The sequence below is a fragment of the Carassius auratus genome, chromosome 39 (genome assembly GCF_003368295.1).
Source record: "Carassius auratus strain Wakin chromosome 39, ASM336829v1, whole genome shotgun sequence".
NCBI classification, from domain to species: Eukaryota; Metazoa; Chordata; class Actinopteri; order Cypriniformes; family Cyprinidae; genus Carassius; species Carassius auratus.
In genome coordinates this window covers 4,875,513-5,019,691 of record NC_039281.1, presented here as the reverse complement: position 1 = coordinate 5,019,691, position 144,179 = coordinate 4,875,513, and the positions used below count along the sequence as shown (strand labels likewise).

At 37.3% G+C, this 144,179-nt stretch overlaps 3 protein-coding genes across 3 annotated transcripts; 1 reads left to right on the top strand and 2 right to left on the bottom strand.

Moving 5' to 3' along the window:
• Positions 1-25,834: 25,834 nt before the first annotated feature.
• On the bottom strand, positions 25,835-40,125 carry LOC113058018 (glutamate receptor 2-like). Its single transcript, XM_026225688.1, has 14 exons — positions 40,113-40,125; positions 38,800-39,039; positions 34,333-34,529; positions 33,161-33,214; positions 32,886-33,044; positions 32,120-32,287; positions 31,801-31,905; positions 31,602-31,709; positions 31,292-31,498; positions 30,810-31,177; positions 30,094-30,292; positions 29,549-29,796; positions 27,693-27,807; positions 25,835-26,071 (listed from the first exon to the last, which is right to left on the bottom strand). Exons 1-14 carry the CDS (start codon positions 40,123-40,125, stop codon positions 25,835-25,837), a joined length of 2,418 nt encoding a protein of 805 aa, XP_026081473.1.
• A 15,158-nt stretch (positions 40,126-55,283) lies between these two features.
• Positions 55,284-68,459, bottom strand: LOC113057773 (glycine receptor subunit beta). The gene is made up of 9 exons (XM_026225284.1): positions 68,326-68,459; positions 67,900-68,006; positions 66,918-66,985; positions 63,544-63,770; positions 60,519-60,601; positions 60,131-60,271; positions 59,844-59,996; positions 58,714-59,000; positions 55,284-55,719 (listed from the first exon to the last, which is right to left on the bottom strand). The coding sequence occupies exons 1-9, from the start codon at positions 68,445-68,447 to the stop codon at positions 55,423-55,425; spliced, it is 1,485 nt and encodes a 494-aa protein (XP_026081069.1). The 5' UTR covers positions 68,448-68,459; the 3' UTR covers positions 55,284-55,422.
• Positions 68,460-75,592: 7,133 nt separating this feature from the next.
• Positions 75,593-125,848, top strand: LOC113057766 (platelet-derived growth factor C-like). The gene is made up of 6 exons (XM_026225277.1): positions 75,593-76,354; positions 105,730-105,925; positions 111,941-112,121; positions 123,882-124,089; positions 124,174-124,394; positions 124,751-125,848. Exons 1-6 carry the CDS (start codon positions 76,201-76,203, stop codon positions 124,862-124,864), a joined length of 1,074 nt encoding a protein of 357 aa, XP_026081062.1. The 5' UTR covers positions 75,593-76,200; the 3' UTR covers positions 124,865-125,848.
• The last annotated feature ends 18,331 nt before the right edge of the window (positions 125,849-144,179 follow it).

Sequence of the window (144,179 nt, the reverse complement as noted above, 5' to 3'; positions counted from 1 at the left end):
GCTCATAAAGGAGAAAGCAGGCCTTGTTTGGAGGGTGTCTATATTTGGGAAGTGTAAACTATGCTACAGTACCTCCAAATGGGATAAAAACGGTGTGTAAATCAAGACTTAAGACAGCTGCTGGACATTATGGCAAATATAAAATACTCTTGGAAGTCTAAAAAGTCAAACTGGCCAAAAGTAGTGTGTTATACAGAGTGAATATGACGGATTAAATGACTATTGATAAAGTGAACTGTTTAGTGTTAAATTTAAGTGTCAAATTTCATAGCATCTTTTATGTTGAAAATGTGTGATAGAAGTTAAAGAGAATAGTATAAAGAGAGTTAAGTGCTGTAGAGTACAATACATTACAAGCATATAAGTACTCTCTTTTCCAACATTATGGAAAGACATTCTGGGAAATGACTTGAGCAGGAAGAAAAACAGGAATGGGCAGCTCAGAGCAGACGGCCAGCTAATGTGGCAGGATGGACAAGAGACAGGGAAGCAAAAACCTCATTCCTGCTGCTCAGCGTCATCCAAGGGCAAGAGGAACTGAAGCTGCAGTCCTCAGTTTATTCATTCTAGTTTAACCTTTCACTCTCTTCCGCTGTAGTTTGCATGCCAGGAAAAGCTAAATCTCTCTATAAGCAACTGTAGACATAGAATAAAAAAAAGCACAGTTATTTCACATTTAAGATAAATTCTCTCTTATGCAGCATTGGTGTATATAATTCACATACTTTTCTGAGTGGCTGTCTGTTTTGTCTGTTTCTGTAAATGTTTAACCAAGTTTTAAAATTATATTGAAGGGATGGTATAAAGAAGAAAAAACTTACTTTTTTGAGTGGTAACTGTAATTCAACAGGCAAATTCAACTTTAGATGAGAGATGTCCAAAATTAAGCTCTTCTGCCACCTGCTGTCCAAGAGAAATATGTATATTTTGCAATCTTGTATGGTTTTGTCAGAATCAGATCAGATTCGGAAAGAGCTTTATCACACACAAGGAATTTGTTCTGGTGTCATACGCTTTCAGAACATAGAGACAACATCAATAACACACAGATAATAAAAAAATAAAGATTCATGAATAAAATACACACAAACCTGGATGAGGCCGATGACTGTTTGCTTGACAGAGGGGTCAGTAGAGGTGCAGTCATTGGAGTCGAGGAAGAAGAGCAGTGGGGAGAGAAGAGAACACATCCCTTGGGAGCTGATGGCTGATGGGGGATTTCCCCATTCTCACTAGCTGTTGTCCGAAAATGGACAGGACTACAGACATTTGGTCAGCACAAAACCACAGAGACATTCTGCAGAATTGGCATGTACACGTCTGAAATCTTGGCAGTTGCAGCAAAACTAAACAAAATCCATGCAGAATACAGGATTCAAAACAAAGTCAAATCCAATGTCGCTAACTGACAATGGAAGCAATTTTGTGAGTTTAGCATAAGAGAAGGTGAGTCAAAGTCAGATGATTACGCTGATGAAGTGAGGTTTTTGGATTTCGGTGGTCTTCAGGAAGAGGGAGATGGAGAGCATTTTTTTTCTTCTTCCACAGCATCAGCGCTGTGCTGCTCATACATTAAATGTAACCACCACCAATGAGATTCACGAAGCAACATCAAATGGGCCATGACATAAATTACAGAAGTGTCATTCTGAAATAAAGAAATCACATAGGTTTTCACCACAAGTGATTCAGGAGATACAATTTGCATTTGACTGTCCCATCAGTCACAAGATGGACTATAACTATAGTTCAGGGCTATAGCAAAATTGCAGGGCTCCCAGAAGAAAAGCTGAGGGAGATCTGTGATAAGCTTAACATTCCAAGTCGTTATCAACAAGATTCTGCATTCCTAAAAGAGTACACTGAGGTTCTGAAGCTTCTAGGTGTTGCCATTGACATTATCCAGGGTGAAAGCAAATGTTACCTAGGACTTCTAAATCCATACTTTGCTTAGCCTCAAGACAAAGCTCCTTGAAAAGATGCCTCGTTTGTTTTAGAAAGCATACGTTGTCACCACTATCAGTAAAGCTAAAGAAGAGCACTTTGGATCAGTGTTAGCCGGCCATGAAGCAAAGATTGCAACCACAACCCTGCCAAAGTTCCGCTTAAGATGTCTTAGCGTTGGCAAAAGAGATGACATGAAGAGAACCCTCCTGCAGGAAGCTATTGCTCTGGAACCTATTGCACAGTCCAGCTGCAGTGAGAGATGACAACAGCTCTGTTAAATATATTTCTTGTTATGAAGTCTGGTTTTGTGGTAGCTGCATGTGCTTTAAAATCAAATTATTATAATCTTAATTCAAGAATGGATTTTGAAAGTCTGACCGTAATCAGAGTTGATTAACAGTTGAAAAAAATCCCTTAAATGTAGAAAAGTAATCAAAAATAATCAAATGTAATCAGTTATTTACTTCAATAAAGTAACTAAAATAGTCACACTACTTAATACATTTTAAATATGGTAATTCATAATCTGTTTCCTATTACATTTCCAAAGTAACCATTGCCAAACAGTGATCAGAAAGCCTTAAAGCTGCCCGTGGGACAGAGTGATATGCATCCTTTATTGTGGTGTAGCAGTGGTCCAGTATGTTACAGTCTCTGGAAGGAGATGTAACGTGCAGTCTGTATTTTGGCAGTTCATGGCAAAGATTTGCCTTATTAAAGTCACCAAGAAGGATAGAGGTCGGTTGTTGTGGTTCTGTGTCATCCAGCTGTTGCACCGCTGCATTCACTTATGCCTGCAGAGGAATATACACATGAAAATTAACAAAGACAAATCCTGCGATGAGTAGAATGGCTCCCAGTTGAATAAATGCTTCTAGATCGAGACACTATATCTTCTTCACCACTGTTACATCTGTACACCACCTTACGTTGATGCAAAATCATGTCACACCATCACAAGATTTCCCTGTTGATTCTGCATCGCAATCTGCTCTGAACAGCTGGAAGCAACACCGGTAGACGTAACACACTGGAGCTACTGGAGAGCTAAACACAGAGGCAGCCATCAGCGGCGCCATTGTACACTCTCCGCAAAAAAGGTAAAAAAGCTGTCACTGGGGCAGTACCTTTTCAAAAGGCACATTTGTACCTTAAGAGTCTATATTGGTGCTCTAAAGATACATATAATTACCTAAGGTGTACATATTAGTACCAAAATGTACAAAATACCTTTTAAAAAGGTACCGCCCCAGTGACAGCATTTTTTTTTTTTTTTTGACAGTGTATATATCTGGGAATAATGAAGTTAATGAAGCTTTTGAAATGAGGCCATCACTATCTGTGGTTGATCTTAGAGAGGAGGAATTTGCACTAGCCAGTTCCCGTGGCAACCGAAATGTTGAGGGCTCTGTGTGGATACTCTCTACTCTCAGACACTGTGCACTTGTAGCAGCTCTTTCCAACAGTGAATAAATCAACATCAGCTGGCCACCGAAGCAAACATTTAGCATGCACAAGGAACATCTTCCAGAGGAAACAAAATTAATGATGAACTAATCTACAGACCGAAAATGCATTCACCAGCTGCTCAAACATAGTGTCTGTGTGCATACACTGCTTGTCTGAGCCCCATAACCTAAAATTAGTGGCCCCTTTCATATTTCATTCAGTATTGCTTTGAGTTCTTGCTTTTATGTCATTGTTTGACCTGTGATTTGAGGACGGCTCCACTTGGAGAGTAGATTTGTGTGCTGGAACCCAAAAGTCTCCACTCTCTTCTGTAATCGACAAAGTGACAATTGCTAAAAAGGCCTGCTGAGAGCATTGGACATTAAGAGCCAAACTCAGTGTGTCCATCTGAGAGAGTTTTTCTCTGGGGAAATAAAGAAATATCACACTTTTATATCAGCTTAGAGGCGCTGTGACCGAGCATCTCTATAGACCATCACCCTAAAACTCTGATGCAGCAATGGTTGCAAAAAATGCAAGTTTTTGTCTTTTTCTGTTCAATTCTAGACAGCGGATAAAAATGTTATGATGATTGCACATTCAGATGATTTGATAAAAGAAAATAAGGAACCGTGATCAGTACAAAAAATTTCACTTAAACTTACCGTCAACAATCTCTTGGTCTTTACTTGCATATACCTGCTATACCTGATGTCATAAAAACTATATATCTATATATTTCCAAAACTCTTATTTAAGATGAGTCAGATGTGCAGTTCATTGCAGTATCTAGCTCCTTCTTCTGAGAAATAGGTTCTTTTAACCAGTATGGATGTGCTAAATGAGTCACCCTGCTGACAAATGCAGGAACATCCTGTGCTCCAGAAAAGTCAGCTTTTGGTCTGAATCATTCGTCACATGAATGAGCCGCAACAATCACAATCAGTTAAAAGCCAACTGGAGATGAATATTTAGCTGCACCTGTTCTCTAAAACATGGCAAGACTGCCTGGACATGTGGTTTCTTGAAACATCTTTTTCCTTGCCCGTTTTCCTTGAATAATTTCAGTATTACAATATCTTCTGCAGTCATAGCGGTGTATAAAACAGGCTGAATTTGAATTTCTTAATGTCTGATAAGGTTCTCATCTGCCATTGCTATCAAATAACATTCGCAGTGATGTTTTTAAACGTGAGGTGATTGGTCATGTAGCACAAGAGAGCCAGTGATGTTTGGCAGCAAACGAGAGCAGCACCATTTTGAAATTGAATGTGAATGGCAACAACGAATGGGAAGAGTTTCAGTGAACAACAATTTAAATTTCTGTCTTTACACAAACCATTATGCATTTGTTTGGCACACAAGGACTGGAATTGCCACCCACTGTCCTAGAAACTTCCAGGCAGGTGTGTTCAAGTTGGAGCTAAATTCTGCAGACAGCAGCCCTCCAGGGCCGAGTTTGGAAACCCCTGCATTAAGATAATAGCTAAATATTGCTATATTTAATATATTGAACATAAACTTAAGGTCATTAAACATTGCATTAAAGCTATTTGTCATTTAGACAGATCACAACTAGTTTTCAGTATCCTTCTTTTCATTTTACATAACCTCTTTATAGTCCATATTGCTTCAGGGTGTTTAGAGCCATATTACATTTATTATAAACAGACTTTCATAAAAACAGATTGTTTTCTTATGACATTATGAGAATTCCTTCAACAGAGTAAATAACGAAATATAATCATAGCAGGGCATTACAGCTAACATCAACTAACATAGCTAGCAGCTAACTAGCATCAACCTAGGACAATTTATAAGATGAATAATTTGATAAAAACATTTTAAACCACTATCAAATTTTTGTAATAACTTCTGATTATGCTCTAATAAAATGTTGCTGATGTTTTTTTTTTTTTGTTGTTGTTTGTTTGGGGTTTTTTTTCGTAAGCTAACAGCATTTTTCATGTAAACACCCTTCACTGCTTTGAAAGTAGTCAAAATGAAAATCACATGGCAATCATCATAATCATATGCCTATTAGCTTCATGTTTCATGCATAAACACGTTTCTCTGGGTTTGTTATGTAGTAGAAGTTCATCATTGGTAGTCTAGCCACAACCACTGAGCAGTGAATTTCTTCCGCTGGCGCCGAGTCATAACAGCAATTACGGAAGAGGAAGCAAAGGCAGACACACCATTACAGTGGTTCCCAACCACTTTCCTGGAGGCCCCCCAAAACTGCAGGTTTTCCATGTCTCCTTAATCAAACACACCTGATTCAGATCATCCGCTCATTAGTAGAGACTCCAAGATCTGTGTAAGACAAAGGAGAGATGCAAAATGTGCAGTGTTTGGGGGCCTCCAGGAACGAGGGTGAGAACCACTGCACTACTGGAAACAGCTAATGCTCATCAGATTGCATAATGAACAGAAAAATCAAGAAATATGAAGTGAACATGTGTCAAGAGATCAATATGTCTTCAAATGCACGCACTTTTACTAAAAGACCTAAATGATGGTGTCATTGGAACTTTAACGTGACAGCCTTCCTAAGTTTTGTCAGCAACACGAAATTTACAATGCAAATTTAACATAAGCGGCTACCTCTATGCAGGAAAAAGCTGCCTGAGGACAATCAGTGATAACTGATAACCTGTTGGGACATGACGGTGAGAGACTGACAACATTATTATTATATTTCTTTGTATAAATCGATATCGTGATGTTTGGTTGCCTAGGCCTTGTGCTCTCACATAACAGTCCTTTAGATGGCCATTGGAGGGCAGTGCTTCTCTTCAGTTAACAAAGCTTACTAAATAAATGCAAGGAGTGTTTTAATGTGAATGCAACTGTTCCTGTTATTAGAGAAAGTCATTTTGACCTAATGAAAGCAGGCCTCCTGGCCATTACAATGTTAAAGCTCTGAGATGCATACAGTTTTGCCCAGCTATAGCATAATGTGGCTGTTCAGTTTAATTTCACAGGTTCACCACAACCCCCACAAAAATGGAATACAATACACATACATAGCAGAAATGAGTAAATGACAATAAACTGATGAAAATTACCAAATGAAATGACAATGGTCACATAGACTCTGAAGCCTAATTTCACATCTGAAAGACAAACAGATGCTGACAGTTTGATTGACACAGACAGTTCGTTTCTCTCATCACACAAATGAGGCAGAGCAAAGTAGTTTTCATCAGGTTCCTTCATTATCCCCGTGATGAATCATCGTGCATCATCACACCACACGTTATTATCATCATAGCTTTCACTGTACAGTTTTTATTATTCTAAGGGGAGGGTTTGGGAGCTATTAGCAAGCTATAAATACATGGAGAAAAAAATAGACACGAGGCCTTTGGATACATTTGAAAGAAATTAAATAAATAAATAAAAAATAGGGAAAAATAATGAATTATTACCTAACTTTTTTTTTTTTTTTTTGTATGTGTTGAATTGAGAACCACTGACCTAAGGGCATATTCCATTAACATTTGACAACTAGTAATTATTCAAATGTCCTTTTTCTTTATTTTGAACACTATATCTTTTCTTCTTTCATATTAAACCTAACACACTTCATTTTGTCAAATAGTTTTCTTGAAATCTGTGTTTGCACATCATTAAATATAAATGATGCTTTGATATATTTTGCAATGACTTCGGGCATCTACTGTATGTTTCTTTTATTTTAACCTGAAAAAAAAAAATCTTAATATAAGCCAGTCAAGGAACAAGCACTGAATGGCTATGTATAGAATAAAACTGACATTTCTAGATGGTAAAGCATGTGATCTGGATGTTCATGAGTCCTAAGATTGTAAGATGCTCCAGTCAACAAGGAGTGAAATAAATATACTATCCCCCTTGCTCTTCGGCGACAGAAATTCAATTAAACCTGTTTAATGACCCTCTGAGGAGCTCCTGCCAGATGCCTACAACATTCTGAATGTGATTTAGAACTGTCCTTGTGAAATAAATTGCATCCCAAGCCACCACGGATACTACACGCTGAGCCAGCATACTGAAGGTTAAGGCTGCATATGTAGTCTCTTAAATATTCAATCTCGAAAATAACAGTCTTTGTTGTATTTCCATTTTACACAAAAGCATGAATAATAAAAGAGAAGGAACATTTAGTCAGCTGAAACATTAGCACAAAGAAACCCTAGATGCTTTTTAAGTTGGATTATTATTATTATTGTTATTATTATTATTATTATTATTACTGTTATATGTGTGTGTTTCTTTTTCCCTCTGTGTTTAAATTGTATTTGTTCTTCACACATCCATCTAATCCATTTTTTTTCTGACCCAAATTTCTAGCTGTACAGCAAAATAATAGATAGTAGGAATGCAACGATTCACGATTACATTAGATTCACGATTTTGATTTCACGATTAGATTTTCTCAGAATGTTTTTTTTTTTTTTTTTTTTTACCAAATGAGACTGAAGACATAAAGTAAATGGAAAAACTGTCATTTAATTAGGCTGTTGCCTCACCTTTCTTTGTGAAATTGAAACATAACAAAATTAAATTGAAATTTTAAGTTACACAAATAAAAGAAATCTCTTAATATGAACAAAATAAGGCTTTGTCTGTACTCTTTCCATTTAAAATTAGAGGCACCACTGGATTTTAATCATGATCCAGACAAAGATGCTGTCACACTTTACAGACTTTTGTGTTTGTTTTCATTTGTTCCCTCATGTTCCATTGACCTACTTTCTGTCTCCCCTTAATTGTGTCATTATGTTGAGGTGTTGTCAGGCCGTTATCGTTATCCTTCCCGTATAAGATGTTTTCAGTTCAATGTTTCTGGGTCCGGTCTTACGTCAATGTGTGCATGTGGTTCTACCTTCATCTTCGTCCTCATGCGATCACTCATGCACCACAACGTGACAGATGCAGCACATATGGCACAGCATGAGTAGTTTTTAATCTACAGTAGACTGTATAATTTCTAAATTTAATACAAAAACAGAATGGTCTGACTTACATTTTGTGGAACTATGAAACTATACTACATTTTTTCCATATTGATGGTATTTGTAGTCACTAAGAAACAGTTCAGCCTCATTCCTATTGCACATATTAAGTCCTGTGTGAATTTCAACTCCTTCGAAGTTCATAGCAGTGTGTGTGTTGTCATAACACCAGCTTACAACTTTCTTTTTAGTCTCATGCAGTGTCGTTTGCATTCTGAGAAATAAAATCTTGTATGACAGGGTGAGAGTTAATTCATTTTAATGACTGCGGTATGACATACTGCAGATTCAAATGAACAGAAGAACATGTAATTGCACATAATTGTCTATGAAATTATTTTTTATAATGACTTTCATTATTAGTGCTTCAATAAATGTGTGTGTGCATCATCGTAGCACATGTGACTTTCTCAGTCTTGTTTTTATTCAGGGACTTCATATTCTAAGGGTAGAGTTAGGGAGCTATTAGCAAGCTTTAAATAGATGGAGAAAAAATTTAGACAAGAGACCTTTGGACACATTTAAAACAATGAAAGAAAATATAGAAAAAATATGAATAATTACCTAAACATTTATTTATGTATAAGTCTGGCATAATTAACTCCGCAACATGTCCCAAAGCTGTTCTGTGGATCAACAAATAACAATGTACATTCAAGTCATATAGTTTAGAGTTTAGATTATGGAGTTGTGGGTGAAATATAATTTTTTCTTATCCTTGATACTTTCTCTTTCCCAATAATTTATTCCATACATGAATCATGCTGCATTGGATAAAATATGTCAAGTGGCTTCTGCAGACATGATGACAACATTTTTTTCTCAGAAGCAGTGGTATAATAAGAAAATGATACCACACATGTTATGGCCTGGCAGAGAACATGATGGCATCTTAAACTCTACAACATTCTAATTTATATTGAAATATATATTAAAAAAAAATAAAAATAAAAAAATAGTGTCATCAGTAACTATTAATGATGAATACAAATGAGAATTTGTTCTGTTAAATTCATGAAATCATTTGCCCACTTTGATTGCATTTATTGCATTTAATCAGGAACTCAGATTTGTCGAGTCATTAGTTGGACTCATTATATTGAACTCATTAGTTCAGTGATGAGCTCACAGATAAGTTGTGAGCACATCTGTGATCTCATCAGACACTCAAAGCAGCTGGGCTCAATTTTTGAAGTGGTCTATCGTGAACCGACTGTTTTCTGTTAATATAAAATATCATTTTCATCAGCCAATACTCCAGTCTTCAGTGTCACATGATCCTTCAAAAATAATTATAATATGCTGATTTAATATCAATGTTGGATATAGTTGTGCTGCTTAATATTTTTTGGAACTTCCTTTTTTTCAAGATTCTTTTGTGAATATAAAGTATATATATATATATATATATATATACATATATATATATACTTTATATTCACAAAAGAATCTTGTCGTTTGCATTCTGAGAAATAAAATCTTGTATGACAGGGTGAGAGTTAATTCATTTTAATGACTGCGGTATGACATACTGCAGATTCAAATGAACAGAAGAACATGTAATTGCACATAATTGTCTATGAAATTATTTTTTATAATGACTTTCATTATTAGTGCTTCAATAAATGTGTGTGTGCATCATCGTAGCACATGTGACTTTCTCAGTCTTGTTTTTATTCAGGGACTTCATATTCTAAGGGTAAAGTTAGGGAGCTATTAGCAAGCTTTAAATAGATGGAGAAAAAATGTAGACAAGAGACCTTTGGACACATTTAAAACAATGAAAGAAAATATAGAAAAAATATGAATAATTACCTAAACATTTATTTATGTATAAGTCTGGCATAATTAACTCTGCAACATGTCCCAAAGCTGTTCTGTGGATCAACAAATAACAATGTACATTCAAGTCATATAATTTAGAGTTTAGATTATGGAGTTGTGGGTGAAATATAAAATATTAAGCAGCACAACTATATCCAACATTGATATTAAATCAGCATATTATAATTATTTTTGAAGGATCATGTGACACTGAAGACTGGAGTATTGGCTGATGAAAATGATATTTTATATTAACAGAAAACAGTCGGTTCACGATAGACCACTTCAAAAATTGAGCCCAGCTGCTTTGAGTGTCTGATGAGATCACAGATGTGCTCACGACTTATCTGTGAGCTCATCACTGAACTAATGAGTTCAATATAATGAGTCCAACTAATGACTCGACAAATCTGAGTTCCTGATTAAATGCAATCAAAGTGGGCAAAATGATTTCATAAATTTAACAGAACAAATTCTCATTTGTATTCATCATTAATAGTTACTGATGACACTATTTTTTTTTATTTTTTATTTTTTTTATATATTTCAATATAAATTAGAATGTTGTAGAGTTTAAGATGCCATCATGTTCTCTGCCAGGCCATAACATGTGTGGTATCATTTTCTTATTATACCACTGCTTTTATTCAGCAAGGATGTGTTAAATTGGTAAAAAATGATAATAAAGACTTATTTTGTAAGAAACTATTTCTGTTTTAAATAAACACTCTGCATTTTAACTTTATTAATCAAGAAATCCTGAATAAAAATATCACAGGTTCCAAAAAAATATTAAGAAGCACAACTGTTTGATACTTGTTGATACATTTGATACAACATTGATAATAAATCAGCATATTAGAATTATGTCTAAAGGATCATATGATACTGAAGACTGTAGAAATGGCTGATACAAATTCAGCTTTGCATCACAGAAATAAGTTACATTTTAAAGTATATTAAAATAGAAAAACATTATTTTAAATGTTAATATTTTACAATATTACAGTTTTTTTTCTGTATTTTCTGGTAAAATAATGCAAATAATAATAAAGATGAAAAGAAGAGACGTCTTTGAAACAAAAATCTTACTGATCCCAAACTTTTGAACTGTTTGAACTGAAATTAATTTGAATGGTGCGGAGCCAGTTTGTTTGAGGCAATGTTTACACAGTGCTAACTATGCTTAGCCAACTATGACTTGCTCTGTGAATTAAGAACTTCTTCAGCAAAAGACAGATGCTTGCTGTAAATGTAATGCAATACTTCAGCAAGTTTAGTTAGTGGTTGCACATGAGAATTTGTTTTAAATGTCAGAAAATGCCATGCTTTCACATTATTTTTAAATTACCTCCACATTGCCAGCTATGCTCAATTAAGTAATGCGAGTCTAGTTAATTAAAGGCAATGGATGTGTGCAGTTGGTTTGAGAAGAGGTTAGAGGAAATATAAAATGTGCATATAAACCTGATTCTAAATGCATGGTCACTTTTACGAAGTGCAATCATGCAACAAAGGCTTTAATTTAATACTTAAAAGTTAGCTTATTTGAATAATAATGATCAAAAATATTCCTCTAAGACATTCTATAAAATGCATATTTTCACACTCAAATTGATTCGCCAAACCTTGTGTATAGTTTAGAATTTTTCAGAGGCACTGTATAGTTACTCAACTTGTCTGAGCCTCCCATGCTTTTCAAGAATTTACAGCAGAATGTAAAGCAGCCTCCACAGAGACATTATGCCTGACCAACCTCAGTTCAGTGTGGCATCTGGATAAAAGGCCAGTGAAACTCTAATGGTTGGCGTCATACAACACATTTTTTATGGGCAAATCAATATAGTTTCTGACTCATTGGTTATCAAATGGCGAAAGAATTTAGAAAAAAAAATGTTGATCTTATAATCGTAGCACAGTGGGAATATTACTCAAACTCAGATGCCCACAGTGATATTGCCTTGAGAAAATTGTTACATTGAAATGTCATATTGCCATACTAAAAGGTGTAAAGGTAATCATTTCAAGTAATTATCAAATGAGTTTAAGTAAGGTTGATGCTCTCAAAACAAGTGACCCATTTTTCTTGATTTTAGATGTAGTCATGTTGACTTTGCTATGCATAAAATTATTTTTCTGTCAAAAGCCAGACTCAAAAATAAGTCTGGTTGTAAAGAATAAGGAAAAGAGGGGCAAGTAGAGATAAAGAGTGTAAGAAAATATATATATGGAGGAAAGCAGAAAGGGAGGGGGCAGATAATGGAATTTTATCAGTTCATCAAAGCTCTGAGGGAGAAACAGAGGTAGAAAGATATTTTTTCTAAGATTTTATGGGTTTTTACAATTAAAAATTATGTGATTAACAGCAAAATAGATTTTAAAAAGGTGTTGCTTTACTATGTGTATCCGTAAGGGTCATTATCTCTCCACAAATGAAGTCCAAAAGGTTTAAATTAATTATTTTGTTTTAATTCAAATTTTTGAATTGGTAGGTAACATTTCTAAAGCGATTATTGTTGGTTTACTGCCAGAAATATAATCATATAATCACATCTTTGTTCACATTATTTTTGGTCCAGTACACTAATGCGAGTTCCATATATGAGTGCCTTGGGCTGTTCAGCATCTCATACATTAATAAAAAAAAAAATGGAGTGTGAGGGGAATGGTTCAAACTGATAAAACTTGAAACCTACATCCTCATTATAGGTCTTACGTATTACAAGAACATGTACTTCCTGCTATGCTATGGCAACACAACTCATGCTGTAATAATGAACACAAATCCATAAATGCGGAAGGAATAACATATGTACTTACATATCCATATGTAAAGAATGCATGCACATGAGAAGCCACTGAAAATGAGAAGCCATCAAAAACCACATAAAACCATGGCTTATATTTATGAAACACAAGGAGTTTAATTTTTGTGCACATTGTAAAATCATTCTTACATATATTGTCACATTCAAACGCATTGCAACAATTTACATGAAAATGGATTTTTGTTTTTCATGAGACAGGCTATGAGATTGACATGAACAGAGAACATTTCAGAAATGTTTCAGCACTGAGAGTATTCTGTTATGAGGGAAATTCATAATTTACAAGTAAATTAAGGCAGAATATAGTTTCATGCTGCTGAGAGAGATTTCAATGTGTGTCCCCTGAGCATTAGGCATGTGGCAAACTTCTGTTTCAAGCTTTTACCGTTGCATGCTTGTAATCATATTTTATGTATCTCTACAGGTATGTGTGGTGATATGTAGCATTCAGTTATTTTTTTTCAACGCTATCTCACGGTCAATTCGTACGTATTTTACGAGGTAGCTTATTTGTACGAATTTGTACGACCTCAATCGTACGATTTTATAGGATTTGTCTAAACCCCATTGATGGTTAGGTTTAGTGGTGGGGTTAGGTGTAGGTAATTCGTACAAATTAATACGAATTGTGCAACTCATAAAATACGTACGATTTGGCAACAATCGTATGAATTTGTATGAGTGTGGTCGTACGAATTCGTACTAATAAGCCACCTTGTGGAAAATTTACGAATTGCCGTGAGATCGGGTTGGTTTATCAGGGTCATGACAAGGAGCAATAAAACACATCTGTAGTGTTCTCTATCTTTTTGTCTGCCTCCAGCTCACACAGAAATGCACATACAATTTGAGCATAGTGCCTGAGGACTTGATCTTCACAGCAGTGCTTTCCCATGCAGCTGCTATTTGTGTTTGTGAATGTGTGTTTCTGTTGAGAGCAGCATCAAAGTTTCTTTTATCAAGAAAATTAAGAAATCACCAAATTGTAGACATATTTTGATTATTATTCATCTTAAATATGAATGTTTTTCATTGGTATTATTTAATCATGTTCTAATTGTGTATTAAGTATTTTATCCATGCATCCATGCATCCTCATCTGTTTATTTTTTATAAACCTTTTTTTATTCTTATTGCCATTCTGTTTAAATTTAAAATTAGTTTTAAATTTTTAAGAGATAAAAGTAATAATAATATTAATACAAATAAAAACTAATAAATAAAAGTAGTTTCCCCCCAATATATCTTCAGTTTGCATATGCAGCTTCTATAGACTAAATTTTAATGAGTAATGATTTAATGCAATAATATAATACAATATATATTGAAATGATAAGATGAGCTGTCAATAAAGTGTATAAACACACATACACAAACAATCACAGCAAAGGATGTGAGCAAAGAGCTCCTGGGTCTCCATGTTTGTCTCCCTATTCGGTTCGCCACGGGCAGTCCTAGCCCAGCTGAGCATTTAATGGTCACAATGATTGTACAGACCATCTAAAATCATGAGTCCAGACATACAGAGGTGTGTGGGGGTAAAAAGAGAAAAGCAGGAACAGAAAGGATTAAAGGAACAGGAACTTGACAGTGAAGGATGCCTTTGACTGGCCAGAGACAGGAGAAAGTGTTATAACAGTAGAAATCAGATTGATATGAAATCATAATGTAGATTAAGCAACATGTCCAGTGCTTTGCTTTCCTAACATCCAATTAATGGACTTGAGTATTTGTTGTTATGAAATGTATTAATGTGGTTTAAGAAAAAAAAATATATATATATTTTCCACATGATGTACATTATTGATTCTTCTCTATGCCCCGCCTTCTGAAACGTGACAATTTTTACAAGGCTCATCTCTCTGAAAACGAGGTATGCTCTTATTGGCCAGCTGTCAAGTGCATTGTGATTGGCCATATGTTTCAAGCGTCTGACGGAAATGTTACGCCCCTCAACATATACTGTTATGGAGTGTCCCAGTCAGAACACCGGCATGACAGGACAAAAACAATAAAACCCATTACAAATGAGGCAGTTGTTGCATCCAGTGGGAACATAATTTCTGATTATAATGACTTATACTATCTTTTTATGCGTTGCGTTGCATATCGCAGCGCATAAACATAAAACCATGTCTGCATTTGTGATCAGAGAAACGACAAACAACAAATGGTACTCTACACTGCTCAAAATTCGTGTTTGAATCATCAGTGGCAAATCCTTTATATATGTAAGCCTACTTCCATACCATGAGTCAGAAGCACCAGAATGGCCAGTGGCTTGAGTGAGGAACGGCCCATGGCTTGAGTGAGCAGCAGTCAGTGGCTATAACTAGGAACGTAGGAGTGGATGGGGGTAGCAGGAGGCAACATGTGACGACCCAGGGCTGGACTCCAGCACCAGGGACCAGCACAGATCAGCTCTAGGCATGATGAACTTTCACAATGAAACACACAGCTTCTCCACAAAATGGTGACGACAGCAACAGAGAGAACAAACAGTATGCCGTCTTTGCGCGAACATTTGGGCAGCGTTTTGGAAATATTCCCACATAGTAACGTGGACATGTGGAGGCGTGTTTAAATGAGGCATTTTAGAAGGGCGTGGCGAGTCTTAACTTTGATAAAGAATATGTCTTTGGATTTGAGACTTTAGTCTTTGCAACTTTACAGATCTCCTTCATGCACCAAGAGCTTGTAATGCTTGAAAGTGAAAGGAAAATTTAAATCTCATCATATGACCACTTTAAAAGACAAATAATTAGGGAAATTCAATAAATTATGGATCATTTGCTGCCATTGTGAGAGTAGTATGAAATAATGTAATTAATAAAAGGTAACTAGCCTGATTATGAGATTTATTTATTTATCTTGTTACCTAGTCCATATTACCTGTACAGTAATCAGTTACTACCCAGCACTGTTTGTACATGAAGCTTTTGTTCAGACAGCATTCTGAATGGCCAAATTTTATGCATTGCATCTGTTGATTATAGTCTCATATGTGACACTAAAGCAGTTTTGTAAGTTTAAATGTATATGTGAACAATTCAAAAGCCCAAAGGAGCAGTTGTAGCCAGTGCAGCAGCACACAGATAATGAAAGCCTTCACTGTTCACAGAACATGTTGACAGTGTCAATGTGTTTTCAAAAATGTATTTATTTGATTATATCGTTTTTGCTTGATTCCCTCAGGCTCATTTTACCTTATAGATGTTGTCTGAGATTTTGTATTTTTTTAAAATATTTTTTCTATATTTGCGCTGTAGCCAAACAAATGCAAATTATATATGCAACATCTCTGTGCCTCACCATAACACTGAAGATGCAGTGTGACACCAAAATAATGGAAACCACAGCTTTTGATGGCCTGTTTTGTTTTTGCCAAACAAAAGATTGCACACGAGGGGGTATCGTTTTTCCTTTTTTTTGTGGGTATTTTTATTTTTTATTTTTTTTGCACTTTATTATCATTACATTCTATCTACTCCCTTTTGGGCCATAGGGGACATCATGCCTTTTCACTCACTTTATTTCCACTCTCTGGGATGCTTTGCAACCAGCAGACACATGGATTTTGCTAACAGGCTCTGCGGTAGCTATCAATTCGACACCAGGATTAATAATGTGCCCATCAACAAATGAGGAGCCCACTGTGAAAGGCGCCACATGTGGTTGCATGAGTGGGGCTGCTTTGAAGTCGACAAACTGTTTGCCCTCCCCCTCAAAACGCTCATGTGTCCACCCCTGCAGATGACTTCACATAACACACAGCAGTGACCTCTGAACATCCTCATCTTAAGTTTGCAAGTGAAGGAATTGCATCAAATTTCTGGAATTCATGAGTCATTCACAGAGCATTTTGCAAAGGTGCCAATTTGGAAAAAAAATAACTTGAGGCATCCCCTGTCTATACAATTTTTGTAATTGTTGTCCGGGGGTGGGACAGCTGAAGCATAAATTAGTGCTTCCATTGATCTTCCCCATGATATGGGCTTATTTTGTAACACTGATGAAATCTTCCTTCACATTGGTCAGAGTAAATGCCAAGCTGGTGCTGTAGCAATGCCAGGCTGTACGAAACTCTTAGACTCAGTAATCTCGCTCTCTTGGTCTGGGTACTGTGCCTAATTCCCTGCCAAGGGACTGCCCTTCTGTTCTTCTTTGGCACCAAGTTCTCTCACCATGTCCACCATATGTCAAGTGTTACCCTGGGATGCTATTCAGCGGCATCCTAGAGAGGCTGTCATAACACTCAGACAAGTGATTATAACCTCTTTCCTCTTTTGATTTTGTCCTTGATGCTTTTAAAATATACAGTGTATACATATATGTTTATCATAATCTTTGGTCTGGGGCACAGGTGGATGGCACTAATCAAAAACTTTGAAGAATCGTTGTGAGCAATGTATAGAAAGCATAAGGATCATGTGGCAATGTATGCAACCAAATGCAAATAATCTGTGAACATTTGAATAACCAGGACATCTAGAGAGACAAATCAGATTAGTTCTATTAGAGAGTGAAGCATTAATCTGGATGTGCCTTGGAGGACATGTAAAACCCATCTTCCCATGGTCTCCCTCTGCATCTATGGTGGGGAAACCCAGAGGGGTAAGCATCATAGAAAAGCTTTGAGAAGAAATTGAAGGAGGATTCCCACCTGTAGACATGATGCTCTGGTCAGTTCACCAAACTCATTTCCATTCAGTTGAAAACCATTTCAGTATAATCTCACTTGGAATAGGTAAGGAAATAAGAAATGATTGTAGTATCAATAATGTTTCCAAAAGTGGAGTTCTCACAAAGTACTGAACTCTGCTGTTTCACTCAACATCACTTACATTGTTCTCAGATGTTCCTATGCAACATTACATTTTCCTGGTTAAATATTCTGTTCAATGTTTGAACTATATTGGTTGTAATTCACTGTTACATAATGTGACATTGTCAGTTGAGATCTCGGTTGTGTTACATTTTGTTGTTCAGTCAGAATGCCTTACAAAGATACTTACATACATATGTTACAAAAGATTTCTATTTCAAATAAATGCTGTACTTTTGAAATTTCTATTCATCAAATAATCATGAACAAAAATAATCTACATATCTTGATCAAATAAATGCAACCTTGGTAAGTGTAACATTTAAAAACATTTAAAAAGCTTAATGACCCATCAGTTTTGAACGTTAGTGTATTTTATTTATTTTATGGTTGTCCAGAATCCTTGATTTTTAATTGATTCTATGTATTCTCCAGTTAATGAGAAATCTATGAATTTTTACCAAAGGCAATATTATGTTTATTAAGACAGATGGACAGAGAGAAAGAACCATATTCAGAAAATCGGCTGTGAACAGATGTATGGAACAGAAGCCTCAAGTCCTGCCATGTCTCATATATCAACTGCATACCTAACTTTGCCCTTGGCTTCAAGTATTCTCAGAATCAGAATTAAACCGGATTAGTGAGTTGATAACAACAAACATGAGCTTACGCAAGCAAAACCCAATCACATGCACATGCTCTGCATGCTTGCTTTTTATGTTCTTCCTGTAGCATGTAACGCAGCTCCAGATAAACGCTCAAGAAGACCCATGTGGGAAAATTATTGAATCACACTGATGCTTTCATTTATAGATTTATATATTTATTTATGTAATGCTAAGAAGCAGTGACTCATACACTCAGCCATTGCTTCAGTCATGCAAGAGCTACATATCTCCCCTTTCAGAGAGACACACCATTTAACTTTACTGCTCTGGCTGTGAGGGGGTGTAAGTGAGCATGAATAATGTGGGACATTAAAGCACTGGAGATCACCCACTCCTTTCTGCTGACTATTCAAAAGAGACTGTCTGACCACTTAATCCACTGTACCGCATTTGACTTAATAACAGTAATTCAATCACATTGACCCAATCTGTTACATATGGATTTTTTTTCTCTCTCTTCGACTCCAGCAATGAAGTCCTATTTATTTATTTTTTTTTTGTCAATTTTGAGAGTGCTGTATCAGTTTGCTCTCTCTGCTTAATTCTTACTCAAAATAATATTTGTGGTTTCTATCAAAACACACTCAGTTACATAAAGCACCTTAATACCCTTGCACAGTAGAGAATCTCTTATGGTTGAACTGAATAATCACAGGATGGTAGTGGTTGCCATAGAAACTCATGCAGTGTAAGGCGGCAAACATTAGTTGAACTTCAACACAAATTAGTGTGTTCCATGTCTAGCTCAGCTAGTGTCTCCATAGATTTGAGGGACAAAGATCACAGCAATCAGTTGTTGTAGACGTGTGTTCATGACTTGTAAAGGTGACAAAGACATGAATCAATTACAACTGCATCTTCAGATCCCACATGTTAAACGGCATCCTGTTCCTCACACAGGAAAGAGCACAGCCGATGCTGTTTCCATGACAACTCAACCAGGGGATAACAGGTTCTATTTTTTCCCCTCTGTGCTGAATGCCAACCCATTACCGCAAGTGGAAAAAAATATGAATTTTTTTTTTCTTGTTGTCTGAAGATAGCCTTGAGAGGAACAAAATGAAAATGAAGCCTTGAGCGGTGTGTCCTATGTCAGCTCTACCGAGAAGAGACTTCATATCACATGTCAAATGCAGATGCCATCTGCAACTTTCAGTGATTGTTTTGTGAAACCGTCTCACAACTGAATTATGGGTCAGAGACACACATATCACACCAACTTATCAAGTTTTATGGAGGGAATCTGGTGAGATATCCATCTTTCCTAGATCTCAAATACTGACAGTTCATTTTAACCAGGCCATAGGTCTGTTGATTTATGTAAGGATAATATACAGTGATTTTATTCTGCTTTTTTTTTTTATACCAAAATCACCAATCGCTAAATGGGACACAAGTTGGCGGCAGTTGCATTTGTATAAAAACAACACTTTCACATTTCTGTCTACTGACATTTTCTTTTTCTCTGTATTTGATTCTATATTATATCTTTATTTTATTGTTATTTATAATTTATTGTCTATGCTCTTTATTATTAGTGTTTTTTTTTACCTTAAAATATATCTATGTCTGCATTATGTTTGTACTTTCTGTACTGGAAGCTCCTGACACCAAGACGAATTCCTTAAGCTCTTTCTGATTCTGATAATGAAATACAGACTCCACAGTGTGATGAGAGAGACATGATAATAGAGCAAGATTCAGTCAAAACCTATTCTCTGTTTCAGTTATGCCAGGCAGTCATGCATGATTTTATCCCCAATTTTAAATTGCTGACAGTTTTGTAGTTACAGACAAATGCCTAAAATCAGAGGCAAATTAGCATGTGACAGTTGCTCAGTGCTTGTTATCAAAGATGCATTCTGAGAAAAGTGCCACAAGAACTACTGTCTCACATGCAATCTAACATTATTTCTTACATCACTTCTCAAATGTGTTTGGTTGTGAAATGTAGTTTGTAGACCAGATGGAGTTGTGGGTGATTCTCCCTTTTGAAAAGTTGTTTAATTAAAAGTCTAATGATTCAATCCCATTAAGCACTGTGAATGATATAGAGTCAGGGCACCGAATGCCCAACTGCTTCCCGGGTTCCACAGCCCATGGCTGCCCACTGCTCCGAGTGTGTGTTCACAGTGTGTGTGTGTATGTGTGTGTGTTCACTACTGTGTGTGTGCACTTTGATGGGTAAAATGCAGAGCACAAATTCTAAGTATGGGTCACCATACTCGGCATTTTACTCACTTAAAAATGTACTGTTGCACTCGAATAGGAAGCATCTGACCACTGGATGTATTCCAGTGTATTGAGTATTGTGTATTCCGGGCCAAGTAATAAGTGATTTTAAAACGCGAAATTTCAATTATTATCTTTGCATGTTTTATTTTTTTATTTTATTTATTTATTTATATATATTTATTTATTATTTCATTTAGTTTTTTGTCCTTGAATACTTTAATCTGAAATGTTCCAAAAACTAGAATACAGTTGTCCTGATTAATCACATCCGCACTAGAGAAACTGAAATAGTGTAGTGAATGAATCCAAATGATTTTGTAATGAGACTTTGGCCACTGACCTTGATATCCTGAAGTTCTTCCCCCTCGACTGGGTGACATATGCAAAATTTAGTCCGAGTAGTATCTGATAGACTGTCATTGCAAGGATAGGCCTACATTTCTCATTTACCATTCTAGATGGAGAGACGGAGGTCATGTTACATCACCATATACATACTGTTTAATATGAAGTGATTTCTTCATCATTTTGTGTTTTGGAAGGTAATAAGAAGTTCATCCTTATGAGTATGTACATACAGAAATATTTGCATGTCTTTTGCCAAAGCCTGTAATATAAATTATGCAGTGAATTGGTGCATTATTTAAATCACAATCAAATTTTTGAATTTGGGATTATTAGGATTACTGCAGCAAATTTTCCTGCCCCAAATTTGTCCCACATAATTCCACTTATAATGTGTATGTTTTCATGAAATTGTAATCGTGTTCTTACAGCCCACTTTCTGGCTCCTCTGAAAACCCCTGGAAATAGCTTTGGGGATTCATTATAAGAATGGCAGGATGAAAGGTGACACTGTATGAGGTATTGAGGTCTCCACTGAACTGGCATACTCCGGGCAGTCCTGTTGTTCATCCTGTTGTGATCTAGCTGCGATGTGCTCGAGTTTATCAATGACAACTTTGATTGAGTTGCAAATAGAGGAAGGTGAAGAACAGATCTTAGACATGGCAATGGGTTTTGAAGTTTAGCCCACCAATCCCTTGTCTTATCATTGACCTAATGACTGAAGATAATCAAATGTCATTTTTTTCCTTTTGTGGGACCACATGACCAAAACTTACTATTATCAAACACTTATTGCATCCATGCTACTATGTGTCAAAATAAATTCAAGATGGTGCAACATAAACAAATTTTTTTTGTGTGCACCCTTAACGTACTATTATTGGTCAAATATAAATATGAGCAGGGCGCTATGTTTGGAAACCCAGAATAGAGGAACAAAAACAGAACAGACGGTCTTTTAGCAGAAGCCTTTGAATCCCATGTCTCATCTGCTAATTTATTTTCCATCAAGAATCTTTTGAAATTCAGGGAACATATTTGAAGTCTGCCAAAACAAAAAAGTTCAGATCATGAAATATTGAATAAGATAAAGAGTTTGTATTTCTAAAGTGTCCTCCAAAATCAGTACACACCCTTGTGTAAAAGCACAAGGAGCCTTTAATATTTTGAGACTACATGTTAGATGAAATGTTAAATGGATGTCTCCAGAAGTGTTGGGCACCATATGGGCTGCAAAGATGGAAGGGGGATTATGTAGGACGAGGAGTGGGAGGCTATCTGTCATTTCGGAATGTGTGACATTCATTAACACCAATACAGAGACGTCACAGCATGATTATTTATGATCAAAACACCTCTCTGTTCCTCTCACTTCCTATCAGCCAGCAGACACATTCAAATCCATCACAACGCAACAAGGAATGAGTGGAAATCATTTCATGAATTATCTATTGGGAAGATTGAAATTCTTGATTGAGATGACTCAATCAAACACACAATGAAAGAGATTTCTGGAAAAACTTAAAATAATCATGCTAAAATGACTCCTGCTGAGTATATTTTGTCACTTCCTGCTAAGACATATTTCTAGGACAGAGAAGTCATCTGTCAAATGAAATGCTATAATCATTGGTCACTGAAAACCTCAGTCAAAACATAAGACTATTAGTCAGCTTTTATTTAGAAAGGATCCCAAAAAATAAACAAGTTGGCACACATTCATTTACAAAATGGTAGAGAGAGCGGTCTTTAAAATTCCATGGCCTTGTTCAACTAATTTTAAGTATATCATGACAAAACCAAAAGTCTTAACAAATCTCCCAGTCTAGTATGGAAGACTGAGGAGAGGAAGGCTGAAGAAGTGAGAAAGAAAATAAATAAACTGGACAAATAAAAATAAAAACAATTCTCACTTTTAATGACATTTTTGTTTTGTAATCTTGGCTTATTGCAGTATCAAGTATTAACCATTACATATGTCATGTCTTTTATAGGAAACAGTCATAGTAAATACGATAATGCTAACTATTATCAATATCAAACAAACTGTTCTCTTGTGGTTTCTTAAATACTGAAGAATAAGCATTGATGGTTTGGCCTGTAATATGGCATTTCATTATGAATTTGTTTTTAATATATATATATGTATATGTAATCTGGATGCTTGAAAAAAAAAATCAAGATGCAGAGTGAAAATGTAAAATAAATAAATAAAATTCCATTTGTCTGAATTATAAAAGTGCAATAAAGTAAATAATAATAATAATAATAATAATAATAATAATAATAATAATAAATAAAAATGTAAAATATTGACAAATCACTGTGTATACCATCAAACTGTACATTTAGTAATAAAACTTACAGAATGTATTGACTACATTCACATTGATGACAGATTAATATATGACTACATTTATCAATAATTTTGGCACACTTCATTATTTGGCATTTTCAAAAGAGCATTTTGTTGATGTGTATGCTTCTATTAATTTCACAGCAAAACATATCCAATAATACAATAGGTACATTTTTAAAAAACATTTTACTTTTTTGTTATGTTCATATTATAAACAATTTTTTCTTTTTTTTATATATGTTTTGTATGTATATATATATATATATATATATATATATATATATATATATATATATATATATATATATATATATATATATATATATATATATATATATAACCGCTACCCTGATTTTCTTGATAAATGAAAAATACAAACAGATTCTTGAAACCAAACAAGTTGATGAAAGTAAGAGAACATAAGTGTGGCACCCACTCAAACAGATTTCAAATGTCAAGCATTGCCGTATATTTCATATTAACACCAAAATGTTAATGAATATATCAGAAGAGGACTAATAAATTACAAGATAAAGCAACATATTTGGCATTCAAATTTGAAACTAGTAGCTAAGCTCTTAAAAGTGTGTTGAGATTATGATTTAATAAACTGGTATGTAAGCAGGTTTATTTAAAAGCCATTTCTGTGAAAATACATAAAAATACTTTTTCATGGAGATTTTTTTGTTTGTTTTATTATTAAAAAGACATTTGACATCCTGAAGCAGATGATGGTAAAGTGTGCTTGAGCCGAAATAGATATTGGAACGGCATCAGCTATGAAAACAGACAGACATTATTAACTTCTCTCTTTCCCGCTCAGAGCTTCTATGAGTTTCAAGTTTGTTCGTTACAGGGGGTAGATGTCTTTGTGTCAGTCCGTGTATTTCCGAAAGAAGAGTGCATCTTTTGTTATAAAGGGCCAAGGAAGGATTGTGTCTCTGTGACATCAAATGAGGCCTCCGTCCTCCATTCAGGTGAGAGATAGGGGACAGAGCAACAGGAAAGAGAATATAACACGCTCTATTGAAAACCATTGTGTAAGGCACTCGGCGGGTTCTTATCCATCAGGAGAGATCAGTCAGACTAACGTTCATTCCCACACCAGGTCTAACAAAGGGCACCGCATGTACTGATTTGGGGAACTCAGGACTCATCACACGTCCATTCTCGCCAGTACTCCCAGTAATAGACACCCTCGCTTTGCTCCTCATAGCATCCGAAAAGGTCACCTGTAATTGACACGAACGGAGAAACAAACATCCACGCACACACACCAAACAGAGAGATGACGGAAAGTTAGAGCGTGTTTCACAAACTGGCTTCAAGCTTATTTTTAAAACGTTTAATTGAAAATGCACACGTAAATTTGATGTGGTGGAAAAACAGCAAAAATGAGGAGCGAAGTCACAAGCAAACGACATTTAGAAAATCATATCGCAAATATGAAATGAGGGAGATGGGTATGGAAGCTTGTTTCTGTCATAGAAAATAAAAAAAAGTAATTACAACTTTTTCTCACAATTGTGAGTTCATATCTCAATTTTGCAAGTTAAACTTAATACATTTACTTCTTTTCTTGTAATTTCAAGTTCTCACGGTTTGGACTTTACTTTCACTAGGTCTTAACATGTCTCAATCATGACTTTTTATATCTCAGTTTATATCTCGCAATTCATAATTCAGCCTTTTCATATTTCTTTCCCCTCACAATTATGAGCTATCATTTCAAGTTATAAACTCAGAATTTAGATTTTACATCTCAAAAAATTATTTCTCTGAATAATTATTTTACAGCTTGCATATATCTCAGAATTCTGACTTTTTCCTCAGTTGTAAGTTTACATCTCACAATTCTATTTTTTTATTTTGTTTTCTTGTAGTAGCTTGTAATCTATTCTCACAATTCAGACGTTTTGTCCTCTAGGTCTTAACATCTCGCAATTCTGATATTTTTCTTTCAATTCAGAGTTAAGAAAAGTCAGAATTCTGAAAAGAATAGTCACAATTACCTTTAAAATAAATAAATGAATAAATACATTCTGTAGCAAAATTAAGCTTCCATAGAGAAGGGCGATTCAACAACAGTCATACATGACAATGAGGTTGACATTACAAAATCACACGAGATGTACAAAAAAACTTTTCTCTCCAATATATTTGCAGTAGACTGAGAGGAAGTTTTTTTTTTTTTTTCACTAGGAAGACCAGTACATACGATCCCGTTTACGGTCCAAACCTCCTCATTCAATAAAACATTCAGGGAATGGGACAAATGGAAGCCAAAAGAAGCGTGCACGGGGACAAACTGGAATGACGGCCGCGTATCCTACCCCCTTAAATTTTTACACTTTCGATCCCATATACGTTGTACCCTTCCTTATAAGTGGCAAAATTCTGTGAATTCTGCGAGGAAGTGGGATTAATATTCTGTGCATTCTTTGCCACTTCATGCGCTTGGCCTCGGCTCGGGACTTGTAACAGAACTCGACCAAGGCCACCAGCATGGCCAGGCCCAGGCCGCCCACCAGGATGTAGAAGACTCCAGCCACATTGCTCAGGCTAAGAGCACTGGTCTTCTCCTGTAAATGCATAAGAGACACGGGTCAGCGGTCAGGAAAAGTACAGGATTTCAATAATAAGCATTCATACTTTATGCATAAATAACAGTATATTTAAGTGGCAATTTTTGTGGATAAAAATGCACAGCTCAGGACAATAATGCTAAAACAATAACTGTACTAAGTAAAATGCGCTGCTGGTTAATGTGCCCTTGAAGCGATGCAATGGGGCCATTTAACAATTCTGCCTGAATGGGATGGATTTACTAAAGCCTTTAACATTTGCTTGAAAGTTGTATACAAAACCAACATTGTGGCTTAAAATCACAGTTTTACATTCCTGCATGCTAATGGCTGTAGTAAATATTATTTCTTAGTTGAATTCACATTTATAGCAGGCATTAATATGCTATGCTTAGATGTGATATGAATTACGCTTTTGTAAGAAAGCCTACAGGACCATTTAAAGGGATGCTCAAGAGAGGCATCAGGATGGAAGGCACACGGGGAAGCAGATGACAGGCATTGTGGGTAGAAGTGTGGGTAGAAGGCAGAAGTTTAACACACAAAAACACACCTACAAAAAAGTCTTCAGGGGATAGTGGCTGTCATTTAGATATTCTTTTCTAAATATTAGTGTACTGTACTGTGCACAAAATGACCACACATAAAACACACAACACATAGATACAGAGCTTACTTTTGTGAAAGACTTTTTTGCACTGTGAAATAACTTGGGAATCTATCAACCTGTTGATTTTTATAATTGTATGCAATTGGGTTCATATTTTCGACTTAAATAAAAACGGTTAATTTCAGATAATTTTAAGGTTACCAGATTTTTTTTTAAATAAAAGTTTGCCCAATAATAGCAATAAATTGGGGTTCCCAAGCTTTCAAAATGTAAACAAAATCAAAACTATACTGATAAATGTACCTAAATTGATCAACCTCTAATCTGAGTATTACCTGTGATGGTTACGACCATGAAGTTGAGGCTATACACATTTTTTGTTGTATCATAAAAGTGCAAACATGGCCAAGCATGATGTAACAGGTTTCACAAACTGTACATATAAATATTTCAGTAAGCATGAAAACAAAGTACACCAACACAACACGACAATTAACAAAACACAACCGAACAGCTTGACACACAGTGAAACAAAGACATATAAGAATCTTGGACACCCTTGTAGATGGTCCTACAATTGACCTGAGAGAAACCATGTTCATTCTTGAACAATTTAAAGTTTTTTTTTTTTTTTTTTTCTGGATATGAATGTCTTAGAACTGCTATTCTAAACTTGGCACAGCTCAGGTCTGCAAGTATTAACAGGATCTGTGATTCTCTTATTGAGAAGCTGGAAGGAGACCACTTGTGTTACAGATATTACAAAAATTGCATATGAATGAAGTGGCATGCATTACTTTTTAATTATCAGTGGATGGTACCAGATATTAGTAGCTCTGCAGGCATTAGTCAAATTTTTTTACCAAGGCATCTCATGCTTGTCTATGCATTATCAGTCTTAAATATTTTTTATTTTATAATTCTTTTTTTAAGTCATTATTACTTAAATATGGGAAATTCCCACTAATCAAAAATGTGTTTGATCACATAGAACCTGCAGCGACTAACCTTACTTCCAGAGTCCTTGGATCCACATTCACCTTTATCGTACCACCATTTGTTTTTCAGCTTGTCTAAGGTGCCTTGCTCACTGAGTTTCAATACTGCAAGGTTTACTGGCGTTCTTCACGTGGGAAATAACATAAATAACATTATCAATGTTATTTTATGTTATTATTACAATCAACTTTCTCTTAGAGTTCACCTTTTCTCTCCTCTTTTCTTTATTGGCATAGCGATTATGACGTTGATGCGCCATTTGGCCTAAGCAAATGCAAGTTTTGCAGAGCCAAATGTGAATTAACGTATCGCCTGAAGTAAGCAGCAAGGGCAACATCGATGTGTGCATGCACACAATGACCAATCAGAGAGGTTAGGTGTTTTTGTTTATGTGTGTGTCCTCTAGCAATGGTTAGCAATGCTTAACCTGTCAGTGTTGTCGAAAATGTCCGCCTTTGGACTTTTGGTTCCTGTGTGTTTTGCTGCTTACTTGAGTGTTGCATTGAGTTACCCATCACTTTGCTCTCTGGGGCTGACCTTGGAATCACCTCCCCCGCTGCCGCACTCTCCCTTGTCGTACCACCATTTGTTTTTCAATTTGTCCAACAGGCCTTGTTCATTCAGTTTTAGTACTGCGAGGTTAACCGCATTTCTTTGAAACGATAAAACATAACTTGTAAGACAGGGTGAGCCAACTTAGCAATTGTCAATGGTCCTCTTTCAAACCTGAAGATTGCTTTCCTCTTTTTCAGCATTTTAACAAATAAGAAGAAATCATATCTCCTCCCTTTCAAAATATGAAGCTGTTAGAAAACATAAGACTAAGAGCATTTTTTAGGTGAGTTTAACTGAGGAAAATGGCTCAGGTGCCGTGAATAGAGAAGTTTAACGCAGTACTCACATCCTTAACTAATAGCAGTGGCCTGCAAGTAACTTTACTTGAAGAAGGAGATCAGAACAGCAATAAAACGTCATCATAAATAATTAAATTTTCTGCTAAGGCCCACCCACCCAGTTCCTAAATCTATCCAGATTGGTTTCTGTTCACAGGAGGAGAAGAAATTGAATCTCACTAAATGAAGACTGTCTCTAATAAGGCTGAGAAATGGCAAAATGAAATACATTTCAATCAAATATCAGCATATCTTCAATAAATTCATTAACATTGGTAAACCAAAGCAGTGCCACCTCTTGCATGAATATGTCTAAATTTGGTTTGATCAGCCAAATTGGAAGTTCAAAGCACATCTTGTTAATGTTCTTTAACGAAAATGTGTACTGCAGGGTTTGGTAAAAAAAAAAAAAAAAAAAATAGATTATAAAAACATTTCAGAAATCACATTATTAGAAATAAGAAAAGACAGCAATAATTCATGAATATAGAAAGATGAGAGACATGATAGGAGAGGATATTAGACAGAACCTTGAAACATTCAAAAGACAAAAAAAAACAAGACAAAACTTGAAAAAGACAAAATCTCAAAGCCATAATTCTATAGATTAGAATCTGTTAAATTTGAATTTAAATAATGAACAAATGTACTAATATAATGTTTATCTGTAAGATATAGATTAATGAGGTATCTAAATATATAATGTATATAAAATTAACAAGTAGGGATAAATGTAGATGTAAATAAGATATAATGGGGTTTTTTTTTAATGTGTAAAAGAATCGGCATTAATAAATATTTTCCTTCTCCTTTTTTATCTCTTTTTTTATCTACCAATTATTTATTTGGCTCTAATGTATCCACTACCACATCTATCTCTTCTATACAAACCAGGACACATGAGCACAGCTACATCAGGGTAGGTGGGATACTATAACAACATTGGACACATTGTTATACTATTCCACCCACCTTAATGAGGATCCTTTGGGGGTGGCGATGCCGTAGCCTTTGGAGTCCAGGTTTCCTCCGACCTTCATAGTGTCACAAGGTTTGCGCTGCTCGATGTACTCATTCATGGTGGACTCCAGGAGGTATGCATACTTCCCCTTGGACTTCCTCACCCGCATTACACCTTCTGCTGTCGTCTTCACAAATACAGAGGGCTCTGCACTTTTCATATACGTCCACATTTTGTCAAAAAGAGCGATTTTGGAACGCTGGAAATGAAAAAACGAAGCCTGGATTAATATAAACTCTTTGAAATCTCTAACAATGGTTTAAGCCATACAGGTATTTTCATTTTACTGTGACTAAAATCAGCAATGAAGCTTGGGATTTAGCATTTAGCTTAGCATCTTATTTCAGCCTCTAAAACATTTAACAAAAGTGTGTGTTATTTCATCAGGCCTGTTTAAAACTCACATTAATAATAGTAAAAACCAAATTGCAAATGCAAAATTTAAGAAAAAGTAGACATATGGATTAGGAATTACAGAGAGTTGAATGGCTCTTACTCTGAAAAACTCTTTTGTTGAACCAGAGTCTAAAGTTCCATAAGCAATCTCTGTTTGCTTTGCTAAGTCCTCTGCACTCTCAATTGGAGACACCATCCTCTCCACTGTTAGGAAGGCAGCCAAGTTAGCCGTGTAGGATGAAATTATGATCAGGGTGAAAAACCACCAGACTCCTCCAACTATGCGGCCAGAAAGAGACCTGATGAAAAATATGCAATGGGAATCATTAGACATGACAGCATGATCACAGTTAAAAAGGCTATAATAAAAGCAAATACATACAGTATAAATATGACATGCAGCGCCATTGTATTGCTGAAACTGTGACGTCAACAAGTTGGTGACTAAAGACTTTTAAATCGACAAGAAATCTGAACAGATGTTTCACTAATGATTTTAAAGTATTTGTGAAAATTGCTGCTAGGCATAATTTACTTCACATGCTTAGATGAGTCTATCATTCATAATGAATTACAAACATTTTAAATATGTAATGTTTCATCTTAAGTTTATTTTAGTGTAGTACATGTATTTATTTCAGCATAGATTTAACTAATACTTCATCTTAATTCAATAATATCTTTTGACCAAGAAAATCAAGGACCAAGTAATCTGAAGGAGAAGAGACTACAAAAATGCATTTGCTTTTGTAAAACCAGCATGTCTTGAAGAAACTGCATGTAAAATACAAAGAGGTTTGAAGATCATGAACAAACCTTGGTGAAATATCACAGCCTTGTCTCATGAAGGCTCCAAGAGAGAACCAAAGGCTATTGAAAATCCCAAACTCGTTGGTTGACTCATTGGTTTGTATCTGGCCATCCTCATATTCCTCTGTGTGCCACTCGTATGGACTGAAACGACTGACCAGGAAAAGCACCACGCTTACACCGATGTAGGCAAACACGATACACATCCAGATCTCATAGGCCAGAGGGTCCAGGAATGAGAAAACCCCAGGCTTGGATTTCTGAGGCTTCTTGATCATGATGGAGATGCCCAAACTCATGAATGGCTTTGAGAAGTCAATGACTTCTTCTCTGACTAAAGTGATAGTCAGTGGAGCCACTGCTATGTCAGCTTTCTAAAATCAAAGAGATTTCATGTTTATTGATCATAAGCAATGTTGATGCTAATAGTTAAGACTATTTTTTTAGATCATCAGAAACTACTTATCAATTACGCCCAACTTTCTTACCCCATAAACCAATTCTCCAACCATTCCATTCCAGATCTTCGTCTCTGCATCTCTGGCTCCATATTTGCCATCTCCAACTATTTTCAGCTGATATTTAAATCCACAGTGTTTTGCTATTTCGGCTGCCAAGTCCACACAGTACCCCTCATATCTTTCATTATCCACAAAAAGGTCAGCATTCTTCTTTAGCATTACATACGGCGCTTCCTGAAAAGACAACAGGGAACACATTGTCAAAAAATTGTGCTTGACTACAGAGCACATTTCAACGCTAAAGCATTTAGTATGGACGACCACAAATTAGACCTACTAGAATAGTGGTGACAATCACAGTCTTGTTTTCCAGCCCCATTGTATCATTTGGGAAGAGATCAGACTTTGTCACAACCATTTTATCAACTTCATTCCAATAGCCAATCTGAAAAAGAGAGGCATTTGTGAGTAACCTGTAACACTTATGACGTGAAATATTAAATTATGCTTTCTTTCTATACAGGAAAAAGCCTTACCTTAACTGGTCCATTGCTTTTCAGTTCCATGACATTGACGGTGTAATTTACCCTCTTTCCATACTGGTCAAACTGAATGTTACCAGTGAGACCGTCAACTCTCACCTGCATGAAAAGTAAATGAAAAGAAAGGAAAGTCACTTTTGAAGAATTGATTGTTTTCTTAAATATCTAAAGTGGCCTCCAAAAGTGACTGGTATTCAGAATCTTATTTAAACTAAGATTGTATTTTACAAACACTTTAACAACCCAATTTAAACAATACAGTTATATACATTTGTTTGTACTCATGGGGCAGGTTGGCACAATGACTTGTCACCTGTTTTAGAGCACGCTCAATCTCCACCCCTTGTGCCCATGGTACAGCAGGATTGGCCAGACAGTCCCCAGTGTTAGCTCTGCGGGATATGTCAATTCGCTGTTTGTGCAGGTAACGGAAGGCCTCAGTCATCACCTGAACTGCGTCATACGTCAGTGCTGAAGTGTACTGGATACAGAGAGAAGACAGCAAGGAATTAGTTAACAGGGTTGGAGAAGAGAATCAAAAAAATACTTGTACTGTAGGTGATATAGTATTTCTAGATGTAATGTGTGTTCCAAGATTATTGCCACCAGTTCATAAAAATTATATTAGATCATAATATATACATTAAATACACAAGCCTTGTTCAAATTTATTAGGTACTGTAAAACTATCTCTGGTAAGAATAACAGCAGTCACATTAATTTCATTACATTTGAATTTGTTTTCTACCTCAATGTAGGTCAATTCATACATTGTTATTTAAGAAGGTGTTCTCAATTCTAAATTACAAATTTTTTAGGATTCATTGGTAATGTAAGAATGAAACACTTGACTTCAGTCCCAGGAAATTAAGCACCTACTTAGTCTTCATAAATTGGCGAGAAGACAGATGAGACTACATTTTATCTGGAGTAGGAAATGACTAACAAGCTTGTCCTGCAAATGGCCTGAACTATACGGGCATTTAAATGAAGAGGTTTTATGTTACCTGAACATTTATTTTAATCATATTTAGTGAAGCTGTCTGTAAAAGGGACAGTCACACACACACAGATCTCACCCGTATCTTGCTGTCAGCTCCAGGATATTCTTTTTCCTCCAGGGCTTCCCAGCGCTGGTCAAATTTAGATACCAGGGGGTCATCGAAATCCACAATCTGAAAGCCTGACACATTGGCTCCACCGTATTGGATTTTTGAAAGATCTCCATCCACAAAACCCTGAAAAAAGAGAAGCGATTTTTTTACCTTTTTTTTTTTTTTTTTTTTTTTTTTGAGCGTTACATTTTCAAAAAGTCATGTTTTTCTTTGGTGATGTTACATTTCAGATAATTTACCAGGTTCGCTATGATGTAGTGATATCCTTTCACATGCCTGCCAATAGTTATGACCTGCAAAGAGAATAATGAAGCTCATCAAATCAATGGAATAAAAATAAATGAAATATATTTCAAATAATGACAAGAGAATGTGTTGTGCTCCGCAATGCCAGCCAGAGAAATGAACTGAAATAAAAGCAGCTTGAGAGGTTTGTGTGCTGCAGCAAAGTACTCTTGATTTATATGTGCAAGTGTGTGTAGATAAAGCTATATTATGGAGACCAGATCAGTTGCATTTATTCTGGTGGTTGGTTAAACACACTTCTGCAGGCCTTAAATAGAAATCAATAGCTCTTCCCTGAGGGTGCAGTGAGTGTGAATGTAAAACCCATCTCATGAGGACTTTTCTGCTCACTAATGGTGTCTGTTTGTGCCGGATAGTGATGATTCATAGTTATGGTGCTCTTAAAATGTACTTATTTGCTTTAATTATTATTTTTATAGGTATTATGTACACATGTGATTTATATAAAGACAAAAATTACTTTTGGATTGTCACTTTCTTTGGGGTCTATGAGTCTCTCATGCTCACCAAGGGTGCATTTATTTAATAAAAATGATTATATTATAAATAAAATACTATAAATATTGGTAAATGTTTTTACAATTTAAATAACTGCTGTCTATTTTAATATGTTTTAAAATGTAATTTATTATGTGATGAAATTCTGCATTTTCAGCGGCCTTTCTCCTTCAGAGATCGTTATTATATTCTGCTTTGCTGCTCAAGAAACACTTCTTATTATTATCAATGTTGAAAAAACATTTATTAGGAACATAAATCTTTTGTAACATTATATGTGTTTTACATTAACATTATATATATATATTGCTGGTTAATGAAAGTTAACCAATTTAAAGAAGTAAAAAAAAAAAAAAAAAAAAAAATCTTTCTGACCCCAACTATTAAATGCTAATGTATTTGTTTTGCTATGCTTTCCATGTTTGCATGCAATGTCTGCATTATTTCAGCACCCATACAAATGAAAATGACTTAAATACAAATGCATCTAGACCAGCACTTATTAGGAGCACATTTTTTGAGAGGAAATACTGCAAGCTAAGGTAACAATGTAATAATGACAATTACATCAGAATCATTCAGTGTTTGTGCATATTGATTTGTATACCTGTTCCATGATATCTTTAACTTTGTCCTGTTCACAGTCAAGGATGACTCTCCGCTCCTTCTTGTTTTCTAGGTCCTGGAAGAGTGAGCGATATGCTTCATCCTTTTTCTCATCCTTCATGTTGCCCACGTTGATGGCGGTCACCTGCCATTTCTTCTCTGCTGCTGTGTCCAGCACAACTTGGAGTGTAGTAAGTCCTGAGGAAGAGGAACAGATAAGCATTTTTGCAAGATGCAAGGAATCTATCAAAGCCACAAAGGTAAAAATAGGCTGCTTAAAAAGAGTTTTAATAAAGGTATATCTGCAAAGAAATATGCATAATTTCAGATGCATCGTTTCGGATTGTTTGAGCTAAGCAACTCATGAAATGTTATTCTTATGTAATTGTTTTAATTTCTTTGCATGATTCACACCATTCTGAAGCACTGGTTGCCAGTTACATCTTAAATAATACAACACGGATGATTTGATACAGATAATAAGGCTCTAAAATTGGCATTTTTATTTCTGTCAGTCACAGGGGAGGTAAACAGCTAAAACAATCGATTAAGCATGACGGCATAACAGCTACTTGCACTTGTTTATAAATAGTCAATGTGAGTGAGTGTTTGTATGCTGGATATGTGTATTTGATTTTTAAGAATATGAAACCATTTTTCTGTGTTTCAGCCAAGTACATTAATCGTAGGTAAAATCTCTGGGAGTGCGAGGCACAGTGGGCTCCTGAGTTTAACCTTTGTTAAATGTGCAGCTTAGAGACATGAGGATCAAGGCTTACAGCTATTCTCGGAGATAAGAGATTAAAAACTCGTCAGTGAGGGCTATTAATGCTAACAAATGAGCTGATAACATTGACTCCGACACACTCCAAAATCACTTCTGAATCTAGCAAATCCCGATGTGGGTCACTTAAAACCTAAGGAGCAAACGAGATAATAGCACTTCTGCTCATCATTCTTCCAGGACACTCCAAAATCACTTCTGAATCTAGGAAAGCCTGATGGGTGACATAGAAGCTGAAGATTTATCCATTTAAATGCAGGCAAATCCAGACCCATAAGGAATTTATTTAATTTGCCATCAATTTCATTAGAATTTGAAAAAGGATTTAACATTGTAACTCTTATTTGGGCAAAATGAAAACAACAACAACAACAAACAAAATAACAACAACAACAGCATCGTTCTAATATTCTGATTTGCTGCTTAGTGTTTAAAACTGCTTAAATTGGTTGTACAAACTGTGGTCCCCCCCAAGAAACTTCGGCATTTATTTAAAACATTTCTTAGTTGCATTGTACCTTTACTGTCTATTTTTAGCAATAATGTGCATAGTTGCTTATTAAGAAAGTAAATAAATAAAAATCTTACGGAGTGCAAACTTTTAAACAGTAGTGTATTTGTAGCATGTATTATATTATTTTACATCAGTGTTCCCTAGTCTTGTTACATAAGCATGAATTAAACCTTGTGAATAGTGCTTGTGGTTCAATATCTGTCTATTGGTTTCCCAGTATGGGGTCTCCCTCATTGACCTGTGATGTCAGCTGTATTACATAATCTCATTGTCTCTCTATAAGCACTACACAGCTGGATCTTCGTAGATCGTCAGAGGTGTTAGGCTGATTTAATTAGCCAGCCCAATTATGCAGAGGTTATGGATGAGTCTCACATTGAGGGAGAATTAGTCTTTGTGCACAGTCAATTTCTTTATTGATTATATAAGACACTTAAAAACAAAGCAAACCAATAACAGAATATAAAGTCAAAGGAGCAGTGACTGTCTTTAATATCCTTCAAACTCAAACAAAAAAAGAAATGCACAGTCCAGGCAAAGTTTACATTTAATGACCTGCTGAAACAGGCATTCTGGTGCTCTAGCATGTTTTCCAGTTGTAAGCAATTTTTCTGTTGTTATTTTGTTTGTCATGCACCTGTCCCTGATGACAACACACCACCTAACAAACACGAGAGAGCATTTGTGAGGCTGTATGTGTGTGTCACTGTTGCTCTGGGTCCCTTGTCTCATGCACTCCAGGACCACGGACAGCAACATGTCAGATCCACATGGGCAGCAGGCAGGGTGAAGAAATGACGCTCAGCTACAGTCACTTCGCTGCTCATCAGCATCCAGTGCAAAAGCAATGCTGTCATTTCCGTCAGGTGAGTGATGAAGAAAGTATCTAAAGAGATCAACTGTCATGCAGAAAGCAACCAAGAATCCATCATGTCTCCGCATCCACAGCACTGAGCGAAACTCTAAGCTGGAACCTTCACATAATTTACATAAGCACAACAACTACCACCCTGGCCACCAGTAACTTCACTTCCACACACTCTGTGGTTTAAAAATAAAAGCCTCTCTCGGACTATAAATTATGCATTTGTTTCCTGCTAAAGTGCTAAATATCAAGGTTGAATAAACTCTTTATTAACCCATAAGCCATTTCTTTACTAAAACATGCACAAGATAGTTAATGCTGCAACAAGTGTGTATGCATTTATCTGTGAAAGTTTTCCAGGCCAAAAAAAAACAAAACAATGCAGTGGTGTGTGTTGGATTTGTTTGTTAGTTTGATAGTTTTTTTTTTTTTTTTAATAAGAAATAATTTCATTACTTTTATTCAGCAAGGAATCATTAAATCGATCAAAAGTGACAGTAAATACATTTATTAAGATTTCTATTTCAAATTAATGATGTTATTTCTTAGAATAAAAAAATAAATAATCTGAAAATCCACAAAAATATTAAGCCGCACAGTTGTGTTCAACATTAATAATAAGAAGAAATGAACACCAAACCAGCATATCTGAATATTTTCTGAAGGATCATGTGACACCGAAGACTGGAAATAAATTACATTTTCAAAAAAAAAAAAAATTACAGTAGTTATTTTAAATTGTAACAATATTTCACAATATTACTCTTATTGTTGTGTTTTTAATCAAATAAATACAGCTTTGGTTAGCATAATAAACATATTTCAAAAACAACAACAAAAATCTTATAGACTACATTTTTGAGTGGTACTGTATATTGTGCATTTAAGCTAATGACACTGTTGTCTGCATTGCATAAAAGCGCTATAGAAATAAAAGTGATTTGAATTGACTTTAAACTCTGGAAAATTATGTTCAATGTTATCTTCTTCATCCTGTATTTCACATGCCACAGCATGTAAACCATCTGAAAATATATATTATGTATCCTATAAGATGCAGCACACATCCTATTATGTAAACTCAATCTTCTGCATTATTTGCAAAAATGGAGGACTGGAGGAATATTTTATTTCCGATTCTAACCAGTAGAACGCATCATGACCACAGGCGCTGTGCTGTGCACACAGTAACACTGACACATTAATAACACACTGAGCACAGTGGTTGCCATGGGAATGCAGCATCAATCGACCTAATTAGTATGATAAGTGATGTAAACGTGTGAGTCAAGGTGCATATTTCATCCCACATATACCACCACATGAGTCTGAAATAAATAATGCAGATTCAGCCCGCAACAAATGCAAACAGTCACAAAAGCATACATGCAAATGATAAAGTTCATACAAAATTATTATTATTATTATTTTATTTATTTTATTTTATTTATTTTTTTTGGGGGGGGGGGGGGGGGTTATATATGCATTGTTAATATTCATAAATGATAAATGACAAATTGTGTGCATACCGATCTTCACACTAGGAAAGTTAAAAGTAGCAACCTCATAGTTGATAAAACATCACCATTACAAACATGTATGACCTTAGAGACTCACGTCAGCTATTCTTATTTGTGCCACACAGCTCTCAACCTCCACAACCATCAAAGAAAGAGAGAATTGGAGGGTGAATTAGAGGGAAATGAGTGAGACAGAAAGGGAGAATTAAAAAAATGGCGAGTGAGAGAGACAGACGAGCTTAAGACAAATAGAAAGCTGAGAAACAAAGGCCAACAAACAACAAAATGAACCTTAAATTATGAGGTCTCCCTTCAGCTCAAGGTGCAAAATAAACCTGTGTTTTATTTTAGATATGCCTTTTTTTAAAGGCTAATATCCATAAAAATGAATATTCTAAAAACAACAGCCCTAATCCTGTCTGCAACATCAAATATTGTCAATTGCTTTTATATAGCATCATATTACTGTGTGAGTTACAATACTCTGCAGGCCCTGTGCCTTTTAATGACGCCCCATGCTGAATAAGCCCCATGTACCGCCTTTAAATACACAGAAGTGACTAGGCACTTTACTCATATTTATTTTAAAATGCTAAAGAAAGGCCTTCATTCAAAAGTGATCATTTGGGCTAAACAATAAACCAGCTGATGTGCCTGAAAGCCACCCCACTGGCAAAACCCAAATTGAATCCTATTTAAAAGTAAATCTGTCATTTCTCTACAACCCACACACTGTCGTGACGTGACGTACATATGGTGTTGAATAATGCAGTCCAGTGCCTTACCTCGGTCACTGTCGTACAGGTAGGCAAACTTGTCCCATTTGTAGTACTCAATGAGACTCAGGAGAGGTCCTTTGATGTCTGGTCGCATCTGAATGATAAACTGCTGATTTCCATCCAAGGGAAAGCTTGGTGTGATGAAAGAGACGTGAAGAGTCCCGCAGAACGACGTTATTGTGTTCACAGACTTTTTGTCATAAAATCCAAAAATAGCATAAACTCCTCTTGAGAACTGAGAACAGACTGAAAAAAAGAGAACCGATTAGAATCTGATAGAAAAGTAACACATTATGAGAGTCTTGCTTAAACTGTAAAATCTAATTTGTAAAAAAATCTTCCCTTTTTCTTCAAGATTTCTGAAAAATGTCATTACAAAGTGAAGCTTAACGGCTTATTAAGTGTTTTCAAGCTTCTCCAAGGCATTTGACAGATCATAAAGCAAAAGTGTGCAGCTGCTCTTAGACCTGTCCTTAATGAGTATGTTGCCCAGCACTAGTAGTCAAATAAACTAGGTCTAGCAAAATAGTTTAAACAATTTATAAACATTAAACATCCCGATCTCTAACCAGTTTCAACATTTGCATTGATTTAGCACTCAGACTGGCAAGAAGAGGTCAAGTCATTTGATGGGTCAGGGCAGGTCATCAGGTAAATAGTTGATGAATCAACAAATTCTGGCATTTTGCATTAGGTTGCTATCTTAGCCAATGCCCCAAGCATAGTAAACTTTTATAAATATTCAATGCCAATGTCATCCACAAGACATGCTTTTAATATACCCATATACCACATGAACTCCATGAATACATTTTTTAAATTACCAGCTGTATTACAACAACATAAGTGAGAAAGGATGCCAAGTACAGATAAAAATGCACCTTTCTTTAGGCTGTTACTGTATACAAATAAGGGGACCGTTTCTTTTTAACGCTGTCAGTTATTGCTTGCAGTTGACTGCAATACATTCTGAGTGATTCTTCGATTAGGAGAACTGTTCTGTTCCCTAGTATGAATTTAAAGAAAAAATTAAAATATTCTAGATTTAAAGGGCAGATTATTATAGTCTCAAAATAATCTTTATTACTCTTTCCTCTTTAACAAATGTATATAAAAAAAAAAAAAACAGAGACGCCCAATCTTGCACTTTTTTACTGTTTTTACAGTATATATATATATATATATATATATATATATATATATATATATATATATATATATATATATATATATATATATCAATTCCTAGCAGGGAATTGAAGAAGATAGCAGAAATCGGTATAATTCATTGAAATATTTACATCACTGTTGTAAAATACGTTGTTTAGGCATCGTTGCCAAAGAGATATGAGATGAATTTTCATTTAAAAAAACAACTAAAACACATTAAAAAAAAAGTGTAATTTTTTGGTGTCAATGGTGCCTCTATAATTAAAGAATCCCCTATTCAACCCATATCTCAGTATGTGTGATATGGAATGAACACAAACTTGAGACTTAAATGTTTGTATGGGCCAGTCAGTCAAGTGTGAAAGAACAGTAGATGTATGTCTTATTAAAGTCTTTTAATAAGAGCAAGGCCGCCACCACAGAGAGCGAATGAGACTCAAGAAGCCATTAATGACTCTGTCACATATGACTGCTTTTCAGTGGCATAGAGTCATTAGTATACAGAAACAACCCTAATAAGTGGAGTGTGTGGATAAATTACTTCATGCTGTTAATAGCTTCTGAGCTCTGCTTATTTATTTTATTTCTTGTCTTTATTACTTTTGCATTTAATCAAAGAAAGACAATAAAGACTGATCTCTCTCTCAGACAGACAGACAGATAGATAGATAGATAGATAGAGAGAGAGAGAGAGAGAGAGAGAGAGAGAGAGAGATGGATAGATAAAGCTCTGTAGGGGCACACTGGGTCTGATCATAGTGCTGATATCAAATGTGTCCTGGTGTAATGAAAGCAAGGTAACCTTCAGAGAGACACAGCGAGATGAAAAAGCGAGAGAGCAGAACGCCTGTAGTGGTATATTTAGCTGTCCTCATTAATTGGCCTTATTTTCGTGCATCTGACACATTCTGTTCTATAGGGCTTCCATTTCCTGGACCTGCTATCAAAATGTGTATCTTCATGGAGTTGTAAGCTGCCTAAGTACAATTTAGTATACATTATATTATTGAATCCACTATTTACACACCATTTTCACTCACCTTTGATTAAATAATTATATTAAGTAAAGTGAAAATAAGCACATTGCTTGCAAAAAATATTTCATTGGGTTTGTGCAAACAGAATTGTGGTTCCCTTTCCACGGTCGGCAGTACATTAGTCACTTTTTTTACAATATGATGTGCTAAGGATGTGACTGCTGAAATGGCTGGTTTTGGTCTGGTTTAATAGGCTCTGGCTGTTATGGTCAGGTGTGTGTGTGTGTGTGTGTGTGTGTGTATTTAAGTCCATATGGGTCTCTGTGTATAAAAGCAAGTTTATGTGAGCAGACATGTCGGAGCGGACACATTCCTGTCTTTGGTTTAAGAGGAGCATTGTGGGGTGGATGTGGTTCTCACAGTCTCTTCCTGCAGCTGCTCCAAGGAAACACAGAGAGCCTCAGTCCCCTGCAACCCTCTTGTTTACAGAGACCGGATAGAAGCATGCTAAAAAGATAGGGGGAGGTAAACCAGACAAAAGCCTGACCTTCGAGACCTGACCTAAAAACCTGATTTTAAACATATGGGGCAAAAGTTCAAATGAAACACATTTCAACACATAATCATGCCATCTGGATGTTACATTTCCGACAAGTGCTTGTGGTGTTCAGCCAATCACAATGCACTGGGTCAGTTGGCCAATCAGAGCAGACTGCCCTTGTCATAAGGAGGGACTTTGTAGAAAAATGACCCATTTGAGAGAGGCGAGGCATAGAGGACCTACAATATTGTACAGTATTTGAAAAATAATGTGTTTTTTTATATATATATTAAAGCATGTCAACATATTTCAATTTTAATTTATATTTTACTTCAGTTACAGTTTTAGTCATTTTAATACTTCAGGTTAAAATTATTTAATTTCAGTTAGTTGCCAAGAAAACATTTCTAATTTGTGTTACATTTTTTAAATTATCTAAAATTCATGTTTATTTTATTTCCACTTTATTTAAATTAACATAATCAATTTGTAATAGTTTTATTTTAGCAGATCTGAGTGCACAATCAGAGAATTCTGGCACAAATAAAAGCCCGAATGCAGAACAGGTGCGTGCGACAAAAAAAGGCAATGAGAAAATTCTGCAAACGGCTGGATGAAGAGAATGCTGTGCACTGATGCTTCTCAGCATCTAATAAGGTTCTGTAAGTAGCTCAGAGTCGGAGTCCAGTATAATAAACACATGAGACTTGATGTTTGCTCATTATTGATGTGCTGTTACCATAGCAACAGCAAGCGGGAGGGAAAGCTGAATGTTTCAAAGGCTGTGACACAAACTTGAAGAATAGAGGCAATAGACTGATAAAACCTGAGCTGGTTAAAATCATAATTTTGTTTTAACACACCTTACAATATAATAGTGGGAAAATAACTTTAATGCAAAGATTTAACTACTTTTTTTCAATTACAAGTGTATTATAAAAAAGCAGTTAAATTTATTAGCAATAATTAGTAGAATAAATATTTCCTCCAATAAGTAATAAAGGTTATTAGCCTAATTGGAGGTCGTTTGCAGTTGCCAAGCAACTTGGCTATTTAATATAGAAGATGTGTGGTTATAGTCAAGAAGCTTTGAACACAGCACATCCAATCAGAATTTAGAATCAAAACACTGTTGTTGTTTATAAATATAATAGTGCTTTTATGCTAGTTTTAAATATGTCATACTGTCATCAGTTACAACATGAGCTTAAAATAATGTAATTGTGTAGACTAAAAAACCGAAAGCACTTTGGGTGGAGGTTTTTATAATGCAGTTAGCATGAATACCAGAAAAGCTTTGAGACTTCTAAATACTGTTCTGAATTCACTTCTGAGAATTCCCGTTCAAACATGCACACTGTTACCACAAACTGAGAGAAACCACTATGATTAGTCATACTTATTTCAGTCATGGACACTTTATATGGATTACAGCAGGGCGACAGTGATAGATGCAATTTCCATTATGTAAATGCAACCCTTTAAAGGAACCCAGCATCTCCATGGTGACCGTCGAATAGAGTGTGTATCTTCCCTGTGTGTATGCATGTGTGTGTGTGTGTGTGTGTGTGTGTGTTGAAGTTGATTTCACACTCTAGCAGGACGAATCATATTCCACCCACACATGCACACACACACACACACACACACAAACACACATGTTCTAAAGGAGTTCTTTAGTGGCGAGTGTACATGCTTAGGAACAGATATATAAACCACAGGGTGTTAGAAAAGTCTTCCTATAAGGGGAAAGCTCATCACTATGGAAACCAGTGCACAGTCTGGAGCGCTGGCTGTGAGCGATACTTGATGGAAGTCCCTTCGTTTCCTGTGAAAAAGCCCCAGCAATGTCCATAAAATCTGTGAAAAATATGTTTTCAGAGGTGTATAAAGACCTTTCTTAATGAACTCTTATGTTTTATTACCTTAGATTGAGCAATTATATACACCACGGGTCTCCTTACATGGAAGTTGCCACCATGTTTCTACAGTAGCCCTAAATGGACAAACTGCTCTACAGAGTGCGTTTCGTCACTTTGTTGTTCTTGCGAATAAAACACTGACATAATGATGAAAAAGTACATTAACATTCGCAATAACGTAAATTTATTGAATAAGTAAATATAATTCCTTGATTTACCTTAGTAAAGAGATCTCATAAAAAATTTGACTATGTTTTACTCAACCCCGTAGCATCCTAGTTTTACATGACTTTCTTCTTTCAGACGAATCCAGTCGGCGTTATATAAAAAATTGTCGTTGATCTTTCAAGCTGTTTAATGGCACTCAGTGGGTGTTGCAGTGCATCGGCCATAAAGAAGTTAAATAAAAAGCGCCCATCCTTAGTAAAAAAGTGTCTCACACAGCTCTGGGGGGTGAACAAAGGCCTCCTATAGTGAATCAGTGCATTTTTGTAAGAAAAATAACCATATTTAAATGTAATAATCTGATGCGCTGCAACGCCTGCTAAGTGACATTAAAATTTTTCATGAAAATTTTTAATATAACTCTGACTGGATTCGTCTGAAAGAACAAAGTGATATACACTGATAGATGACTCGGGGGTGAGTAAATTATGGGCTAATTTTCATTTTTGGGTGAACTAACCCTTTCAGTATAGTTTTTCTGTGGGTTATATGGTTACATCAGAAGGTGGTGACAAGTGAATTTATGAGTTAAATCGAATGCATAATTTATTCAGTCAGTTTGTGCAAAAACACTGATTTATTCTGGAACAAACAAGTGACGGCCTTACGTGAGTCACTGAATCATTTATACAAATGCTTTGTTCAATTTTTAAACCTCTATTAAATAGCATGTTATTTTATTAAGTAGCCTAATGTTCAGGTTTTGTAAATCACTGAAATAGCATTCATTGAGTTTAAACCATCTCTGGAGCTCAGACTAAAAAAAAGAGGCCATATTGAGATGTTAACCAGTACTGACTCCCACTCATTTGTCATGATGAGATGATGTACTGAACTTACACAGATATATGACAAAGCTATGCTGCCTCACATGGCTCAGCCTTAAAAGCTCTTATTGGATGGCACACTATTACTGCTTCCCTCTGTATGAGAAGGCAAGAGAAAGTGGAAATCGAACTGTCAGATAATTTATGCAGGCATTTCTGTTATGTAGCTGCAGCCAGGGGAAAAAAAAAGTGCTTTTAATAGATGGGGGTCAACCCTGAGCTGGGAGGGGATGAAAGTGTGAGCTGCTTTATACTGCACCTCACTGAAGACGCCTTGCAAACACAGCCACTTTCAACTGCCACAGGGAATTTTTCATCTTTCTTTCTTGTTTCCTTTGTTTCAAATTTGATTTTCTGCAATTTCATGCATTGTCCAACTTGCTGATTTTTTGCAAGTTTTTGGACACTAAATAAAAGTTTCTTCAGTAGAAACTGTAACATAATACATATGCTTTAAGATGAATTATAACTGATCAGTTGACCTTTGTTTATGTAAGCAATGTAAGTAATTCAAATCAAACTTTTTTTTATTTTTTATTTGTATTATTATTTTTTTACTGGAAAAATGTTAACCTCTCACCACCTCATTTGTTTCTCCACTAGATGTAATGTATGCAAAATACCATCCCGATAATTTGTCATTTAGTGTATACTCAAAGAATGTATCTTTTTATCAACAGGTTCTTCAAGATCTGATTGCTAATATTAGCAAAGGTTTTGTTTACTGATAAAGTTGTCACCTAATTATTAAAGTGACATGACATGTGGCCAGGTATGGTGACCCATACTCGGAATAAGTGCTCTGCATTTATCCCATTCAAAGTGCACACAAACAGCAGTGAACACACACCCGGAGCAGTGGGCAGCCATTTTTGCTGCAGCACCCGGGGACTTGCTCAAGCACACCTCAGTTGTGGTACTGAAGGTGGGAGAAAACGCTGTACATTCACAATTCACTTTGTACATTTACATTTCCAGTTTTCCAATAAACATACACTGCAAATGAAGTAATAGATCATAAGTGCTACGGTATCAAGGAATGAGTTTTAAAAAATGCTTCTTTAATGAATAAGAAACTAAAACATTTATGACCATCATAGTACAGAATGTTCTCATGTGGTTCTCATAAGAAAAAAAAAAAATGTTAACTGAATCTTTTAAAGATAATTTCTTCAACAAGAAACCTTTTTGAAATATTACTTAGCAACAGCCCACTGAATACTAAACGAAATCCTTGAATAAAAGTGATCCACTTAATAAAGGCTTCATTTATTCATGATCATCTTATAAAGTTCTGTGCTGATTAAATCTTACGTAGTGATGGTAAAAAAAAAAAGAATGATAAAAAAGAAAGAAAAAAAACTAAAAGAGGTTTCTCATGCGTTTAACATTTCTGACCATTTCTAGCTCAACAGGCTACCCACATTAACAACAGCAAATATGTTTATGCATGTGTTATCAACTGTATTTTACCCAGCCTCATGATGCTCACAGACCACAAAAAAAAAAAAAAAAAAAAAAAAAAAAAAAAATCCTTCAAAATAAAATGCTGGATGTTTAATAGCATACATTTTGACAGCATTAATAACTACTGAAAGTCTCCTGAATGTGTTATGCAAGTAGTTTATTCATATATATTGGTGCTCTTGTAGCCTCTCTTTATACAATATATATATATATATATATATATATATATATATATATATATATATATATATATATATATATATATATATATATATATATATATATATATATTCATGGAAGAACTCTTAGTAAAAAATTTACATTAAAAATTTGGGACACAACAAAATAAATAACCACTTGTGTATCTCATAAAAACTTATTATAATAATAATGCAATTATAACACTACTGTATGTGAAGCACTCAATATGGGGCAAATTTGCACATCTCTCATTACATTCTGTTCTATCCTACTCATGCAAAACAATTACTTGAAGCCCTACAAGTGTTTCGAAAAAAGCTGATGGGTGTTTTAGCAAAAAATGACATAATTTAAAGGTGTACTATCCCAGGTGGTCTTTAGCTGTACACAAACCAGTATGTGTGAGAGGCTAAAAAATTCAAATGAAAAATTAAATTTAAAGCTGCACAAAATACTGAAAAGTCAAAGGTGATAGGTAATAACTTGGTCAAAATCTTGGTGAAATTCAACAACATAAATAATGTTCTATTTATTATTGTTATTATTATTATTATTATTATAAAAAAATATATAATAATAATATATAATAAATAAAATATATATATTCTTGATAATGTCAAAAATCTATGGTTCCTGTTCCAAAAAAAAAATGATAGTATTTAAAGCATTTTCTTTACCGAAAACGGGGGAAATGACCCAAAGAAAATGGAATGGTTTAGCAGCTTCCGATGATGACAACTCGTTTTCATCACCGTTACTGTGGAAACCAACTTCACATCCCACTATACGTGAATTACAACCAATAGCCACTCTAAAACTTCAGCATTCAAACCATTCATTCCAAATAACAAAATCTGCTTTTGTTAAACATGCATAAAAACGAACCTCAGTATAAACTAATCTACGCAATCACGTGTATTTATTAAATAAATAAATAAATAAATATGGCATAACTTACAGCAGTTAGTTACAGCAAAACTGTTAGCTACTTCCAGATTGTCGATGTGAGGCGTCAGTCTAAATTCAGCCGTTCCGAACTGAACCATTCCGATCCGAAATGCGCTGTACTCCTGATCAGCTCCCCTTGGAAACAAGCCCCCTGTACAAAAACACAAAATATATGTTAAAATTAAGCAGTTCACATTATTTAAAACGTTAATTTAACAAAAATGACGCCCACACTAAACATACCTATTTGAACACTTGGAGACCCTCCAGTTGTCAACCCGCATAAAAGGCAAATGAGACAAAAAGCTAAATTCTTAAACTGTTGCATCTCCACGACAGTGTGTTCACCCACTGTATGAAGGAAATATCTGTCGGTAATACAGTGGAATCAAATCCGTAACATGTTGAGGCGTTGCTGGAGAAAGAGCACAGCTGCTGTCTGCAGGTGGTTCCTCTATCGCAGACTCCTGCCTCAGTCCCGCTTCTAGAGAAATAATGCAGATCTCTCTCTCTCTCTCTCTCTCTCTCTCTCTCTCTCTCTCTCTCTCTCTCTCTCTCTCTCTCTCTCTCTCTCCTCCCTCTAGTCGCGCGCCTTCCTATGAGTTGATACCTTCACTAACATACAGGAGCACTGCACAAATAAACGCTACGAATAACAACGAGACACGCAGGCTACTATAAGGGCACGGAGGTGATTAAAATTGGAAATCATTTCAAGGAACTACTTCAGGTTTCTATTTCTTGACTTTTTTCCAAACCTACCACACCAATCAGGCTGACCACACAGTCATGAGAGGCTAAAGGGATCTTGTCTGTTTTCTTATCTAGTCACCTGACAACAACATGACTACCCGCATGTTGGTAACACCACTCTGACTTTTATTTGGCTGACAAAAAATTTCAGATATCAGTAACATTAACCTTCATTGCATTTAAAACAAATAATATAATAAAGGTTTTAAGCTAAAAAAAAAAATATATATATATATATATATATATATATATATATATATATATATATATATATATATATATATATAAAGCATATCTTCATGGTATTGCACGATAAGTTCAAAATAAAATTAGATTTTTTTGCAGGATCCATTGAATCTGTCGGAACTTGAGTCATTAACACCATCCACCTCACTCGCTACAGTCATTAGTTGGCTTCCTAAATTTTGTCCACATTTGAGAGGTTGCCTTGGTTTCAGGACCATGGACAGGTCCCCCTCACCTCCACAATGCAAATGACATGAAAACTGAGCTGTACATGTAGCCTTGTTTTTTTAATTAATTTATTTATTTTTAATTTCTCTGGATTTTCACATCTATGATTAAACAAAAGCATTTAAAATTTCATGAATATTTTGCATTACATAGCTTTGAACAACTTGATAACATTTTTTAACTGTGCGTGCACTCATTTGTGTGTGTGTGTGTGTGTGGATAGATAGATAGATAGATAGATAGATAGATAGATAGATAGATAGATAGATAGATAGATAGATAGATAGATAGATAGATAGATAGATAGATGTGTGTATGCCATTACACCTGTCTTTAGTTTGTACCCCCATACCACAACACTGTAAGCAATTCTTCTAGAAGTGTACATCACAGGCCATATTCTCTAAACCCCAAAGCACAGTCTCTGAAGAAAGACCTTACTGCTTTCATTGCTGAATATATAATGGCAATGAATGTACTAATACTGCTCACAGGTATATCATTGAATTTTGGAAATGTTCTGTCTCCTCCCCTCCCTTTAGCACAGACCATAAACAACACATTAATCATCATCTCTTACATCTCCTCAACCGCCATGTCCCAGTTTCATTCCCCTCAGCCCATGCTCCATACTGCATGAGCTGCTATAACAAGATCCAAGGCTGGAAGGTCTTGCAGAGTTAAATTGCAAATTTAAAAATTGGGCTCACTGAAGTGATAAATGAAAAATGTAATATTTCATAATGAAAAAATTACAATGTGTTTTTCTAAAGAGAGGTGAAGATAACCATAACCCACTTTTAATCATTCAGGCTCAGGTAACAAGTCTCACTTCACAAGCATATTTTAACTGTGATTAGTATGGATATTATACCCTTTATATGCAATTTTTGTAAATATAAATTAAAAATTACACAGGTATGCTCTAAACACAATTTTCTGAAAACTGTGTGGCTGAATAGATCTTTGCAGTCAATACACACAATATACGGATGCTTTTTATCAAGCCAAATACATTATGTATTCCCTGTATATGTTTGTAGAATTAAGAAGATTAGACCAAATAGATGCATAACTAAGATGCTAAAATTAGTAGTAACTATAATCTATCATTAGCAATGATCACTTCAAGCTTTAGTATATGTTGTGCATGGCACACATACATGCTCTCTCTCTCTCTCTCTCTCACTCTCTCTCTCTCTCTCTGTCTTTTGGCACTCTTCAATGTCCTTATTCAAGCTTATGGCTGTTTATCAAGTGGGTCGTCCTCACATTAACATGTTACTGCTCCATCCTCTCTTCTCCTCCTAGATAAGCCCTTGCGAATATGCACATATATAAGCAGAAAGGGCATGCTGTGGGCAAGGAGACTGGCTGCAGGACTAATGGCCATTCCGCATGGCGCGGACCTAAGAGTAACGCACTGAGACAAGTTCCCATGATATACATGTAGTATGTTTTAGCCTATATACATATGATATAGACTAAAGCTATATCACAGGCTACTATGTTTGTCTTTCTGGCTTTTCTTTTGTCGAAAACAGTACACAAGGCATATCATATATTTTACAGACCAAGATAATGTACACTTCACTGAAAAAAATTGCTCAAATGGTCCTATTATCTGTGCTCAGTTATTATTAATCAATATTGAAAACTGTTTTGCTGCTGTTTTTTCCCTCAGTATTCTTTGATAAATAGAATTCTCAAAAGAAAAAAATGTAAAAATAAATATTTAGTAACACTTTATAATAACTTTCATTAATAAATCATTGACAAACATTATATAATGCTTAATCGATCATTAGTTAATAAATATTCAAAGAGTCAGAAATTAGATGATCTTGATCATGTTTGCTAATACATTTATTTAACATTTTATCATGTTCAAACAAATCATTATTTCATGTAAGTTAAAATGCTTACGAATATCATTAAACCTTCAATTCCATACAATCAAGCACTTTTTTAAAAATCTACAAATGATTTTAGCAGATGTTATAAAATGATTAAAGGCTTGTGTTATTGCACAACACTTTTCCTGCTATCGAGGTGGGATGGGGTAAGGTTAGGGACAGGTAAAAGTCCAGTGCCCATAACGATACTAAATGATTAATAATCATTTATAAACATTTTCAAATTATGAATAGTTTCAACTTTAGATCAGCTACTGCAAAAACATAAACAAATGATTCATAAATGATTGGTAAAGATGCGTGAATAAGGTGCGTGAATAGGGTAAATTCAGGTTTTTCTGGACACTTTTTGCCACTGAGATAACTGCTCATAGAGGTATTAATGATTAGTAAACATTTAACATTTGCAAATGATGAATAGTTTCCTCTTTAGATTGGGTACTGCAAAAACATGAACAAATAATTAATAGATTATTTGTTAAGATTTGTAAGTAAAGGTCTACACAACAAACAAAGACCAACAAATGAAGATCATATGAACTGAACGCTTACTGGCATTTGTAAGCATTTAAATTTACATTAAATAATCATATGTTAATCATTATGTAATGTCTAATGAGTTCATTAGTAAACATTATCAAGCACATTATCTCATATTTCTAGCAATGTGAATATATTATCAAATAATATGTTAAGCATTATATAATGTTGGCTAATGCTTTATAAATGAAAGTTATTATAAAGCGTTACCAAATCTTTTGTAACATTATAAATGCCTTAATTGATTTTAACTTTTTGTCAATTCAATGCATCTTTGTTGAAAGTATTAATGTCTTGAAGAAATCAGAGGAAATAATGAAGAATGCAAAAGACAAAAAGAGGCAGAAAAAATGACTTCTCATTATCCATTTCCTCCACACATCATTTCATCCCATTCTTTCCCTATCCAGTTCTGTCATGCCTCCATTTGAAAGATGCCACCCCTTTCAAGCACCCAAATTTCTGCACACACTGTCATGGACACACACACTCCATATCAAAAAAGTGAGTCCATCTATCTCTGGGTGTTTGCAAGTAACCTTATCATCAGTCTCAGCTCATGATAAAATGTCCTCTTCACACTATGACTTCACTCATGCGTGGATGAGAGACAGTGGCACTGGAAAATTCAGTATTGGGAACGATGCTTCCATTTTTTTTTTTTTGATTCCACTCCTTCTGACTTAGAGAAACATCTTTAACTAAAATATTGCTCAAGTGTCTTAAAAACCTAATAACATCAGCTAAAGATATGTCACTATATATTATAATTATAATAAAGGGCAGTGTTGGGTGTGGAAACTGCAAGGAGGAAGAAGCTGTCATTCCACCCCCACCTCACCCAGTGTGTGTTCAGGTTGTATTAGGCAGTAGTCTATGTGATATAGGTTACAGAGTGAATTGACTGGTGGGGTGGGAGGACAGATAACCAGCAGGAATCCAACAAGATGCATTAAACAATGTCTGAGACAGCAATCATGGGGAAAACTCAGAGGCGAACCTGTGTGGGTGGGCTTGGAAACACACACTGAGTAGTGTCACGCTCAAGCACAACTGCAAGCTGCTGAAAATAACTTTGTAACTGTTGAGACACATTTTTGAAGAGTGCTTTACCTGTATTAGATATTATTCACCTCTGTCTTCTAACTTAAATTTCCCTGCTTCGACTATCAATAGAGCACACCAATATACCAAAAATAATTTATTATATTGTGCATTGTAATATCAAAATGACTGATATGGATTCGAGAGTGATTTTTTGTACATTTTAAACTGATATCCATATATTCAAAGGCTGATATCCATATATTGAAAGACTGATATCCATATATTCAAAGGCTGATATCCATATATTCAAAGGCTGATATCCATATATTCAAAGGGGTGACTCGAGAACGAGTCAGTCTTTTGTTCGTTATCTGGCTGGGCTCGGTGTTCATCTTCAGTTCTCTCTTCACAGCAGTTCAGTCAGTGTACTGTTTGAGTAAATGAATTACTTCGGGATATTGGTTTGTTTGAACTCAGAGGGAGTGTCAGCAACATTAAAAAAGTTAACAGCTTAAGTCATTTGTGGATTAATGCGTATTGGAGATGCGAACCGTTTAAAACAATTCAGTTTGATTTGGTGAACTGGTTCAAAAAGATCCGGTTACATCGAATGATTCGTTCGTGAACCGGATATCACAAACTGCTTTGTTTTGAACTCCTTCACAACAGACACTGAAGAGAAGACAATGCTGAACAAAGTTGTAGTTTTTGCTATTTTTGGACCAAAATGTATTTTCGATGCTTCAAAATATTCTAACTGACCCTCTGATGTCACATGGACTACTTTGATTATGTTTTTCTTACCTTTGTGGACATGGACAATATACTGTACACACAGTTTCACTGGAGGGACTGAGAGCTCTCGGACTAAATCTAAAATAACTTAAACTGTGTTTCGAAGATAAACTCACGGGTTTGGAACAACATGAGGGTGAGTTATTAATGACATAATTTTGATTTTGGGGTGAATTATCCCTTTAACCGTTGCTCCAGAGGCGTGTGACCTCGGACATATATAGCAATTGTAAGTCACTTTGGATAAAAGCGTCAGCTAAATGAATAAATTTAAATGCAAATGATTATACATCAATGCTAGACTGTCTACATAGTACACAAAAGCAGCCGCTCTACCACAGTAATTAGTCAAATAACTGTGGAGGAGGATATCACTGTACAATGCTCAAAGGGAGGAAATACATATAAAGTAATTGGCTACAAAACTGTTTTTCAACACTCCTTCACACATTTGTGTGATTTTGATATGTATACTGTTACTGTACAACTATACCGACTCTTTAGTGAGTAAGTTCAGAAGTTGTACCCCTAGGGGGCTCTGTAGTGCATCTTAAAATTTTGAAGTCTGAGGCTTTAATCAAGTTTAACTAAAAGTAGGCTACTTAAAATAGATAATAGCTCATCAAAAACCTGTCCAGATGAAGGTCCTGATATTAAAAAAAAACACTGGGTGATGAAAAGGATTTCCTCAGCTGTCTGAATCTGATGGGACTGCTTTAAAGGTTTCAAAAGTAGACCTGGCTCCAGACACAGTCAACCCTTGAAAATATATCAGCAAAATCACACACTAGCTGTCTCGGTGTCTGTTGCCATGGCAACTAACTAAGCATTAGACACATGCTCTGCAACAGTGTATATACCACAAAGATAATATGGGGGGGGATCTGGTCAGGTTCAAGACACTTATATCCTACCCTTCCCTTTTTATATAAACTAATTCAGGTTTCTCTTTTTATAAAATTTATTTGCATGGCCTACAGTATTTGTTCTGTGAATGTGGCAGCTAGGGAGGGGTGGAGCATTCTCCATTTAGCACACTTCATTACATTCCAGACACATTTTATATTCTGACTAGTGCAAAGACACCAGTAGGTCAATCTGCAGGAACAGTTCAGACCCTGACTCCCAGACAGCTGTGTGTTGATGTCTTAGGTTTCATGCTAGTAACACGCATTACAATACATTAGCAAGAACTTTTAAACAGCACTCATGAAAAAATGCTGGTAGTTTTTCGGGTAAATTAACTTTGATATTAAGGCTTTAAAAAAAGATGCAGCTTCTATCTTTCATACTCCAATTTATAGTAAGTTTATAGTTTTGGGAATTTCTGCGATTTTGGGGCCCCCTAAGTGAGTAAAAATTAATTGCTTTAAAGCAATTGCCCATTTCGCAGAATTTTGTTCCTCTCACCACACTATAATGTACCCAGAACAGACATTTCTGTCATGACAACTTTTGAAGAGATTGGGATTGTAATGTTCATATGTTAACGCATTTGGTTTGGGCAGAATAGATCTGCTACGCTGTTGCTGCGGCAGAGCAAGTACAGAGATTTGCTACTGCCATTACATCCACAAAGCAATAGTGCTGCTGCAAATACAAAATACATGAAATAAACCCCATATAGCATACATGAATCACATCATAGCAGATCTATACAGGAGCAGAGGAAGGTGGAGGGTCCCTGATGCAAGCTGCAACCTCTACATCAAACACTAGCCATATATTTGAATGTTGAGCAGCGAGCGTAATGGCTACTGATACAGGAGAGAGCCAATCAGCTGTGCCATGTGATAATGATGTCATTAGGTGAGATTGAGTTAGACCTTTCATGCCAGAACTCTGTATTTGAAGGGAAGCATGGGAAGGAGACAGAAGCCTTTCACTTTAATTAGAAGCTAGTAAACATTCAGAAGATTTTGAAACTGATTTCAATGTAAAAAGCTACATACAGTTGCTTTAATCTTTGAACTATCTAATACACATTTTTTTTATTTCTACATTTAAATGTTGCATTTGAATAATACAATTTTGTGTGTTTGGTCAAAACATTTGGGAATCATGAGGATGTGTAGCCTATATTTAACTGTGGTTTATAAGGAAATGATACAACAATAAATCATTTATTTTTATTTTGTTTAGCTTTATTTGTTGTTAATTCAACTCTAATTATTATTACTTTTTTTTTTTTTTACAGAAAGTTTATTTCCATTTCTAGATTTTATTTCTAATTTGACTTATAAGAATATGATGAGCTTGGGAGAGATATAAGTAAGAAAAAGACTCATAGGTCATGAGGTCAGCTGAGTCATTGGGCTGTTTATTGACAAGCAGCGGAGATGTTTGGTTTTGTTCCTCTATATACACTTGCTTGTAATTGCTTGTAATTGCTTGTAATAGGAACATCATCAAAAGACAGTTCTTATGGCAGTGGTTATCAGTACAAATGTCTCAACATCACCTTAACAGCTGATCTGTAGGTCAAAAATAATATTATATATTTTAAATACAATATATGAATATTTATATATTCCATTTTCACATGCACGTTCATAATAATTTCTCTCAGGTTTGTGCATAAATGAAATATAAGGTCTGAAAATCAAAAGTTTTAAGAATTGTCTCTGTTCTTTCTACTCAAAAATGTTGCTTTTTTTTTATAAGCAACAGTTTTTTTTTTTTTTTTTTTTTATCCATAGTTTCGCTCTGTCTGCACATCAGTGGCAAAACTGCTCCGTTTGATGTCTGAGAAACAAATTATATAGACCGAAACAATACAAAGGAGGGAAAAGTTAGCTGAATGGAAGCAGTTTCAACTTTACGCAATCACAAATACACAGACCAGTAAATAACATTAAAGAAAAGGAAGGAGAATGGGAAGATCGCACGAGCATAAAGATCTACGCGCTTGGCTGCCGAGGGGATGACAGGTTTAGGAGGTGGTGGTTTCTTGTTGTTCTTGGCTTGCGATTTACCGCAAGCATTACCAGCTTCAATGGGTTTGCCATAGCAGTCAAAGTTTGAGAGTTCAAAGTCCCGTGGCAGAGAGCCTACGATACTGAAGTCATTGGAGCGCAAATCCGACTTGGAGGTGCATACCTTTTTGCATCTTGTCTCCGTCACCTGAGAGATATAAAAAGGGAGAGAGTGAGAAAAAGATGAATAAAGAGAAAACATGTCAGATCTCAGCGACATTTGGAGTGATTTTTATTTAAAGGGGTTCTATTATGCTTTTTCATTTTTTCAACTTTAGTAGGTCTGTAATGATCTGCAAAGTTACAAAGCCTAGTTCAAAAGAAGATATATTATTTAACAGAAATCAATAACTACAACAAACAACTCGTTCTGACTACACATATTTTCCGGGATTTGTGATATCACAAATATCGACGAATGGGATGAGACCTGGTTGAGCTGCACTAGAGAAGGCAGTGAGTGTTATCACTATTTCGGAGACACGCTAGTGTTCTACAGAAAGATGAGCTGAGAGTGGTTACAATCATCCGGGTTTAAATAATGCTCAAATTGATTCTATCGTGATGCAATATTTAAACTAAAGCTCGCAGCAGGCTGCTTTGGTAAGAGGCATAATCGTGCGCACGATTTAGCTAATCGAGAAAACGAAATAGTAATAGTTTTAGTACATTTAGGGAACGAATTTGTAAATCGTCCACACGATTTAGCCTAATATTTTTTTCCTGCATGTCATGTGCGGGACTCCGTAATTATACACTAGTGTTGTTGAAAGTGTGAATTAGGGCTAGTTATGTTAGTTTATGTAAATATGTGTAGTTCTGCTTTTACTGAAGAAAGAAAACCATACTGGTTTGGATCAATGTGAATGTTATTGATAACAGGATTTGATTTTTGACTGAACTATCCCTTTTAACTACAAACTTGGGTATTTTAATTTGTATCATTAAAATAAATGAAGAAATGATAGCTGGCAGGTTGATCATTTATGCATTATAATACTCATTCCGGAATCACACAACTCAACAACCAAATCTGATTAAATGTTTGTCAAACTTTAATCTCTCAAGTAGATGCACATAACTCTTTATCTCTTTGTTTTAGAACTCCCCTTTCTCTTGACACTATGAACTGCTGGGAAAGGGAGATTTTGAGGACAGGCAATTATTTTTGGCTCTTACTGAAGCTCTAATAGGGCAGAGGCAGTGTTGCATGGCCTCCCACGCAGGAACAACAGGAGAAGAAAATAAGTATTGTGAAGAAACACCTACCTTGCATCAAAATAGACCAGGACAAGCGTTACAAACAGATGTGACATAACACTGTCTGGTCCTCTCTCTCTCTCTCTCTCTCTCTCTCTGACTAACAGAGGGATGTCTGGATATCTGATGTCTGATGGTTTAATGCCAACTTGTCCGTTGTATTAGTTCTGGATGTGTGGACAGGGGCAGAAGCCATGCAGTGCTGGACTGCACTACTTCCCACTGGGAACACAACACTTAAATCCTCGAACAGTTTGATATCTTTTCTATTCTGTGAGGACACATACATGGATTTAGGAAGCTGTCTGTCAAATACAGCATTGGAGCTTTCATATGCTTCTGATAAATACTGCCTGCTTAACAGCATTCAGCATGTCTGAACAGCCATGAGATGGCTGGAGAATCAGTGGCAGCAAACAAGCCTTGGGACGCGTCCAAATAGATCTAATTCAGGGCAATAAATGAGGCTTTTTTTTTTTGGAGGTCAGTAACTTGCAGGGGTTGTGCAAAGAGCATGTGGGTTAATTTGGGGTCAGATGTTCTTCTCGTAGCTGTTGAAGGTTCATCCTAAGAGTAAATGTGTGACAATGGTTGAAAACACACCGCTTCCTCAAGCCTCCCTCTGGGGCCCATTTAAAGCATATAATAGACTAGAGCAGACCACATTATTCAGCCTATTTCTCCTGTCTGTCAGGCTATCCTTGCCTCCAAGCTCCTCTTCCAATTGTTGCTATAAAGTTGTCTGTTTTCTGAAGAACATGAAGTACTGTGATTATCCCACCTACATTTTTGCATGCAGACCTGACATTAGCAGCGCAGTGCATAATTTAAGATTATATAACTACAAGGAGAGCAATGCAACTGAATACAATAAAATATAATAAAAAAAATGAGCTCTTTGAAAAGGCAAAATCGCCCATTAAACACAATGTCTGTGCCCGTGTGCTGCTTAACTTGTGTCTCTATATGGCATACTGTTATGGAATAGCAAATACTTAGAATGAATGCATTAACAAATTAAAATATAGTTTATATATTAAGATTTATAAAATAAATTAACAATATGTTACATTTATATTACATTTTTATGAATGTAAATTAATTAGTTTTAATATGTATTAATATTATTATACTGTATACACACTATTTTTCAAAAGTTTGGTGTTGGTAAAAATGTTTTAAATGTTTTTGAAAGGGGTCTCTTATGCTCACCAAGGCTGCATTTATTTGATGAAAAATACAGTAATACAGATTATTCCTGTGATTGTAACATTGAATCTTCAGCAGTCATTACTCCAATCTTCAATGTCACATGATCCTCGAGAAATCATGCTCAAAATAATTTTTCTTACAATCATCGCATCTAAAAATGTATGTGTTGCTTAATTTTATTTATTTATTTTATTTTTTATTTTTTTGCGGATACCTTTTTTCAAGATTTTTTTTATGAACAAGAAGTAAAAAAAAAAAAAAACAGCATTTATTCAAAACAGAGATTGTTTATAACATATATATTTATTGCCACTTTTGATTGATTTTATGCATTCTTGATGAATATAAGTATTAATTTCTTATTTTAAAAAAAATTTAAATTGCCCCAAACTTCTGAAAATAGTGTATATTAACTGTACATGCTTTGACTATAAATGGTGGTGACAAAATATTACTGTGGTACCACCATATAGTGGTGGTATGAGTTGGGAAAACTAGAGTACAGTAAGATTAAAAAAAAAAAAACACCTGATTTTGTCTAAACAATTAGATTATCATCACAGTAACACAATAAGTTACTACCCAAGGTGTTTTTTGTTATTATTTTGAACTGACTTAGCACTAGTATAATCAGTTTGTTTGAATACAAAGTCATCAGGTTGTTTCTGACCTGTAGTGTACTGACGTGTATAGGGGTGCTTCCCATGCCATTGATGTTGTTCTTAGCAGGAGACTTTCCCTCCGCCTTCTCTTTGCTAGCAATCTTTGCTCTCTCCGCCTCCAGCCGTTTAGGGCTATTAAGCATTACCTGAACCACAGCATATTCGACTAGAGAGGCAAAGCCAAAGAGCAGGCAGGCAATCAGCCAGATGTCAATCGCTTTTACATAGGAGACTTTGGGCAGTTCGGAGGCCAGGGATGTGCACTCAGAAGAGAGCGAGAGCACTGACAGTATCCCTGCAGACAGAGAGAGGTCATTAGATCAAATGAGCTGAGGAGAGATGGGCTAACACATTGATCTGAATCGTTTACAAAGATATTACCAGAGCAGACTATAAAACATAATATTAAGGCATCTGTAACAGTATTAGAGCAGTGAGCAGATATTTTAAATAGTTGTATAAACACACACACACAAACCAAACACTCACAAAATGTAATAAATGACTGACCTGAAATGACCATGGACAGCGGCAATTTGAGATGGCACTTGATGTAATCACATTATATTGTGACAGTGACAATGATGTGGACAGAATGATGGTGGTACTGGAATCACCAATGGAATCGCAGGAAAAATCGTAACCAAATCACAGCAGAGGATTTGCGGATATTTTGTAATGTCCACCCATGAAACACAACCCAGTGCACGAAGAAAAAGCATATTCCATGAAAACAGTGCATGCATTTATCAGCAGTGTTTAGCTATAATTGGAAAGTACTAGAAATTGTCACATCTCATGGCATCTTGCATAATCTTCTTTGCATCTCAGATAATCTTCTCTCACTGACCTCCCATAAATAAATAATGCCTGTGGGCTGCAGCTGATGCTGACGGAAATATCCTGGACATGCATTATATTTCTTGTATAGTGTATAGCTATAGTGCTGGAGGGGATAGAAGCGCCGCACTGATGTAAAATCAGGGCCATTGAAAAGATTCATTGGTGGATGTTACATTGATGAAAATAGGAAATGAAAAATGTAAAGGATGAGGTCGATTATGGGGGTACAGGCCTCCACAGAGACATGAGATGAGGTGCAGATGCTTGTGGCAGGACGGATGATTGGAAAGAGTACCCAGAGGCACACGGGCAGCGCTGGCGTCAGGGTTGATCCAAAAGGAGAGCCAGGAGAGGACGACGATGAGCAGGGTGGGAGCATATACACCCATCATGTAGAAGCCCACCTGCCTCCTCAGAGTAAAAATCACCTCCACACATGTGTAGTAGCCTATCATACAAAAGTACAAAAGGTTGCATTTAATGGACATAATTTGTATTTGTTTTTTTTTCTGGAATTGCATCTAATACAGTAGCTACCTCCTTAACAAGACCAGAGAGATCTTATGTACACATTAGTTTTACCTGTCCCTGCATAGTACTTAGTGCAGTTGCCATATTCAATGTCCTCTTGTTTAATATCGAACTGAGGCAGAGCAATCTCTTCCATCTGTACAGGGTCACCAGACTGCCACATGAACTGCAGGTCATCTGTGGTGTAGCCGACTAAACACACACACAGACACACACATAAGAAATTTCAAATAATAAATAAAAAACTTCAAATAATAATAACTGTTAGATTCCCAGATTGTTTTTCATGATCCTTTGAACTCTGATATTTAGTTTTAGCTAACAAGTCTGAAAAATGGCAGCATAAAAACAAAATTCCCCTCCCTTTCATTTAAACATTTTTTCCTTTTATTATTTTCAAATCAGATACTTCTAAATGATTGTATTCATATTCACGTACAGCTCTCAAGCTGCATTTTGCATCGCTGGGTGTCCATGGGGAAAAGAGTCAAGTCCAGTGGACAAGAGAGGGTAACAGACAACCTGAGAAAGGAGAGAATAAGCAAATTTGAGTACCAGACAATGAGTCATGCAGTAGTCTGAACAAGTTTGAATTTGTGTCTTAATTTTAAATGGGGCATTTTACATTGCTTTTCCCTAATATACACTACCATTATATATGGTCTCATAAATATCATATCCATTTGCACTTGGTAAACATTTAATTTTAAAACCATAGACATTAATAAGGGGTGAAATAGGAAAATAACGGATCCCACTTACTGGATTTAAAGATTCATGCAGAATATATTCAGCAACATTGCAAAGATTTCTGCCAAGATTATTTTATCACCAGGTTGCATCACTTGAAGTCAATCCAAATTTAACTGGTTTCATAGATGTCACATAAAAGGTCTTTCCCAACAGTGGGATAAATTCTTCATGCAGTTCCCATTATTGTGCACAGCATGCACACCAAGGCATATTTATTTAAAACACCATTAACACATGAAAGCTTTTTGGTTTTCTGCCATAATCTGACAAGCACAGTCTAAAAAGCAGCAAAGAGCTACTTTTTACACCAGTGAGGCCACACAGCGCTTGAGTGCACAAACTGAAGCACTCTACCAAGATATTTTTGTATAGACCTGGGAGAGGTTAGAGAGAATGAACGTTTCCCTCTAAAATATGTTTTTGTTTAAGATGTATCTTTATGGTGCATTATACGTACATATTATCTGAGAGGAAGAGAGAGAGACGAGGGTTGAGAAGTATATGGGGTCAGACGAGAAAAGACGGGGCACACAAAGATACAAAATAAAGATTCTTCATGAAAATAAACATTGCGTCCATCATATAATCTTGCTCAAAACAATGTTTAGTTATGAAAATTTTTAATTGTTATTATGTATTAAGCTTTTATTTGTATTTTTACGTTTTATTTTTCTATATATAATGTCCAATATAATAGACATTTTGACTTAAGCATATACATTTTTTATTTGTGTATCACTGAAATACTATTTTAGTATGTATTAATATTCTATTTTTTCCATGACACTGGGCATTTAGAATGAAGAGGTTATGGGAGCAAGGGGATAAAAAGAAATTGAAAGTAATAAGTGTGTGAGGGGGGGTGTAAGATGTGTCAGTTTCATGAAGAATAAGAGATAAGAAAAATACAAAAGGTAAAATCTATGCATGTATTTGAGGAAGTTGAAGGCCGATGGACGAATAAAGGCACAATTAGTTTCAGGGAGGTACAATATGAAATAAACACTCTTGTTCCTTTCTGAAAAACTCTCATTAAGACAGTAATCCCCTGCCACACACATACCCAGAGACAGGGCAAGGCATCCTGGGCTGATGCCAAAAGTGAGAACGGGATCACGGAAGACCACCCAGCTCATGCTGGGTTCCGGGTGGCATGCAAAAAACACTATGGAAATACATTTGCCTCAGACATAACAGCAAAATGTGATGCTCTTAAACACACTTCCCATCCAGACTGAAATGGCTCTGTGCCAGGGTTTAGATTGTATCTTTACCCTAAATTGTCCAATGCCCGGCTGGCATGGGGACCACAGTTACAACTCATATTTGTGTAGAGCATTACAGCTTGTGGAATTGTTTACCCTTATAAATAACTGTTTGTTTAAATCAATCTGTGTTAATAAACTCCTGCTAAATAAAAAAAAGATGCAAATTAGAATAATATTTCCATAGCACTGCATGGACAGATCTACAGCAGGTGTGGTCACTGACTACTAGAAGTCTCTGAGAGCTTCATTCACTCAGCAGGACCTGCAGATAGAGAAGTGGAACGATAATGACAGAGGTGTCCACCACTAATAAAGGTCTTTCACATGGGATCAAATAGCAGGAGCTGTTATTTAGGTGTCAGTGGTGAGGTGAAATCCTAGGGTCAACAGATGTATAGACTCTCCAGTTCTCAGATCACTTGAAGTCCCCTGAGGTTTATTAAAATAATGAAGACGAGCTTGGAGGAGGGCTAAGTCACTGTTCCTTGTCATTTAAACATGTATTTTATATATGTTATTTTGATTATATATATTCAGTACTGTTAAAGACACTTATTTTACATTTTCTGAATTTGTGAATTTATTTTTTGTGATTTATTATTTTATGTACACTATACCATTCAAAGGTTTATTGCTCAAAAGAGACAGTAAAGACTTGTTCTTTTGAACTTTTTGTTCATCAAAGAGTCTTAAAATAGTATTGCAGTTTCAACAAAAAAAATGTTAAGCATTTTTTTAACATTGATAATAATATTAAATGTTTCTTAAACACCAAATCAGAAAATTAGAATGATTAGGATGAAGGATCATGTGACACTGAAAACAGGAGTAACGGCTTCTGAAAATTCAGCTTTGACATCACAGGAATAAATTACATTTTAAAATAGAAATCAGTTATTTCAAATTATAATAGAAATAGAAATAGAATAGAAATAGAAATATGACTGATTTCATACTTTTATTTATTTACTGTATTTTTTTATTAGTGAACATAAGAAACTTTTGTACTTTCAAAACCAAAAAACTAAAAAATCTTACGGACCCCAAACTTTTAAATGGTAGTTTATCTCACATGTGTACCATTACTTCTTGTAATTGCAACTTTAAATGTTTATGCGACTTCATTTCTCATAATGTGACTTTTTATGCCACAGTTCGACATTGTATCTTATTTTAAAATTCATCTCACAGCTTTATATTTTATTACTCTGTAACAGCAGGCTTCATATTATTTGTGAACATGCTGAACCATTAATTCCAATACCTTCAGATTAAACTCTTGCACAGTAATTTGTTTTTTCCACTTTAAAAGGTCTTTGTCATCTGATAAACTCTTGTGTTTGTTTTATAATGTGAGTAGGTGTAACCAGCATTCAGACCTCATTTGTCACCATCCGCAAAGACAGAGTATAGACTTTGCAGGAAGAGAGCATAAAAGCTCACCTCATGCTGATGAGGACATCTCCATTTCTGAAGATAAAGAGCAGGATGTTCTCCTGAGTAACGTCGTGAAAGTTGGCGCTCTTTTCATTGGCAAAGAAAAGATCGGGTTTCCACAGGCATTTGAACATCTTCGGGTCAACGGTGAGCGAGTCCGACTTGAAGTCCTGAGGAAGCCGGAGTCTGGGGTCGTTCCAGCGCTGTCTCAAAAAGATGTTGACACGATAGTCCTAGAAAATACGAGCCAAAATCTCCATTCAAGTTTTCACACATGCAATCAAGCCTGAAAAATCAACTATTTTGTGACACCGAAAACTCATTTCTGAGTGGGTGGGTGGTAGTTAGCAGGGCGGACACCTGTCTTTGTGTTACATGACATGAAGTGTGAGAAGCCTTGATTTGGACACAAAAACAGCTCATTAGTCCTTAGGGTGACAGGGGAGCCCAGGTGGCTTAGGTATCACCATAGCAACCCGCATTTCTCATGACCTCTGAGTGAGGTTTAAAAAAACCCTCTGGTCTCTGAAGTATCCAGGCTCCAGTTATGGCTGGTATTGAAGTTGTGCAGCTGTGGCGCTTGGAGCTGCTTCTATTTACATTTCCAGCCATTGCCAACATCAGAGGCATGCGACGGGTGCTGCAATGAGGGCTCACGCTGTATGTGAGCACCTACACTGGGGAAAACACAGGGTTCGTTAAGTCAGATTGGCCCCAGCTTCCCTGCCGACTTGCGTGAGTAAAAGCCTTTGAAGTGGCATTTTCTAGTGGAGCTTGTTTTGCTAGCGCTGATACTGTGAAGACAGATGACATGCCAAATAAAATGGCCACACTCCAGCTGCACTAGAGTCAAGTGAATTTGTTCCTAAATGTTTTTGGGTGTGTTGTCCCTGCGTGTGTGATTCACATCTTGGTATGTCCTGTTTTTCATTCAGGGCTTTGACCAGGAACATTCAGGATGTATTACACACACCATGGATGGCACTGTGTCATCCCGGCTCACTTCTCGCAAAGTTATGAACAAATGTTCTTCCAGTAACATTAATAGAATGTTCGTTCAGATTTATCCGGTCTTTGATAATGTTCTCAAAACATTAGCACAAAAACATTAATTGTTTTAGTTGCCATTTATTAAAAAAATGACACTACTTGTTTTAGAATGTTTAGAAGAAAAAAAGTTATATAATGTTATAATGTTTGCATAATAATAAAATGGAATGTTCCCCTAAGGCCCATTCACACCAAGAAGATAACAGTAACAGTAACTACATAATCTCCACACCAATGCACAATAAAGTTCTGTTTTTTTTATACAGTGAGCATGCATTACATTCTGATTCTGATTTTTATTAATCATAGGCTGAAATAAATAAATTGATAGTGAAAATTCTAAAATTGAAAGTGAATCCAGTGATATTGTTTCTCTGTGCCATTATCATTATACTGTAGTTGTGGTGTGGACTTTTCTATTCTTCTAAGTTAAGAACAATTTTGAAACTGACTATAATTAGTCAGTCATCATTTTTTGTGTGTGTGAACGGGCCTCTACCGTGCTTTGAACATTCAGAGAGCATTTAGACATAACGTTTTCATAAATTAATGTTGCCAAAATATTCTTATAACATATTTTGTTAGCTGTAAAGGGTTGTTTTGTTGGACCTTCCTGTCAAAATGGTAATAAAGTGCTAAATAAGCTGCGGTAGGCAAAGTGGCCTACTTCTTACCAGTCAGGTCTCTGGAGAGGTTGTGAATAGCCTTTTTGTATTTCTGTCGTATACCACCTGTGCGTTTAAAGGTTAACCACAGCAGAACGATGCAACAACAAAATGGGACCTAATTTGCAATGCTATAAAAGCCTGGTGGCACGCAACACTCCTGTAGAAGTGACTGCAAAACTATATTCAACCTATGACACCATGCAGTGCTGGGCAGAAAACGTGGCCCTCTGATGTGCTTCCAGGGGAAATATTTTCAATGGATCTTAAGACACTCTGGCATGATGGGTTGTTTATGGTTGTCACTGCTCATAAGGAGCCAGACGTAAGATTGTGGGGTCTGGAGTTGATTTTTTTTTTTCCCCGGTGGAGTGTTAAGTAAACACGGTGAGCCCGAAATAAAGTACACAGTCATGAATTCAGTCATCTGTCTGGTAGAAGTTTTGTGACAATCTGACATTTTAAAAACTGTTTTTTTGTTTGTTTGTTTTTTAGACTGACCTTCTTTGTTGGTCAAATCATTGATTTCAACATTAATGACATTTTAAGATCTTTTAAAAAGAAATTTCTGGCAAATGTCACATTTTAACTGATTGTTGTTCAGCTTCTTTTGATAAACATATCGATATGCAGGGAACAATTTAAATTTTTATTTATTTTTTTTTATTTATTTTTTTGGTACAGTGATATTACAAATAAAGTTGATCCAGGCAGCAAGCTCCTAGTTAGCCTACATAAATGTTAACGAATCATATTGTATATTGTTTTATTGCATATTATTATGTGGAATAGGGCTACAGTAATGTGTCTTAAGTGATTCTCTATCAACTATGGGTATAATGGAATACAACGATTTAATAAGAAAGATTATTAGTGTGTCAAAATCTTGTTTCATTTGTGATAATCTTAGCACTTGATTATTATTGTATAATAAACCGGGCACTGTGACTGACTTTGGAGTCAGTTGTTCCACTTTTGTCAGTCGTTTTTGATAAAAGTTTCTTCCAAATGCAAATGTAACCTAAATGTATAATAATAATAATAATAATAATAATAATAATAATAATAATAATAATAATAATAGTTATCATTATTATTTTAATTTCTAGGCTAAATAAATGAGTTCACTTTAGACAGTAAAATGTTTTTCATAACATAATTCATGAATGCTTTTTTTTTCTTTTTTTTAATAACCTTGTGCAGTTTTGAAAATGTGTCTGTGTACTATTCATTCTTAACATGAAGACTTATTTAGGTGATTTTATTATACTAAGCGTTCTCCCTCAGAGTAAGATACATGCTTCAATGTTAATGTTATTATTAAATAACTAGGCCTATTATAACATTGCATTCAGTTAGAGAGCAAATGAATGACAACATAACCGGTACATTATTTGTTTTGTATTGCTTTTTACCTTCTTTTCTCGAACTCTTATCATTTTTTTTTTTTTTATTCTGGAAATTTTCTATTCTTCTTTTTAGCATTTATTTTAGCCTATAAAACACAGGCTGCGGTGTTTATCCTATTGGTGTTTAATGTAAAACGCTAAAAAGAAGAATAGAACATTTCCTATATTTTCGAAAAAAAAATGATAGAATTTTTATTGTGTGTGTGTGTGTGTTGACTCAGTATGTTTATGAAAAGACAAAAGATATGTGAAATACCATAGTGGTTTCTTGGATGGACCCAAAGCTGTTGATGAAGATGTTCACACGATCTTCAACGGGAATACCTAAAAACAAAACACAAACAAACTGTACATTTCCACACATCAATCAAATCCATCAAACAAGATGCACCAAAAGTCATTCTAACAATTGAAGCAGCACATTCTCACGGACTATTACGGGTAACATTAACTATTTGGTTTATACCATGAAACATATGTTTTCACTTTATGTATACTACATGGAAAGCTTTGCATTATAGGAAAATGGTTCAACTACTCCACTGCTATTCCTATTCCCAAGATTATAATGTTGACTTTAATGACTGCCAGGAGCTTTCATCTTGCCCAGATATGACGAGCAGCTGGCTGGCCATAGGGAGTAATAACACTGAATCATACAGTGAACTCTTAACACTCAGACCACATCAAGGCCCACGTTTTCGCTGAATGCCAGCGAGCAGGAAGGCGACAGAGGTTCTCACTCTTTACAACCTGCTTCATTATATCAGGAAAGGATGCCAACAGTAGCATAACCTAGACTTTCGTATCTGCCACAATGCATATACAATAAAATATTCTTTGTAATGTTTAGTAATTGGACATAATTGACAGGGCATGCAAAAGACAATATAAAAATAGTAACAACTAACAAGTGAACAAAAAAGGGTAAAAATAACAGCATCAACAGAAGAATATATATATGCAAGGAACGCCTAAAAAAAAAAATGTTACTAGACTATTGCTTAGGTAATTTGGGTAAGCACAAGTGCTAGGGCATTGGTAGGCAGTTGCTATGATGTTTTGAGTGGTAGCTAGGGGTCACAACTTGGACTCTGGGCTGCTGCTAGATAGACAATACAACATAATGAATCTTGCTCATACTTATATATATATATATATATATATATATATATATATATATATATATATATATATATATATATTTATGGCACTACAAAGGTCAGTGGAGCACTGACCTTTAAAGTTGGGTCGGATTCTTGGGTCATAGCTGATCAAAAGCCTGTTAAGGATGTTGCTGGTAGAGTTTGCCGGAACCCGTGCCAGATCCTCTGACGACAGCTGCCTGAAGGGACCAAAGACAAGGACATTAATAGCAACAAAACTATGTGAAATCATGTTTAAAGTTTCATTCATCTGTTTATTAAAATTTATTTCATTGTTCATTATACTGTTGTGAAGGACAGCATTTCCAAATCAAGTGTCAAACATTTTGACCGATGTGAGTTACTTCATTTGCCACAGTGTGAAGTACACATAACATTAGAGCAGATTAGCTGTTTCTATAGTTCCCATAGTCAGAAAGTCAACATGAAATGCGTATAGCACAATAGCAGTGTTTTATGACAAATTAGCCACAAAAACTTGAATACGAATCCACTTACGAAGGACAGTAAACCTGTTTCCCCTTCTTCTTTCCCTTCTTAGCAGATTTTTCTTTGGTGAATCCTCCTTCCATCCAAAGACAGATGATAAGCAACAAGAAAATCACCTTTACAGCCTTCATATTACAGCAGTTCAGCTTCTGGAAGAGAAACAACACATACATTAAGAGCAGGTCCATTGTATTAACATTATTTCTATAATGGTTATTAAATGATTTTATTATGTGTTTTTTTTCTGATAGCATGTCAATATTTTAATACACTTTTGAGAAAAAAAATCTTGATAATATTTCCTTTGTTCAGTGACTTATGAAAGTCTATGTCTTCCTCTCTCAGAGGACATATAGTTAGGGCAAGACTGTGCTGGGCTGTCTCTGAGACTGATGGTCTGTTGGCTCTGCAAATATGCTTCTGTTGTTTCCGTGACCACTTTAAAAATGGTAATGGGTGTCTGTCACTGTGGGTGGTCTGACAATGTGCTTCTACACTATAAAAGCACATTGTTTCCACAAATGGTATGGGACAAATTATTGAATTTATTACCAAAACTAATAATGTTGCCCTTTGAAACAGTGCTTTACTGATATTTATGTTACAAATGTTCTTGGTATCCTTACATGCGCATTATAAGTAAATTAGCAGGATTAATTAATTAAAAAAATGTACTATAGGAAATTACTTTAGAAAGACAGAGTTATGCCTATAGTAAGACCTACATGTCAGCAGTTTGAAATATGCCACACGTCAAACTATTAGACTAATGTACAGTCCTCTCTACTACACAACCATCCATGAATGTTCCAAATGTAGAGGAGTGGAAACAATTGAAAAGATCAGCATACGGAATTCCCCTCTGAGGACCGCTGCCAGAAAACTCCCCTGTCTAGACTCTTCCACCCTCCACCTCTGGAGGCCTGATCCTGCGCCAGTGCATTGATCATCATCTTAAGTGGAACAGACCAGCGTTCATGCACACTCCTCCAATATCTCACTCATTCCATCATTATTATCACCAGATGCTTCTATTCCTCTTTCAGATCTTTCCATATATCTCAATCTCTTTATGTCTCTCATTCCCTTTCTTTTCCCTGATTCAGCAGTCATGGCAATTTGAGTTTAATGTTCTTACTCAGAAAGGCACACACAAAAACTGACTGCAGGTCTACAGTACATTATGAAGTATAGAAATGCAATGAATGAATCATAATATTTTACTATGGAAGATAATTTAAGGAAAAAAGAGACATGTTTTTCTTTATTTTCACAATGGACTAAATCTAGGTAAAATTGACCCTTATTCTATTGAAACAATTCTTCATTTTTTTCTTTATTTCTTTTTTTTTATTATTATAGAAAATCCAAATAAAATAATAATTCTATAATAATGTATTATAATTTAATAATAATTTATAATACTAATATAATGGGAAAAAATGCTAAACTATATAACGTATTAGTAATAAATAAATAAATATACAATGACACCTAATAAATACAATCCCAAAAATATAGACATAGCAATACAATTACCCACTTAAACGAACAAACAAATGTTTCACACTTATGGTTATCATTTTGATTTAATAATAAAATCATAGTTAGGCCCACATTACATAATTAAAGCCTGACGCCTATGTTGGCAAACCTCATCACTCTATTCTCACATTAACATGCTTATATTTTATATTTATGCAAATGCATAAAGCTATAACAACGACCTGTGGATGCTTTGAGCAACAAGTTGAAGTTGCATTCAGGCTTGATGGACAATAAAGCAGGTTACGGCAGCAGATGGGGGAGAGGAGCATCCTCCATGACGACGAGGGGGTTGGGATGACGATGATGGGGGAAACAACACAGAATGACAGAATATGCGCGCGTCGCACCTCCCCCCATTCATCATACACATTTAAAACACTCGATCGCTCTCTTCTTTAGATATTACCTGCAGTTTCACTCACCATTTCAATATAATAAAGGTTATTGTTCCGCAAATCAGATCCAGTAGCGCTGACAGTGCAATCGGTCGTTAAAAAGCCTTCATGACCAGTCGCCGTTTATATCGCATTCTGCTCGATGTTCCTTCAGTCAGCGCGAATCGCTGGAATATTGTTCATTACGATGGCGATTGCCGTCTGTTTTTCTTATCTTTTTCAATTTTAACAATCTGAAAATATTTTTTATTCCCGCTGTCCTTTTGAATTGGTAAAGGGTTGCCAAGATGGAGCCTTGTGTGTGCACCTGTCATGCAACATGCGCAGTAGAACTCTGTACAAGAACAGAATTAATCACACAGCTTCCACAGCAGCACTGGAATATAATGCAAGGCCATCACACTTGCTCTGCCGTTTCAGCAGAAGTGTATTGCTGAAAATGATCAAACGCAACGTTCTCTTGTTTTGTCTGTCTGGTGCTTGAAATTGTGCTTCTTTAACTGAAAGAAGAAAAACAGAAAGAATACTGATTGAATGATATGTATGCAATCAAAAAAGGATGAATGCAAGAAAGAAAAATGCAAGAAAGAATGAATGCAAGGACAAATCCAATAAGAAATAAATGCAAAAAATAAAATAAAATAAATAAAAATAAAAAATAAACAAAGAGGGATAAAGAGAGAAGAATGAATCTGTACAACAATAATATTAGTGTATATTTGTGCATGTCTTAATAATTAAAAGCTTAACCCTCATGTTAGGTTTTGGCCATTTTGAACTAAGAATTTCCTTTTCCCGAAAATTATGTTATTGCAATGTACTAATGCTTACTGTCTTTGCTCACACAGAGTATTATAACGTTTCAGCATAGCACAAGGGTTAATGCTATTTCTGTTATGTTATTTTATTTTATTTTATTTTTTAAATATCTCCCTCTGTACTTGTTCCTAATGAATGGTGCCCATGTAAGCTTAAACAAGAGTACTCAAACAAACAAGCAAAGTAAAACAAGTGTGCCAGCCAACAGACACAAGGTGTGGATGTCTTTATTTTTAAGCACATTGGGACACAGAGGTTGAAGGAACCCGTTTTTAGTGGAATGTAGCCATAAAGTATAGTCTCAAACTGAGGCCAAATAATTTTTTGTTCTCTATGAGCAAAGTAAAACACTCTATTACTTCCTCAAAAGACAGCACAAGCATTAAGAAGTGAGCCAAAAGCAAAGTTTAGACAAATTTATGTCCCATGCGGATATTCTTCAATGATCCTTGGCGAATGATATTTGGATTAAGTAAGAATGAAAACACAGACATTCACAAATTTCCACAGGGCACTCTGGCATTCAGCTGAGGTCCAAAGACTCAAGCATTGTTCATATGAATTATACGCAATACTATACCTCCTTCATCAGCTTTGTCAGGACAATAGACGCCTTAGTATCTGCTTTTCATTGTAGCAGAACAGAAGATATTAATCATGCATGCACATAAACTAAATTACTTATTAATACCGGTTAAATTAAAACCCTGACAATAAATGACCAGGAATTAAGGGAGGCTTGTTTTGAGAAAATGTTCATTGTTTGGCCAAAAGCCACATAGCTGATGGACAATGTAGCATTGGTCCAAAAATATGTCTGTACGCTCTAGCAAATTGAATGTGGTATTATATCTGGCATGCACACTCAACATCGCTATCAGTCTTCACACACACCCTTGTGCTGACACATTCCTCATTAAAAATGAAAATAAAAACATTCATAGGGTGAAGGTACCCCTTTGCTTTCTCAAAGACACTTATTTTTGCCATATAATGGTTTGTAGCTCTCAACAGGTGATTGGCAAGCATTCCAGGGGTCTGAAAGAATATCAGGAAGACCCTAATGGAGAATAACTGGGACTTACATTTAGTCACTAGATGTGATAAATGACATGTAAGAAAGGGACTGTCATAAGATGTGTAATGGAGAAGCCTAAATTATGAATGTAAAGAAGTTAGTCTAGACGTAGAGTTGCAAGAAACGATAGGAAGTCTATTAATAAATCTGTATATCGCCTGTCTATGTCTATTTCATGGATACACACTGTTTCTCCTGCCAAAAAGCTGTGCACGGAGAAATGACTCTTCCTATAACCTCTCACTCATTTGCTTTACAACATTTTTATCTGAAAAAATCTATCAAGTTCAGCTGTCTTGTCAAGTACAGAGTGTGACAGTTAAGTCGTAATTGCACCTTAGCGAGAAATTGTTTTAACTCGTACTTTCCCTTTTTATATCTCTTGGAACAGACCCAAATGAATCAAAGTGAGCAGGTTAATAGCCTTTTTCTCACATTGGAACAGGACCAAATCACAGACTAAGCAATTTACAAGGAGAGAATTTACTCACGTGGCAAATTAAATGGAGCTTTAACAGATACAAATGTTCAGTACCATACAAACAGGGATGAGATGATGAACACGAGGATTTTTAAAATATATTTATGATTTTATAACGACAACCATGTCTTTACTGTATGCTGCTTAACATCATTACTGCGAACCAAAATACCTTAAACGTGACAAATATCAGTGATTTTGGTCAGTGTAGTTAATGTAAGCTAAAGTTATTAAAAATATTAAATGTAATATAATAATATTCAATGAAAATTACTTAAAAATGCGAAATATTGTCTTGATAACTAACTCAAATGAAATTCAAGTTTAAAGTGCTAAAATTACTAAAAATAAAACTCAAAAATAAAAATAAAGAGAAAGAGAAATAAAAAACAAGTGAAAATTACAAAAGCACATAACAATGTCACAAAAACTATTCAAATTATAAATTATAACTAAAAGCATTTTTTAATACTATACTTGTATATAAATAGTGCAAAAATAGCACTGAATTTGAATGAAAATCATCAGCACATCATTATAATGTCACTCACTGGTGATGCATTTCCTGTTCTGGACAGTCTAAAGTGTCATATCCTGTATGACCTCATTGCAAAACAAAGATATGTTTTCACTAATGCTACAGCCAGGATGCTAACTCAGTGACTGGCCAGACAGGCAGTGACCACAGTGACCTTTTCCTCCCATCCTCAAATAGCCATGTTTGTAATTTCATTGTTTACTGTATATAGATTCAATATCAGTGTGACTCACTGGACCACCATGAAAGCATAAGACACTGTAGCATCTCAAACAAGGCAAAATAGCAATTTACTGAAACCCCTCCCCCACATACAGAGAGAGGGAGAGATTAATTCTGGCAGAGGTGCTGACATCTGCTGCAGGTTTTGGGTTGGAATATGATACTCTCCCATAGTCTGCACATGACCTCCAGTCTTGTGGCACCACATACTACACCTTTCCATTTTCTGCTACTGAGTGATCCACAAGCAATATTTCCAGCATACCTAAAGGCAAATACTTCTAGAAAGCAAAAAAAATAAAAATAATAATAAATAATAATAATAATAATAATAATAATAATAATAATAATAATTTGCCAAAATAAAGCATCAGGCATGTTTTGTCTTGTACAGTACCATTTTCTCTTAAAAAAAAACTATCCCTGTCAAAACAAGCATTTGTCAAAAAAAAGAACATAAATATTACCTTCCATGCTCCCAAAATTAGGCATTTGTCATGTTTATGTACTGTATAATGCAAATATACATAGAAAAGTTTTCACCTCTCCAATTGATATTACTGTCCATGTTGCACACAATGCAACAATAAAACAACAAACTTAGAAATCTGATCATGTCAGCTAGATTGAGATCTTAAGCTTCCACATACTTCTGGTCTCAGATTCCACCAAACCCCCCTCCCCCCCCCCCCCCCCCCCCCACCGCTTCTGTAGTGGTCTGGGGCTGAAACTGAATTGTTTTGCCATTGCATCATTTTTCTGGGAGAATCACTTCAATGTGTGCCCTTCTCTGATTATTTAGTCTTCCATAGAAATATACACCTAACAGGCATATAAGGAACACACTGACAACTGAGAGATGAGATTAACCACATGAAAAGACCTTCATGGGTTGATGCTTTGAGCAGGGAGAAGGAAATAACTTACACAAGGGGAGTAAGTGCACTGTCTGCAGCTTTGATTTGACAAACTAAGAGGTATTTAGCGGTTCCCTTAAGATGCTTTAGGCATTGTTCTGACTTCACAATGATGAAATGCCAAACAAAATGATGAAAAGATTTAGACATACGAACCGACACAGGCCACAACTTGTGATAATAATAGTGTTAAGCCTTGTTCCAAATGGTCACACCCATTCAGGAAGCCATTCCATAAACATGTGAAGCATTCATGAACTAATGATTAATGCATCTTCAAGACCATTTGCAGAGGAAGAGTTAAATTGGCCGACACAGTAAAAATTACAAAAGATGGCAAGCTAAAACTTCCAAGTCCCTAAAAATTATACAGTGTCTGTGAATTTTTACACTTTTACAGGAAATTCCAAATTATTATTAGTTTTTATAATCCTATAGTTTCTATAGTTCCATATTCTATATGGTACTTGGCACCGGTGGTCTCCAACATATTCAGACATAGGGAAGTAGGCTTGCTGTTTTGTACAGAATGCATTCCAATGTGCACACTATCCATACTAAATAGTATGCAAGATTAGAATAAGCTTGTCCCAAAACAAAGTAAGTTGAAATGTGTATGCCAAAAGTTCCATAATGTCTACTATTTTCAGTAGATTTCCAAAGTGTGGATGGATCCATGCACACTCTGCTGATATTTCCTACATCCCTTTCACTTTGGAAGGGATTTGGCTCAGAACACGAATAAAAAGAACTACAAGCATGGATGTAAATGAGACTGACGGTTCAGTAGAGATGACCTGAAAGGGGTTTTGGGTTATTAATGATCCAAAACTAACCTGAGGGAAAAATATAAATGTAATGTTATGTGTTCTTTACCATTGTATATTCTGTCCTAACAGAAAATCTGTCGTCTAATCTTTTTTTTTTTTTGTAAGCCTGTATTCTACACACACAAATATATAAACACATACACATAGCTACTGTGGCTATAGCTAACACATTCACTGTGTATAGAAATGCAGACAATTATATAAATTAATTTAATTTAAGAAATCAAAAAACTGTTCATTATGTCATTTTGAAAATATATTTTTTTCTTTTTTATTAACATTGTTTTATATCGATTAACAGACGAAACTAGCGTCACATTATTGTCCCATAAACATACTGTATGCTCGCTCTCTTTCTCCCTCGCCTCTCTCTCTCTCTCTCTCTCTCTCTCTCTCCCTCACACACACACACACACACACACACACACACACACTTGTGTGGCAGTGGAAATGTGAGAAATATAGTCTCTAACTCCAAGCGACTGTAGCGGCAGCACCATCAGCAGCTTGTGAATGGTCCCCGCCTCTCCGGGGAGTTTCCTCCACGGGGAACTTTTACTTTATGTGCAGCACCTGTTGTGTCGCCAGTCGGCCGCCTGCGCTCGCCAAACCCTCGGAGCCACCTCTAGACATTCATTTCCTTCAGAAAGTTGGAGGCGCAACGCTACAAGTGCCATTTTGCCCAGAGACGCTCGCTATGTGTTGGGTTACTCGAATGGACTATCAGTGTTTGCAAGGGAAAGTCGAACACATTGCAAACAGACAAATGCATGTTGCGCGTCTCAGCAAATCTTGATTTACAGCACGTTTCCAACTGTCCTCCAGAACACTCGTGTTTAGGCGAACAGGTGTGCGCACACTAAAAGTTAACTGCTATTAATGCTTAACTTTGCGCAGATGCTCCTCGGGAAACTTTCCACAGAGAAGTTTTCGCGGTAGAAACTCTGACCGATCAGGATTATGTGGACTTTACTTTACGCGTGCCTCTTACAGATGTGTCCAAAGTTGGATACGCGTCTCACGAGCAATATTTCTGCATGGTGATTGAAACAACACATGCTAAGTGCCTATAAGCACCGACAGCCACCATTTATCCAAATGATTCCATTGCTTCTCTTGACTCTTATATCGTCTCTTCATCAGCATGAGTCGGTGGCGGAATCGAGTCACATCAGTAAGATTCACTACGCCAGCACTAAACAGCAGAATGGTAAGTTTAAATAGTCAATGCATGATCTTTTTCTCTTGGATTGTGGGGCGCTTTGCAACTAAATGCATTGAGTTTACCTCTGCAATGGCAAGTCTTTTTAACATTTATTCCTCAAAACAAAGTAATAAATTTGTTGTAAAGTCCAAAAAGTAACTAGTGAGATAAAAAATAAAAAAAAAGTTTATCTCTCATATTTATTTTACAAGTTCCTGTGAGGTACCAGTGACACTGGAAGACATACTAGCAACTATTGGGAATGGTTAGTACCAAAGAATAAGTACGGCTACCTACGACCAACCAAGTGACTACTTGATTGAATACTAGTCATTGTTGAAATAAGTAATAGCACTAGTACCCAATAAATAATTGGTGAAATAGAAAAATATATCAGTGACTATCAGAGTACTTATTATTAATGCAAGGAATAGTATTTAGTAGAATAGATAACAGAAACAGAAATAGGATTTAAAGGAATTAAATGATTATACAGCTTGCCATAATGGCTACAGTTTAAGAGGTTCACACAGCAGTATGCTTGATAGAAAGTTGAAGTTACCTTTGGCTTTCATGTCTATGAAATGCACATCTGTATGTGTATTTAAGAGAAAAAAAATCTCTGTGTAACCGGGTCCCCTGGGAAGGGATCTCTCTCAGATCGCAGAAAGACTCCATTCATGAAGCTTGAGGTGCCCCGGGGCCATGTAATTTGCTTTCCTCTGATTCCCACCAAAACTCACAGGTGAACTTAAAAAAAAAAATCATAATGATAAATAAAATCAAGCAAAAGTTTCCATTTAACTTTGGAAACTATACAAAATTCCATTTAGCTCTGAAGATATAAGCTCAGTGTTGTAAAGCAGGCGTTGGTGGGGACAGGCAAACTGTCGCCCATTGCGCACCATTAACAAAATGTAAACTACTACTTGTGTTGACTTAGGCGAGGGAGCGCCCCTTACTGTGTCAGGGGTGAAGCAGAGTGGAAACATCTTGCTTCTCTGGGCCCACTATCAGAGCTTTCATTGTGTTATAAATCTTTCTCTAAACTGTGGAACATGCAGAACATGTCTACTGGAAAGCAATGTTTATATGAAAAATATCATTTGTTTTCTGTTAGGAAGCCAATGAACTTGAAATCCTTCTAGTTCCATGTCATATTTTTTTTTAAAGTAACTTCTGTATAAATTGAGTCCCAAAAGACTAAAAACCTTTGTCTAATAAAGGCAGGCTTAATTGAATTGGCACGTCTGATGCAGTGCTTGTCTAGTCCTCTCGGGTCAGAGTTGTGAGCCAAGGAAGACCCTTGTGATTGCTATTTGATAGGGGTCTTTGGCCATGACACCACCTTTATTCCACAATGGCTTAAGAATAGAGGTGAATTGGTAGTGTGCTCTGCCAAGTGTCTCTGAACGGAGAGTCTTGTTCTCTGGCTATCTTTAATTGCCATAACAGTAGATGCTCTGTCACAGCCATCTCTGGTTGGTGTTGATTGAGGCAGTTCTTCACCGCTGATCCGAGGCTGGTTTTATTTAGCAGCTGCAGTGTGAGGTTAAGGTCAGATTAAAAAGATACTTGACCTCAAATAAGGTTAACCTGAAAAAAAAAAAAATTATATTTTGGTTTTCATACAAATTGATATGAATAGGTGTATTCAGTTGATGAAGGGTGGTGAACGATGTCTTTCTTAGTGGCTCAAATGGCAAGTCTGCAGTGACTTTACCTTGAAATGCTGATTCATTAAATCATTATAAGTAACCATGCTGAAGGTTTTAGAAACCAATATAGATTTTAGGCTTACGTTCAGGAAGGTTATATTCTGGAATTATTATCTGTATTATTGTTTTTTTTTTCTTCTTCTTTTTTTACATTTTATTTTAATATTGAATGTTGAACTTATATTTTTTTTTCATTGGTTTTGTTTTCTTTTAGACAATGTTTTAATCTAGTTTACGTTATTTGCACTGACTTGTTTTTTTTAAGTACCTTGCCTTTTTAGATAGCATTTTAAGTAATTTTTTTTCTTCACATATTCAATATGAACAGCTCTTAATGTGGTTTGTCAGGTCAGAGGACATAATTAAATGTGTACATTTTTAGTGTGTTATCTGACTGATTAGCTGTTCCTTCATGTTAAATAAACAGCCCTATAGTTACACCTGTTCAAGCACTATGGAGCTTTGAATCAGAGAACATGATCTGAATAGTTGTCTCCTCCTCTTAAAATCCCAATTTATTTTCATATTCTAACTTCTGAAAAAGCTTATGCATAATGTTTGCCATTATTTTATACCAGTGGTTTTCAAACTTTCTGAAGAGTGAACCTATTTTTTTTATATTTTTAATATGATGCAACCTGTGCACACATACTACAGAGAGACAGATAGATAGATTGATCAAGAGATCGCTATCTCTGCTTCTGATATTAGTGAGGGTGCTTTAGCCTTCATGCACATCTATTTTGACACATCATATTCTGTCCAGTCCATTGTTATGATTATCAATTTTTCAGTCATTGCGATTTCGAGAGAGAATCACCCATTTAAATGCGGCTGTCACTGCCGACCCTTTGCAGTATATACTCCACCTTGGTCCTCTAGGAGCATGAAAAGCAAAATTTTTATTCAAATTCTGAATGGACTATATATAGCCAAGATGGCACTTCCTTAATGATTGCTGAGAAAAGCTATCACTAAATTCCGACCATTGCAATCTCAGAAAATTCCATTATAATCAATGAAGCTCTCTACACTGCACAATTAATGTGGTCGCACTTTATTTTACAGTCCTGTTCCACATGTACTTACTATGTAGTTATTATAGTAATTACAATAACTACCCTGTATGTAATAACTAGGTACTAACCCTCATGGCCGCGGGAAGCGGGGGTGCTGGGGGTGCTGCAGCACCCCCTAGTGACGAGAGGGAGATAAAAAAAATGTATGCCTATTAAAATATTTTGCACAATTTATAAATTCCTTATGAATATTTTAGAAAATGATTTTGAAACACGTGGGCTATTACGTATATTTTGGATTTTAATTTCATATTTTGAGGCCTAATCAACACAGGTTCGGAAGTTACGTTGTCAACGTCAGGCAGGCAGGTTTGGTCGCCGAGTAACGAGGTTTCCCGCTCGTTCCATGCAGAATACATCCATCTTTATATAATACAGCGCACCTCGACATTTGGACACCTGTAACCAGGGCACCCCGCCTGCATGTAGCTCAGGTAAGAGTATGGTGCTGCCGCGCTTGTAACATTTATTTTTTTGGCAACAAATGTGGGATCAGCTTTGACTAGCCAAGCAATTTAAGTAGTACACTATAGTATTTTTGTAAGGTGGTGGGGATGGAGATGGAGAGTATTATTTCGTTCGTGTGTTCTTTGCGTAATGGTTGTGGAGAACTGTTAAATAACGTTTAAATAGTCTGAGATTATTTCCTTGTGGTTTGTGTAAAAAGGTTGGAGATGGAGACAGAAAGCTTTATACTGTGCCTGTGTTCTTTGCGTAATGGATGTGGAGAACTGTTCAATAAACAAATTGCTTAAATAGTCAGAGATTATTTCCTTGTGGTGTGCGTAAAAAGATTTTGGAGTTAATAGAGTTGCGTGTGACATAAACGTGACATAAACGTGCAGTGACTCAAGCCAGCTGACCAAATCGATTGCATTGTTTTAGCGTTATTGTGAAGTTTGATTAATATTATATTTTGTTGTAATATTATTTGTTGTATCTAAATATGTTGCATGTATGTATAGGCTATCTGAAATTGTAATGAAAGTAATTATTTCGTTTTCTTTCGATTATTAAACTATTATTTCTGATTCTGCTTCTGCTTCAGATTAATAACGCATTGCGCATATCTGAGAACTGATCTCTGTGTGTTTCAGACCCTGGCTGGCTGTGCACTGAAGTGTATATGACAATAAAGTGGTAAATCTCAATGTATTAATTTTTAAAATGTATTTTAAATAGGCCTATAGGCTCATAGGTTTTTTGTCAAAAAAAAAATAAAAAAAAATTCACAGCACCCCCTGTTCAAAATCACTTCCCGCGGCCCTGCTAACCCTGAACCTACCCCTAAACCAAACCCTACCCCATGTAGTTACCTTGTATTACCAGAACTTTCTTAGATAAATACACTGTAAGTACACTATAAGTACATGTAAGTAAATGATGTAAATGTACTGTAAAATAAAGTGCAACCATTAATGTCTTATTTACATTGCGTCTAAACGCTGTTCATTATAATTTTTGCGAGCTGCCAGAACTCAGGACTGAACAAAAACTCTGGTGTTTGGAGTTGTGGGTGCATTGTAACTAACTGAAATGCCTCTGGCAACTGCATTCCAGAAATAAACATATATGTCTGTGATTGGCTACAGTGTTCAATGCTGCAAAAACACAGCAAACACAAATACCTGCAGTGAGGTGGCAGCTGCTGCTTACTTTTGTTTTGTTGTTTGTTTATTTTGTTACTAAAGTTAAGTTTGTGGGTTCCCATTTCCTTCTTATCTGTGATATATACATGAATACATTTTCCTTAAATCACCCTGGCGACCTACTTTTTAAGTCACGAAGGTCGTGACCTAGGATTTGAAAGCCACTGTTTTAGACTTGAGTGTGAAATGATGTATAGCCATGTAATTGACATCAAATTTTGAATATTATCAGCATTAACTAGATGACATTGAAGCAAAGAATCATTCAGAACCCAGACACTAAACTGGTGAGGAGTTGTTCATTAACCCTTGTTGCAACATTGTCCTACCCTAATAATGACAAATCTACACTTGCACCATGGTCATTTAGCTGTTCCCATCATTAGTTGTGTCCATAAAGCCAGTTCAACAGCAGTGGAGTGGCTTCAGAAAGCAGCTGGAGTTTTCTAATGGTGCCAGATTATCCGCTATTAATCCATTGTAACCCCTCTGACATCTCAGGCAGAGACGTGTGAGAGTCTGCCTCGATATTAACCGAATGCCTCGCGAGGCTCTGCATTACTGGATTACTCTGTTAGGAATGGGGTTAATGTGGTGCACCAGCTAACTGGGAAATGCAGTGCGCCACACATATCCGACAGTTAAGTGGTGGGTGTGTAACTCACCATCAACACTTCACTATGCAGTTAAGAGTTTAAATCTAGTTATTAACATGCATTTTTCATGGTATTTCATGAACATCATGCAGGTTAAAGGGATAGATAGCCCAGAAATGAAATTTCTGATGTTATTTACTCACCCTCACACAGTGTTAATGTAGTATCATCGAGATACTATTGCAGTTTTTAATAATATTTAGAATGTTTATATTTTAATAATTTAAATGATGTTTTTACTTGCATAGCATGGGCAAAAACTGTTAAATTGTTACTTTTGACTTGTGGAGAAATTGATGACTTTTGAATTTGAAGCCACTTGCTCAATCCATTCCTCAAAGGAGAGCAACATACTGTAGGAATTACCTTTGTTGTAAAAGCTTCGGAGGAAGGTGGTTCCCAGAACTCGGAGACTGTGTGACAGCTGGCAGTGTTCTTGCTTGGCAAAGCTCTACATTACCAGCCTGTTGTGCTAAGTAGTTTCCATAGCATTTCAAGTTTATTTTACGATTGTGGATTGTGCATACACTGTGGGTAGCCTAAACTAAAAGGATTTTCAATACCCAGTAGTCTAATGAATAGAAAACAAGCTTTTTGGTAACTCAAACACACACACACACCTAAAACAAATGACTCCCTGTTAAAGTAAAAGTTTACCCCAGTCCTTTTTCACCAAGCCCTTCTGGCTGTAATACTGTAGGCACTGGAGTTTGCTGTCAGTCGACACGCTGTACCCTGCCAATTCCCCAGTTTCAAAATCTCAATGGGGAGCATGCTTTTTCACTGAAACCTTTAAGACTTAAGGAGGAAAGCTCTGGAAAGCAGAAGAGAATATTTATTCAGTACTATGCAGTTTGTTAAAAGTGAAGACTTCTTTGTAACCGGCCTAAAATAGAAGATTGCACAGTTGAGGTGTCAATGTTCTTGCTGTCAGCACACTTGAAAGGCAGTGCGACAGATTTGGCTAGTAAGCAAGTCAATGCTTGTCTGATGTTTGTATTGATGGACAGAGCGTGTACATTCCTAACCCAAACAGTGCTACAATAAAAAGGTTTAGCAGCAGGGCCATGTAGTTCCTCTGTAGAAATGGGTCATAGCTTTGTTGGTTTTTTTTTTTTTCCTGTAATTTTATGGCCTTTCTGTCTTCTGTGCTGGCTACACCTGTGCCATCATCAATCTAATATCCATTATCCTATGAATTATATGTTCTCTTGTTTCAGTTAAAAATGAGGTCAAGAAATCCATTGCTTGTGCACTGAAATGGTGAAGATCTCTTCTTCACTGAGGAGAAAGGGCACTGCTTTGCCCTTAGAATCAGACCTAACTTGGCAGATGCTTGCATGTAAAACAATTTAAGGTGCTTTAAATTTGAAGTTTGTGAATTCCCTGAGAAACGAACCTATGACTTGAGTGTTGCTAATGCTGTGCTCTACCAGAGAGTAAAACTGTTTTATTAAATATTTATCTAATTACAGATAGGAGACATTTAGTTCAGTCCTTCAATTTTAAGGCTGAAAAATAGGAGTCAGATTTTAAAGACTGTAATTGTGGTACATAGCTGCTTCCTCCTGTCTGCTTGCCTCTCATTTTTGATGATTTATGCAGTGATAAGAAATAACGTCTAGGAGTTCTTAATGCCGCCTTGGCCCCAGGCAAGTCTACTTATAATGCTAAGCCCAGATTTAACTTTCAAAAGCAGTATATCTCAAACTGCACTGACAACAAATACAATAATGTAGAGTTATGGCTACAGTCAAATGTGCATAACCGCAAATAGGTTTCCTGTTTTTAATCTGAATCTAGTTGTTGTTTTTTCTCCAGACAGGAAGTTTACACTAAATTAGCATATTACAATTATTTCTGAGGGATGAGGTGACATGCTTTTGCTATCACAGGGTTAGGTGTATTAAAATAGACAGCATTTATTTTAAATTGTATTATAAAATATATATATATATACAGTGGGGATCGAAAGTTTGGGCACCCCTTGCAGAATCTGTGAAAATATGAGTAATTTTCAAAAAATAAGAGAGATCATACTAAATGCATGTTATTTTTTATTTAGTACTGTCCTGAGTAGGATATTTTACATAAAAGATATTAACATTTAGTCCACAAGACAAAAAAACTGCTGAAATTATTAAAATAACCCCACTCAAAAGTTTGGGAACCCTTGGTTCTTAATACTGTGTTCTGTTACCTGATGATCCACGACTGTCTTTCTGTTTTGTGATGGTTGTGCATGAGTCCCTTGTTTGTTCTGAACAGTTAAACTGAGCAGCGTTCTTCAGAAAAATATTTAAGGTCCTGCGGAATCTTCAGTTTTCCAGCATCTTTGCATATTTGAACCCTTTCCAGCAGTGACTGTATGATTTTGAGATACATCTTTTCAGACTGAGGACATTTGAGGGACTCAAACACAACTATTTAAAAAGATTCAAACATTCACTGATGTTCCAGAAGGAAACAAAATGCATTAAGAGCTGGGGGGTGAAAACTTTTGGAATTTGAAGATCAAGGTAAATTGTACTTAATTTGTGTACCGGGAAACATACAAGTATCCTCTGTTGCTTACGAAGGGCAGAACTAAATGGAAAAAAAATATATTTCAACAAAATAAGAAAAATTTGGCCATCTTCATCGTGTTCAAAAGTTTTCACCCCCCAGCTCTTAATGCATCTTGTTTCCTTCTGGAACATCAGTGAATGTTTGAATCATTTTAAATAGTTGTGTTTGAGTCCCTCAAATGTCCTCAGTCTGAAAAGATGCATCTCAAAATCGTACAGTCACTGCTGGAAAGGGTTCAAATATGCAAAGATGCTGGAAAACTGAAGAATCTGCAGGACTTTAAAGATTTTTCTGAAGAACGCTGCTCAGTTTAACTGTTCAGAACAAACAAGGGACTCATGCACAACCATCACAAAACAGAAAGACAGTCGTGGATCATCAGGTAACAGCACACAGTATTAAGAACCAAGGGTTCCCAAACTTTTGAGTGGGGTTATTTTAATAATTTCAGCATTTATTTTGTCTTGTGGACTAAATGTTAATATCTTTTATGTACAATATCTTACTCAGGACAGTACTAAATAAAATATAACATGCATTTAGTATGATCTCTCTTATTTTTTGAAAATTACTCGCATTTTCACAGAACCTGCAAGGGGTGCCCAAACTTTCGATCCCCACTGTATATATATTATATTACTGTTTTACTGTATTTTTGATCAAATAAATGCAGTCTTGGGTGAGCACGAGCCTTCTTTTAAAAACATGAAGTTAAAGAACATACCTACCCTAAACTTTTGAATTTCTCTGAAAATTATTCTTTAAAGAGCCAAGTTCCAGCACTGACGCTGACAATGACATTATTGCTCATCTGGACTTGTCTAGACTGGAAGAGCTGAAAATTACAGCCTCAGGTCCTGCTAATGCCTGTCAATCACTCGCTGACAGCAACACTTCCTCAAGCATTTACTCATCCCTCACTTTGACTCTTTGCTCCCTTTCTTTATTCATCCTACCCACTACCCTTAGACAGTTTGAAGATGGATGTATGTGCACTTTTTAATAAAGAGCCGAGCAACCCTTAACCTCTGCTAGAGACTTAATGCAGAAACTATTAAAAGAACTAGTGTAATGATAAAGTTATCTTCTAATATTTTACAGTGTAATGAATGATAAGTGATTTGTGGGCAATGCTTTTTAAGTTAGACTGGGTTCAGTTGCTCCTACCCAAAACTTGGCACCTGCGGTCAGTTAATCCTGTGTGCTGAAACAAGCAGATAACCTGTAACTGTTTGTGAGGGCTAGTGCTCTGCCAGAACAGATAATTCTCTTAAGCATAAGCTGTCTGTGGATATTGCCTGTTTTCAGAGCAAACTGAATTCCAAAGGCCTTAGACTTTTGGCAGCAGGTAAATGTGATGACTTGACCTTGGTTCCTATCTCTTCAAGGCATGTCTATGCCTTGGCAGATGTCAACACTCGCTGTCAGAGAGGTATTTTGGACATGCCCCCCTTCCTTTTTAGTCCTCACTTATCTTGTTTGGTCTCTATCTACCTGTTTATGTGTGTCTAAGTAGATAATAAAATGTATAATAAAAAATAAAAATATATATAACATATACTAAAATATAATAAAACCAACTCACTATTTAAAAAATATATATATATATGTTTTTGGTGTAACCAGAATTCATACAAAATCTGTTTCAAAATATCTTTCTCTGAAAAATGTTTAATGATCTTATGCAACGAGCCTGTTATGGATATTATTAACGGAGGAAGAAAAAAACATGGCTTTAGATTGCATTAACATCCTGCCATTGTTTTATACAACATAACTTGCATCTGGAAGATTAATTATTTTGGGTGTTTTCTTGGCTTTAGCATGGTAATTATTACTCAAGTGGCAAGTCCAAAGTCTTTTGTAGAGTTTTACCAATATTCAGTCTTGTCAGCTTTGCAAACCTGCCTCTTTGACAGCAAAGTCTGAAATTCACTCATTAAAGCATGTTTATCACTGGGGAAGGGGATCATTGGATGATCATCAACCCACACACCAAGAAACACTCTATTAGCCAAATGATATGCCATTATGACTGGCGTGTTGGTGCCATGGATTTGAAATGAGGAAATATTTTGCTGTCAACACCACACCACTGTGGTGACATGACTTCTGTAAGGCTTTCTCAGAAGGTCTCCGCTAACCCCGGCTACTGTTTATGCGCAAGGGAGGCTGAGAATGCTCAGTCCTCCACTTTGAATGGTGTGGAAAAATGCCCTGTGGCAACTGAGGATTCACTGAAGCCAGACTATAAGTTTTCATTTTCATGTTAACAGTTGACCTGTTTTAGAGAAATGGCATTACTGACAGAAACTTTCGGATTATGCAGTTCTATCAGAGATTTGACCTGGTGGGAACTGCACATGGTCATACAGTTGTAAAGGCGAACAAGGTTCAAGTCTACAGTAGTTTCCGATACCACCCGTCTTCTTTCTATAATTTCCTGTTTCCTCTATTAGTCTCTGTCTAACCTGGTGTCATTAGAAATCGTAACAATTCCTAAACCTAACCATGAAGCCTTAGCCTAAACCGACCCCTAAACCTAATGATTGTAATTTAAAATAATTCAAATTAAAGGGTTGCATGTTTTTGTCCAGTCCAAGTCATATACTATCACATGTGATATGCAATTTATTGTACAAATTATATCATGTTTAAATTTACATTTATGGGTTTTATAGGCACTTGTGTTGCCAGTCTATTTAATAGGTTTGTACACTTCTTGGAAGCAAATCCATAACTTTGGTGTTGCAGAAGTGGTTCTCAACTTTAAAATTAAGGCCCCAATGTCCATAACAATATGCAAACATTTCCAGGTGTTTCCACACAAATTAATGAATAATGTTTATATATATATATATATATATATATATATATATATATATATATATATATATATATATATATATATATAATATTATTATTATTATTATTATTTTGTTTTTGTTGTAAACACGGTTTCTACCTGATTTAATATTTTTTGTTTTATTTTAAAAGATTTAACAAGTCTAGAAATCAAACTTAAAATTAGACCACCTCACATTTAAAATTTTCAAGACCATGTGGAAAAAAAAGTGAATTAATTTTTTTTTTCTCTCTTGTTTTAGTTTTCAGTCTTATTTTAATGTGCGTCTTATTTCCAATCATTTTAAGTTTCTTATAAGTTTGCTGCCGCCTCCTAGTGGGCCCCGTCCCCTGCCTATAGCACCCACTGTGTGAAAAAGATTCACCTGAATAACTAATTTTGTGTACCATGGGAAAGAAAAATTTAGAAAAATAAAAGGCAAAGTAAATGACAAAAGCGTGGTCTTTTATTTTTTCCCTCTATGATTTAACTGTGTATTTGGTTCATAATTGCTCATGCAGAACTTCAGATTTCTCTGAAACTGTAATCGGATGTGTTAGAATGTGGCTTCCAACAGCTTCATCGTTATTCTGTCAGCAGTATGATGTTCACTGTTGAAATATGGACGATATGTTATTTGAAATCAAGGGGGAAAAAAGTAGCAGCACACCTGTCGTGGTACTCGCTAGCTGAGCACCAGTGCCCCCATGCCGGACAGATTGCATTATGTTTCCTTGCACATGCTGCAATTTGATATACGACAGTGTGCCAGTCACACACCCTAGTGTGTAACTCAATCGCACATAGTATTTGGAGAATGTCTGGCTTTTTGCCGGAGCACAAATAAGTTCTCCGCGCACACACTTACACAGATGCTGGTGTCAGGCGTGGCACTTTGGTTTTCCCTGGAGACTGGAGATCTATTTCCCAGCCTACAGATGGAGGAACAGCAGCAGCCTGGCTGTCAGCTAAGATGGACTCCTGTTGTGATTTATAGCTGTCAAATGCATGGCTAGATTCAAGAAGATTCGCTTGGACTGCCACTGAATCTTTTAATATATTGTCTTTGTAGGGCCGTACGTATGATGACGTGTACATACACAGACTTTTTAGCCACTTTGAATGACTCTCACTGAGGTTTCCTCTGCCTGCTGTCTTTTCTCATCTGATAAAGCTACATAATCAGTCACTCTGGATTAACGATGCTGATTACACATTTAGAAGCCCATTAATTTAGTGTCCAATCCCTAATGGGCTGTTAAATTCTCACTGGCTTGTGACATAGTAGGACTGCAGCACTGATAAGTGGAATGCATGCTGATACTGATAAAAAAAAGAAGAAGAAAAAAGATGGCTTCCATGAGCTTATCCACTGAATCAAACCCTGAGGGTTAGTCAGTGTGTATTTATAACAGACTATGCTTTTTATTTTTTCAGTCCATCTCTGTATCTTGGTGTTGATATATTTTATGGCTAATGGGGTGGGGGGGTGATCAAAATGGTGTATTAGAACTACTGAGGTGAAAAAAGGTGGGATAAATCGGGCTTAAAGCACCGAAGGTGAAGTTGTCTCACCCCCCTCGCATTGGACATCTGTTCAAATGCCTCTCATTAGCTCCTCGGAATGACAGCACTAACTCAAACCGGAAGCCCCACCGGCTAATGAGATGCCAGGCAATGCTTTCATTCATCTCTGTGCCACTGCTCAGTACGTGTGCATGTTTCACAATGCATCAGTCAACAATTTAAGGGGCCATCTCTGTTCCCACACCTTTGGCAGTAATGGGATTCAACTGTTAAAGTGACTTCTTTCAGATAATTTGGCAAAGTTGTGTGAATCCATTTTTACTGCAATGCATCTGTGCTCACTTCTTAACTAAACCACCTGGTTTATGTGCCCATACTTGCAGAAACCAGGTGCAGTAACAGTTTTGTGCAGTTTTTTTCATCATGGATGGTTTGGTGTGTTTTTCATATTTCAAACAGTCCATGCAGGATGCTTTTGAGAAATAAGGGCATTGTGAAGAATGTCTTGGAAAAAAAAAAAACCTTACACAGGTAATCAGAAAGTGAAGAACATCTGACTTTAATGCATGGCCCCTTTCACTTGATTGAGATGGATGAACACGATCAAGATAGGACTAAAGAGATTACGTGGAGATTTAAAGCAATCATTGGATGATCTGGATTGCTGCTTTCTAATGTGAACAATTAAAACACCTGGGCTTGTACTGTATGTATAGAACTAAGATTTGAACAGCCTCAGCCTTATTAGTAAGTATTGACTAAAATGTTGTGAAGTATGGACTCAAATGGTTTTTATCTAAAATGCTCACACAAGCATTTTTTTTTTGAAAACGTGTATTGTGTTACCACAATTTAAGTGTTTTTCAAACTATGTGTTGGAAACCAAAAAATTAGCATTTTTCCTTTTGTCTTGTTTTCTGTTATCCTGATGTTTTTACCGTTTAATTTGGGTGTTTTGGGAATCTATCAGTCACACTTGACTCAGCATTTGTTGTGTTATCTGTCACCACTAACAGCAAGCATCTGACAGATCAAGGCACTCTTATGCTAAATGGTGTCTGTAGGATGTTAAAATGCAATCAGACACAAAGTGTTTAAGTTATTTATTTAAAACCTTTTATATGTTTTTCTGAAGCAGCAGATTCAGGAAAACATTAGTTAAAAGCGAATCCAAGCTTTTAATCTGTCCTTAGCTATGTAATGAGTCTTAAATAATTTTCCTTTGGTCCAATGTGCACATTAGGCGAACTTTTATGTGCTATACATAATGATCTACATAAGTTGCATCTGTGTGGAGAAAAAAATAAACTTCAGTTTAATAAAAATCACCCCTCAAATGTACTTTGTAGCCTCCATCCACCAAGACAAGTTCAGCTAGTTCATTGTAAACGTCTGGACCATCTTCCCATGGTATGTGTACATGCTAGAGCAAGCAGTGAATGTGAACGCTGCGTGTCTACATGTGTGTTTTAGTGTACGTTTAACCATTATTTGAGTCTGTTTGTGAAATGCTATTAGCAAGAGTGACTGATCCTCCCTCATGAAACGGGATGCTTATTTTGGTGACTGTATTTAGTAAAGTATTTAACTATTTAAGAACGGTGACGCATTTGCATCACTGGGGATTTAATGGTTTATTTGTTTATCTGCCTAGATATGCATTTATTTTCTTTGGCTCCATATCTGATGTTAAACAAGCCAATAGCTTATACACCAACAGCTGGACATTGCATGTCTTAACGTGATGTTACTAAATAGTAAGTGAGGCATTAAAAGCCCAGATCTATATCTTGGCTGTTTACCAGATAAATACTTATGTTTTGTCACTTCATACACTGTACTGTCGTTATGCTCATTTCTTCATCTAAAAAAAAAAAAAAAAAAAAAACATTCCAAAATGTCTGTCATTCCCAGACAATTTATTTATTTATTTTAAATTGGGATGTGCACATTTTTAAAGGGATGACAATTCTTTCTTCAACATTCTTCTGAGGAGCCCAAAATAATTTATTCTTAATATTGCTGGTAACCATATACTGTTTTGGTTAACATTTGCTTGAATTATATGGGCAAAAATAAAAATATTTTTGCACCACAGGAGAAAAATGTTTCGAATGACATGAGGGTGAGTAAATGACAGATTTTTTGTTTTTCTTGAACTATTCTTTTAAAGGAGTCCTGTATAATTATGGTCCACCAGTTGGAATCAGGCACATTTCTTAGAGGCTGTTCACACAGAACATTCTTGTCTTCAAAGACAGCTGGTGTACGTGGAACAGACTGTAGGGTCTTATACAGAAGCTTTTCCTTTATCAAAACTTTTAAGTGAATTTAAAATGTGCTTTGAGATGGACTGTGTTATAGGGGAGAGATGCATTACTATAGTAAAACTTGGGAGAGCTCATTCACACACACACACGCGAGCACACACACACACACACACACACACACACACACGTAGCACCCAAAATCACAAAGGGGATTACAAAGAGCCCTGCAGCCATTACTCAAGAGAACCAGCACAGCTGTGGCAGAAAAAAGAAAAAAAAAAACCTTCAAGAGAAGATGTCTTGTGTCTGAGTTTTGTGTTGGGCCCAGATACAGATGTACCTGTCTGTGTGTCTATGAGAGGGTGAGATAAAGATTCAGTGGAAAGGTGAGTTTTGCTCTTAATACCGGCAAGACATGGAATTCGTTTATTGTAGCAGCTGGTGTGTCGTCTCTTGCCAGCAATTTCTGCTATTATATGAAAGTTTATCCTCAGAAGATTTTTACTCTGGCAGGTCAGAATGAGATTAGAAGGGGTTTGAGACATTAATGTGGCCACCCACCCTGATGAGAATGGTTTCCCGACTAAGCATGGAGCTGGTTTGTGTGATGAGAACTCAGAAGCTGACACATGGGCCCTTAATTAGCTCAGTCGTTTATGGACTAGTACAACTGTTGGATACTAATGCCATTTTCAGACTTGTATGTTTTTCATGTTCCAAAACTGGGACTAAATTGCAAATATTCAATTCAATATTGATGCATACTTAATTTTGAGTATGGATTAAGGTTACCCACAGATTTTATAGACTTCTCCAAAGATCCATCAGGTATGTTAATAGTTAAAGGCAATATTGCAAATCCATAGGGATATTTGTTGGTTTGGAATGCATGATCAACAAAAACGGATCTTTCCTTGATGTCTCTGTCGGATTGTTTTATAGTGGATTCCATTATTCAAAGATAACCATAGTATAACCATTGTCATATTCAAATAACGGAGTTTCCACAGTAATGTTTTGTATGTTTCTGTTCTTCACAGAAATCTTTAGAGATGTAAATAGAAAGTACGTGTTTTGGCATAACATAGACCTTGATTTGTTATAAAAATTTCCTCTTCCAATTTCTAAAGTTGAATTCATCCAAAATGTTAATGGACAGTAAAACAAAAATTTTCAAAAGCACCAATAAAAGGAACATTTCCCTTTATAAGGAAGCCAGCGGTTAAACAGCCTACATTTTATGAGAAAACCCAATGGCTACCTGTCATAGATACCCTATTCGTCTGATTGTTGACTGTCTTCTGGTATTTCACAGATGATGTCATGTCTAATTCAAGGCCCTTCTGGTCAGAGATAAGTTACAGAGAACCAAAGCCGTGTCTATGTAAACAGAGCGCTGTGGTGAAAGTAAGCATGAGCCAGGCAGTACACCAGACGTCCATTAGAGAATAAAACGCACACGTGTTTTGCTTAATTGAAGACCTCACCAAATTGTTAAAGGATGTGGTCTGTATACAACACGAGCAAGCCTTGTGCGTGTTTCCAGAATCGCAAACACAAGTATGCAGCAGCTGACAAGTCGGAAGAGTTTAATTCAAGCTCCTTTCACACTCACAAATAGACACGCTTTGTTTGAGAAAAGCCTAAAATATATCCTAGCCTTGTTTGGTCTTAGTGTTGTTGGCTAGTTTAATAGGGATGTTTGTATTCTTGCATCTTCCCTTTATATAAAATCATTAAACTAACGAAAAATGTTTGAATCCATGTCACAAAAAAAAAAAAGGTCAGTCTAATTTGGTTTTGTTTTGGAAGACAATTATTTTTGCTTTTTCTTTGGTTGCCACAAGTGGTACACATTTTTAAAAGGGGTAGTTCATCTAAAAATTTAAATCGTCATCAATTACTCACCTTCATGTCGTTCCAAACCTGTGGTGTTCTGCATTTTGAAAAATCTCTTTTTATTTTATTTATGAAAGGTAATGGGATCCAATGTCGATTGGACTCCATTGATCTTCAGAATGTCTTTTGTGTTCATAGCAGAAAGTCATACAGGTTTGGAATGACATAAGGGAGACTTTTAATGCTTGGCAAAATAACAATAACATTGCTCATTACTATGTACTTATCAAAATTTTTTAATTATTCCACAATAAATTAATTATTTTAGGCTATAAAAACAAATCTACAAAGAACAGAGGTGAACAGTGGACCACCGTAATGGTTGTGGGAATCTACATGACTTACAGTGTGTCTCATTTCAACATGCTTTTATTTCCCCAGTTGTTGGCTGTTAATTTTAGATCTGGCATGAAGCGTGAGTAAAGTGAACTTGAAGAAATAATGTTCTTCCCTGATGATACTTGATCTGATAATAATTTTAACAGTGACGAGCTTAAGCTCACAGTCAGCCGTTCAGCAGCATAAACCACATGAAGTGAGACATTAGAAAAAGCTTGTGAAGAGAGACAGAGGGAACAGTCATGCTAACTTCAGAATCAAATTTCCTGTCGGGCAAGTGCTTCCCAAACTCATTCATACACACACTTATATACACCCACCCACCAAGTGCGTTAGTTTGGTGTTGACATTTGGCCATACGATAGCATGTGCGGACGTTACAGAGCTCTCTGAGAGAACGTGTTAATGGATGAGCCTCATTCTGTGAGCTGTGGAGAGGGAAGGTTTTGGTGGCCTGTTAGGATCTTAATCGGGTCTTGGTGAAGTTCTAGGATTCTGTTACTCCGCATGTGATGACACAACAGCAACCTTATGCTCACACAGCGTTTATAGGGATTTAGCTTAGCCAAGCTTCACTTGACCTTGCTCTTTACCGCAATTTATTTGTAAAAAAAATAAAGAAGTAAATAAATATCACACAAATGTACAGGATTGTAAGGGTTGCTAGGAAAAACGACTTTTAAAAGGACTGTTTACTTGTCCAAAACTGTTCTAAAACTGTATGATTTTCTTTAGTCTCTGGAACGCAGGGAAGTTTAGCTGAATGTTCGCTGCTCTTTTCCTTACAATGAAAATAAATAGTATCCAGGAGCTGGAGGATTGCAAAACGTAGCTTACATGTAGTTAATGTGATGTCTGCTATATTCCAAGTCTTCTGAAGCTTTGTCAAATAGCTTTGTCAGAAGCTTTGTGGTCAGTGGAAGAATTGTGGTCATTCTGTTACGGACACACACACACACACACACACACACTCACCTGAAATGTTGTGAATCAGTTCTATTAAATGTCTCTGTGTACTTTATATATTTACATACTTTTTGTAAAGCATTTGAGTTTGACACACGAAAATAACTTAAACCAGCATGAAGATAAATAAATTAGAATGAATCTATGAAATCTGAATTTCCATTTTTACGTGAACTGTCCCTTTATAAAGTCCAACAGCACTGTGAAAAGACCATGCAATATCTTTGTTGAATTTAGCAAAACAATACCATTATTGGAAGGATTTGTTAATGTTTCTTTTATACACACATGTATGGATGTGCCAGTGAGTGTCAAGGTGTCAGTTGAGGTTTGTGAGCCCTGTTGAAGAAAGAACGTATGTGTCTGCTACCAGTGTCATGGAGTTAAGTCACAAGGTCAATGGGAAATATGAAGCCTATTGATAGTTTTGACTGAAACCTTGACGTTTTGCTGCTTATTGCAGGTTTGCAGACGGATGAAGAAATATATTGAGAAAAAGGTTTGCCACTTAAGTGATGCTAAATGGCCAACAGCAGCCTAAAAATTCAGTGAGTCAAAGTCTCCATATGGAGTATCAGCGTGGCAGATAGAACCATTCCAAATAAGTCAATGCTTTTGAAGCCAAATTAATATTTTTTAATGGTATGATAAATTCCCATGATGTGTTCCCCTCATTTGTATCTCCCCCACTACTCTCCTTTTCTATCCTTTTCCCTTCTTCTCCTTGCTGCCCAACTGTAAACCTTAAAGCAATAAATATGAAAAAGCCAGAACTGGAATTTACAGCACCTGTAGTTAGTGCTGCAAACCCTTAACCATGAGCAGATGTAGGAGCAACTTAAATGCAGGGGGGTAAAATCGGCATGCACAGTGGGGGAAATTGTAAGTGTGGGGTATAGTTTTACCAGCCGGCTGCAGTCAGCTCCCGACATGTTGGGGATTAAAACACAGTCAGCGTTCAAACAAGTCCCTTGGAATCAGAAACATTAGCACGTTATGTTGTTAAATGCTGTTACCGGCACCAGCGTCGATCTCCAGCATGAACTTTCTTGAGTGAAATAAATACGGACATCAAGGCCTTCTGCCAGACAAATTTGCAACAAGAGGTTTCGAAAGCGTGTTTAAGAGCTCGATTGATTGTAATGCTCTCTTACACTGCAGTTTCTGAACCTCAAACATATAAAAACCTGATCAGAGTAGACTGAGAAAGGCAATAGGCCAGAGTTTTAGTTTCAGTGCAATAAGCCGTCGAAAAGTAACATTTTCCTCACTGCATTTCTCTTTGATTGAAGCTTAAATGTTTAGTGTGCTTTCCTAAATGTGCTCTGTCAAATTAGATGAATAGTTTACCCAAAATGTCAACACAATTCTGTTATCATTTACCTGCATTTCGTTCCAAACCTTTATGGCTTTCTTTCTTCTCATTTTGTCTTTATAATGAAAGTCAGTGGTGTCCGATGTTGTATGGAACTCGGTGTTCTTCAAATATATATATTTTTGTATCCCTTCAAGTCTGTTATAATTTAAGTAGTAGTAAACATATTTATGATGTAATGCATCATTAAAAAATTTTTTGACATTATGTTGAGGTTGTTTGGGGTCACTTTGTGTTAAAGAGTAATGTGTTCTTGTTTGTCTCTGTTTTTGTTTGTATTTAGACACTAGCCCACATCCAGACGCACATGCTCGCCTATGTCTGTGCCGTCTTTGTTTCTACCGCTTTCAGGTTAATATTTAAACTCCAGACTCAGTCGGAGGTCTAACATGTGAACAAGGCACAATGGTAACACTGTTAGCCCTTATTTATTCATGCTCAGCTTCCTACCTTAATCAGTGTAGCGCTCTCCTCAGGAGAAGAGGGAAAAAGAGAAGTGGGTCAAGGAAAAGTCATGTTTGAGGTAATGCACCCAAGGGGCCAGCCTCTGATCATTATATGACATTATTTAACCCAGAGAGGAGGTCATCTCCAAGTACAGACACAGAACCTCTCTCAATCCCTACCAAACCTAAATTTCAAAAATCAAACAAGGAAGTTTTAGTGTCAAGGCTGAAGTTGAGTCTCTTAATGACAAACCTTGATTTGGTCAGTGAACATGAGACATTACTGTATTTGTGCACTTGAGTTTTTGAAGCATTTTCCTGCACTTACATGTTTGTATTTAAGCTGTGAACCTACAGATATCCCTTCCACTTACTGTTTAACATTTATTTATTTAATTATTATTATTATTACATTTTTTGCCATTAAATTATGTACAGGTTGTTTCTCAGAGGCATGCGGGGGTGTGTAATTACCTTGTTCTGTTTTAAGAGCTCATTCGTTAAACCGCATGTAAAACTCACTGTTCCTTGTTTAATTATCAGTCAAAATATGAACAACAGCCGTTTATGACTCTTAGGACAGTAGTCTTATCAGCACCATTTTAAATAGTTTTTTGAGGTTGTAGATACTGAAGGTTATTAAATCCAAGGTTGCACAAATTATATTGGTTCTTTTTTGATAATGACTGTGAATACAAATAGAATTTTCCCTGCACCTCAGAAAGTTAAATTTGAATTGGATTGACAGGAAGATTAATTTTACTGAGCTTGAATTAAGTGCAGTCACACGTGGAGGGTTTTCAAGTTTAGCAACAAAACAAACAATTAGATCATTCAAGATCAGTCAAGAGTTCTTAAAAGAACCATTTTACACTGTGTAGAACCTTTTGTACAATAGAAAGGTTCTATAGATGTTACAGATTCTTAATGGAGTCATAAATGGCAATAAAGAACCTTTATTTTAAGAGTGTGTATGTAGAAGCCATTTGTCACCCACAAACTTAAAAAATACAGGAACATTTTAAATCTAGGAAATGAAGTGTACATGATTGCCTGTTTTGGAATTATTATTCTATAATAATTGCTGTTAATAGTGTTAATCCTCTGTTTGATTATGTCTTTAATTGATTTTTCCATACAGTCACCATTGATAAGCTACTACTAGATATATTGTAGGATCTTAATTTCTGTAAAGTTGCTTTGCAACGATTTATATCGTGAAAAGCACTATACAAATAAACTTGACTTCCGAATTTAATTGAAATTAAATTGGTGGAATTTGTTTATTTCTCCTGTTACATTAGCGTTTTGAGAACAGGAATGCACCTTATCCTTCCTTCCAAGAACAACTTACAGTCATATGGCATGACATAATTCCAGAAACCTAAGAGAATTATAAACATTAATGCAGAGCTTGACAAGAAGCTGTCAGTTAACTGGGCAAATGCTGTAACATGCTGAGGAAAGGCCCTTTCTTATTTCAAGGCACATCAAAGACCTTGGCAGCTGCAGCCGACTCCTGATCTGTTTATATAACGGAGTCCATAAAGGGTTTAGGCTTGTGCTGCAAACAGATCTGAGGTGTTCAACACTATTCTATGGGCCTTGGGCTCTTTTGTTTGGATTTGTTACTCATAAAATGCTCCTCAAATCTGGAGAGCATGAGCGATCTTGCTTTACCTCGCTAACACTGACAAGGTGTCTATTGTACATGGGCAATAGTTTGCAGGGCATGCCAGGTTTCTGCGTGTCAAGCTGTGGGGTACTTTTCGGATGTGCACGAAGTTTGTCTATTTGAAACTGACTTGTGTATTGTCTTTCACATCTCCCCAGAGAGCAGTTACTCATAACATGAGATACAGACATCAAAGTAGCCTCTGTCATGTTTACAGAGAGAAATTATATCAGTCGTCTCTTCTTTTTTCCACTCAAATTTTTTCCTCCTGCTTATTATAAACAAGTCACACAGAGACTTAGTCAGACATACTGGAATTTGATGTTCTTACCAGATTCTTTTTTTTTTTTTTTTATGATTTGACTTGACTTCACTTTATCTCTCTTTTCTTCAGATATGGTTGTCAGAGTGATCAAATTGCTGTGTCTTGTGGTTGCGGACACAACTCGGGTTAAAGCTGTTCCCCAGAACTTTTTAAAACCCCAGTGGTTCAGTCATTTCTCTTCCAGTGACTCCTGAAACATCATTCAGCATTAACTGCTTCTTGTGATGCGATCTGTCATCCAGACCATGGAGGGATAAGACATTCACCAATACAAAAAAAGACACAAAAACTCATATTAAATGACATTCTGTCATTTAATCATCCCAATGTTGTTCCAAACCTGTATGACTTTCTTTCTAAAAATACAAAAGATATTTGAGGATTTTTGTCTATACAGAGAAGGTCAACCTGTTTTGGACCTCCATTGTGCTAACAAGATAATAAGCACTTGCTGGAAAGGAAGCAATGACTCATTTTTTGAAAGCTTATCATCCATTGTGTATTGATATCTGTAAATACAGCACAGGAAAATGCTGGGGGATTTTTTTACTTTTGAAGGTGAATTGTTCCAGTGTTAAGTAATTCAGATACACCAGAAAGAGCATTACAGATCTGGTACCATCACTCTAACAGATCAAGATACCTATTGAAACTCAATGGGAGCTGTGTGAAAAAGTGTGAAAGTGTAGTGTAGTGTGAAAAATAATAATAATAAAATGTGTGTATTTCCCTTGGGTGGGCTCTGAATGTGACAGGCCTGTAAAAACCAGCACTGGTGTTGCATTTCATCAGCTGTCTGTTTGCATCAAACATCTTTTCTGAACCTAGTACAACAGGAAATGGTAGATTGCAATCCTCTTGCAGAATTCAATAACATTTTATTGGACAGGAAACAAGCATCCCTTCCTAAGAACTGTTTTTGCCTTGTTTGGAACCGTATTTTCAGGCTGGTTCTTTATTAGTTCTCTTTGCTGTGATGTAACTCTTGTGAAATGTTGGCTAAAGGGCATCAGCACATGTAGAAAGACTTGTAGGCTTTTCTTACCCAACTTAACCCTGGTTTAACCCAGGTAAAGGCTGGTTTTCACCAGGTTATCTGCATGGTTTTTACCAAGATAAGTTAATTGAACTAAAAAACCAACTAAAATTCACTCATCTTTTGAGTTAACCCTGGGTTATAAAATCTGAATGCTAAATTATAAATTGTGAAACATTGTGATGTTAAATCTAACAGACAACCAATCATATGCCTTAGTGGTTACCTTATTAAATATTCATTCACTTCATGTACATTTACACTAAAATAAAATATTTTGTGTGCTTGTTGCATGTTGTGGTTGTCCAATCAATGTTTTTAATTTCATAAACGCAAATAGGCATATTAACTTTAAAAATAAAGAATGTAACACATTAAATCCGGACTATACAAGATTAATTACTAACCTAGAATAACAGTGTGAAACATGGATTAAGAGTTAAGAATGACCTTTGGATAACAGTTTTAAGTGAAAAATCTATTGGAAGTCAGCACAGAATGTCTATAAGCTCATTTTCCCTTCCTGGCAAAGCTGCAGGTAAAAGGTGCTTTTATTTGTGCTGTGTTGAAGAAGCCATTATATTGTCTTCCTCTAGGGAGGAACAACTCCGTAAATCTTGTCATAACAAAATAGCAAGTAAAATCAGTATGTAATCATTTCTGAATTTGAAACGACTAAACTCTTGGCATACCTTACCTCTTTCATGCTGCTAAACCTGAAGCACTGAGCTCAAAATGACTTCTTCAGCCTTGCATTTCTCTGAACTGTTAAACTATCAAAGCTATAAATTGAAAATGATTGAAGCAGAACAATCTGTCCTAGTACTCTTCACAGGTTTCCACCACCTAAACAATAGTTTTCGACGTATAGCTTTAATTCTTATCTTACTGCTACAACTAGGAAGGTCATTGCCAGCTGGAGTATCACTATAAATAAAACTTTATAACTACTGATTGATCATCCTTATCTAGATCTATAATGGAAAACTATTATGGTGAAGCAACATCAAAGCAAAATATTGCTTTGATACACAGGGGTTCATTAAGTTTATGCTGTGTTAGCAAATGGTAGAACATAATTCTGCTGGTTCCCTATCATAGGTCACTTCGATGCTGCGGTGACGTCACCACGTATGGAACACCTCCGGTGTGACGAATGTCTGAAGCCCAATACCATCCCGCCAATCCTATTGGCCAAATGGCGCATAGCACCACCCTACGCATGCGCACGCATGATATACCTGGGTGCAGCGCGCCATTTCGCTCAGATTTCATTCCTTCAGGAATAGCGAATCATCTGTGCCCTATCATCTCGCGTTCTCCAGCGATTTTCTTCGAGCAGTGTTAACTCCTCTTTCGCGGACGCGATGAGTCAACGAAAGGTAAGAGCCGTATATGGGTTTATCACAGGGAGGCACTCATGAGAGATTCGTTTGCAGCCTCTCTCATGTTCTCTCTGTGATAGCCTACGGCTATGGTAAAATAAGAAAAGTATCCGCGCTCTGGAGTCTATTTCTTCAGTCGCCTCGCGTCTAACCCCCACCGTTCGCTTCTGCGGTCGCCGAGGCCCCGCACGAGGTGTTGGTTAGGGGCGATATGTGCGGCTTGACTATGAGTACAGTGATGCACTGGAGTTTTCCACTTGCTCGCTCTCCCCTACTCGAGCGCGTTAATCAGAGCAGTTTGCTTTTATACCATGTTGTCTAACCGCAGCTTCTACTCAGAGTAGGCTCTGACCGGCATAAGCGGTTCTCTCCCTCCGAGCGGACAGGAGAAACGCGCTTCCCCTTCCTCAGTGCGCTATTATGTGGCTATCCGCGCGGTGGATAAATTACCCTTCTCACGGACCTCCACCAAGAGGTTTCGAGGTCCTGGAAGCAGCCTTATCAGCGCATATCACGAACGGCGCGGGTTTTTGCCACGATTAGTGACATGGCGGACTGCTGTTATATAGCGATGCCGTTTGACTACCTCTCTAGCCGAACGGATCGCGCCAAACTCCGCCGCGACCTAGTCTCGTCTAGACGTATCGAGTCGTGTCTATTTCGGCAAATTTTATTCTCTTATTACGGTTCTTACGAGAAGCCTCTCGTTCTTTCCCCACACTCTAACATTGACCGTCTCGCAGCACAAGCACTTCGAGCGTCACTGAACTGAGCTGTTATTTGAGCGCCCCTCAGACACTGCACAATTCAGTCTTCAGAGTTTGAGGAACGGCACAAAAGACTGGCGAATTTGGCCAGTTTATGACGGCTCACACAGCTGCCGCGTTCTCGCTAGCGGCGTGGCCCTATGTTTATCTTGTTGGATTAAATCCTGCCGTGGACACGCTTCAGGATTATACACAACGAAACACAGCGAGTTTGACGCATGCATTTCCTTCTATGTTTGCCGGGGTCTGTGCCCTCCACTGAAGAGTGCTGTTGGACTGCTAATGCACATCCAACCCTCTCACTACAGTCCCCACGCTCTAACATTGACTGTCTCGCAGCACAAGCACTTCGAGCGTCACTGAACTGAGCTGTTATTTGAGCGCCCCCTCAGACACTCTGCACTATTCAGCCTTCAGAGTCTGAGGGACGCCACAAGAGGCTGGCAAATATGGCCAGTTTATGACGGCTCACACAGCTGCCGCGTTCTCGCTAGCGGCGTGGCCCTAATGTTTTCTTGTTGGATTAAATCCTGCCGTGAACACGCTTCAGGATTATACACAACGAAACGCAGCGAGTTTGACGCATGCGCTTTACTTCTATGTTTGCCAGGGTCTGTGCCTTCCACTAGAGAGTGCTGTTGGACTGCTAATGCACATCCAACCCTTTCACTGCAGTCCCCACGCTCTAACATTGACTGTCTCGCAGCAAAGGCACCTCGAGCATCATTGGATTGAGCTATCATTTGAGCGCCCCCTCAGACACTCTGCACAATCCAGCCTTCAGAGTCTGAGGGACGCCACGAGAGACTGGCGAATATGGCCAGTTATGACGGCTCACACAGCTGCCGCGTTCTCGCTAGCGGCGTGGCCTAATGTTATCTTGTTGGATTAAATCCTGCCGTGAACACGCTTCAGGATTATACACAACGAAACGCAGCGAGTTTGACGCATGCGCTTTCCTTCTATGTTTGCCAGGGTCTGTGCCCTCCACTAGAGAGTGCTGTTGGACTGCTAATGCACATCCAACCCTTTCACTGCAGTCCCCACGCTCTAACATTGACTGTCTCGCAGCAAAGCCACCTCGAGCATCATTGGATTGAGCTATCATTTGAGCGCCCCCTCAGACACTCTGCACAATCCAGCCTTCAGAGTTTGAGGGACGGCACAAAAGGCTGGCAGAGATGGCCAGTTTATGACTGCTCATACAGCCGCCACGTTCTCGCAATGGCGACGTGGCCCGATTTTTATCTTGGTGAATTAAATCCTGCCGTGGATATGCTTCAGGATTATACACAACGAAACGCAGCAAGTTTACGCATGCGCTTTACTTCATGTTCGCCAGGGACTGTGCCCTCCACTATAGAGTGCTGTTGGACCGCTAATGCACATCCAACACTCTCACTGCAGTCCCTACGCTCTAACATTGACTGTCTCGCAGCAAACAGCGCTTCGAGCAGCATTGGATCGGGCTGTGACGCCAGGCGTAAATAATAAAAAATAATCCCTCAGACACTGCGCAATCCAGCTTTCAGATCTTGAGGGGCGATTCAAGGGTCTTACACAGACGACCCGTTTATGACGGCTCGCACAGCCGCCGTTTTAGTTAGCGGCAGAGCCTGATGTTCAATTCGTTGGTCTAATTCCTGCCGTGGACACGTTCAGGATTATACACAACGGGACGCAATAGCTCTTATGCATACACTTCCCCTGTGCACGAATGCCGCAGGCTTTTCCGTGCACGGACATTATGTGTATGACAGCGTTGCAGAAAGCGGAAATTTGAGACTGCTAGTATCGTTTTGGGTCGCGTGGAACGCTTGCCCGGCATTTCTCAATGGGTGTTACGCACTATTGTCACGGATACACCAATTCGTTTTTAGAGGCCCGCCTCTTTCCGCTGAATTCTTTCCACGGTGGTAGACTGTTAGTAATAGCAGTGTTGTGACAGGAGATGTCAACTCTGCTGAGCAAAGGGGCTATAGAAGTCGTAGACCCCGTACTTCTCAATGCATGGATGTAGCTCTGGCCCCGTTGCGGCTCCAGGGCGTCCGTCTGTTAACCACTTGGACGATTGGCAGCGGCATTCCCCGTAATTTGTCTGGGGTTACTTCACATGCGCCCTTTTCAGTGGAAAAGTGGGCGGAAAGACGAAATATTTCACCCCGTTGTCTTCCGCATCCGACGATTTCGGTGACACGGAGTTGTGTGATGTCATTAAAGCTATGGATGCCAACCGAGTTCTCCTACCGGGGTTCGGCTGGGGATTTGAGCTTTCCCAGAGACCGTCACGACGGATGCGTCTTTGACCGGTTGGGGAGCTGTTTGTCAAGGGCTACCAGCCCATGGAGTGTGGACAGCTGCACAACGCAGTTGGTATATAAACCGGTTGGAATTACTGGCAGTTTTCTGGCTCTCCAGTAATTCGCGAATCTGCTGATCGGCCGTCTTGTGCTGCTCAGATCAGACAACACAGCGTTTGTCTCATACCTGAATCATTAGGAAGGATTACGCTCTCGCCCCCTGTGCAGGCTGGCGAGACATGTTCTTCTCTGGTCTCAGAGAAATTTCTGTCGATCCGAGTTGTTCATGTCCCCGGACGTTTGAACTTCGGAGCAGATATGCTATCCAGACAGGCTCTGGAACAGGGAGAATGGAGATTACACCTCCAGACGGTGAATCTTTTATGGCGGATATTCGGCAAGCGAAAGTGGATTTATTCGCGTCAAACATGACTACGCATTGCCCGCTATGGTTCTCCCTATGCCCCCCATCGCCCCTGGGCGTGGATGCATTAGCTCACAGCTGGCCCAGGACCAGTCTGTATGCTTTTCCTCCGATTCGTTTGATCCCAGCGGTATTATGCAGAATACGGCGGGACAGAGTGGAACAGCTGCTGCTGGTGGCTCCGCGATGGCACACGCAGCCGTGGTTTGCGGATCTGATCAGTCTGCTAGCGGGCTCTCCTTGGAGATTCCCCTCAGACAGGATTTATTATCACAAGCACAGGGGCTGATTTGGCACCCGAGGCCGGATCTGTGGAAACTGTGGGCGTGGCCACTGAGCGGAGTGCATTAGTATGTCCCGGTCTTTCTGTTGAAACCACTGAGACTATATTGAATTCTAGAGCAGCTTCTACGAGACGCTTATATGCTTTCAAGTGGAGACTGATTACAGCCTGGTGTGGCAATCGTAATGTGGATCCAGTTTACTGCCCAGTGGCTTCAGTGCTGGAGTTCCTCCAGGATTGTTTTTCGGATGGCGTAACACCAGCCACTTTTAAGGTTTACGTGGCAGCCATTTCAGCTTACCACGAATACATAGGCGGTGCCTCTATGAGGCGTCATCCACTAGTTTCTCGTTTCGTACAGCGTGCGCGACGGCTGAGGCCTTTCCGCCCTGTGCGAGTTCCTTCATGGGGTTTATCCATTGTGTTGCTAGGTTTATCAGGGCATCCGTTTGAGCCCTTGGAGACCGTATCGGATAAATTCTTGTCACTGAAGACACTTCTTCTCATGGCTTTATCCTCCCTCAAGAGAGTTGGGGATTTACAGGCTCTTTCTGTTTCACCCTCATGCATGGAATTTGCACCGGGCCCTGTGAAGGTGCTGCTGCGGCCCAGGCCTAACTATGTTCCTAAGGTCGCATCTAACCTCTTTCGCTTTCAGCAAGTGTTCCTGGAAGCTTTTTCACCTGCTGAGGCTGGATCAGAAGATCTAAGTCTTTGCCCTGTGAGAGCTTTAAAGACTTATGTGGATCGTACAGCCCCTTGGCGTGAATCTGACCAGCTGTTTGTCTGTCTTGGACATAAAAGTAAGGGCCATGCGGTTACAAAGCAGCGCATGTCCCATTGGCTGGTGGAGGCAATTTCTTTGGCCTATGAGGCGCGCGGACTCGCTTCGCCCTTGGGAATTAAGGCTCATTCCACTTGAGCTGTGGCTTCTTCTCAAGCTTTTCTCAGTGGATCTTCTATGGATGATATCTGTGCTGCGGCAGGATGGTCCTCACCGAGCACTTTTATCAAGTCCTACAGTCTGGATGTGAGGATGGCTCCTGGCTCCCGGGTTCTTTCCGCTTGAGCAGATGCTTCCTCGGATCTCAGTTATCAGGTACGTCAGGCGTTTTGGTATATCGTTCCCATACGTGGTGACGTCACCGCAGCATCGAAGTGACCTATGATAGGGAACATCTCGGTTACGTATGTAACCTTGGTTCCCTGAATAGGGAACGAGATGCTGCGGTTCTGGCCGTTCCGTACCTTGATAACTTCTTCATCTTCAGTCATGAAATCTGAGCGAAATGGCGCGCTGCACCCAGGTATATCATGCGTGCGCATGCGTAGGGTGGTGCTATGCGCCATTTGGCCAATAGGATTGGCGGGATGGTATTGGGCTTCAGACATTCGTCACACCGGAGGTGTTCCATACGTGGTGACGCCACCGCAGCATCTCGTTCCCTATTCAGGGAACCAAGGTTACATACGTAACCGAGATGTTTTATGGTATTGACAAGCCAAAATCATTTCCGTGGTTTCCTTTTATCAGTCGCTTAATGTGGTTGTCAGGTTTGCAGTCATTCAGTGCTCAATAAAAAACAGAAGCCTTGAGTTTGGTTCATCCTTTCTTTGTGTGATCAGTTATGTAGTATTTGCACAATGCATTGCATAATCCATATTATTTGGGTTTTAATGTGAAACAGTTGAAGCTAAATCCTTTTTGGTGTTAATTTTGCATTAAGGAAAAAAAGGAAAGAACTATTCATTAATGACTTTATAGTGTGTTCTTTCTCCTCTCTGGTGAGTTATGCAGATTCAATACTGTTCTAATAAACCTCTTTTTTTCCCTCTCTCTGTTCTGTAGGAGTGCATGAGTTTCATCATGAGAAGGTCCTCAGTGTCACTGGGGATGGAATTCTTCAAAGTCCTGACTTCCCCAACACTTATCCCCGGAATACAGTTATAGTGTGGCGGCTGGTGGCAGTCACGGAAAGTTCCAGGATCCAGTTGACCTTTGATCCTCGCTTTGGTCTGGAGGACGCAGAGGACGGCATTTGCAAGTAAGAGACCCTGACCCTTTGGTTAGTGGCTAGACCTCACATGCACATTAGAGAAGGACAACATGCAGATGTAGAAGACTGAGAATAAAAGAGTAAATGAAGACAATTAAAGACAATTTTTGTAGTAGATGAGTAAATCAAACCAATGCATTTACAAAAAGTAGCTTTAGAAATCTGCATATTGATTTTTTTCATGTCTTTCAATATAATTGACTACAGTGCATTTATTATTATTATTATTATTATTATTCACACTGTATTATTGATACATTTTCCATCATATTTGGCAGTTGCGTTGCTTCTCGTGGTTAAATATTTTGGGGAAGGGCAGGTTGTCATTTCATGGTGGTGGTATTATTGAAAAAAAAATTATTTGTTTTTTGTTTTATCTGTAAAACTTGTCTACTATTGATTTCCATTTATTTATATTTTATTTGATTTCTATTTTTCATATTTTAATTTGTAATCTGATACTTTTTTTACTTTTATTGATTTATTATAAAAAAAAAAATTCATATTTATTAATATTTTTTACATTTGTAAATAGTTTCTACTATTTAATTCATTAGACTGTTTAGATAATCATTATTATGGACTCCGAATAATAACCTAATTTTTTTATCTTTTTATTTTTTTGGCTGTGACTGTCTAGTACAAGTCAAAGCTGGAAGTTGATTTAAACTGACGGGTTGCAATAGAGCATCAAGACTGCACCAAATCTCTAGAGAAGAGGAGATTTAGAAGATTTGAGAGCTTGAAAAATTCCCAAAGGTTTTCTTTCAGGTGCTCAAATATTTGCTTAGTGTTATGCGACAAATCAGCGCTACTTATCACGCAGCATCAGGCATCCATTGCACTCTCTTGACAGGGTCAGACCTAAGATAAAGCACCTATATACAATGCAGCAGTGTAAGTGTATGTGGAGAAGGAGGAATTACAGTGGAGATGTATGTGCTTGTTGTGACCGAGTCCATTTTTTAAGATTTAGAGTCGAAAGGAGGCCATTTGGGAGATTGGCTGTGCTGCAAGAAGGCTGATGAATAATGAAAAGCCCACCCCTAGAGTGATTATGTTCAGTTATATATTTATTTTTTCCATGACTGATATGATGACATAAAGAACAGCCCTTTCTACTTTGTGCATATTTAGTTCCTAGTCTCCTATGTAACTCCATAGCATCTGTTTGAGATTCTGGAGGAGCATACGATCATAGACGTACACACAGTGTAGGTCACACACAGCCCAGCCAGCCAATCCACATTAAAGGCCCTTTCAATTACAGGCTAGCTTTCCTGCCTTCCTTTCTTCCATGCCTCTGTCCATGCCTCTGTTTTGCTGTATAGTGCAATCGATTGCAGACGTGCACATCTGTGCTTTTCTGCTTCCCAGAATGTAGATGATGACCTTCACATAGCTGATGGGTTCGTGTGGAAAAAATATTGTAGACCTCTGCCAATTATTGATAAATAATAATGTTTTTCTAGTATATTTTGTCTTAATTAATTCCCTATTGACTTGTGCATGTTACCTCTGAAATGTTCTTCATTTTCTGAAAGCCTTGTGCTATCAGTATAGTTTTATTTCTTGTCAACAATTAATTACATAATGTGTTTTCAAACACATTTATTAGCAAACCACTGGAGTATTGCCAGATATGTGTGTAGCGCCTCCTAGTGGCTACATGTTAGCTGCACTTTGGTTAAAGTAATAGTTCACCCAAAAATGAAAATTTGCTGAAATTTATGCATCTGCATCTTGGATGGTAGATCTCTGGCTCACTGGAACAGATTTGGAAAAATGTTGCATTAAATCACTTGTTCACCAATGGATCCTCTGCGGTGAATGGGTGCCATCAGAATGAGAGTACCAAACTGATAAAAACATCACAATAATTCACAAGTTAGTCTTGTGAAGTGAAAGGTTTGTTAGAAACAAGTATATCAAGGCATTTTTACTTCAAACTGTTGCCTCCAGCAGCACAAAAAAATACAAATCCACAATCCATAATATAATGTTCCATAATGTTGCAAATGTAGTCAGACAGAATTATATTCTAAGATCTAATGCTAAACATTATCCAATAGCATGTGTTGCTTAAGTGAGGAAAACACAGCAGTTTTTACATGGATTAAATATCCACAGGAAGGTGTAAACAGCATCCATTATTTTTTATATGTTGACTTAAAGGTATAAATAAGTTTTATCCCCTGCCCATAGACATATCAAACAGAGAGGTGAACACGATAAGAAAGAACCCTTTCCTAGTTTCCAACAATGATGCTATAAATCTGTGCTTGCTTGTCCACTTTGTTTAAATCATACGATGTGGCCATGAGGAAGTGTATTTGACCTGGAAAAGAGTTTGTGTGTGTATGTGTGTGTGTTTATCATATGTTTTCTATACCTTGCAGCAATGCAGTGACTGGGTCTGTACGATTGCACAAGCAATAATAGATTCATCTTTGTACAAGTGATGTACAAACACATTCCAGTGTCCTGCGGGCAGTACAGTGGAATGCTAACAGGTTAAATAATTAGAGCAACCACATGTTGAAAAGCAGTAAAATAATTAATTCACATTGGTATGATGATCTTATGCAAGTTAATGAAGAAAAAAGCCTCTTCTATTTGGGATTGCATCAAAGCAACTTGGCTGGAATAAACCGTAATAAAGCTGCATGCTGAATCCTATCACACTGCCTCCAGCAAAGCCCAGCCCAGAGCCCACAGGCCACTAAAGACAACTCTCGTTATCCTCTGTGTTTGTTCAGACTGATAAGAAAACTGGGCCAGATTTTCTGTACTACTTTTGAACTTATACAATGTTGGTTCTGTCTTTGATGGAAAGTCAAAGGGTGTTGAAAGGGCACATAAGATATAAGAATCAGTCATCACAGCTATTAGGAATTCTGATCACCAGTACATTATTCATGTACATGAATATTTTGCATTGAGGTTTATGGTGATAGAAAATATATATATATATTTTTTTTTTTTTTTTTTTTTTTTAACACTGCAGACTTTGAATTGTAATAGAATAAAGATAATCTAAGAGAGTTTCTAAAACAGTGGACCACTGATTTAAATAATTAACAAAAATGCACTAATTACGAATTAACATTCTGTCTAATAAGTGTCTCTGTTGGATACGGATAAAGCATGCTGAGAGAAAATTTGTGTTTAGTTATTTATATTTGTTATGAAGTACACTACCGTTCGAAAGTTTTGGGTCTGTAAAATTTAATTTTTAAGAAATTTATAAATTATTTTTAAGACATTAAGACATTTATAATGTGACAAGATTTCTATTCCAAAAAAAAAAAAATGCTGTTCTTTTGAACTTTTATATTAATTTAAGAATCGTGGCGTATCTTGGTTTCCATATGCAGAACAACTGTTTTCAACATTAATAATCATGTTAAGAAATGTTTCTTAGGCAGGAAATCAGCATATCAGAATGATTTCTGAATGATCATGTGACACTAAAGACTGGAATAATGGCTGCTGAAAATAAATAACTGTTTTCTATTTGATGTATTTTTATTATTTTTAAATTGTAATAATATTGTATTAATATATTTTGCTATAAACTATAGCACTGTTTCTTTAATGTGATTACTTAACATCTTTTGCATTCATTTTAATAACAGAGAGAATGATTAAGCTTATAAATTGTTGTTGGTTTGCAACATGCGCTAATAGCAAAATTTTTACACGGCTTGTTTTTAAGCATTCTGAATGAACATTATGGTGTTAAAAGAACTCAAGTCACCGAGAGTTTGTTTTCAGAATGAACATTATGGTGTTAAAAGGACTCAAGTCACCCAGAGTTTATTTTCTTTTACTGTGCCATATTTTCCAAAAGATATCTGTGGCTCTTCCATGCTTCTGTCCTACTTTAACTTCTTTGGAGTGAATGGACAGTATGCATGTAAACCTGTTGATTTTTGCGGATCGTTTACTTTTGGGGATACCTGAGTAGTCCCAGAATAATGTTTTTAGACGTCATAATAATAGATAGACTTAGCTCTTATGGTCTCTGTGGACCGCAGTGCCATAAAGGTGATTGAGATAATACATTTAGCCTTGGTTTTGTTCGTAGCTTATTCAGTTAATTAAATGCTTGTGAGAATGAATATCTAGGTCACGGCTATTGTAAGTTATGAAAAGCGTTAGCATATTAACTTGAGATCAAATACAGATAAATGTAATTAATGAGCTTACATGACCGTAGTTCTCATTAAATCTTATTCACTCTTCACTTTCTCCAAGCAATTTAGCTCAATTTTTCTCAGTATCCTTCTCCTTCCGATTTCTCTTTTTCCTATCTTTCCTAACTGCCTTTTTTGAATGTCTTTGTTTAAAAGTGTGTCTGTTGCCATAGTTCCCTGTGGAGCCTCTCAAAGCATTAGACCTACAGTTAGATGCCGCGTAGCCATTAGCCTTCCCTCACACTGAATGATAGGGGACAGTGATGAATTAACTATATAGTTGTGACAGAACTTTTTAGTTAACCTCCCCTCACATCATCTCTCAGTTGTTTCCATGTGTCCAGGCATGTGACAGGAGCTGGTGGCCAACAGGAAGGACATGATGCTGGATTTATGGCAATGGTGATGAGGCACAGTTAGCATCAGGTGCTCATTGTCGCATGCTGCTGGTGCAGGACTGATGTCACGTCCCTCCTCTGGGCTCCTGTCATGAGCCTGTACTTCTGATAGGGGCTGCTCCCGAAAGTTTGAATTGTTGCCTCAAAAATCGATCAGATGAACGCATCTCTGCAGATAAGATGTGACACATAAACACAAAGGGGTCTTAACACTTAACCAAAAATGAAATATTACCCTCAACCTCCAATCCTCCATGTGCTGATTTGATAAAGCAATGCAAATGTATTCTGAATATATTCTGATTATGAATATATATATACACTTCTGTTCAAGCCTGGGATTTTTTGTGTGTTTCAAAGAAGTCACTTATGCACACCAAGGCTGTATTTATTTGAGCAGAAATACAATAGAAACTGTAATACTGTGAAATATTATTATAATTGAAAAATAAATGTTTTTATATTAAATATTTTAACCAGCCATTACTCTAGTCTTCAGTATCTCACGATCCTTCGGAAATCATTAAAATAATATAATTTGATGCTTGCTTGAGAAACGTATCATCAATGTGTAAACTGTTGCTGCTTTACATTTTTGTGGAAATGTACTTTTTCCATGATTTTTTAATTAAAAGAAAGCTCAAAATAGCATTTATGTGAAATAGAAATCTTTTGTAACAATATAAATGTCTCCTACTGTAAGTGTTGATCAAATTAATGCATGCATTGAGTACATGTAATCATTTAGCAGACACTTTTATCCAAATCGACTAACAAATGAGAACTATAGAAGCAATCAGCCCAATGAGTGAACAATGACAGTATACAAGTCCCATGACAAGTCTCAGTAAGTCTAGCACAGTACACATAGCTAGTTTATATTTTTATATATATATATATATATATATATATATATATATATATATATATATATATATTAGAAAAGAATAGAACAGAATAGAGTAAGTGTACAAATCTTTGAAATCTCACTGACCCTGAACTTTTGAACGATAGCATAGATGATTTTGGCTAATCCAATCCCAACTAGACAGCGCTAAATGCTAATGTAAACAGCTTTCAAAATGTTTTGACATGCAATCAATTAAACCGCATTCGTAAATGCTCCTCTGATTATTTCACATCAACAACTAATGACATGTATCCAAATCACTGTTTAAATAGGATCCTGACTAAAACAATTAACTTTTAGTTTTATTGTTCATAATTGCTTGTTGTCACAAAATCAGAGATCCTTTCTCTTGAAATTCGCTCATGTAACGCCACAAGTGCCGATCAGTCTTGCTCAACTGTTTGATGAGATCATCCAAGATGAATGTAAACAGGACATGAATGCTATAGTGACTGATGAATCTCTTGTCATAAAATGGCGTGCTTTGCTGTTGTAGGTATGATTATGTGGAGGTGGAGGAGCCTGTCGGAGGCATAGTGTTGGGTCGTTGGTGTGGCTCAGAGATGGTTCCAGAGCCCCAGGTATCCAAGGGGAACCAGATCCTGATCCGCTTCGTCTCTGATGAATATTTTCCCTCTGATCCAGGATTCTGCATCCGTTACTCTTTGATTCAACAGGTAAGAAACGACTCGAGTGCCACGTTCTTCCTTATGTAATGCTTATGCAACATTTACTGAGAGGGCTGGTTGTGTTTTTACTGAACACATTTTGTTAATCCCTAATGGCCATGTACTATATTATTTCTCTACCTGATGATCTTAAATACACAGTGTGCAAAGTATAATTAGATGTTTATGAGGAATTCGGTGAGCTTTGCTGCATAGGGACACTTAAAAAGTTGAAGAGATGCTGTATGTTCTTAGAAAAAAAAAAAAAACTGGGGCCAAAATAAAGAGAGAAATCTTGAGAACTAAAATATACTCCCATTTTATTACAATGCATCTGTTGCTGTAATCACCATCCCTTCCTCTGAAATGACCTGGAAACCTTAAATGGCACTTACTAAGTTGGAAATTTCAAGTTATAATCATATTGCTACCTCTGAGACCTTCTCCTCAATGTTTAACTTCTTGTGGTGGTGAAAACCACAGCGGGGCGGGCTACGGTGTTTTCCACCTTGGCCATGGTTCAGTTTCCTCCCTTTAATTTACACCCTGACAGGCGTCACACGGCACATTTGAAAAGGATTATTCCCCTGAAATGATTTAATAGACATGCTTGGCTTTGATGTGTGGTGCCTGTCATTTTTCATGTTTTATGACTCCACTTTCCCTTGCCTTTGTTTACTGAGGCTTTCAGAGCGTGTCTGAACGCTTTGCAACATTGCTCGAAAATTGCTGTCATTGTTTTCCAGTGAACAAAGGTGTGCTTTATCTCCTGGTAGATAATGGCTGTATCTATTCTGCTGGAACTTGATTATTTTAGGGTTGATTGTGGTAAGATAGGCCACCAAAATTGGACAGGACAAATGTGACTGTGGATTTTGTTTTCAAAGAAAAAAAAAACATGGAATTTCTATTTGCCATTTCCTTTTTATCTCATACTGCTTTTCTATTGAAACTGCTGCTGCTGATATGTAATTGTTTTTCTGACCAGGCCTGCATTTCCACTGATTTGAGACCTGAATGATGTACCTGTGATACTATAATACCTACCAACAAAAATATTGCCAAATATTGCGTCTTTAAGAGTCTTGGGGAGTTTTGAGAGCATATTTTAAAGAGCCAGTAAGATGAAAATTCTAAGCTTCCTATCACTGTTTATAAGTCCTGTACAATAGGTTTAAATCCATCCAAGGTTAAAAAACATTGTCATTTTGTCAAAATATCATTTTAAAATTACCTCAATTCTCAGAGATCCCCAAACGGTTTCGTGCGAAGCTGTTCAAAAGATTCAGTTTCCTTAAACCCCACCTTTTGGTAGCATACTGTGTTCTGATTGGTCAACTGACATAGTCACTTTTGATGGGTTGTTCCGCACACAACTTCATGGTAAACAATGCGTTAGCATCTTTTTGGGGTGAATTATGTCTTATTCCTCTCATCGCGAAGCAAACAGTAAAATAAAAAACTTGAACAGTCTGGCTGCTTTTTCTTCTGTGTGTGCGTATTCAAGCCGCGCGCTTCAGTTTGAATCTGAATAGCACGTTCAGCGCGGGGGCGTGATCACATTAGATATAATGAAGGGAGACGTGAAAAACGGACATCACGTTGTTTTCATATGGATTACTTTATAACAGAATATTTTCGGCAGCACTTGTTTAGTTTTTAAAGTAGACATGTCAAGCTTTCTATAGATATCTCTCTCATGTATCTTCGATGAGTGTTCACGGAGTTACACTTCATTTTAATGACGTGTTTGTAAATGAAGATCAGCGCGGAAAAAAAGGCTGCAGACAGCACACATACTGATAAGACGCTCGGGAGAAAACAAACACATAACTTCATGATCATACTTCGCGTTGTGATTCGGAGATGCTTGTTGGTCTAAATAAAGTTGGTAATGAACCCTCTTTTATGGCCAAACGCTTTGAAAATCCCGCCTTGTACTCACCGAGATTAGAAAAGCAGTCATCAGTGAAATGTTGTGAACACAACAAAAGGGATTTGTTGTACTGCTCTGGTATTGTGGTAAAAATAAATTTTAGCCATTGGTTCTTCTGATCTTCATTCTTTGGCAGTGAAAATAAAACAAACTTGCCTTTACAATTAAAAACACACTGTCTCCTCGACATGATGCTCTCACACCAACCAGAGCGTCTGTGGGGGGGGTGGGGCAGGTCAGAGTTCCGTTTCTCCCAAGACGGTAGGCGGAGATTATTATGCAAAGTGTTCCTAGTGACGTACATAGAGATGGGCAAAAGATTTGAAATCTATAACGACTCGTTTCAGCGATTCAGAGTCGACTCCTTACTTTAGAAGCCAATAACTTTATAAATCGTGTACTTTTTGGTTTAATTACTTTGCACATTGTTTACACTGATGGACAGCTACATCATACACTGTAATACAGGTAATTTTTGATTTCCCATCTGTGTGGCTCTTTAATAATCATTCACAATATTATATACTACTGTTTTAACAGTATTTTAACAAATAAAAAAAAAACGTTTTTGTTTTTTTTTGTTGAGAAATTAACTTTTACTCTGCAATGCATTACATTTATCAAAAGATTTCTATTTTAATTTATGTTTTGGACTTAGTATTCATCAAATTATCCAACTTTGCCTTCACAGGAATAAATTTAAAATTTTAATATATTCTTATATTTCACAATATTAGTGTTTTTACTTTATTTTTTATCAAATAAATGCCTTGTTGACCTTAAGAGACTTCTTTCAATCATTTTCAACTTTAATCAACTTTTAAAAATCATTCTGGCCCCAAAAATCTGAACAGTAGTGAAATTCTTTGATTTAGAATTGGGACTGTTTAGTTTAGTGTGATACATTTTTGTTCTGTTTCCTTCTTGCAAGACTGAGTTGTTGTCATTTTTTTTTATATTTTTTGTGGTATGGACTTTATCCCAACTTCCTAGCCACTGAACAGTTCTCTGGTAAATGTCAGTAAAGAGCCCGTTTTTTTCTGGCCTTTTCTGGAGTGGAAATGCATGAAATTGTTTTAACTCATCTCTGACTCCAAAACTGACAACGCTAAAAGGACATTGGTTTGGCTTTAAGGAGATCTTCTAGCAACGGCACAAATCAGTTGCATGTGCTTTTTAGTTTAGTTATTTTTAGGGATTTTTTCTAGGATGACATTCATTTCTGGCTTTCAGATTTAAAATGAAGTATGTTTGCATGTAGAATGATATGTAAATGAGTACATTCTCTACACTTTATACTAGGTGGTGTGTTTTTCTTTGAGCGGTGCTCTTATTTCAGAGGAGGTTGTGTGTTATGGCTGGTTTCTAGACACAGAGCTCACATCAGAGAAGGTGTGGCTGAATCAAGCTCTATTTATAGTGTTTGTGGAGGAGGATGTTGAGCTGAACCTACAATTCCAGTCGACTCACTTTGTTTTCTTGCTCACCAAAGCATCAGGAGACTTGTGGTCAGGAGTTACATCTTGAGTGTCGTGCCGTGTGCCTGTTTGAGTCAAATTGTTTGAAATATTGTCTTAGCATAAAATGTCAGGGAGTTAGTGGCAGACGGTCTTCAACAAAGCTCGAATTATTTTTTCTGCTCTCTTACTGAAACATTGCTTTACAGTCCTGCAAGTATTGTGCTTGTGTGCCATCTTGATATTACAAATGTGAGCATATGCATGATACATTGTTAAATGCTAGACAAATACAAAAATAAAATTTTAGAGTATGTCAAAGAAAAAAATTCACTTGGAATCTACAATTCTTACTGAAGAAACGTCCCTAGGTTACGTATGTAACCCTAGTTCCTCGAGGGAACGAGACGCTGCGTCGAGCGCTTTTGGGGAATGCCTTTGGCAAGAACAACTCTGAATATCGCGTGCAATCAGTCCAATGGAAGAGCGTGGCGTCACGGGCGGGGTGACGCAGCGACCAGGAAGCTATAAAGGCACCTGCCACACAGCTGACTTCAGCTTCGAGTAGGGAAGCAAGCACAGGCAGGGGTGCCGGGAGTATGGCTCTGCGACGCAGCGTCTCGTTCCCTCGAGGAACTAGGGTTACATACGTAACCTAGGGACGTTCCTCTTCGGGAACTCGAGCTGCGTCGAGCGCTTTTGGGGAACGATGTGCCAAAGCTGCCAGACTACCAAACCCCTGCCTAGTGTGTATCCGAAGAGCACAGCTAAGGCGAGAGGACAGAAGAGCCAGGAAAGGCTTGCATATCAAGATTGTAAAATCTGGCGAATGTAGAGGGCGTGGACCACCCCGCAGCGTTGCAGATGTCCAAGAGGGACACACCTGCTAGAAAGGCCTTAGAGGCAGCCATACTCCGTGTAGAGTAAGCCTTGGCTCCCAAAGAAAGGGGAAGACCAGAGGACTCATAGGACTCGTTGATAGCCTCGACTATCCAACGACTAAGAGTCTGCTTAGAGGCAGGGGAACCCTTTTTAGGAGGACCGTAGCAAACAAGCAATTGGTCAGGTTTTCTCCACAGCAGCTCTGTGGACGTATGCGTCCAGTCCTCGAACTGGACACATACAATTTAGCTTCACCTGGTCTGGCTCCCGAAAGGGAGGAGGACAGAAAGCCTGCAGTACTATGGGTTGTGGCGTAACAGAGGGAACTTTAGGAATGTAACCCGCTCGAGGGTATAAAAATGCTTTGGCCATACCAAGGGCAAAGTCTAAGTTGGTAGGGGCCACCGAGGGGGCCTGACAGTAATATTCATGAATCGGCTCAAATGGAGCTTTACAAAGAGCCTCTAACACCACAACCAAGTCCCAGGGGGGAACACGGGACCATACTGGAGGTCTCAGCCTCAGCGCACCATGGAGGAAACGTGTAACTAGGGGGTGTCTACCCACTGACTGACCGTTGAAAGGGACGTGGTAAGCAGCTATGGCCGCCACGTACACCTTTAAGGTGGAGTGAGTTAACCCCGCAGAGAGCCTAGCTTGGAGAAACTCCAGAACTGTACCAACTGGGCAGTTAGCAGGGTCAAGCTGGCGGTCTCTGCACCATGAGGAGAAGGGTTTCAACCTCAGGGCGTACAGTTTCCTCATAGAGGGTGCTCTGGATTGGAGTGTGGGGGTCTCAACAACCTCGGTTGGGAGACTGGAAGCTATGAGCTGTGCCCCCTCAGGGGCTACACAGACAACTTCCACAACTCCGGGCGAGGGTGAATATTTTGCCCTACGCCTGAGAGAGCAGATCTGTCCTGATCGGAATCACCCATGGAGAGCCGTCGAGGAGAGAGATCAGATCTGCGAGCCATACTGGGCCCGGCCAGAACGGGGCTACTAATATAAGACGAACCCCGTCCCGGCGTACTCTCGCCAGAACTCCCGGGAGCAGAGCGATAGGGGGAAAAGCGTAAAGACGAAGCCTCGGCCAGGTCTGTACCATAGCGTCCAGTCCCAGAGGAGCTGGATGAACTAGAGAGAAACAGAGGGGACATTGCAATCTCTCTTGAGTCGAAAAGAGGTCCAAAAAACTCTCCATATCTACTTCACCACCTTGGGGTGAAGCCCCTGGGTCTCGGCCCCTGTCTCGATAGTATGTCTGCTCCCACAGTCAATCTCCAAGGAATATACACTGCTCCGAACGAGAGGAGTTTGTCCTGGGACCACAGAAGGATCTGGTGTGCCAGCTTGTACAAGGGGCACGAATGCCGATCTCTCTGGTGACTGATATAAGAGATCGCCAATGTATTGTCGGTGCGCACCAACACATGGTGACCTCTCAGGTCTGGGAGGAAATATTTCAATGCTCGATGCACAGCTAGCATCTTTAGACAACTGGTATGCCATGTCAGATGGCGACCGCTCCACAGACCACGGGCAGGGTGGCCACTCATGACTGCACCCCAACCGGTGAGGGACGCGTCTGTCGCTAGCGTTACACGGCGACCAAGAGCTCCCAACACCGGGCCCTGATTCAAGAACCAAGGTTTCTTCCATATGTCTAAGGCACGAAGGCATCGCCGCGTGACCTGAATAGTTCGGAAAGGATTTCCCCTTGGGGAAAACCCCTTGGTCTTGAGCCACCACTGAAGGGGCCTCATGTGCAGGAGACCAAAAGGTATCACGTTGGACGCAGCTGCCATGAGCCCTAACAGTCTCTGAAACTGCTTCACAGTGAGTGACTGGCCTTCTTTGACTCTCTTGACTGATGTGAGGATCGACTCGATCCGAGCAGGAGACATATGTGCCTGCATCGTGGTCGAATCCCATACTACGCCTAGATAGGTGGTTCTCTGAACTGGAGAAAGTACACTCTTCTTGGCATTTAGTCTCAAACCCAGCTCCCCCATATGGGCGAGAACGACACCTCGATGTCGAACCGCCATCTGCTCTGATTGAGCTAGAATCAACCAATCATCGATATAATTTAGAATGCGGATGCCCTGCATACGGAGGGATACCAGAGCCGCATCTACACATTACGTGAATGTGCGGGGTGAGAGTGCAAGGCCGAAGGGAAGTACTCAAAATTGGTAGGCTTTGCCCCCGAAAGCAAACCTCAGAGACTTCCTGTGTTGTGGAAGGATGGATATGTGGAAGTATGTGTCTTTGAGATCTATTGCGACAAACCAGTCCTCGGATCTGATTTGAGCTACATCCTGTTTGACAGTGAGCATTTTGAACTTCAGTGACATAACTGAGAGGTTTAGATGACGTAAGTCTAAGATCGGACGCAACCCCCCCCATCCTTCTTTGGAACTATGAAATACCGGTTGTAAAACCCGGATTCCCTGTCAAGAGGAGGGACCACCTCGATGGCCGCCTTCCTTATTAGGGTATTCACTTCTTGTTCCATCACCAGAGCCTGCTGGGGGCCGACTACTGTCGGTGTAACCCCATTGAATGTCGGCGGTGGATGGCCGAATTGAATGTGATAGCCTCTTTCTACCGTGTGCAGGACCCATTGAGATACATTTGGCAGTAGTTTTCACGCTGCTAACTGATGCACTAAGGGAATCAGTCCCTCGAGACTGACCTCTGGTGTAAGAGGCCCTGGCCAGGCCTTGGCCGTGGACCTCCCAGCCTGACATCAGATTGGGATTAGGCTGAGAAGTCGTCGGCCCAGAGCGTTGCTCTGTCTGTACATGGAGGGGCTGCTTCCGCCCAGCAGTCCCTCCAGTACATCTAACTTCACATTTTCAATAACTGTCATTATATTCCTCAGAATTTAATGCAATCAAACAATCAGACAAGTAAACACGGTCTGGATTGTGATACAATTCACATTGAAGTGATATATTGAACTTCTTGAAGTTAGATAACGGTCATTAGATTCCTCAGAATCGAATGAAATTCAGCAATCAGACAAGTAAACACGGTCTAGATTGAGATAAAGTACACATTGAAGTGCTGACTTCTCAAAGTCATTATATTTCTTAGAATTTTTAAACAATCAAACAATCAGACAAGTAAACACGGTCTGGATTGTGATACAATACACATTGAAGTGATATATTAACTTCTCAGTTATTAAATTTCTTAGAATTTAATGAAATCGAAACAATCAGACAAGTAAACACGGTCTAGACAAAGTAAACATTGAAGTGATAGAACTAACTCCTCCTTTTTTAAATGGAGTTTAAACAACCAGACAAGCGGCCGGGTATGGAAAATTCACATCAAAACTGAAAATGATGTAATACACGCGTTGCCTCAACAGCGCGCGAATAATTAGTCACACAAACAATATTAATCCCCTCGGAGACTTAAATAGCTGCTTGTATAATGTTAGGCATAACACTGTTTATTGTATATACTTATGCAACTTTATGTTTGTGCAACTAAAAGCTCGCCGACGCCCTCTGTATCAATCGCCTCGGCGAAAACGGGACCGGTATCGCGAGGAACGCTGGCGAAGGCTCCCTCCTCGAAGAGAGCCCTCCGGGATCAAAGCGTACACAACGGCCGGGCAGTCGGCTCCCTCGAGAGCCGACTCACTGTGCTTCGATCCCAGCCAAACCACGCATAGACTGTTTGTATCCCCACCTGTGATGTGCGTGGGCAGGGAGGAACAAACAATCCATAGCGTGATCTGGAATCCCCCTCCAAATGTCGTGTCTTTGCTTTGCTCTTAAGCATTATGTTGTTTATTGGGACAGACAACAATAAATAAGACTCACAAGGCAGACTTTAGACATGCACACACAGAGCGCTTGCTGAAAGACGCGAAGCTGAAGTCAGCTGTGTGGCAGGTGCCTTTATAGCTTCCTGGTCGCTGCGTCACCCCGCCCGTGACGCCACGCTCTTCCATTGGACTGATTGCACACGATATTCAGAGTTGTTCTTGCCAAAGGCGTTCCCCAAAAGTGCTCGACGCAGCTCGAGTTCCCGAAGAGGAACTCCTTTTCTAGCCCTTAGTTGCTCAACAGAGCCTTTAGTTAGCAATGTGTTAATCTCCTCTGCCGTTTAATTCATCTTTTAGTGCCATGTCTTAATACCTAGTTTAATTTTCACATCATGCACCAACTACTGTCAACCGAATTGTTTAAAGACATCAGTAGTGTTAATGACACAAACTGCAATTTAGCAGGAAACTTGCTTGGATTCTCCACAAAAAAAAAAAATGACCTTGAGAACATTTTACTAATTAATCTGCATAGTTAGTAAAATAGTAGTAGTAGTAGTAGTAAATATGATTTATATTTGTTAATGTTAATCTCATCTATTTGTGATAGATGTTGTGAATATTTGTAATGAAAAGAGTTTAACAAAAATCTGAATTAAAGTCTCTGATCATTCTACCATTGGGTTAAGAGACATTTTTATTAGTTAATATTAAGCAAATTATCACTTTAATATAATGTTTTAATAATTCATTCATAGTATTTCCTGTACCTGTGTTTGTTGCTCAGGTTTTTTTTCCATGCCTATTGATGCTAAGCTAGATGAGTGCTTCAGATCTTCTGCTTGAAAGTTCTACATTTGTTCCCTCAACTTGAGGAAATGAGTGGCCTAGCTGGCTGGCTGTAGGCTTTGTACGCAGTGGCAATGGGCTGCCATATTGAAACAGCCGAATTCTGTTTCTCTGTGGTCAACCTCAGCTACTGGAAACCCAGGATCACGGGGACACCCCTGCACTTTCTGTTTAAACAAGCAATCACTCCCCTTCACCGCTACCACAGAGAGAAGGGTGAAAATGAGGCCCAGCTGCGATTCTCCGGAAGAGACTTTGGGAGCTAGTTAGGGTTTGAGGGAAGGGGTCATTAAAACAGTACCTTGCTCTAAAAAAAAAAGAAAAAAAAGTTGAGTTTCTCACGAAAGTCAGAGGAACTAGACTGCTGCTTTTAGCTCCCAGCTGGATTTCATGAATGTTTTCCTCCTTGAATCAACCTGAAGTATGCCTTTTGCGTGTGCTTTCTGATTTCCACTGGCTTTGTACAATCTTTACTGCCATTCAATTTACCAAAATAGTCTAGAACAAAGACAAGAGATGTTTATTTCCAAGCAGAGTAACAGGTTTTATAGGCACCAAAAGTGGGAAATGGTTGCTGGGGTCAAACTAAGTTCAGCACAGATTTTAACATTTTAAATTAGGAACTTCTCTTCAAAAGAAGTTTAACATGCAGTGAGAACACAATATGCGCTTGTATGTAAGAACCTTTTTTAGTTGCCACTTGTTTTTAAAGTAATTGTAGATTATGATTTTGTTGGCTGGACCTTTCTTCTCAGCAGCATTAGTTCAGGACAACCACAAGGATCACGGGATTACATAAGGGGTATCATTTCAAATACAATAACTATTCAAAATTCAGATTTAGATGTTTGAAAATGACTCCAGTAAGTTAATTTCTCTTGTCCTCTTCTTACAACCACTGTGTATGATTGGCATGCCACCAAGCTTGGCGTTCACCAAAATACGTCCACAGTGAATCACCTGCATTTTTGAGTGAGATCTCTGCACTGTTATTTGGTTTTCTACTGAGCTGACTGCTCTCAAGTGTGTTCTGACAGGCTACTGGCAGACATCTGAGTCTGTGCACTCATGTCCATCTGTTAAGCCATTTTCCTTGGAGCCTAACAGAAACCTACCTGCAAACAATTTGAAACCTCATGTTGTCAGGCTACAGAACATAAATGAGGCCATTATTTTGCGAATAATATTTTACCTTTAATCAATGCATCGGAGGAAAAGTGTTACTGTGATATAATAAATTCACTGACAAATGCTCATTAATAATATTTTTTTCAGTCATTTAAAATTACCCTTAAAATATATATATATATATATATATATTTGGCAATTTAAAGACATTTTTCCCCCTTTATTAGATCCCCTTTTAACTTCCTACTTTAAAATTAATGTCTTACTATGAATATTGTATTTCTGTAATGACATCAGTTACTAAGTGCACCCTTAAATTTATGTTAAAGTTTTTATTCCTGCATAATAGAGATCTTAGGTATGGGGAAAGTATTAAATTGTCATTAGTTTCTTTTAATAGGCTATTTTGAATTTAAATACATGATTTCTTGTTTTATGTCGGAAATTCTTCTGAATTTCTTTTGTCTTATCTTGTGGAAAGGGTTGCACAAGCACTGTTATATCCACATTGGTAGGGATGCTTGGCTGTGGCTTTATAGTCCAGGGCTCAGAGGATCTTTAATTGACAGATTGAAAGACTGCCTCACATTCACAAGCTGTTAATGGTTTCCATTCCCCACTGCTGACCGATGCCAAAACTGGAAGCCAGCTTTCTGTATTGAAGGATAGCTGAATGTACAAGTTTTTAGGAGGCAATTTTAACTGCCCGAGAGCTTACAACAACAACAAATGTGTTTTAATTCCTTAATGTCCACATACACTATTATTGTTCTGGCAAACAGGTTGGCACTGCATTATTTCAAGCCAGTCTTGGTGACCTCATTTACCGCTTTTTTCATGGTAGCAATACCTTTTTTATCACTGTAGAAATCACAGGCCTTCCAGTGACACCTTGTCCTTTTCACAGTGGTAACCATGCCAACTCACTCCTCACTTGTTACCTGGTTTTAGAATGCAGCATTGGACGTGTCATTCATAGGAGGATTATGTTAGTATGCCTGAATTAAGCTGCTGGAAAAAGGACATGTTGACAGATCCCACAGCACCTGAGGCAGCGGAGCAGAGTTGAACTGAGTGAAGAAATGTAGCTTCCTGCAGGTTGCCCGACACCATAGGTATCATTGTTGCTGCCCTGGCATACATTTTTAATTGTGCGTTCGAGTTCAAACAGGGTGAAGCCGTTTGGGGACTGGTTAACCGATTCTGTGCATGAGCCAATGTAAAAACATTAACTCATCAAGCAAAACTATGTATTCCCTTATTAATTGGTAATTTAGTAATACAAAAGGGGTGGGGGTATATGATTTAATTCAGGGTAGGTATATGATTTTAAGTAAATGTTATTCTAATATATATTATTTCAGGGGAAAAAATCCCTTTTTATTTCCTGATGATAGATAGATAGACAGACAAATAGAGACGGACGGACGGATGGACAGACAGACAGAGTCAGATAGAGTCAGACAGACAGAGTCAGACTGACAGACAGAGTCAGACAGAGTCAGACAGACAGAGTCAGACAGACAGACAGAGTCAGAGTCAGACAGACAGACAGAGTCAGAGTCAGACAGACAGACAGACAGAGTCAGACAGACAGATTTCTTCATATACTAAACATAAATCAGGCTTCTGTGGAACATTTTCAAAATCACCTGTTTAAAATGAAATGGCCCATTTGGAGTGGTTGCAGTGCTAGTGATTTCTTGTTTGTTTTGTTTTATGTTCAGAGACAGTCAGAGCCGGAGGCCACTGCAGTGATGCCTGCATGGATGCAGAGTGTGGATGCTCTGAGTGAAGCTGTAGCTGGATTCAGCACGATGGAGGAAGTAATGAAATACCTGGAGCCGGATCGCTGGCAGGTGGACATGGATGACCTCTACAAGCCTACCTGGCAGGTGGTGGGCAAATCATTCTTCCACCAAAAGAAATCCAGAGGTGAATATCCAAATATCCTGCATTTAGAAGTACTTTGAGTCAAATGAAATACTGGAACTTATAACCTATTTTTGTCTTGAGTAGGAGTAGTGGACCTGAACCTGCTTCGTGAGGAGGTACGGCTTTACAGTTGCACTCCGCGGAACTTTTCGGTCTCGTTGCGTGAGGAGCTGAAAAGAACAGATGCCATCTTCTGGCCCAGCTGTCTGCTGGTGAAGCGCTGTGGAGGGAACTGTGCATGCTGCTCTCACAACTGCTATGATTGCCAGTGCTCGCCCACCAAAGTGGCCAAAAAATACCACGAGGTATAGCACAAAACAGAAGGCCTTCTGTTACATTTCACGTATTAAGTTTCTTTTACTAATAACTGTGTGCAAGTGTTCTTATATGCGTCTCGCATAACATTTCTGCCAATTACAGTCTAAAATCTTAACCTGATGCTGATCATTTTACATTATTTCATATCAATGACATACAACACTATAATAAGGACTTGCACTATGTAGGGACACTTCATTTCTAACTCTAACCATTTGTCCTATGTAGGGTTGCTGGGATTTTGGGGCATATTAATACATTTAAATACATAAATATTATAATTAAATATAGATGCATCTGTTTTTATCTCCTGCTGTCTCTATATTTGTCTCCACTTGTGCAGGTTCTGATGCTGAAACACAGGGCAGGGGGTCGGGGGCTGCAAAAGACTCTAACGGATGTCCTCCTGGAGCACCACGAGGAGTGTAGCTGTGTGTGTAAAAAAGACTCCGACTAAAACAGTCCCAGGGTGAGAGCAACACTGGCCCCCTCAACAGACTCACCCAGGGAAATATTTTGTGCATAAATGAGCAAAAGTGTTTTTCCCCTGACGTTGCAAACTAATGAAACCCAGCGTTGGATATCTTTTTATTTTGACTTATCTAAGCCTGCGGTTCCATTCGTTTTGGGCTCGCAGATTCATAAAGAATTGAGCCATGAAGAAATTTCCATTGGCCCTATGATAGAATGGGATATTTGGATAAAAACTGAACACAGTCTTGATTCTCAGTGTGTATGTGGAGCTTTGCGAACAATGTGTATGTGTACATTCACAAATCTTTTTCTACATGTGAGTGAATGCATAGAGTTGTGTTGGTTCAGGAAATGAGGTATTTCAGGATAACTAGCATAGTCAAGGCCTGAACTGAGGTTGATATTACTTGTGAAACAAGTGGATTTGGCGTGTTCTTTTATATAATTTTTCTCTATGCTTTTTATTTTTTAACACAACTTAAAAATATCAGAGGACCTTGACTATGCATCCATTTTCAACAAACCAAGGACAGTTTTTTTTTTTTTTTTTTGGGGTTAACCAGAAAATATTTTGCTCTTTTCTTATGTACTATAGACTCATATGAGAATGGCTTCATTCAAGAGAGAACACGAAAATATAAAAGTGAATCTTGTGTAAATATATTTCAAATTGTGATTTGCTGACTTTTCCTGTGATCACAGTTTTGGGTACCAAATTGTGGGCATGTAAGAATCATTTTTCCCCTTTCATAATCACTGTTGTATTTTCAGTATTAGTTGCTCTTTTTTAGAGACATTTATACGTTTGTGTTTTTCGAGTAGTTGTTTTAATTGCCTAATAAGATGGTTATTTTAACTGGAGACAAACTGAAAACTGTTAGATGTTCATGTAAATAGACTTTTTAGAAGTTAAAGGGACATAGATCTGCCAGTACCATATTCCTCTACCATTAAACGATTAAATAAATTGTTGTGGTTTTTACAAAACTTTTTTCTTAAAGCATTGGTTTTCTCAAATAATCTGCAGTTGTCACAAAATTGCATAAGTACTGCCAGGGCACCCTATAACTATGAACCATTAACTGCAATCTGACTTCAGCCTTCGAGAGTGCAGTTAGATGTAAAAGATGCATCTCTGCATTAAGACCGTGCTCTTTGATTCTTATTCTTAAGCTTTTCAAGAGAACAATCATGTGACTGATGGTGTTGCTCTCAGCATTCATTGAATATAATGGCACAATAAATCTCACGTTTTTGGGGAAAAATGTTGATCTCATTTGCATGCAGTAGATGAAATGCAAACACTAAGACAACATAACAAACTATTGCATTGGTGGAAATTGAACACAATGTGATAACTCCACTGACTGGAAAAGGGATCAGAGTAAACAAGACACACAGCATTATTTGCATCTTTTTTTTAAACTGCCTTAGATAACCTTTCCCACTGTCATTTTGTCACTCTATTATTCTTTGATGTAATATTTCTGTGACTTTGTTTTTCATACTTTGATCACAGATTCCTCACACTTGGCAAACCAATTTAGCAAGCCACCTACTATAAGCAGGCTTTGAGATCGTCTTTAAAGGAAGAAAGGCTCATTTTTGTGCAGACTGACAGAGGGGATGAGAATGTGGATTTTTTTGATGTCGTGAAAGTGTGAGAAGTGCCTTGATGTTGTTAAACAGCATACATAAATGTAAAGTATGAAGTTTCTCTCCATGAGACTAGTTTATGGTTCAGAGAGATGCTTGAATGCTTATGACAGGTGTTCCTCATCTTCTCTTGATCTTCTTGAAATTAGTGTGTCATTTGGGATTGCCATCAGATTTCCTATATAACAGAACCTTACTTCTCTGTGTGAAGTAAGCTGCTCTGCTCGAGCACATCCCATCATCTGTTCTCCTTTTACAGTTCCGTCAATCTACTGTTAGGAGTAACTGAATAACTCAGGATATTGGTTTATTTAGCATCACAGGGAGTGCAAGGCATGTTTATAAACTGAATAACTGGAGTAACTGCATACTGGAGATTCAAACGATTCAGTTCGATTTGGTGAACTGGTTCGACCGGTTCACTAAGAAGATCCGGTTAAATAGAACGATTCACATCTGTTGCATGCAGTGAAGACATAATTACTAATCATAAGGACTTATACTGTCTTTTTATGCGTTGTACTGTGTATCGCGCTGTGTAAACATAAAAGCATGTCTGCATTTGTGATCAGAGAAACACCAAGCCTACTCTACACTGCTCATAACTTGCATTTGAATCATCATTGGCGAATTATTTAACTATTAAAACATTTACGTTACTTAAAGGCTGTGAGTCAGAAGCGTCAAACTACCCTTGCAAAGTTGGAACTGCCCAGCTTTATAGAAACAGCCTTTGTGCCACAGACGCATTTTAGGTTTAGGAAACAATCCTCCTCCTCCATAGAATGTGGCGCACACATCTAAATATTTGGGTTGAACTGTTCTGGAACAGTGTTGTAAATACAATTTAAACACTGATTTCTAGCTGTGTACTGTTGGAAGGCCAAACAAAGTAGTTTTGCTTTCACAACGAAACACAGCATCTCTACAACATGATGCCAGAGGCAACAGCTGGAATAAAAGTTATGCCTTCTTTGTGTGAACATTTGGGTGGTGTTATACAAATCTTCCCACATTGTGACGTAGACATGTGGGGGCATGTTAGAATGGGTTAGAATTCTGGGTAGGAGTAGTTGACTCTTAACTTTTATAAAGAATATCTCTTTGGGTTTAATACTTTAGTCTTTGCAACTTTACAGATCTTCTTTATGTACCAAGAGCTTGTTACACTCCAAAGAGAGAGGAAAAATGTAAATTGCATCATATGACCCTTTTAATATGTTGTACAAGGTCAGTTAGGAAAGTATAAGTAGTTAAGCATAATAACATGAAGACTCTTAAAATGCATTAGCATCAGTTTGTGTTCTAAAGAGACTAGGGAATATCTGTTAACAGTAAAAGATGATGGCTGTAAATTTATGAAATTGTCTGAGAACAAAGCTTTTATTTATTTAACCAGATGTGCGTATATTAGCATTGGACTGTGGGCTTGGTCTTATATAGATAATTATAGGGTAGATTCTCTGTGGTTTTCAGGAACTGGCTGTGGTTCCTGAGGAAAGTAATGACTTGACATCTGAGTGGCATTAATCAGTGATGAGGACAGTTCGCCTTTCAACTGCTTGTGTCATCATTTGATGGAGTCACGTTTTGGATAAACACAAATCTTACACTACTGTTCAGATTCTTCAGAAGTCATTCTAATATGCTAATTTGGTGCTTAAGAAACATTAAGTATTATTATTCATGTTAAAAACAGTGCTGCTTCATATTTTTGTTCAAGATTCTTTGAGTATAAAGTAAAAAAAAAATTATTGAAATAATTAGTTTGTAACATTATTAGTCTTTGCCATCACTTTTGATCAATTTCATGAATCTTTTCAAAATAAAGGTTTTGTTTAGTTTTTTTAAACGCAAAAAGCTTAAACTTTTGATTTTTTTTTTTTCTTTTACATTGGGACTAACAGACAATTAAATATATTACTTGCCTGCATTGCATGAATTCTAATTGTCTTGCTGATAAAGAAAAAAATGTCACAGTTCTCCTATAATGCCTGATCTTGCCTGTTATATAAACATCTTGGAAGCTGTTCACTCAATTCCAGATTTATACAAACACACAAGTAACAGCATGCCTACTGAAAAACATTTGTTCCACAAGTCCATGATGTAACTGTGATAAAAAGTTATTTTTTATTATTATAATTATTCCCTTTATCCCTGAATATGCATAACTCTTAAAGGCGGGGTTTGTAATCTCTTTTTAGAACATCCAGTACTTTTACAGCACAAAGCATTACAGTCATTTTGTCTCACACATTGTGTGTGTTTGTGTTTGGGTTGATGATAAGCTTATTCCAAAGGGGCAGGGAAAAGGCCATTAATCTTGGAAAACCTTAATCTGTCATGTCCAATTAGAACAGATAGAGGACAAAGTGTAGTCTGTACTGTATTTGCTTCTAGACTTTGACTAATGCATATACTTTGTAGGCACATATGCATTCAGGGTCCTGGAAGGTTAGTAAAGCTGATGCTGTTTTCATAATCTAACTAAGCTAATATAAGTGAGCCTTGACATTTCTAAAGTCTTGCAGTAGACAAGATGGCAAAGCAGTCAAGGTCTCACGCTATAATCCACAGTGCGTTGCTCGTGGATGGAAATCACATTTTCTTCAGCTGGTGGGTTTGGATAAATCTTCAGGAGCTGATGTGACGTAACAAATTAACATTTTAAGTGTGGTTCCAGTTCTGTTATGTTATCATTAAAATAGATTTATATTTATAGATAAAAAAATACTCATAGAAATATAGAGAATAAATCAATGCACCGTTTCGCAATAAGAAATTAATAATTATTACTGAGCAAAGATGCATTAAAATGATCAAAAGTGACCGTAAATATATTTATCATGTTACAAAAGATTTCTGTTTCGAATAAATGCTGTTCTTTTGAATTGATAAAAGAAAAAAAAAAATATTCTGGAGCAGAATATCTCCATATGATTACTGAAGAGATCATGTGACACTGGATTATGGCTGCTGGAAATTCAGCTTTGCCATTACCGAAATAAACTGCATATTAAAATATGTTCCAACAGAAAACAGTTATTTTACATTTTAAATCATATTTCAAGGACCAATCACAATTTAGTATGTAAATTATATAATGGAACTATATGTACCAGATATATTTTGAATGTTACATCATTCTGTTATTATTCACTTGAAGAATTTTAAACTTTGTTCATTCTTAAAAAGTAAAAAAATAAAAATTAAAAAATTAAATATATTCTACACCAAAGACAGAAATTGTCTACATGGAAACTATATGGAACTTTAGATGTATTTTAAAATACATCTGGGCTAGATTAATTGCACAAGCTCAATGATTTTGAACAAAGCCCTAATCATGTTTGAGGAATATCAATGCAGTCTTGCCTTTCAAGCACCCTAATAAAAATCCCACATACACAGCAATTGCTTTATGTTAAAGGCTGTAGATCAATCCAGTGAGCTTGGAATGATTATAGCCTGGGGTTTATGGATCTGAATTGTTAATGAGAAAGTCGTAAGTCTGTTGAACAAAAATGAAGTTTGCTTTAGAATCTAGAAAAGTGCATGTAATGGCCAATAAAAACAGGAGAAACTTAATTTGATAGTTTATAATTGCTTGTTTATCTTAAAGGAACTGTTCAGTATTTTTCCAGGAGACTTGTGTACTGTGACTACAGTATAGACAAAATGGAACTGAAAAAAGTTTTAATTACTACTGCCACTTCTGTGATTTATGTCTATATGCATATGATAAACATCAAGATTAAAGTATGGTGTAAGGCATCTTAATGCCCAAAAAAACTACATTTATGGGTGTTAAGCATGTTTGCGTGAGAGTGCAGTTTCTGCACAGTGTTACAGCATTGCTTTGCAATATGCTGATGCAGGTTCAATCTCATGCACACATTTTCACAGTAAACACTGTCCTGGGTAGTCTATGTCTATGAAGGACTGAGTGGGACCCACAGGGAATAGCGACAGCCAAGGCTAGTTGTGAACATTCAGCACATAATGTCCTTCAGTCAAGGGTGTCATTCTCAGGAAACACTGCCACTTGTGGCCTGTTTGTACCCCCTTGCTTAATACTGCTTCATATGTATATATAGTGAAAGATGTTTTCATATATTTTTTTTTTTACTTTGTAAAATTTGTAACTTACTTTCTGTTCATGCTATGTCGCGAAATTCTCTCTTTAACAGCTGTTTGCCAGAACATTTTTCTGACATTATTTTGGGGAGTGACATCAAGTCTTTAATCCCATTGCTTAAAAATACAAGTTTCTCTTAGTATCTATATCAGTCCTTATTTATGTTTACACTTATATTGGCCCATTAAATTAAGTATTTTAGCTGTGTTTTTACAGTTTTGTACAGTGTTTTTCTTAGCACAAAATACAAAAGGTGTTGACTGTAAAAAAATGTGGAATGATGTACCTGTAACGTTCAACCCTGAAATATTTTGAAAAGGTTTAAATGTTTTAATTAATGAAAAGTTTATTTCAAGGCACACCTAAATGTGACTACTGGAATTTACTCTAATTATTCATAGATAAATTATAAGGAGTAATTTTTCAAACTGAATGATTCTGAATTATTCATTCCCAAATTAATCTTAATATGCACAAGTATTTTGCCAAAAATTCTTGTTGATCTTTAAAAATATCATAACACTTGTCTTATCAGTAACAACAACTTACTGCACCCCATATATCTGGCAAGGTAATGCACTGAAAAAAAAAAGCAAATGTGTAGGTGTCTGGTGCCTGATCTCACACATTCTCTTCTCCATACTGTATGTCCCTCAGGCTCAGAGAGGTCAGCCTCACTCAATCCCCAAGATTCATGGGTAATCAGTCTAGAGGAAGTCCCTGTTGAGCTGAGCCTACTGGACACTTACAACCCTCTGACACTGACAGATGCTGTTATACACTTACAATATGCATAGTGCTGACCAGAGCGTACATACTCTGCTTACCTTGCTGCTATTTTTTTTTTTTTTTTTTAAAGTGACTTTTAGAAATAAAGCAAAAGGCTTCAAACTCCTAAAAATGTATTCATGATATAGATCATGAAAAATTGAAAGTTAGTAGGCTCTGTAAAATCTTGAAGAGTTTTGTCTTGGGGCTTGATTTAAATGTGAAGTCAGCAATTCTGGTGGTTATTGAATCTCTGCAAATCCAGTTAAATACACTTTCCTTAACTTTCCTGTTTGTTCTTTATCATCACATTTATAATATGAAAGTATATTTAGCTGTAGGGTTTATTTTTCTTTCTTTTTTTGAGATATGCACAGTCTATACAGGAATATTTTCTGTAAATATTCATGGTCTAAAATATACAGTACAGACAAACACATGTTATGCCTTTCATCTAATGCTCTGAATAACTAGACTTCAAATAATATCACAAAAGCACACTCATAAATGAAAAGAGACCCTATGTAAGAGTGTTAGACTGCGATGAATGAGACCTAATCATATTTATGATTCTTTCCAAAGAGGAACCTCCACTTAACCACAACTTCCTCAATGATATTTTCACTCCAGGCCACATTTAGCTATTACCTCCATCGCCTGTCCCACTGACATGACTGGTAAAGATTTTATATTTACATGTGGTTCTAACTGTGATGTGAAAACCAGAGGTAGACAGCTCTTGATTAGAAAAGGCTAGGTCAAATCTGACTCCACATAACAAAGTATGCATTTGTGGCCATGCATTCAAAAATTAGATAGATAGATAGATGGATGGATGGATGGATGGATGGACGTACTTAATGGTGAGCACTTATTGACATGCATCAACTTTTAATCACATTTTGAGCTATTCCAGCTGCATACAAAGGACCCTACAGCAAGAAATTTCATTGAGTGCTTTTATTGACCTTGGACTGTTCTGTGAATCAGGTCTTTGTAACAACCGAGAAACATACAGCACAGTATAGCTAAAGAAATCACGAGAAGGTGGAGCTGAAGGGGTATGTGCCTGGAATATGTTCACTTTAAGAAAAAAGCCTTCGTTATTGAGTGCAACTGCACACTTTTGGACTTAGATGCCAGATGAGTCAGTTTTGCAATTACTCATACTTGTATAAGAACAATGTTTTCATCAGACCACCCAAATCCATGTAGGTCATTTAAGAAGCAGCCCAAATGATGAGAACATAGTCCGAACCCTTCAGTTCTCCTTCCCCTGAATTGTGGAGGGGAAACTAATCAGAGAAAACCTGAGAGAGAAACAGTGCTATATATCAAGTGACCTTGCATCTTAACACTCTGTAGTTTGACCCAAGCCGTCTTGCTTTCATGTTTTAGCCTGCTCGGTACCCGGCATTACAAACAGACCATCTCTTTGTTAGTCATACAGACCTAATGGCGCTGGAGAATGGTGCAGCCTTCCTCCATTTTCCCCCCATTCCTTTTTGACCTTACTGAAAAGAGGGTCACAAACCACATGTAAAGACTTCCATATTACAAGTCAGCAGTCCACAAAATGTGCCATTCACATCTAAACACCACTTTCCAGGCCCTCTAATCCACATCAGTGATGTGGTTGTTCAGAGATGCAAGAAAAAAAAGGAGAAGAGAGGAGAAGAAAAAACAACAGCTGGGGTCAGTTTACTCTTTAATGGTCGAAGGTTTACAAATTTCGGAAACCACTGATGCCTAGCACAGTGGAAGGATCTCATTTTGAAAAGGAGTAGTTTCCGCCCTTTTCCTAGTCAGCTCCTGGAAAGTTTTAACTATGTGTCCCTCTTCATTAGGAGACTTCCCTATGAATACACCATGTGCATTCAGCACCCACTGCCCAAGCTGGAGACTAATGTGAGGTAAATGTCTGTTTGTCTTGGCATGGGGACGACGCAGCACATGGCATACATAGGGTGTTAGACTGCTTTTATAACTTCCTTTACTCTTTGTAAACTGCCGAAAAGGAAGGAAGGCTCTTAGTAAATCCCTTCAATCCTCCAGTGTTAAATAGCACTATTAAAAATGTTTCATCTTTTCATTTAAAATGCTATGTGAATATGACAAAATTACTGAAATTAGTTTGGGATACAAGGGATGTGTTATGGCAGGATCAATCAATTTTTAATGCATCTAATAAAGGATACTCAGGTCATGATCAATCTCTTATTGAATCTGCTGGCACATTTTCTGCACTGACTGAGTTTAGCTACTTTACTCTGTGATAATTAAAAGCATCATTCAGTAGCATATTATTAAAATATGCAAACAGTGTGATTTGCATGTGTAGAAATTTGTGAATTACACTTCTGGCAATCATGCATTGCTTGTTTTCAGAAAAAAAGACAATTATGTAACTTCAATGACATTTAGGAGGTACAACAAGTAGCACAAAAGTAAAATACTCTCTTCTCTTTATTTAATATATAATGTTCAAAAAAGGGAAACTTTTCAAACATATGTTACAGTCTATTTATTTGCATTCTTCATTCTATTACACATGCTTAATTCTGATTCTGTCAATCGAGCCATTCAGTGCTCAGATATTTCCTAAAATGTAATGTCAACAATGATATCATTCGTGTATGGACCATAAAAGCCTGCTGTATCCAATATGATACTCAAAAAAAAATTTGTTTCATATGTCAGACTCATATGTCAGACTTTACGAGATTGATATTAGGCCTACTGTAATGCTGTTTCAGTGTCCATCTTGTTGCTACACCAACTGTTTTGCAAATTGTAATGGACTATTTTGTGTTAGCGTAAGTTTTACGATATAAACAGGTAAGATCAAAAAAATGATTCTACTCAAATCAATATTTCATGTCCACATATTTACTTATTTGTTGAGTAGCAGTTTATTAAATGGGATAATGAACAATTAGCCAGTCAATATGGAAAATTAAACCCCTAAAGTACTGAGTGATTGTATACATTCTTAATAAATCTTTATTCTATCAGCTTATTCATGGACAAAATTACTGCATTTGCCATTCATTGTGGTATCAGTCATGGTTTAGGACAATGTACACCCAAAGCCCTCTCCCATCCCTCTCTCCTTCTTTCTCTGTGGGAGTCTGAACAGGGTGGAACTTTCCTGACTTCACTCGGATGGACTCTGTCCAAGGCAAACGGTCTAGATTCTCCAAGGCAGGGTGCTGCTCTGGGATGCCATTGACCTAAATCACTGGTCCGCTCCATAGTAAGAAGTTACAAAACCTCACAATGCCTCTTTGAATTGGTTTGAACACTAGCGGAGTCTTTAGCTGATGTATACCTCCAAGCATTTGACAGCCTCGCCTTCTTATAACATGTATCAGGGTTGTGTCTAATTTCGCCAAGAACAAAAAAGTATCTTCATAGAAACAGTGTCTCAGAATTTCAAGGAATCTGTTAAAAGTATTACTGAGCCCTTTGATGATAAATCCTAAGGCTTTGTAGTGAAAGCATTGATGGCTTCTACAGATTGGATATTTGGAATAGTTTTTAAAAGAGTTTTTAAATCAGATGCCTCTTTTCTCTGTGCTGTATCACATAATACCTCTCTGCACACTTGATTCCACGGTCTTTTATTGCAAATCAAACTTCTTCGTCTACTCTCAACAGGCCTTTGAAGTCTGTCTTCCATTTGTAAGATCAAACAGCTCGATATAAAAGCATCTCTGAATTACCATGTGGTAATGTTAATAAAAGTTAACTATGTGCATTACCTAACTTCCAGCAACACCTGCTAGGGTTATGATATAGTGGTCACAAACATTCAAAAATTGTTTCTGCTGTAGATTTGGTTGACGTTTAGCAGTTCTGTCACATATTAAAGCTGTCAGTTCAGCATGGAGTTGTAATTGATGCTATTATATGAAATAGGGTCTCTTTTGCCCATCTTGAGTTTCCCTTACCTAAATAATTTCACTTTGTTTTAAAGAAGTCTCATGTCGGCAGTATTATGACACGGCTCATTACTTCACAGCAAGAAAGCCTGTAACAATAGGGTATAAATTGAACCTTTGTTGGCTTTGACACACTTGGTCCAGCAGTATCTGGAGATCTGGAAAAGGACTTTTAGAAAAGAAATGAATTGCAAGATGTAAAGTACTTCACAGTAGGCCGACTCTCTACACTGACCTTTCTGAAGACACTGAGAGTCATGTGGAAGTTTGCAAAGTCCCCCAAGTCACGAAAAAGGTAATATCTCATGTCAGCTGCAGCCAGTCGGACAGCCTAATGGCAGACATTTGTTCTGAGTGGGAAAATAGTCTCATTTCTGCTGGATTTATATTGACTGCTGGGAGCAAGGAAAATGTGCTTTTTTTTAATGCAGAGTCATATTGCATGAGTCTCAAGAATAAATAAGACAAATGGATTTAGGTGTCCAGTACACGATTGCTTGTCATTATGTTCCAAATTGCATAATTTCATATGACAGAGTCATAATGCTAATTAAAAATATGGATGTAGGAGCAGTGCAGCACCAGCATCATTTGACCTTAAGGATTGTGTTTTCCTTTTATGGTTTTCCATTTGGGAACCTTGGGGGAAACAAAACATTTCCGTTTCGTCCAAAGGAGTTTTTGAAATGAATAGATTGCAAAGATGTCAAATTTTCCATGAATTCCCCAGACAAGCAAATGGCAAAAATGGATGGTTCCTTTTTATCCTAGAATAATCAAGCACCTTAACTGTGCTCTGACCTCCAAACCCACCACCAACCCCCCCAGCCTAAGATTTCCCCTAAGGAAAACGGGAAAGCAGGGTTGTGTCAGGGATTGTGTGGATCAGACTGTGTCAGGCTGTCAGTGTGAGACAAAAAGTGTCATTCTGGTGCTTATTCATGTTGATGTGAACTGCAAGTCTGATGAGCTGATGGGGGAACTCTCAGAGGACAGGTTGTAGTGTGCTGTGAAGACCCCGGTTTCCACTTAAAATACAAGCTTGAAAGCCAGATCAGATCCACGCAAATGTCACTTTGATTCAGTTCTCATGACAATCAATGTAGTATATCATGTACAGGTCAGCCAGGTCATTGTCTATTAGCTCTGAAATTTAGTTGAAGCAGTGAAGCTGTGCACAGGAAATGCTGTTGTAAACTGTCACATAATTAAAATACAATACAGATTCTGTTTATGAAAGAAAAAAAAATAGTAGTAAAAATAATATTAAAATATAATCAATGATCAATATAATACATTTTAATCGTTCTAATATGCTTATAAGCTTCATTTATTGTAAATACGATTTTTTGTAACAGTATAAATTTATTGACTGTCATTTTGATCAATTTAATGAATCCTTTATAAATACAATTATTAATTTATTTCAAAGGGGAAAAAATCCACTGCTGCTGTTTACAAAAATATTTGCTACAGGATAAATATGAAACATTTTAGCATTTTCAACATTACTGGAAATTATCACAACATTATCACAACATAGCATGAGCCCTTTTTACTTGCAGCAATTAAAAAATAATCATACTCATTATCACTTTTTGATGGAATATGTTAATGTTTACTTTGTGTTGAAATTATTCTGTGGCATTGCTCCAGGGAAAAACACTGTGATTTAATGTAACACCTTTTTTTTTTTTTTTTTTTTTTTGGTTTGTGTTAAGGGAAAGATGAGTGTTAATTGTGTGGGTACATGCTAATGCTGTTCTTTTCTGACTGTAAAATAAAATACCACAAAAGCACAGTAGCCAGCATAACAAATTGCCTTTTTTATTCTTTGTTTGTTGCCAAGCTGCTGAACTTGAGGTCATTTTCCTCTCCAGATGTTCAAATGTGCAGAACTCAAATCATTTTCTGATTTTTTTTCCCTCTTTCCTTTAACAAAGCCCATTTTTAAGATGCCCACAGCTGGCATGGATAGTTTATTTCAATTGGAGGTGCCAACCAGTCATGAACAATTTCTGTACCGAGGAAGATCAAAGTGGTAGCACTCCTTTTCCCATTTTCTTTGATTTTGATACAAGCAGTTAAAACTGTTGCCTTGTGATTTTCATTTAGATCAAAAGAGTCTAGCCCAAACGAAACATTTGCTACAAAATACCAAAATGATTTCCCGTTTCCCTCCTCCTCAAGCTGGACATCCTTGCAGGTCTGCAATACCCCACACCCAGCTAGTCACGTCTGCACTCTTTGTATTATTCCTGGTTATTATGTTTAAATAGCATACTATGATTAATTTAGACCTTTCTACAGATAGTACAGTCAAAGAGAGACAGGAAACAATTGGACACACAGGCAACAATTGACAACACTGGTCCTTGACCATCGCTTCTTGTGCATGAGTGCCATGCTTTTAAGACTGTCAAACAAAATATAGTTTAGCATTTAAGACCTTTCTCAAGACATATGGTTTTTTCTGCTCTGCATCTCACATATTTCAAGCAAAAACACTCTCTGTGTGAACAGTGCATTTAAGTATACTTATTAGCAGATTTTCTAACACAGTAATGGTCTTGGATTGTTGTTCTGGACCTTTGCTCACCCCTGTAGCCATTTTGTTTATTATTTGTCCATGGTGTATTTCTTTTCACAAACATGATCTAATGCTATGTTCTGTAGCATTCCTGTGTGTTTTTAATGTTATTATTCAGTCCACTGGTGGCTGTAATATTCCATTCCCTGGAAATCAAACCTATGACCTTGGCCATGCTTTGCCAACGGAGCTACAGGACTGCCCTTATGTTATGTTGGACTGCCCTTATGATATGAGTAGTAAACCATTTACACATTTTATAAAGTAAGACAGATGAGTTGCATGTTCTGTATAGCAGTAGCGAAATCTGACCACCCACTCATCTCATTGTCTAGACAGAAGATTTGATCAAAGCTGTCATAATACTTGAGCTATGAGGGTGTGGCTGCCAAAACAGAGCAAAAGAGAGAAATAAAGCTATGGGATATAAAAAGGAAAGACGGAAAGAGGAGTCAAAAAATAAGCGACCATGCATGACAGAATCTGAGCTAAGAGATGGCAATAGTTGCACTCCCATATGTTATGAATTCAGTATAATGAGTTGTGGTTACAAATGCTTATGTAGAGGGTCAGGTTCTATTTCAGTGCTCTTTTAAATGTTTTAAATGATTAAATCTGTGTTGTTCAGTATTTCAGCATATTAAAATTCTGTCTGATCTGTTGACCTAACAATGCTGTTTTCTAGCCTAGAAAGGCACACACACACTCTTTTCTTGTCATGCCAACCTTCTACATAAGTCTGCTCTAAAATAGTGTTGCTATGGAAATAAGGCATCCCTTGCACAATAGAGCCAATGGATTGTCATGAAAGAAGTTAGTTATGCAAAACTAACCATTCTAGATATGCAATAACATGAGGAACTCAGTATTGCATGCTATCCGTGTGTTCGATTCTGTAATCTCATTAAATTATTCAGTAATTGTGTTATGTAATATTAGGACTATGCAGTGTATATGGTCAAGCTGACTGAATGATGTAGCCTGGGGTAAGAGAATGAAATTGGAAAATGTAACGTGGTTTAAAGTAAAATAATTACAATCTGACCATAAAATGCTTACTTTTAATGCTTCTCTCTTGCTCTCAACGGAGGCGGTCGCATTTCTTTCCTCTCCTCCCTGACTTTCCTTGCTTCGCTTGTTTTCTCTTGTCTTGTCTACTTGAGAGACTCTCTCTGCACTGCTCTCCTAAACTGGAATATGGATTTGATAAACTGGTCTCTCAACGCAATTGACACCATCTTCTCGACGAGAAGCCTGGGTTCGGGGGAACCTGACTGCCCTGACGGAACGTTTGCAGCTGGCTACACGATGGACGCGTGGGCGAATTGGCGGGTCGTGTGTCTGGCGACTCTTTCCGTGGAGGACATTGAAGACATCTACCTATTCGGAACCATGATAACAGGTCTTCTGCTGATTGGATTAGGCTTTGCCCTGGGTTATCGGAAAATTAAGAAGACGGGAACAGCCGTCCAAAGCCTCACAAGGCTGCCCGTCATGATTGAAGTAGTGGGCAGAGCGGTCAGCATTGAGACTGAGACTATTAACCGCAATATGGATAACATCATGAAGAAGCTCACGGATTTGGAAAAGAAATTGGAGAATTTGGAGACCAATGGACAATGAAAAATCATAGTGACCGTGAAAAGAAACGCGGCTACTAGACCAAACAACTGGTATCTTATCTTCTTTTGGCTTTCTTTACCAGCCTTGGCTGGATGACAAAAATCTCCCAGGCGAGCAGGGCAGCTTGACTTCTCTTGCATTCCTTCACCCTCTCCCACAGACACCTGCTGATTGTTGACTCTGTCTAGGACCTGACCAAGGACGTCTCCATGGCAACTTGATGTGACGCTGTAAAATCTGCGGACTGAGGCATCTAGAGAGAGTCTCAACTCTCCAGGCCTACAAATACACAAACTCTTACACATATACAGATATGCATTCACCCTCCCAACCCCCATCCCCCGCCTTCGCCGCTTTGCTCCGCCAGTCTGGCAGGCGGGTCTGTGACTAGCGCTTTCAAGCTGCTGGGACCGGATGGCTGTTTGCCTGAGCTGGATTACCTCAACCACCCCAAGTTCCGTACCCAGTTGCAAAGTCGTGTGTCTATGGTGTATTGATTATGTGCTTTTTTTTTGTGCTGAGGTGTTTTTCCTGTTCTCATACTGTGCTCCCATAAGGAGCATAGTCTGGGTGTTGGTTTTTTTCTCCTCACTTACCTAATGTTATGCTGTACTTATTTCTTCCTCAAATACCCTGTCTTCCTGTCCTGTCTACCCCACTGTCATATTGTATGTATGTATGTATGGACAGGTTGATGGCTAATTTCGCTGGTACTTGTGACTAGTGACAATAAAGGGCTACTACTTTTAATCATTTATAAGGAGGTTATGTGACAGTGATTGTTTTGCTTTTCTCTTTACGATGTCAATTAGGAGAAAAACTACTTGGCTGTTCGATCCTCCTAATTATTATTATTATTATTATTATTATTTTTAATGAACAGCCAAGGTATGACTAGATTGTTGAGAAGGAAGTTAGTCACCTGTGGCTCTTGGCTCATTTCATTCTCTTCAGAATGGTATTGGTATTCTTGTCTTGTCCTTTAAAACATACATAATTGCTCATAACTCAATACAAAAAACTCAGAGTCTATGCATCTTTTAATATGAATAATAGATATCAGAGATTTTTTTTTTTTTTTTTCGAAATATTTTTTTTGGCTTATGTTTTTATGGATTCATAGGACTTAATGTTTCCATCTGTTTCACTGTATTGTGGATATGCCTATTCATTCTGATGAATTTTGTTTTGGTACCAATAGAAAATATAATCGTTTCCATAAACTGACTATTAGTGCATTAACTTTACAAATACAATTAGTTTACAATTAGCATTTAATGAGACTTGATGATGGAAGCTTAATTCGTAATTTGCCAGCTTTAGTCTTCATGACCTCTCATTGGATCAACATTAGTAACCTCATCCGTCACAACTTAATCTAGTCTGGGCAGTTTGTCAAGTATGCACAGCCAAATTAATCTCTGTGAGAGAATAATCTGTCATCTTTTTTATAGTGCTGGTCAATTTGTTTGTCTTTTTTTTTGATCACGGATACTGTGACTGGCACCCATTATTCCTGCTGGATTAGTCGCATACTTTGAAATTAACTGCATAATTGAGTTAACTACAACCTTATATTATGGTAAAGATTCCACTAAGAAAAAAAAGTAAATTACAATGAACAAACAAGATTTGCACCACAACAATAGGCCTATGAATGTAATCCTCAAATATATTAATCTGTATGCACACAGCCATGGACAACAGTAAACATTAGGAAATATATTAACTCTGGATGGCACCATCAACTTATCAGAATCAAGTATTCCATAGCACCATAATGATTTGCAATCAATCCTAAAAAATCATTACGCAATATTTGTAAATATGCTAACACAGCACAGGTGCAAATCATCCTAAAGATCAGATAAGCCATTTTGTGATGTGAAGTGTAATTTAATCCAGGGGCACCTCGAGAGAGAGATGCTGTATATCTTTGCAATGGAAATTACTGTATGCGTACATTAATAAACCTTGGAATGGCAGACACAGAGAAAGTCAGAAAAGGTCTACTGTCTCAGTCCAGTAAGGAAAGGTCAGTAAGGAAAGCTGCTCTTCCCATTATTTTTGTCTTATTTCTTGAATGAGTGCCAGAGATGTCACAAGAGACTACGCTCTGAAACTGGTTCAGTATAGCACAATTTTATTTTGGTATGATTCAGGTTTTGATCCTTGTTATTATGGTTGGTGAGTGTGGAAGGTACTTAAAGGGAAATATTTTGAAGGGAAATATTTTAAAATGGGATGAAAAAATATTTCAATGCTTTCACATTTGCTTTAAAAACTTGTATGCCCCTTAATGAAAATAGCTATCAAAGTTCTAAACCCTGCTTTTAACTAACTAAAGGTAGTGTTGACAGTTGTAATTTAGAGGTTTTGCAGGTTAAGCACTGCTTTTTACATGGAGTTATGAAACCCTGCTCTGGAGCAGGGCTAGCACCACTTTTGCATTGTTAACCCTGCATTGCGTTGCCAAACTTGTTCAGTGTGAAAGAATGAGGTCTTAGAATGTTATGACAAAATGCTTAGCTACCAGTTCAGTGCTCAACTCCATCCCTTGACCAATTCTAAAGCATTCATTAATCATGCAGATCACAGTGAAGATTATCTATGCAAACCACTTAACCAACAACATTGGCGGCAGGACAGATTTGTGCTAAAGTAGTTTTTAACAAATATTTCACACAATCATTTCAGCGTTTGGTAATGGAAAACAGATGAACTGCAGTGAAGAAGAGACTATATTATTCTTATCTTTATAGTCCACTGCAAAGACCATTCAGGAAAAAAAATGGTTCTTTTAATTGTGATGATTTTGGCTCACATTTAACAAAAAACACACCAATTCACTATCTCAACATATTAGAATATGATGACATGCCAATCAGCTAATCAACTTAAAGCACCTGCAAAGGTTTCCTGAGCCTTCAAAATGGTCTCTCAGTTTGGTTCACTAGGCTACACAATCATGGGGAAGACTGCTGATCTGACAGTTGTCCAGAAGACAAACATTGACACCCTTCACAAGGAGGGTAAGCCAAAAACCATTGCCAAAGAAGCTGGCTGATCACAGAGTGCTGTATCTAAGCATGTTAACAGAAAGTTGAGTGGAAGGAAAAAGTTTGGAAGAAAAAGATGCACAGTCAACCGAGAGAACCGCAGCCTTATGAGGATTGTCAAGCAAAATTGAATCAAGAATTTGAGTGAACTTCACAAGGAATGGACTGAGGCTGGGGTCAAGGCACACAGATGTGTCAAGGAATTTGGCTACAGTTGTCGTATTTCTCTTGTTAAGCCACTCCTGAACAACAGACAACATCAGAGGCGTCTTGCCTGGGAGAAGGAGAAGAAGAACTGGACTGTTGCCCAGTGGTTCAAAGTCCTCTTTTCAGATGAGAGCAAGTTTTGTATTTCATTTGGAAACCAAGGTCCTAGAGTCTGGAGGAAGGGTGGAGAAGCTCATAGCCCAAGTTGCTTGAAGTCCAGTGTTAAGTTTCCACACTCTGTGTTGATTTGGGGTGCAATGTCATCTGCTGGTGTTGTTCCATTGTGTTTTTTGAAAACCAAAGTCACTGCACCTGTTTACCAAGAAATTTTGGAGCGCTTTTTGAAGATGCTGATTTCATTTCCCAGCAGGATTTGGCAGGATTCCAACTCCACCAGCCTCACTCTGTTCCCATGGTTCTTGGTCCCGCCCCTCTTGTCACATACCCCCATCGCCCCTCGCAGGCGGGGGGTACCCACGAGACTGCGCTCTACTCCCCCACTCCCTCCTCCAGGGAAGCCGATCACGGCGGCCATGGCGTACCAGGGGGTATGGACAGACAAGGCAAGAGAAAAAGGAAACGGAAGGATGAGGAGAGACAGAGACGAGAGAGAAGAGAGAGTAAAAAAAAAATTCTTGTCCAGTTCCCAGACACACCGTTGCTTGTCCCTCCACCCGCTAGGTGAACTCTTCAGCAGTGCCTGGCTGCGACACTGGATAACTCTCGGTGGACGACACCACACTCCTCCACCACCCGATGGATGGTGATGGCTCCACCGGATTCCCGTTCCCTGTTCCTCCCCATCATGACGGATGGCAGCAGGCTCTGGCCTCAGGCGAACAGCGGCGACTCCTCCGCTCCCTCACGGACAGCAGACATCCTGCCACATCCCAGGAGGCCGGCAGTGAGCTCGTCTGTCCCCCCGGCAACTCACTCCAGCTCACCGCCCCTCCTTCCTCCCAGGTTTCGGCACCAATGTAACAATGTAAACGTTTGTAGATCGGGAAGGAGGTGGAAACCGGCGGACATTTAAATGACAATGTAATAATAAAATAAACACAAATCAGTGCAACATCCCCTCACGGACGACTGCCGCTCACAAACAAAACCAAAATACAAAATAAAACCCAGGCCTGGTCCTCTCTCGTCCTTCAATATTGTTCCTCCTATTTTTATCCTTCCGGCACTCATCCGTGGGACTCGAGACCGGTGAATGCCGCAGGTGTCATTCTATTTAACTCCACCAGTCTTGCTCTGTTCCCATGGCTCTTGGCCCCACCCCTCTTGTCACACAGTGACAGACAGCGCAA

Bases quoted from the DNA above. Each gene is read 5' to 3' on its own strand.
- LOC113058018 (XM_026225688.1), bottom strand. The intron at 34,530-38,799 runs GTAAGGCACTGG...CCTCTTCCTCAG, and splicing joins CCTGTACGACAGTGACCGAG to GACTTACTACACTCCAAGTT. The intron at 30,293-30,809 runs GTTTGTTCATGA...ATTTTTCATCAG, and splicing joins GGCTGTGATATTTCACCAAG to GTCTCTTTCTGGCCGCATAG.
- LOC113057773 (XM_026225284.1), bottom strand. From the start codon at position 68,447: ATGAAGGCTGTAAAGGTGATTTTCTTGTTGCTTATCATCTGTCTTTGG. The intron at 66,986-67,899 runs GTCAGTGCTCCA...TTTTGTTTTTAG, and splicing joins AATCCGACCCAACTTTAAAG to GTATTCCCGTTGAAGATCGT. The intron at 59,997-60,130 runs GTAAAACTAATG...TTTGTATGATAG, and splicing joins TAAGTACTATGCAGGGACAG to GCTACTACACATGTGTGGAG.
- LOC113057766 (XM_026225277.1), top strand. From the start codon at position 76,201: ATGCTAAGTGCCTATAAGCACCGACAGCCACCATTTATCCAAATGATT. The intron at 105,926-111,940 runs GTAAGAGACCCT...TTGCTGTTGTAG, and splicing joins GCAGAGGACGGCATTTGCAA to GTATGATTATGTGGAGGTGG. The intron at 112,122-123,881 runs GTAAGAAACGAC...TTTTATGTTCAG, and splicing joins GTTACTCTTTGATTCAACAG to AGACAGTCAGAGCCGGAGGC.